Source organism: Salmo salar, chromosome ssa20 (genome assembly GCF_905237065.1).
Source record: "Salmo salar chromosome ssa20, Ssal_v3.1, whole genome shotgun sequence".
NCBI classification, from domain to species: Eukaryota; Metazoa; Chordata; class Actinopteri; order Salmoniformes; family Salmonidae; genus Salmo; species Salmo salar.
Genome location: NC_059461.1, coordinates 14,618,162 through 14,762,340, shown reverse-complemented (window position 1 = coordinate 14,762,340; position 144,179 = coordinate 14,618,162). Strand labels below are relative to the sequence as shown.

Below are 144,179 nucleotides of genomic sequence, written 5' to 3'. Positions count from 1 at the left end.
CATTTGGTGCACTCTCCACTCATTGACCTGCAAGATTATGACAGTCTGTATATTTGGTTATGACTCTGTAGGACTTTTGAAATCGGCCAGTGCTAAAAGTGGTGGATTCAATTACAAGGTCATTTAATTAGGTTTCACTAACGAGTCCAGTTAAGCCACAGAGCTTCTGGTCTGTGCTGTTGTCTCCTCACCAAAAGCATTACCCTGGACTCAGGGAGCCAAGACGCCTCGAGACTTTATGTACTTAAAGAGTTCAAAATGGTCAGGGTTCACGTGTATTTCATTCACACACACACACACACACACACACACACACACACACACACACACACACACCTTTCTTCAGCCGTCTTTTACCAATCTTTTGTCATGGGACTTTGCATTGTCAGGTGTGGATTCAACACCGACAAGAGCTTTAAAAAGTTGTGTCATACTGTCAAGATTGGGACTTGTAGGCATGATTCTGCATGCTACCATGGTGCCATAAAGTCAAGACCTCTTTAAAGATGTGGTGGACTATAACATTTGCATACAGTGAATTTGAGTAGCTTAATTCCTCCTCCCCTCCATCACAAGTTACCATTTAGATCCACAGCATTCTTTAATACTAAATACTCATATGAATTCTCAAATGAATTCAAAAATGTATTCTGACAAGATACATCAAGACACATATAGTAGTCTAATAATGAAATTGGGCTACAGGGAACCTAAACAATACATAAATTCAACCAAGTAGTAGATCTCTTGAAAAGCCTGTAGGCTAGTGTTGTTAAATAATAGTTTCTAAAATGTGGGTTAATAGAGGCCAGGGTTTCTACAATTGTAGCCAAATTTAGGGAACCAAAAACTCGTCGCGGTTGGAGTGGAGCTCATTTTGTTGATATTAATGTGTGCAGAGGGAGTTCTACTCCATGAGCCTAGTGATTGACAACTCTATCAAGTAGCAATGTGCAGTCCCTCCTACACCTCCCACTCTGACCTGTCATCGCCCATAATATGAGAATCTTCTGTGCCTCTGAAGCTTGTCAGTTTTTTCAAACTTACCTGCTCAGACGGCAGACTGGCTTTTGATAGTCCGCCAACCATGACCCGCCAAGACACAGCGACCCCAACGGGAAGCCTGAGCGCACAGGGCCCCTCAAACACCGGTTACAACAACAACCCAGTGCCGGTACCTGTGATCACACAGACGAACTCAAGAGACAAATGGAGCAAAAAGATGGATTTTCTTTTATCGGTCATTGGCTTCGCGGTAGACTTAGGAAACGTTTGGAGATTTCCATACATTTGTTACCAAAATGGAGGCGGTAAGAGTTCAATTCTTTAATTATTTGCTTTCTATTTTAGTTGGCTAATCTATGACCTTACTTTCATTTATGTGGTCTTATCTTTCTTAATGTTAGATATGGCTGAATATCATTTTTTTCATATTATTCTTTAGATAGCATAAGTTTGGAATGAAGGATTTGACAACGATAGTGTCTCTCATGCGCGCACTTGGGAAGGCTATACCTCCTGCTGTCCATGGTGCTGAAATTAGCTTCACATGCTCGAGAGCCTGCAACCCATTCCAATGAACTCACTGAAACCCACTGAAGTAAAACATTTTAGTTAAGCATAAAAGTAAATAAAGTATTGTACTATGTATAGCATAGGTTTTCCTGTTTATAACCTAGACTATTAGGAAAGCTCATCTGCCAAGATGACTTCGAAAAGACAGCGTTCGATAATGGACTAGTTTAAAATGTCCCAAACGACGTCGGACGCGGTACTGAATGAGCCTACAAAACATAGGCCTGCCTCTAATCTGATCAGTATTATGGGAAATGGAAAGTGGAAAATGTCTAGCCTATCGAGATTATAGGCTATAAACGAATTAAAAAGTCTCTCAATATTGTATTTGGTTGCATGAAAACATATATTTTTTTTGTATTACATCTGTAATTACCGTTGTGTTTACACCTCACGTGTAGAAGGCTACCGTTTGTGGTTTGACTAGAGGGAATACTTCACTTGTTGCAGTAATTTTATGCACCTTACAGTGGCACAACTGCAGTTGTGTAGAGTACTTAAATAAAAAATACTTTAAAGTACTACTTAAGTCGTTTTTTTGAGTATCTGTACTCTACTTTACTATTGATATTTTTGACAATTTTTACTTTTACTTCACTGCATTCCTAAAGAAAATAATGTACTTTTCCTCCAGATATTTTCCCTGACAGCCAAAAGTAGTCATTACATTTTGAGTGCTTAGCAGGACAGGAAAATGGTCCAATTCACACACTTATCAAAAGAACATCCCTGGGGATCCCTACTGCCTCTGATCTGGTGGACTCACTAAACACACATGGCTCCTTTGTAAATGATGTCTGAATGTTGCAGTGTGCCCCTGGACATCTGTACATTTTAAAAAAACAAGAAAATGGTGCCTTCTGGTTTGCTTAATATAAGGAATATGAAATTATTTATACATTTACTTTTACTTTTGATACTCAAGTATATTTGAGCAATTACACGTACTTTTGATACTTAAGTATATTTAAAACCAAATACTTTCAGACTTTACACAAGTAGTATTTTACTCGGTGGCTTTCACTTTTTCTTGAGTCATTTTCTATTAAGGTATCTTTACTTTTACTCAAATATGACAATTGGGTACTTTTTCCACCACTGTCTAAAAGTAGGCAAGACCATGTATCCATTTGCATGTAACTTCTGTTCTGAAAAAAAAAAATGTTTTAAGTTCTAAAATGTGTAGGGATATACAGAAAACCCTACACTCTAAGAAAAAAGCGTTCCAAAAGGGTTCTTTGGCTATCGCCACAGTAGAACCCTTTTTGGTTTGAGGTAGAACCCTTTTTTATCCTCCATGTAGAACACTGTGTGGAAAGGGTTCTACCTGGAACCAAAAATGGTTCTTGAAAGGATTCTCCTATGGGGACAGCCGAAGAACCCTTTTAGGTTCTAGATAGCACCTTTTTTTCTAAGAGTGTAGCAATCATTTGACAGATGATCTGATTTAAAAAGCAAAGACTTTCCGAATCTTTGGATGATATGAATGTAATTCATTTCAATAAAAAAAAAAAAACTGTCGCCAAAACATTGAATACATAAATACACATACATTTGTGCAAAAAGTAGTCAAAGTGTATTTAAAGGGACAATCTGCAGTTGCTACATCCATTTTTTGGACTTATAAATTCATGTTATGTACCCATTAATTCTTGAAGAATAACTTATAAATGCCCCATGATAGCTTGGTTGACTGTCGTACCCCATCAGAACCCAAAATATAAGCATGTGTTACTCCAATGTTTGGAAACAAAGTAAATGTAAAGAAACACTATTTATCCTTAAAACATGGTTAAAACTATCATTTTGATATCATGAATGGTCAGTCCTTGCATCCATAGCTGTGTTTATACATTTTACAGTGGTTAGATCTCTCCATCCCTATCCCTCAGCTTTTTGCCAAAACAGAGGCGGGGACAACACTTTGTTATCGTTTCAACTGCTGATTGCTTCGTTAAAGATAAACACTTAACTTAAAGCATCCAGGTATAATGTTTTATAACCTGTTTAAAAAACCCTTAAATCGATGTCCGCGTCCCCATAAAAAGCTGTCCGTTTAAGCGAGAGATATCCGCCGATGTCGCACTTCCGCATCTGCAGTGAAAGGTGGCAGATCAGACCATGAGACATCCCGAAAATCAGTCTTCTCACAAAATCGTCTGTAGCGTCCGAACGGTTTGGCCAAACGGTTTAACCCCTCTATGGAAAGATGAGACTCTCACGAACGCGACTGTGTTCTCCTTTTATTTTTGCTCTAGGACGCCCACAGGCCTCACAAGACTCGTCTGAAGGTCCCCTGTACCAGTTGAAAAAATGAATTGAAGTATATATGGAGACTGTTTCGAGCCAAAAATAAGGGGTTTAATTACATGTAAAAAAAAAAAAATAGAATAATTATGTTTCCAGATATTTCTTATAGGACAGACACTTCAGAACAAACTTCCTTTTGATTTTTTGTGGGGACTATCTGTTGTTCCATGTAGTGAATCTGTTATTCAATGCATTAGTATGGGTTAATAGCAGTAAGACCAAATAAAAATTTTCATCCCCAGCTTATTATGAGTTGATAATACTGTATGAGCCTTTTAATGTGTTATAGCAAGGCTTATAAATAACATGTTCTGTCTCTCTATGCGTAGCATTTCAACTGTCTTAAACTGGCTGTTATTTAGTCCAGATCATTATGAAATGGTTACAATACATTACAAACGGGTCATACATGACTTAAAAGTCTTACATGCATTATTACTGCATGTCTTACAATGCATTACAACTTCATCACAATGCATGAAATGGATTCTATAAGTAACGTGTTACCCGATTTCCTTACATATTAAACTACTAAGCAGTAAAGTAACAATTTGTAAAGTGACTGTCCTTCCTAATACATCTCACATCTTGCACGTCTGACACTTGTGATGTGGCAATAGCCCGAGGAGGAGGTTAGGCCTACATCTTCATCAACCCAATGTGATCTCCATATAGTTATGAGTCAGACCTGTGATTTTCCCTCTTTACATCTCTGGACAGGGGCTTTCCTCATCCCCTACATTGTCATGGCCATCTTTGGAGGGGTGCCACTATTTTACATGGAACTGGCCCTGGGACAGTTCCACAGAACTGGCGCCATATCCATATGGAAACACATATGCCCCATCTTCAAAGGTAGGACTGGCATCATTTACAAAACAACCCACCTCACATCTCACTGACCCCACACCAGTGCACGTCTTTACATTACTTGCATACTACACATCTTCTTCTCCCGTTCACATAGCCCTTGCTGTTGACAATTCAACAGTTTATTGATAAGAACAAGGTAGCTATGGAATCGTTTGGAAAGTGGGCCAATTGAAAGGTAAAGTACAGTACAGTCCTCAGCATATGAAACTTACACTAAATGCCTAAAACGACATAGTAATTGGTCATTTCAAAATGGCATCATGTTGCATAGAGGCACATGTCTCTAATCTCTGATCTCACTGATCCATCTGTCCATGGTTTCAGGCATTGGGTATGCGATCTGTGTCATCGCGCTGTACGTCTCCTTCTACTACAACACCATCATCGCCTGGGCACTTTTCTACTTCTACTCGTCCTTCGCCAGCGTCCTGCCCTGGACCAACTGTGACAATGCCTGGAACACTGAAAACTGCACCAACTACTTCCTGAAAGACAACGTGACCTGGAACAACTACTCCAGGTCACCTGCTGAGGAATTTTACACGTAAGTCCATGTAAGTGGCGGACAGCACAGGGAATACGTTACCGTGACCTTGAATAGCCACGTCAATTGTTTGACATCTTTGTAATCGTTTCATCGCATTCAAATGTTTCAAAATACATTTTCATTGTATTCTCATTTAAATGTTTCAATTAAACACTTGCTCACAAGTGCTGAAACATGCTGTGATTATGTAAAGCTGATAGACAACAAAAAATGGTGCTCTATCTATCGAAACAAAAATGTCTCTCTTCATATATAGCCCTAAAAATGGATCTATATCGAACCACAAGGCACCATTAGTTTTAGCGATGTAGGTAAGCCTACAGGTAAAGGTAAGTAAATGCAAACACAGTACTAATGTATTTTTCCTATACAGGAGGAACGTCCTGGAGATCCACAAGTCTGATGGGCTGCGTAACGTGGGGGGTGTTCGCTGGCAGCTGATGCTCTGCCTCTTTCTCATCTTCACTATCGTTTACTTCAGTCTCTGGAAGGGAGTGAAGACATCAGGGAAGGTAGCATGTCTAAGCCACTCTTCCAGGAAACCGTATCAGTGTGTGGGGATAATTTCCGGATCATTGTTGTAAATTGTAGCAAAACGGCTGTGGTTAGTACGGTTCCGGGTCATCCGACCCCAAGGCTAACGCACTAGCCACAGAGAAATATTTCAGTTGGTGGTGTTCACAATGGGCTTATCAAGACTAGGGTCATTACAATGCAATGTCCAGTGTGATTTACTTGTCTGTAATCTCCATTTATCTTCCCTTCTCATCTGTCCCCCATCTCTCTCTCTCTCTCTCTCTCTCTCTCTCTCTCTCTCTCTCTGCTGCTTTGCCCTTCCCGTGCCAGGTAGTGTGGGTGACGGCCACCTTGCCATATGTGGTGCTCTTCATCCTGTTGATCCGTGGTGCCACCCTACCAGGTGCATGGAAGGGAGTGGTCTTCTACCTAAAGCCAAAATGGGAGAAACTCTTCGAGACCAGTGTGAGTTATAGAGAAGAAACACAGAACACTTGTCCATTATCACATCAATTCCATATGATCATCTGTTTGGAGCGGGAAACACTAAAATAGGGTGAGGAATTTCACAGTGTTGTCTGATCATTTTCGTACCATTTCAAATGACAATTTGTTTATTACAGTGATCGGGCAAAATTTGCTATAGGATGTTATAATGTTGTTATTTGGATGCAGTCATTTTTTTTGCGTGTGTCACATCACAGCATTTTGCACTCTCCTGTGTCAAAATCTGTGAAAGAAAGGCAGTGCACAGCAGTGATCCAACACAGTCAATCCTATACAAAAAAAATGTAATGTCCCTAGCGATGAAGAGGATGTGGCATTTGTTATTTCAATTTGACCTTTCGCTAAGCCCCGCCCCATATTTTTGCACGGGTTATTGAAGGGTAAATTGAATGCGGTCAAATATTTTTCCCCCGTGCAAGTACAGCATGCTGTGCTCTGCTGTGATATGCGCCCCCAAAAAGAATGCATCTGTACACTGGTTTTCTGGTTATGGGGAGGTCTTTTTCTGGTGGCTATAAAGCTGTTCAAACAACCTGAACATGACGTCACAAAAGATGTCAGCCTGATGTCATTGCAACCAGTATATTGAGAACAGTCTGACTCTACCTCTACCATAACATAGAAGGTGTTAAAAGACGCCTGAGCGGAGTCCCCACCTCTGTTTTTCAGGGGAAACGGAAGTTAGGTTGAAAATACTGAATCGCTGAAAACTGTAAACATACGCTTTCTGCCAACCCGTGGAAAGTTCCTCTACCATAATGTCCTTTAACTTTGCTTTCTTGCATTCTACTCTCTGATGGTACAGTGCTGTGTTGTTGGCTCAGTATGAGTGAGCGCTTTGGTTCAAGGGAATATGGATGAGATGAGATGCTTAAATAAGCCACGCGATAATGAGATGCGTAGTTGGTTTAGATTTTTTCCATTAACAAAGCCCCCCCACTCATTCTCTCTCACGCACACATACACTCTCTCTCTTTCGCCCTCCTCTCCCTTTACAAGTGCATGCTTCTCTTCAGATCTCTCTCAGTACAGCTGTGAAATAGGATTTGTATGAGGCTATCATTTAGCAGAAATGTCATTGGACACAACAGGTCACAGTAATCCATTGGAAAATATGACAATTTTGGCTATTCAATGAACACCCTATAATTTGTGCTTACGCTGCAAGGATAAAGCATTATGATGTGCAATGCATTGCAAAATTTGACATCAGCATGAATGACCCCTTTATAATGTCTTATTATCCTGACAAAAGAGCCAAACGTGTGTAGACATTATAAAGGCACATGGAAATAACTAGAAAGTACATTTCCCAAAGAAAATGTGTGTGCTTGCTAGCTTGTCTTGAAATAGGACAGGATAGTCTGAACATGTAAAAGTTGGTTTGGTGTCTCTGGCTTGAACGGTTCAAGAGTTACTATTACAGCTGGTGGGTTATTTTATGCAAATGTAGGCTAATTTAAATGATCATTTCTAAAGTTTTGAAAATGTTAAAGTTGTTTTAATGTTTGCAGCTGAAATGATTTAAGAACAGTAGCATGTACAATGTCTACCACAGTGTTCTTATGGTTGTCATTGAATCCGTTAAGTGTTATGCTAATTTATGCTAATTCGAATGATTACAATGTATACATGTTGAAGAGAATTTGAAGGCAGGATAGCCTGAATGTTAAAGTTGGTGCTGTAGCTTTATTGGCCAAGGAGCAGGACCATTTTGAATGGCTAGGTACCTCTGTGTTCCTATAGTTGTCGTTTAAACTCATGTTCATTTATGCACATTTTAAATGGTTATAGTTCAAAAAGTATAAATAGTATCACAAACCTGTACGCAAGCAATCTATGTTGAGTCAGTCTGCACATTTCAGCATTGGTTTGGAATTGACAGCTTAAATGGTTCAAGAGAAGTACCATAGACAAATGTTCCCCATGTAATTCTATGGCCCTTTTATTACCATTGAAATGCATTGGGAGCTCAATTAAATATTGTTGTAGTACAAAAAGTATAGATACTATCAAAACGTTTTTTTTTTTAAGTCAACTTTGTTGGGGCAATCTGCACATTTGAAAGTTGTTTCGCTTTGATAGTTTATACCAGTGGTTCCCAACCAGGGGTACAAGGACTTGGCCTATCCACAGGGGGTACTTGATAAGACTGATGAGCCCATAGGCCTACTGGTAAAATGCAAATGAGGAGGTACTTCAGGGGTACTCCGGGCAGAGCAAAATTCAGTTGGTGGTACAGTAACCAAACATTTTTGGGAACCACTTGTTTATACGGTTACAGAGTTGCGGTGTTTGCTCTAATATGCACATTTAAGGGCATGTCAACTGATTAAAGGATGTAGGAATGAAAGCATGTTTGAATCTATGAAGTGTTTCCATCATCCTAAACTTGGTTTGGAGTTTCTAGATTGAATTGTTAGAAAGCAGTGGCACTGTGAAAATCTACCTATCATGGTAGCCATTGACGCCAATGTGAACATTGCCCATTTGAAATCGTTATAGTTTAAAAAAGTATAAATAAAATAAAAACTCTGAATGCAAATAATCTAAGTCGAATAATCAAGTCTACGGCCATTGACTTGCATTGAGTTTCATGCAAATATGGTTGTAGTACAAAAACTATAAATAGCATCATAAATATTTTCTCAAGCAACCTGAAGATGGTCTGTCTGCACATTCTAAAGTTGGTTTAGTGTTAATAGCTTATGTGGTTTAAGTACAAGAGGGAGTGGAATAATAGTAATGACTATATGAGAAATCTAGAGTGGTCTTGCCTTCAGCAAGCACACTAACTATACATTATTACATGTGCAGACTTTCATTTCAAGCGTTACCTGTCACTTATTATATACATTTGTATTAAACAGGAAACACGGTGCACAGATATGATATGATATGATTTGGATGCATGGAGGGAATCAGCTGTCCAATAGAGAAATTTGAACATGAGAAATGAATTAGCATTACATTTAAAGCGCCACAATAGCGGAGGATTGTGAGACAGACACACTGGCTGGCTGACAGACAGGAACAGTTCGCCTTTCAGTAGCTTGACACAGGTCTTTATACTGGTGAGATATACAGGGATGCTATACAAGTCAAAGCACTGAATCTGATGTTCTGAGATTGCAGGTAAATCCCTCAGGTTCGGTCATTTGTGTGTAATTCACATCCATGTGTTTTGTAGGTGTGGGTAGATGCTGCGGCTCAGATCTTCTTCTCCTTGGGGCCGGGCTTTGGGGTGCTCCTCGCCCTCTCCAGCTACAACCCCTTCACAAACAACTGTTATCGGTAAGAGCTGATTCTAAAACTCCCGTAAATAATAATAAATATACACTAAGTGTACAAAACATGACATACACTTTCCATGACATAGACTGACCAGGTGAATCCAGGTGAAAGCTATAATCCCTTATTGATGTCATCTGTTAAATCCCCTTCGATCCTTGTACTGGAAAGGGACAAGACAGGTTAAAGAAGGATTTTTAAGCCTTGAGACAATTGAGACATTGATTGTGTATGTGTGCCATTCAATGGGTGAATGGGCAAGACAAAAGATTTAAGTGACTTTAAACGGGGTATGGTAGTAGGTGCCGGTTTGAGTGTGAAGAACTGCAACGCTGCTGAGTTTCCCGTGTGTTTCAAGAATGGTCCACCACCCAAAGGACATCCAGCCAATTTGACACAACTGTGGGAAGCATTGGAGTCAACGTGGGCCAGCATCCCTATGGAACGCTTTCGACACCTTGTAGAGTCCATGCCCCGACAAATGTGTTCAGAGGGCAAAAGGGGGTGCTACTCAATATTAGGAAGGTGTTCCTAATGTTTTGTACACTCAGTGTATCTGCCTGTATTCACATTTGCCATTTAGTAGACGCTTGTATCCTAAGCTTGCATCCAAATGTATGTGCATCCATTTTCATATGGGTTGCCCCAGCAGGAATCAAACCCACAAACCTGGCATTGCTAGCGCCACACACTACCAACTGAGCCACACACCTTTGAGAGCTAATGAAACTGTCAACCGCATCATTCACTTCCAAACAAGTAAAAAATTCAAACTAGAATGACTCAGAGGAGGTAAGTGTGTCCAGGATGGAAAAGGAGGCTGCTCCTCCTGAATGTCCCATACACCAGTGATGTAGGAGTATAGAGTTTGGCTGGATTTCTACGGTAGCGTTTCCAATCTCTCTCATAAAAGGCCGTCGTGCATTGATATCCAGTGACAAAAACATGCGTCTCTGGCAACCTATAACTATAGCCCTCACTTTTATTCGCATCAGCCCTGTGTCGTCGAGGAGGAGGAAACACCGGCCAATCAAGGGGATTTATTTATGATGTGTCGAATAGATGAGCTCAAACGGATGTCCCACAGCAACTCTTTAAGACAATGTAATTACAATTATGAGAAGGGAGTGGTGAATCCAGCGTAGTGGGAGATGAAAGGATCACGGAGCTCTCCTGAAGAAATTGAATTGTATGCTCCCTGTAAGGCAGCTGTAACGTGCATGGTTAATGTGATTAGTACAGTAACAGTGGCGCACGTGAGGAAACAGTGGCACCGCTGCTTCTCAGAGAACTTGATGAATCCCACAGAATCTGAATGGACTTACTCTTGCTGACAGGGTTATCCTAATGAAACGAAAGTGAATGCCCCACTACATATACATAGAAATGGCATTTAGATGACTGTATACCTCAATGGTCCACTCACTGTTTGTGTTTGCTTTGCTAGCAAGTGAGCTCAGTCAAGAACATGTCTTACAAAGGTAATCCATGTTGCTCCATTCACAAAATCCCAATGTAACCACTGTTCCCAACCGAACCAGAGAAAGATATATACGAATGAATTACAATACTTGAGATGATCAGACAGGCGCTGTGTTTGTCTCTATGTTGTGATGCCATAGTGACGCCATAGTGACCAGCCTGGTGAACTGCCTTACCAGCTTCATGTCTGGTTTTGTGATCTTCACTGTTCTGGGGTACATGGCAGAGAAGAGAAATGTGAATGTGGAGGATGTAGCCAGAGACAAAGGTCAGTGGCCAAAACCTGTTTTTTCCCCGAATACCTGTTTTAAGTGTATTTGTCTGTTTTATTAAGTTTTATTAAGTAACTGACTGTACATGTTCAACAGGAATGTATTTCTATATCTAGTGCAACAGTAGGAAATTGTAGCCTTTAGATTGTTATCAATATGGGATTTACCCCCGAACACCTCATCCCCAGGTCCAAGCCTACTCTTCATCACCTATCCAGAGGCCATAGCCAACATGACAGGGTCAACATTCTTCGCCATCATCTTCTTCGTGATGATGATCACTCTTGGGCTCGACAGCACGGTATGACAGAACTTGGGTTGAAGTGTCTCATCAAAAGAAGGAGACTTGCCTTTAACTTGATGTGTCAGATTATCTCTGAACTAAGTGATGTCCTTAGGTCATATGTAATCACACTCATTGACGTGGCCCTCTCTTGTCTCTGTCTCAGTTTGGAGGACTGGAGGCTATCATTACTGCTGTGATGGATGAATACCCTGATTACCTGGCGAACAGAAGGGAGCTGTTTGTACTGGGCTTGGTTGTTGTGTGCTTTTTGGGCTCCCTCAGCACCCTTACCAATGTAGGTAACACGTAAATAAGAATGTATAAGCACTTTGAAGACACAAACTTTGCAACGGTAAACAAAAAAAAGGGCACATGAGGGATCTGGAAGCTCCTGATGCAACAGTAGTCGTTATAAGATGGCACAGAATTAATCAGAAAATGACGTTTAAAATTACAAATGCTAAATTAACAATCTATATTAGTTTGATCAACTTGTCCAGAAGGAACCTTTCACCACATAAGTGACAGGCATGTGTTTCTCTCAGGGCGGGGCCTATGTGGTGAAACTGCTGGAGGAATTTGGGGTGGGTTCCTCCATCATTGCTGTTGGTTTTCTTGAGGCCATCGCCGTTTCCTGGTTCTATGGTAAGAATGGTGATTTAGTGACGTTACATCTCACGCTTCCTATACTCCCAGTAGTCTTGCATGAGACAGAAATCATCATTTATTTTTTATTGTAGTTGTAAAAGCAGAAGTAATGCATTATGCATCCTACTGACTCCTGAATTATATTGACAAAAATACATTTTTCAGGTTTCACATGACAACAAACTGTTTCAATAGTTCTTATCATAGTGTTGTTGAGTGCTCTCTTTTCAATTTGTATTGCTTCCAGGTATCACGAGATTCAGCAATGACATTAAATCCATGTTAGGCTATTCTCCTGGATTATTCTGGAAGGTGTGCTGGGTGGCCATCAGTCCTGCATTTCTAGCGGTAAGCAGAACCGGAGGGGAAACCAACCGATAAAATTTGAAATGACGGAATATATTGTCGAATCCACCTAAAAGGTAGCTTTGTTATCATACTCTCATTATAGACAATTAAAACTGATTTAGCAGTGTTGGTCATGCACTAGTTCACAAATCTGACGCACATCAGGGGACTCAATCTGATTGACCTACAGCTCCCTGTCACAGAGCTTCTGTAACGTATACGCTAGGAGTCAGGAAGCAGGTGCAGAAGGTGAGTTTAGTAATGAGAATAAGCAGATAAACAAAACAGGAGAACCGTACTGAACGCGAACAGAACCAATACTGCCTGAAGACTGGGGCTACTGAGGGCTAAAGAAAGGGTACGTAACCAAGGTAATGATGAAGTCCAGGTGTGCATAACGATGGGGAGCAGGTGTGCGTAATGATAGTTGGCAAAAAAAAATTTTTAAACCTCTCGTATATCGCAAACTTCAAATCCTCCTCATGGCCCTTTCTGGTAACCTGCCCTGTCCGGATCATTGGACACGGCAGGTTAAATGACGTGGGTGGATGGTCAGTGTAGGATCAGACTTTCTAACACTTCATTTGGACTTTGCTAGAGATTGTGTGGTAATATTTTGCTTAAAGCCTGCAGGTATAACGCTTTGTCCCTTGTAATAACCATGTATCATCCTTTATAGTGGCTTAATATACAGTTTGTAAAATGCCATTGTCTCTAAGTTTCAACATTTCAACTGACTCAAAATGGCTGTTATTCAATCAGGCTCATTATGATATGATTATAAGACATTATAAGAGGGTCATGAATGTTCATGACAAGTATTACAATGTATTATAATACCACCATAATGCATTATACGTGCAGACTTTAAAGTAAAGTGTTGCCAACCATATTTGTCAGCATAGCATCCTCCTCTACCTTCAATTCTTCAGTCTGGAAGTAAAGCACACTCAGCTCCCTCCAGCCTCAAAGTCTCATATTTTTTTCTCCTGTTCATATTCTACAATCCTAAATGTCAACTTTATTCACCTGCATAACGTAATATCCCTGCCTCCACTTTGCATACATCTCCTTTAATCTCTCTTAGCCTTCCGCTGCTGAAAGAGCAGTCATTTTCCCAGAGCTAACTTCTTTATTATTCCCCCTTTTTTGTATGGGCTAAATTGTTTCTGCTCTCATCTCCCTCGTTGGTCTGTGATAACCTCGTAAAATAAATATATACATTTTTATGTATTGAAATGGCTTTACTGCTTTTTTTTTGTTGAGGCACACAGGCATCTAATGCCATTGTCACATATGTGAATTCTAATTGAGAAAAATATGAGCATGACTTTTGAGACTTGTCTCTCTCCTTTCACAGTATATAATAGTGAGCTCCCTGCTTAAGCCACCCCCCCTCCAACTCTTTGACTACAAGTACCCAGACTGGAGCATCACGGTGGGCTACGTCATCGGGGCCTCCTCCTTTATGTGGATCCCTATCTATATGGTCTACAAACTGGTGTGGACCCCCGGATCACTGAAACAGGTCTGATGGACTCATGTACTGTGTTGGCTATTGACAAGAAATGGATGTGTAGTGTGTGGTCAGTGTGACTTATTTTCCTAAAAAGAAGCACATAGTTCATATATTTCAATATGTGATGACTGTATGGCAAATGGTTTAATGAATCCTACACGCTTGTTGTTATCTCTTGTTACTCCATCTCTGGTCTCTCTACCTGTTGTTGTTCCCAGCGCCTAGCCGTGTGTCTGAGACCTGAGAGGACCATTATGCCAGAGATCCACACAGACTCCCTCAACATGAGTCCTGTTCCATAGAAGCACCTACGTTGCCAAGAACCCAGCCAGGCACATAATGTTCTACCAATAGGCTCCTGAATGAGAACCAACTCAGCAGATACAGATCAATCTCATGGAGTGTTCAACAAATCTTTTTTTTTTTTTTGTAGCTCAGTAAGTACAATAAACACAATGAATTAATATTCGGTGTGAACGCATCCTTCAAATACTGTCAGTATACAGTTTATTTTGGACAGAAAAATGTAGGTCTGATCACAAGACAGACTTCTACAGCTATTAAGATAAGACACAATGCAGTCACTTCTCACCAATTACTTGTTTATTCATTTAACCTGGCAAGTCAGTTAAGAACAAATTCTTATTTACAATGACAACCTACCAGGGAACAGTGGGTTAACTGCCGTGTACTGGGACAGAAGAACAGATTTTTACCTTGTCAGCTCGGGGATTCGATCCAGCAACCTTCCGGTTAGCAGCCCAATGCTGTAACCACTAGGCTACCTGCCACCCCTACTTCTTTCTGCTACATTATTAACAGTTAAAAAAACATGACCCAGTCACATTAAATTACCCTTGCATGTTTTTTTTTTTTTAATAATGTACCCTTTTAAGCAACCACAGTGAGAATCAGCTTTGGAAATTGTCTAATTAAAATCCCAAAATATTACATGCAGTGGAGATTTTTGAAGAAAAGTATCTTGTGTGTTGAAGATAAGATTAATTACCAGAAAACCTTTATTAATAACTGGCTTTCGTACAAAGTATAGCAGATAATGTCATTTGTTCTGTGTGATAAGTAAAAAGTTACACTATGTGGCTGACAAATGGTTAATGTCTTAAAGGTTTTTTGAACAGATTTTAACCGACAATAGTTGCTCACCAACATGCAAGTTAAAAGGATTACCTCAAAGAATGCAGTTAGCGGATGAGACCAAATACGCTGCTAAAAGTCTTTCTTTTTAGGTTCTGCTTTATTTCATAGTCCGCTATTTACCTGTAATTTTCTTGGAAATGAAGGTATAATGGTAATTACATAATTATTGTTACGTAATTGGTATCCTGGGTGTTTACCAATTGTTTTGAACCAGTTGGTACCAATTATTTAGATATACACTAGATGTCTAGTTGTGGGCGCTGTGTTGAAGCCACTCTGCCTCCATCTTGGCACTCCACCACTGTTGAGAAAAAAATATTCTAAAAGCTATAGAAATGCATTTCTTAATGTCTACATTCGTTTTTGCAACATTTATTCTATTACCCACCTTAATGCATTCTTTGAAATTATATTATGTGAGCTAAACATAATGTTTAAAAAATTCATACATTTCCCTTAACGTATCATTTTTAGTTACTATCCCCACTACAACAAAAAATACATAAATACATGTAATTTTGTCAGTTAAACATTGAATTGAAAAACTGTCGAATTCCATTCATTCCTATGAAGGACTGCTCCTACTGGGGAGTACCAATATGGCTGACCGGTGGCTTCAAAGCCTCTCAATGGCCAATACATAGCATCAGCAATCCAGGGTTTATATACATGATTGGTTGGTACCCATTTTTAGCAGTTTCTTGGTATATTCCAGTTACAATGGGACTACAAAATAAATTGTTAACTTATTTTCTCCTAAGTGTTTGTTGTTGGGATAAACAACTTCCGGTGTATTCTGCCTTAAATCTGCCTAAATATTGTAGATACGTCAAAGCATTATAAACTCTGTATTGATATTATGCCTCTCCAGACAAACAAAAAAAAGGTTTTATTTTCTCTATGTGATAAGACTGTTTGAACTGTTACTCAATCCCAAATCAAAGCCTATCAGGGATTGTAACACATTTCCATTTACTCTCTACCTTTGTTTCATTTATCTCCAGAGAATAATGTGACGAGTCGTTTTAATGATGCTATATAATATTTGGAATGTTTTGTGATTTCAGTCTTACCTTTCTAAATAAAAAAGGAAGCAGGTCCCTGTGTTTGTAGGATGTGACGGCAACTTTCTCGTATACATGTAATGAGAAGTTTAAAAAGATACTAAATATATAAACATGTGTATTACATCTTTACGTTTTTGTCCTTCTTGAGCTAACGATTCATTTTTAGAACAACAAAACCATCTTAACGTGCCACATTTCAACTAACCACATTTGCCACTGATGTGATTGCTTGCTGCTGTTCAACTTGACTGAAACAGTAAATGTAAATAAATGTGCAGAGCCGAACGTGTGCCGAAGTAGGGATGTCCATTATTGATAGCTGTCCCTCTCATGTCATTGTGGTAGCTGTCGCTGTAGACCTCAATGAGAGATTCTAATTAACAGCCTGATTTGCAATATCCAGAAACGATCAAAATGCAAGGTAATAGAATCGCTTCAAATGGTTTTAATGAAATGTTTTATTAAACAGAACCCCCCCCCCCCCCACCGCCTAACCCATAGTCCCCCACACACAACCCTGCTAAGCAAGGCTTGATCACGTCAAGGACCTCTGGTATGAGAGGAAGAGAATATCAATGGGATTTGACAATTGCTCATTTGGGTATTTCTACAGAGGGGAGCTGAGTGACACACATCAAAGCTCCTTTGTGTGGGCCATTGCGGTAGAGTTGTCTCTCAAACAGACCTGCAGAAGAGACACATGAAAGGAGCGCTGGCTCAATGGCTGCTCTTTTATTACCATCAGAAATGAACAGCTCGGCAAACTTCACTGTGTGAAGAAGAAACACCAGAGAAATGTAGGGACCACACTGTAACCAGAGGATCTACACAGCTTGACACAATGTCAGACTAAAATCAGACACACAGGGAGTATACGTTGTCTCTTGTCAGTTTAAGATCAGGGAAATCACTCTTGAGATCTGAACTAGCGACCAGCCTCTCTAACCTCTAGGCTACCCAATATGTAATCTGTCAAGGTTCATTTCAAGGCTGTCAATCAATATGAAGCGCAAGTACAGAGTAGATGGACCATCTGGTTTTTAGGGAAGAAGAGAGATACAATGTTAACCTGGGATCTAAGTTCATGTTCCAAAGATAGAAAAATAACAACATTAAAAACAAAAACAGAGTGATTGCTTGCAAATGGATAATCTAGTCCAGAGCCTGAGTGCATGCCTTCTCATCATCGGTCAAACCTCGAAAGCAACAGTGAACAACACAGAGAGAGAGAGAGAGCGAGAGAGAGAGAGAGAGAGAGAGAGAGAGAGAGAGAGAGAGAGAGAGAGAGAGAGAGAGAGAGAGAGAGAGAGAGAGCATAATGTATAATTGCCACAATCACCCAGGTCCTTGGAAAATATAACATCAACTCACCAACTCGTTTGTCCCTGAACAATATCTTACCCCTGCCACAAAATCACGCAGCATGGCTGCACTGGTGGAGAAGTCTAGTTCCAGAGTGCTTCTTTACTGTTTCCGACAGGTTCCTTGTTGCAGTGATGATTTATGGGGCCAGGAAGCCTCCAATTTCATTTCCAGCCCTATGTGGTAGAGACACTCTCCAGAACACATTTCGCTTCTGGGGCTCATCATTAAGAGCAGAAAAGAGTGTTTGTAATGGTACATCTGCTTTACTTGTTGCAACAGATGAAGTGGTCAAATCCAAATACATCAGTCATTCGCATTATTATGTTAGAGTCTGTAACCCCAAGCATCTTGACCTTTATGACATCACCCCATTGGTTCTTTGACATGAATCAATGTAGGGAATGTAATGACGGAAGCCCACACTTACATGATCTATAATAACTGAATTGTTTTCTTTCTTTAACGGATGTTTAGTAGGCTATAGAATTCATAATATAAGAGAAAGGAGAGCAACATACAAAGAGAAACCCAGAATAGGCTAGTCTTGAGAAGTTATACAGTATAGTACAAATAACTTGCATTTTCTTTACGGCTATTCTATCCGATAGGATCACCCAACTGTACACAATTTCCTATTCAGTATCTAATGTAAAATCACAATGAAGCAAAAAATAGTAGAATCACCAAACTAGATGATACTGAGTGATAGATAGGCCCTTCAACTGAAATACTGTGTTTTAAAGCCACCGTGCCTCCATTTTGGCACTCCCCCACCACTGTATAAACTAATTTGGAAGGTATAGAAATGCATTTCTTAATGTCTACATTTATTTTTGCAACACTTATTCTAGTACAGACACCGTAATGCACACTTTTACTATGTGAGCTAAACATAAAAAATGTAATAATAATAATAATAATATTTTTTTTTAATTTAAAGTTCTGTCACTGTCCCCACTACAACAAAAAAAACTTAAATACATGTCATTTGTTTTTAATGCAAATCATTTGTTTTAGTGATTGACCGTATACAGATATTATTGCATGTTGACTAACCAATCTCAGTAAAATGAGATTAAATCTAGTCATGATCAGTTTCATATATTTCATTCAGGTAAGCTTAGCAGATTGGCTTGATAGCGGCATTGATGTTGTTGGTTGGCTAGCAGGCAAAACCTGACGTTACACATCGTTCACTTGAGAAAACTGGTCCAACCACTTGGTAGCTAGCTATCGTTAGTTCAAATAAACCAAAATGATGTACTATTATGAAGTGCAATTGTAAACTATAAAGTATAAACTCTCCATAGTTGAATTTATGAATTAGGTCCCAGGCAGAGGGTTCTCGGTTGAAAGTGGATGCGCATCGGACAGTCCTTGACATATAGCACTGCCAACCTGGAAAAATGCAGAAAATAATGTGTTTCTGACTGCTTCTTCTGGGGAGTGCCAATATGGCCGACTGGTAGCTTCAAAGCCTCTCATTGGCCTTACATGGCATCAGCAATCCAGGGTTTAAATACAGTACATTCGGAAAGGATTCACACCTCTTGACATTTTCCACACTTTGTTACGTTATAGCCTTATTCTAAAATGGATTAAATACAGGGAGGTGACCAAGAACCCGATGGTCAGTCTGACATCGGAGTGACCATCGAGCTCCAGAGTTCATCTGTGGAGATGGGAGAACCTTCCAGAAGGACAACCATCTCTGCACCACTCCACCAATCAGGCCTTTATGGTAGAGTGGCCAGACGGAAGCCATTCCTCAGTAAAAGGCACATGACAGCCCACTTGGAGTTTGCCAAAAGGCACCTAAAGACTCTCAGACCATGAAAAACAAGATTCTCTGGTCTGATGAGGCCGAGGTTGAACTCTTTGGCCTGAATGTCAAGCGTCACGTCTGGTGGAAACCTGGCACCATCCCTACGGTAAAGCATGGTGGTGGTAGCATCATGCTGTGGAGAGGTTTTTCAGAGGCAGGGACTGGGAGACTAGTCAGGATTGAGGGAAAGATAAACGGAGCACAGTACAGAAAGATCCTTGATGAAAACCGGCTCCAGAGTGCTTAGGACCACAGACTGGGGCGAAGGTTCACCTTCCAACAGGACAATGACCCTAAGAACACAAGACAGCGCAGGAGTGGCTTCAGGACAAGTCTCTGAATGTCCTTCAGTAGCCCAGCCAGAACGAGGACTTGAACCTGATTCTTCAATGTAGCCACCCTTTGCCTTGATGACAGCTTTGCACACTCTTGGCATTCTCTCAACCAGCTTCATGAGGTAGTCACCTGGAATGCATTTCAATTAACATGTGTGCTTTGTTAAAAGTTAATTTGTGGATTTTCTTTCCTACTTAATCCATTTGAGCCAATCAGTTGTTTTGTGACAAGGCAGGGGTGGAATACAGAAGATAGCCCTATTTGGAAAAAGACCACGTCCATATTATGGCAAGAACAGCTCAAATAAGCAAAGAGAAATGACAGTCCATCATTACAGGTCAGTCAATGCGGAAAATTTCAAGAACTTTTACATTTCTTCAAGTGCAGTCGCAAAAACCATCAAGTGCTATGATGAAACTAGCTCTCATGAGGACCGCCACAGGAAACGAATACCCAGAGTTACCTCTGCTGCAGAAGATACGTTCATTAGAGTTACCAGCCTGAGAAATTGCAGCCCAAATAAACGGTTCACAGAGTTAAAGTAACAGACAAATCTTAAGATCAACTTTTCAAGAGACTGGGTGAATCAGGCCTTCATGGTCAAATTGCTGCAAAGAAACCACTACTAAAGGACACCAATAAGAAGAAGAGACTTGCTTGGGCCAAGAAACATGAACAATGGACATTAGACCAGTGGAAGTCTGTCCTTTGGTCTGATGAGTCCTAATTTGGGATTTTTGGTTCCAACCGCCGTGTCTTTGTGAGACGCAGAGTAGGTGAATGGATGATCTCTGCATGTGTGATTCATGTGTGAGGAGGTGTGATGGTGCTTTCCTGGTGACACTGTCTGTGATTTATTTAGAGTTCAAGGCACACTTAACCAGCATGGCTAAAACAGCATTCTGCAGCGATACGCCATACCATTTGGTTTGAGCTTAATAGGACTATCATTTGTTTTTCAACAGGACAGTGACCTAACACACCTCTAGGCTGTGTAAGGGATATTTGACCAAGAAGGAGAGTGATGGAGTGCTGCATCAGATGACCTGGTCTCCACAATCACCCGACCTCAACCCAATTGAGATGGTTTGGGATTATTTGGACCGAAGACTGAAGGAAAAACAGCCAGCAAGTGCTCAGCATATGTGGGAACTCCTTCAAGACTGTTGGAAAAGCATTATTGGCTGAAGCTGGTTGAGAGAATGCAAAGCTATCATTAAAGGTGGCTACTTTTAAGAATATATTTTGTTTACTCTATGATTCCATATGTGTTATTTCATAGTTTTGATATCTTCACTATTATTCTACAATGTAGAAAATAGTAAAAAACAAAGAAAAACCCTTGAATGAGTAGGTGTGTCCAAACTGTTGACTGGTACTGTACATCTGTCTGAATCTGGGGACATTTGTGGGCTCAAAATGCATTCATCTTTGAAAGTAGTAATGGGAGACTTGTAAACTCTTTCATGGCACTCAAGGTGTACCAGGACAAATAGTGGAAGTGTTCACCATCTACCAACACATCCCGAGAATACTCACTACTACATTCAGCACCGAATCAAACCAAGCTAGCAAAAGGTTTGTTGAAGAAATGTTAAGGGGCTACAAACTTGCCAACAAATGTGAAAAAAATAATAGTTAACTGTATACAACTTTCTTTACATTATATTTATTCATTCAGAGTATGAATGAATGAAGGTGTTTCTTAAACTGGCAGCATGATATTTATATTTTGAATTGAACCTTTATTTAACTAGGCAAGTCAGTTTAGAACAAATTGTTATTTACAATGACGGCCTACACTGGCCAAATCCTAACCCGGAAGACGCTGGGCTAATTGTGCGCCGCCCTATGGGTCTCCCAATCACAACCAGTTGTGATACAGCCTGGAATCTGTAGTGTCTGTAGTGACGCCTCTAGCACTGAGATGCAGTGCCGTAGATTGCTGCGCCACTCGGGAACACCCAAATATAAATGCATTATTACATTGACTGAACTGTCGGCCTACTGAAACCATTATCAATTGTGTTGGTATCTATCAAATAAAAATAGCACACTATGTCACGACTTCTGCCGAAGACGATGCCTCTCCTTGTTCGGGTGGTGCTCGGCGGTTGACGTCACCGGTCTTCTAGCCATCATTGATCCATTTTTCATTTTCCATTGGTTTTGTCTTGTCTTCCTACACACCTGGTTCCAATCCCATTCATTACATGTTGTGTATTTAACCCTCTGTTTCCCCTCATGTCCTTGTCAGAGATTGTTCGTTGTTATGCTCGTGATATTCGATTGGTGCGCGATGGGTTCTTGTACCCACATTAATTTTATTATGTACTTTGGTTTTGGAGGTTTTGTTTTACGTTATTAAACTACTCCATTTATACCAAGTTTGATTCTCCTGCGCCTGACTTCCCTGCCACCTACACACACGGCATGACAGAATCAAAATATGAAGTCAGCAGGAGAAGGTACCCCGGACATGGAGGTGGAGGAGCGCGTCCAGGAGCATACGGAGTGTTGTAACTTTATCTGGCCAGCTCCATCGGACCGTGAGAAGGGTTTCGCCCTCGTCTCGTGCCTCATGGGGAAAGGCCTGGAGTGGGCCATCGCCGTGTGTGGAGAGGGAGATGCGGCGTTGGACCATTTTGAGGAGTTCACCCGCCGTTTCCGGGCAGTCTTTGACCACCCACCCGAGGGCAGAACGGTGGGTGAGAGTCTCTACCATCTGAGGCAGGAGACGAGGAGCGCCCAGGAGTTTGCCCTGAAGTTTAGGACCCTGGCTGCCGGCGCGGGATGGAACCACAGGGCCCTGATCGACCATTACCATTGCAGTCTGCGCGAGGACGCCCATCGGGAGCTGGCCTGTAGAGACACCACCCTCACCTTTGACCAGCTGGTGGATCTGTCCATCCGGCTGGACAACCTGCTGGCTGCTCGCATACGTCCAGATCGGGGTCTGGTGGTTCCATCTTCCCGCACCCCTTCTCCGATACCCATGAGCTGGGAGGGGCGGTGCGCAGGGAGACCGGAGGAGGTTCCCGCTTGTGCACCATCTGTGGCCGCAGAGGTCACACTGCTGGTCGGTGCCATGTTGGTTCCTCTGGGAATCGAGGCAACAGGCAGGGCGCTCTGGCGTCACCCCAGGTGAGCCAGCACCATTCTCACCCAGAGCCCTCTGTTGCACATATATTTGTGTCTGTCACTTTTCCTGAATTTTCCCTGCGTTCCCAGCATAAGGCGCTAGTAGATTCAGGCGTGGCTGGGAATTTCATTGATAAAGTGTTGGCTCATAGTTTAGGGACCCCCATTGTACCCGTGGATGTGCCTTTCCCCGTTCACGCCTTGGATAGTCGGCCATTAGGGTCAGGGTTTATCAGGGAGGCCACCGCTCCTTTGAGTATGGTGACGCAGGGGGGTCACACGGAAAAGATTAGTCTTTTCCTTATTGACTCTCCTGCGTATCCCGTGGTGCTGGGCCTACCCTGGTTAGCTTGTCATAACCCCACTGTTTCTTGGCCACAGAGGGCTCTCACGGGGTGGTCGCGAGAGTGCTCAGGTAGGTGTTTAGGGGTTTCCGTTGGTGCTACTACGGTGGCGAGTCCAGACCAGAATATGCCGATTTGGCTCTCGCCTTCTGTAAAAAGAAGACGACTCAATTACCACCCCATCGACGGGGGGATTGTGCGATAAATCTTATGGTAGACGCTGCACTTCCCAGGAGTCATGTGTATCCCCTGTCGCAAGCGGAGACGGTGGCTATGGAGATATATGTCTCCGAATCCCTGCGTCAGGGGTACATTCGGTCCTCCACTTCACCCGTCTCCTCGAGTTTCTTTTTTGTGAAGAAGAAGGATGGAGGTCTGCGCCCGTGCATTGATTATAGAGGTCTCAATCAAATCACGGTGAGGTACAGTTACCCGCTACCTCTTATCACCACGGTGATTGAGTCAATGCGCGGGGTGCGCTTCTTCACCAAACTGGATCTCAAGAGTGCGTAGTACAACCTGGTGCGTATCCGAGAGGGAGACGAGTGGAAAACGGCATTTAGTACCACCTCAGGGCATTATGAGTACCTCGTCATGCCGTACGGGTTGATGAATGCTCCATCAGTCTTCCAATCCTTTGTAGACGAGATTTTCAGGGACCTGCATGGGCAGGCAGGGGGTAGTGGTGTATATCGATGACATTCTGATATACTCCGCTACACGCGCCGAGCATGTGTCCCTGGTGCGCAGAGTGCTTGGTCGCCTGTTGGCGCATGACCTATACGTCAAGGCTGAGAAATGCCTGTTCTTCCAACAGTCCGTCTCCTTCCTAGGGCATTGCATTTCTACGTCAGGAGTGGAGATGGTAGAGTGCCCGCATTGCAGCCGTGCGTAATTGGCCGACTCCCACCACGGTTAAGGAGGTGCAGCGATTCTTAGGGTTTGCCAACTACTACTGGATGTTTATCCGGGGTTTTGGTCAGTTAGCTGCTCCCATTACCTCACTGCTGAAGGGGGGCCCGGTGCGCTTGCAGTGGTCGGCTGAGGCGGACGGGGCTTTTAGGCACCTGAAGGCTCTGTTTACCTCGGCTCCTGTGTTGGCTCATCCGGATCCCTCTTTGGCGTTCATAGTGGAGGTGGACGCGTCCGAGGCTGGGATAGGAACTGTGCTCTCTCAGCGCTTGGGTACGCCACCGAAGTTCCACCCCTATGCCTCTTCTCTAAGAAGCTCAGCCCGGCGGAGCGAAACTATGATGTGGGGAACCGGGAGCTGTTGGCTGTCGTCAAGGCTTTGAAGGCGTGGAGACATTGGCTTGAGGGGGCTAAACACCCCTTTCTCATCTGGACTGACCACCGCAATCTGGAGTACATCTGGGCGGCGAGGAGAATGAATCCTCGTCAGGCAAGGTGGGCCATGTTTTTCACCTGTTTTGTGTTTACCCTCTCTAACAGACCAGGCTCCCAGAACGTTCAGGCAGATGCACTGTCCCGGCTGTATGACACAGAGGAGCGGTCCATGGATCCCACTCCCATACTCCCAGCCTCTTGTTTGGTGGCGCCGGTAGTGTGGGAGCTGGACGCGGACATTGAGTGGGCGTCATGTGCAGAGCCCGTTCCCCCTCAGTGTCCAGCTGGGCGTCTGTACGTTCCGTCTGCTGTCCGCGACCGACTGATCTATTGGGCCCACACGTCACCCTCTGGTCATCCTGGGATTGATCAGACGGTGTGCTGTCTTAGTGGGAGGTACTGGTGGCCCACTTTAGCTAAGGATGTGAGGGTTTGTTTCCTCCTGCTCAGTGTGCGCCCAGTGCAAGACTCCTAGACATCTGCCCAGAGGTCAGTTACAACCCTTACCCGTTCCACAACGACCATGGTCGCACCTGTCGGTGGATTTCCTAACCGATCTTCCACCTTCAAAGGGTAACACCACGATCCTTGTCGTTGTGGATCGTTTTTCTAAGTCTTGTCATCTCCTCCCTTTGCCCGGTCTCCCTACGGCCCTACAAACTGCTGAGGCCCTGTTTACACACGTCTTCCGGCACTACAGGGTGCCTGAGGATATAGTGTCTGATCGGGGTCCCCAGTTCACGTCAAGGGTCTGGAAGGCGTTCATGGAACGTCTGGGGGTCTCGGTCAGCCTTACCTCAGGTTTTCACCCCGAGAGTAACGGGCAGGTGGAGAGAGTTAACCAGGATGTGGGTAGGTTTCTGAGGTCTTATTGCCAGGACCGGCCGGGGGAGTGGGCGGCGTTCGTGCCCTGGGCAGAGATGGCCCAGAACTCGCTCTGCCACTCCTCCACTAACCTTTCTCCCTTTCAGTATGTATTGGGGTATCAGCCCGAGGCTCCTGCGGTGGACGACTGGTTCCGGCGCGTGGAGGAAACATGGGACACTGCCCACGTCCACCTTCAGCGCGCCGTACTGCACCAGAAAGTTGGCGCAGACCGTCACCGCAGTGAGTGTTCGCACCGGGTGACAGGATTTGGCTCTCGACCTGAAACCTGCCCCTCCGCCTGCCCTGCCAGAAGCTGGGTCCGCGGTTTGTGGGGCCGTTTAAAGTCCTGAGGAGAGTGAACGAGGTATGTTATAGGTTACAGCTTCCCCCAATTACTGCATTAACCCCTCGTTCCATGTGTCTCTCCTCAGGCCGGTGGTGGCTGGCCCGCTCCAGGAGGCTGAGGTGCGGGAGGTTCCTCCACACCCTCTGGACATCGAAGGGGCCCCGGCGTACTCCGTTCGATCCATTCTGGATTCGAGGTGAGGGGCCTTCAGTACCTCGTGGACTGGGAGAGGTACAGTCTGGAGGAGAGATACTGGGTTCCGGTGGAGGACGTGTTAGATCCTTCCCTGCTGCGAGAGTTCCACCGTCTCCATCCGGATCGCCCTGCTCCTCGTCCTCCGGGTCGTCCCCGAGGCCGGTGTCAACGCGCTGCTGGAGCCGCACATCGGGGGGGGTACTGTCATGACTTCTGCCGAAGTCGATGCCTCTCCTTGTTCGGGCGGTGCTCGGCGGTCGACGGCACCGGCCTTCTAGCCAACATTGATCCATTTTTCATTTTCCATTGGTTTTGTCTTGTCTTCCTACACACCTGGTTCCAATCCCATTCATTACATGTTGTGTATTTAACCCTCTATTTCCCCTCATGTCCTTGTCAGAGATTGTTTGTTGTTATGCTCGTGATATTCGATTGGTGCGCGACGGGTTCTTGTACCCATGTTTATTTTATTATATACTTTGGTTTTGGAGGTTTTGTTTTACGTTATTAAACTATTCCATTTATACCAGGTTTGATTCTCCTGTGCCTGACTTCCCTGCCACCTACACACACGGCATGACACACTATATTTATTGCATGTGGACATTGTCATTTATTACATTTCTCATTTGCTGAGTTGAAATGTCTGATATTGCACTATATTTTGAAAGTCTATTTTCTCTGTTATCACAACATACTGTATCTCAAATCTTATAGTTAACTTGAAATTGCCATATCCTGCAGGTTTTGTTCCTACATGATTCCTGCAGAAATGTACTTGGTCCTGCAGGAATTGCGATATCCTGCAGGAATATCAAAATCTCGCAGGGTTCGGTCCTGCAGGATTCGACCTAGAATTTACTTGGTCGTACAGGAATTGCCATATTCTGCAGGAATATCAAAATCCTGCAGGGTTCGGTCCTTTTGTGGTCCTACAGAATCAACATTTGGGTAAGGTTTTTATGCGGGTTACTGTTGCCCAGGGGTACTCAAGTACTATATGAGAAGGTCCGGTCACACAAATTCCCTGGTGGTGACGATTGTCATGGCAGTTTGTGTATATAAACCATTGCATCATTGGTGAAGCAGTGCAGCAACGTCATGTCCAGTCGGACAGGAGGTACTCCTGTCCGACTGGATCCAGGGGAAACAACAACCAAGGGATTCAACAATCAAAAAGCCATACGCATAGACTTCTGTATCTGTCTGACATGCTGACCACACCACCCGCGTTGCGTGAGTGAGCGTTGCGAAAGCCATTTACATGTTGTTCAATCGATTTATCCAAACTGCTCACGTGAGTCAACAAGCGTATTCAGGCACTAAAATAGAACTTGGTCATATTTCAACCTGTGTGTCCTGATAGCACCTGGTGTGGATGGACAAAATCAACATGCGAACGAGGACGCACACGCATGCCCGGTCTAGTCAGCATGTGATGTGATAAACTGAAATATAAGATATAAGGGACAGGGTCCATCATTTGTATAAACCTTTTATTCATTTGAATTTTTTGGTTTTGTTTAGCCTAATAAAGTTCATACCACTGGATTGTGTGTCTCGGTTAGACCATATTATTTGATACGATTTTATATATATTTTTTATGTGATGTAATATTCCTGCTGCTGTTAAATAATTGTTCATGTTATTTATCTTTTATTTCATAACATTGTTGTATTTATTTGAAGATATTTGCTTAGTTACCCTGAGATATTGGATGATTAGTTGCACCTTCAGAAAGTATTCATACCCCTTGACTTATTCCACATTTTATTGTTACAGCCTGAATTCAAAATGGATATGATTTTTCCCCCGCACCCATCTGCACACAATACCCCATGATCACAAAGTGAAAACATGTTTTTAGACATTTTTGCCAATTTAGTGGAAAATAAATACAGAAATCTAATTTACATAAGTATTCACATCCCTGAGTCTATGCTTTGTAGAAGCACCTTTGGCGGCGATTACAGCTGTGAGTCATCTTGGCTATGTCTGTATAAGCTTTGCACATCTGGATTAGGGATTTTCTTCCATTCTTCCTTGCAGATTTTCTGTTAAACTCTGTTAAATTAGATGGGGAGCAGCATTGAACAGCAATCAAGAAGTCTTTCCACAGATTTCCAATAAGATTCAAGTCTGAGTTTTGCCTGGGCTACTCAAGGACTTTCACATTGCTATTCTGAAGCCATTCCAGCATTGCTTTAGCTGTATGCTTGGGGTCATTGTCCTGTTGGAATGTAAATCTACACCCCAGTCTAAGATCGTTTTGTATTCTGAAGCAGGTTCTCATCAAGGATTTGCCTGTATTTGGCTCCATACATTGTTCCCTCTATCCTTACCAATCTCCCAGTCCCTGCCTCTGAAAAACATCCCCATAGCATGATGCTGCCAGCACCATGCTTCACGTTAGGGGTGGTGTTAGACGGGTGATGAGCTGTGCCTGGTTTTCTCCAGATATAGCATTTTGCATTCAGGCCAGACTTACATTTTTGACTCATCAGACCACAGAATCTTTTGCCTTTTGATCTCAGTCTTTCACATGCCTTTTTGCAAACTCCAGGCGTGATGTCGTGCATTTTTCTCAAGAGTGGCTTTTGTCTGGCCACTATCCCATAAAGCCAAGATTGTTGAATTACTGTAGAGAGCAATTGGGTTCTTGGTCACCTCCAGGACTATGAGGACTCAGGATATGACCCAGATGCAGACACAGGAGGCGGATTGTACAGTTCTCATAATATTTATGAGGGGACAGGTCGAGGGCAGGCAGAGGTCAGTAATCCAGGGCAGAGTCAAAGAGGTACAGAACGGGGTCAGGTCAGGCCAGGCAGAATGGTCAGAACCGGGAAGACTAGAAAACAGCAACTAGAAAGACTCAAACGGGAAAACACCCTGGTAACACTTGACGGGACAAGACGAACTGGCAACAGACAAACAGAAAACACTGGTATAAATACACAGGGGATAATGGGGACAAATGAGAGACACCTGGTGGGGGGTGGAGACAAGCACAAGACAGGTAAAACAGATCAGGGCATGACACTAACAAAGGTCCTTCTTGCCCAGTTGCTCAGTTTGGTCAGATGGCCAGCTCTAGGCAGAGTCTGGGTAGTTCCATATTTTTTCAATTTCCCTATGATGGAGACCGCTGTGTTCTCAGAAACTTTTAACACAAAAGTGTTTATACCCTTCCGAGGATATATGCCTCATCACAATTCTATCTCAGAGATCTACGGACAGTTCTTTGGACTTCATGGTATATTTTCAGCTCTGACATGTACTGTCAACTGTGGGACCTTAAATCGACAGGTGTGCCTTGACCAGATACAATGCTATTTTACAGTAAACATATTGACAACAGACTTTAAGCATGCTTATAGGGAAGGACATTCAACAAGCGCAGCACTTACATAAATGACTGATGATTGATTGAGAGAAATTGATGATAAAAAGATTGTGGGGGCCTAGATTTGTGGCACCACGGAATAAGTTGTTTAACGAGTTACCATCTCCCGAATTAAACTAAAGATGATATATATAAGATATATCAATAACAGTCACTTATTAATCATTACCTCGTATCAGTCTCATTCTGAACATCAGACTTCTTGAATCTGCAAGAACACCAGCCTTTTCTGATTATTCAGTTCTTCACAAATTGATTTAATTATTTATTTACTAACTAAATAAATAAAAACACAGAATACACACACACACTTACAGTTGGAAGTTTACATACACTAAGGTTGGAGTCATTAAAACTCGTTTTTCAACCACTCCACAAATTTCTTGTTAACAAGCTAGAGTTTTGGCAAGTCGGTAAGGACATCTACTTTGTGCATGACACAAGTCATTTTTCCTACAATTGTTTACAGACAGATGATTTGACTTACAATTCACTGGATCACAATTCCAGTGGGTCAGAAGTTTCAATACACTAAGTTGACTGTGCCTTAGGGCTAGGCGCCTTTTTTCTCCACTTCCTGCCTGCATGACGTGCCCAAAGTAAACTGCCTGTAGCTCAGGCCCTGAAGCCAGGATATGCATATAATTGGTACCTTTGGAAAGAAAACACTTTGAAGTTTGTAGAAATGTTAAAATAATGTAGGAGAATATAACACAATAGATATGGTAGGATAAAATCCAAAGACAAACCAACCGGAATTACATTTTTTTTGAGAGACCATCCTCTTAGATATGCAAGAGAAAGGTCATATTGAAAATGATCTCCCTGGATGCAATTCCTATGGCTTCCACAGGGTGTCAGCAGTCTATGTTCAAGGTTTCAGGCTTGTAACTTCAAAAACGAATAAGAAATAACAGTTTAGTAGACGGTCACAGTCTTGGAAATTTGTGTTTGCGCGCGCCATGAAGACATTACGCACCTGCTAAAATCGGTTTCCTATTGAACATACTTCTTTCTGAAATAAATATTTTAGTTTGATTACATTTTAGGGTATCTGAGGAGTAAATACAAACGTATTTTGACTTGTTGAAACAAAGTTTAGGGGTATGATTTTCGGATTCCTTTCTCTGCAAGTTGAACGAGTGGATTACTCAAATCGATGGCGCCAACTAAACAGACTTTTTGGGATATAAAGAAGGATTTTATCTAACAAAACGACGTTCATGTTATAGCTGGGACCCTTAGAATGACAAATCAGAGGAAGATTTTCTAAAAGTAAGTGAATATTTAATCGTTATATGTGAATGTATGAAACCTGTGCCAGTGGAAAAATATTTTAATGCGGGGTGCCGTCCTCAAACAATCACATGGCATGTTTTTGCTGTAATAGCTACTGTAAATCGGACAGTGCAGTTATATTAACAAGAATTTAAGCTTTCAGACGATATAAGACACTTATATGTACCTAAATGTTTAAAATCCACAGTGTTTATGATTATTTATTTGAATTGCGGGCCCTCCAGTTTCACCGGAAGTTGTCCCGCTAGCGGGACAACAATCCTTTCAATTAACAGCTTGAAAAATTACAGAAAATGATGTCATGGCTTCAGAAGATTCTGATAGGCTAGTTGACATCATTTGAGCCAATTGGAGGTGTACCTGTGGATGTATTTCAAGGCCTACCTTCAAACTAGGTGCCTCTTTGTGTGACATCATGGGAAAATCAAAAGAAATCAGCCAAGACCTCAGAAAAAAAGGTAGACCTCCACATGTCTGGTTCATCCTTGGGAGCAATTTCCAAATGCAAGAAGGTACCACGTTCATCTGTACAAACAATAGTACACAAGTATAAACACCATGGGACCACGCAGCCGTCATACCGCTCAGGAAGGTGACTCGTTCTGTCTTCTAGAGATGAACGTACTTTGGTGCGAAAAGTGCAAATCAATTCCAGAACAACAGCAAAGGACCTTGTTAAGATGCTGGAGGAAACAGGTACAAAAGTATCTATATCCAGAGTAAATCAAGTCCTATATCGAAATAACCTGAAAGGCCGCTCAGCAAGGAAGAAGCCACTGATCCAAAACCGCCATAAAATAGCCAGACTACGGTTTGCAACTGCCCATGGGGACAAAGATCGTACTTTTTGGAGAAATGTCCTCTGGTCTGATTAAACAAAAATAGAACTGTTTGGCCATAATGACCATCGTTATGTTTGGAGGAAAAAGGGGGAGGCTTGCAAGCCGAAGAACACCATTCCAACCGTGAAGCACGGGGGTGGCAGCATCATGTTGTGGGGGTGCTTTGCTGCAGGAGGGACTGGTGCACTTCAAAAAATAGATGGCATCATGACGAAGGACAAATATGTGGATATATTGAAGCAACATCTCTAGACATCAGTCAGGAAGTTAAAGCTTGGTCGCAAATGGGTCTTCCAAATGGACAATGACCCCAAGCATACTTCCAAAATTATGGCAAAATGGCTTAAGGACAACAAAGGCAAGGTATTTGAGTGGCCTTTACAAAGCCCTGACCTTAATCCCATAGAAAATGTGTGGGCAGAACTGAAAAAGCGTGTGCGAGCAAGGAGGCCTACAAACCTGACTCAGTTACACCAGCTCTGTCAGGAAGAATGGGCCAAAATTCACCCAACTTATTGTGGGAAGCTTGTGGAAGGCTACCCGAACCGTTTGACCCAAGTTAAACAATTTAAAGGCAATGCTACTAAATACTAATTGAGTGTATGTAAACTTCTGACCCACTGGGAATGTGATGAAAGAAATAAATGCTGAAATAAATCATTCTCTCTACTATTATTCTGACATTTCACATTCTTAAAATAAAATGGTGATCCTAACTGACCTAAGACAGGGAATTTTTACTAGGATTAAATATCAGGAATTGTGAAAAACTTAGTTTAAATGTATTTGACTAAGGTGTATGTAAACTTCCAACTTCTACTGTACATGAGACAAAAGTCCCTAGTGGACTGACAAGATATGATGGCTTATTACACAAAGATGTAAAAGGGGGTGGGGAAAATAGAGAGATAGGGAGAAGGGGGCGGGGACATTTATCGTACATTTGGTAACTACGCTCACAGTAACCATATACCTTGCACACGAGCCGTCGTTTGGTAAGAAATGCAATGTATTTACGTGTAGCTGTCTTTATCTGTCGTCTCTCTATTGAAACCAATCGATCCTTCAATGGGGAATGGCTCGATGGGTGTAAGGCTCTGGTTGTCCACCAGAGGTCACAATGTCCTTCTTAGTTTTGGTCTTATTGTGGAGTGTTCAAATAGAACAGATACTCTGTGATTGTCTGAGATGGGATTTTCTTCCTTCCCACCTTGTGTCTTTAGTCAAAGTTCTAGATCCCTTTACATGCACAGCTGCAGACTCAATGTTTTGGTTTAGTGAGTGTTTCTTCACCCCGTGTTGAGTTTCAGTTTCCAACCATTTCAACGTGTGGCCACGGCTTCACATCTGCTGGTCTCAGTTCAAAGTTTCGAACCATTTCAACGTGTGGACCATGGTCTCATGTCTTTTGGTCCACATGTTAATTCTTAACGAGTCCTTTTAAACACTCTGGTCGAAAAGAGCGGTTCCATCACACTGACACGTTCTTCTGACTTCATTCGGGTGTGGCTTAGTTAATGTGCAAGGGACATGAAAACTTTGATCTCGTTAGAAAACTAAAATCACATTCCTATCTTAACAAAAATAGGTTAATCATTATTCGTATTGTATTAACATCATAATGGATGGAAACTTAACAGCCAAAGGGTTAAGTTTTTTTAATAACATCACACAATGAAAAGCAATATGGCATGACACCCATTCTTTACATCCCCACTAACCATTCTTAACATTCCTATCTTAGAAATATTGTTCCAATATTCACTTTTTTGGACGTTATAGTTTTGGTGGCAAAAGTTTCCTGGGGGACAAAGGCATTCCTTTGGTTGGTACTGAAGAGCAGGAGAGGGTTCTTTGCTGCATAAGATTTACGATTGGCGTGAGATGTCATACAACCGGCCCAGCCCCCCTCTCCTGTGAGAGAGAGGGGGTCTGGCTATCTGTCAGCCATTTGCCAAGCTGATCTGAGGTCTTGGATCCTCGACCAAGAGAGACATGACACTTAATGTGTTGTGAAATCTGTTATGAGAATGTATTGTTATGTTTTAAAATGTATAACTGACTTAATTTTGCTGGACCCCAGGAAGAGTAAGGCAGCAGATCCATAATACATACAAATACAAATGTCCAAACAATAGAATTGGCCACAGGTGGACTCCAATCAAGTTGTAGTGACATCTCAAGGATGATCAAAGAAAATTGGATGCCCCTGAACTCAATTTGGAGTGTCGTAGCAAAATGGTGTGAATACTTAAGTAAATTAGATATTTCTGTATTTAATTTTCAATAAATTAGCTAACATTTCTAAAAATATATTTTCAGTTTCTCATTATGGGGTATTGTGTGTAGATGGGTGACAGAAAAAAATATTGAATCCATTTTGAATTCAGGCTGTAACACAACAAATGTGTAGTAAGTCAAGGGGTATGGATACTTTCTGAAGGTACTGTAGGTTCTGCTGTTAAAAGGGAAACAAACATAAGTCATTGTTTATTTTGGTTTTTATTTTGGCAAAATTCATTAAGTGAATTAAATACTGTGTGTGGGTGTTGAGTGACATAAACATTAGCTTCCTTTACTTAAAGACTCACATTTCTCCAGGCATGCTGTGTGTAAATGACCCAAATAATTGGGTAACACTTTATCTACACTGAACAAAAGTATAAACTCAACATGTAACAATTTTAAAGATTTGACTGAGTTACAGTTCATATAAGGAAATCAGTCAATTGAAATATATTCATTAGGCCTTAATCTATGGATTTCACATGACTGGGAATACAGATATGCATCTGTTAGTCACAGATACCTTAAAAAAAAGGTAGGGCGTGGATCAGAAAACCAGTCAGTATCTGATGTAACTACCATTTGACTCATGCAGCGCGACACATCCCCTTCATCAGGCTGTTGATTGTGGCCTGTGGAATGTTGTACCACTTCTCTTCAATGGCTGTGCGAAGTTGCTGGATATTGGCGGGAACTCTGTTCACAACGTTGAGATCAGCAAACCGCTCGCACTGTCACGCCTGCTCCCGCTCTTCCCCCCTGGCGATCGAGGATGCCAGGCTCCCCAGCATTGCGCACACCTACCACCATCATTACGCACACCTGCCTTCCCCCCGTCACGCGCATCAGCGATTATTGGACTCACCTGGACTCAATCACCTGTTTATTACCTCCCCTATATTTGTCAGTTCCCCAGCTCTGTTCCCCGTTGCTGCATTGATTGTCGTTTGTCATTGTGTATCCGTGGGCTGACGCTGTTTCTGTCTTGCTCTTTGACTGTTCCTAATTAAATGTCAACTCCCAGTACCCGTTTCTCATTTCTGGCGTCGGTCATTACAGAATGCAGCAGCCATCATACAAAGCATCTGGGAGTGCTGACGTTCCGGATGGTGGTGACGTCGGGTCCGGGGCACAACACTGATTGAACTGGGGGTGCCTAAGCCAGCTCATCGGGCTGACACACCCTAGCTGGCTCGAGAGGTTTCGTGCACCGGTTGGCTCGGAAGGCGCACATCCCACGTCAGGCCTCAGCTGGATCGTCAGGTTTTTACGCCCAGCCGGCTTGTCAGGCTGCTACGCCTCCGCCGGATCATCGGGCTCCCCCGCCTCAGCTGGATCGACAGGCCTTCAGACCTCAGCCGGATCGTCAGGCTCCTATGCCTCAGCCGGCTCGCCAGGCTCTCACGCCCAGCCGGCTTGTCCAGCGCCAGGCTCGCCCAGGAGGGACACCGGGTGGCGCCCGTGGGGGGGGGGGGGTACTGTCACACCTGCTCCCGCTCTTTCCCCCTGGAGCTCGAGGGCGCCAGGCTCCCCAGCATTGCACACTCCTGCCACCATCATTACGCACACCTGCCTTCCCCCTGTCACGCGCATCAGCGATTATTGGACTCAATCACCTGTTTATTACCTCCCCTATATTTGTCAGTTCCCCAGCTCTGTTCCCCGCTGCCGCATTGATTATCATTTGTCATTGTATATCCGTGGGCTGACACTGTTTCTGTCTTGCTCTTTGTCTGTTCCTAATTAAATGTCAACTCCCCGTACCTGCTTCTTGTCTCCGGCGTCAGTTGTTTCACGCCCACACAACACCATACACGCTGTTTGCCATTTGCCCAGTACAGTTGAAACTGGGATTCATCCATGAAGAGCACACTTCTTCAGCGTGCCAGTGGCCATCGAAGGCAAGCATTTGCCCGATGAAGTCAGTTACAACGCAGAACTGCAGTCAGGTCAAGACCCTGGTGAGGACGATGAGCACGCAGATGATCTTCCCTGAGATGGTTTCTGACAGTTTGTGCAGAAATTCTTTGGTTGTTCAAACCCACAATTTCATCAGCTGTCCGGGTGGCTGGTCTCATACGATCCCGCAGGTGAAGAAGCCAGATGTGGAGGTCCTGGGCTGGCGTGGTTACAAGTGGTCTGCGGTTGTGAGGCTGGTTGGACGTACTGCCAAATTCTTTTAAACAATGTTGGAGGCGGCTTATGGTAGAAAAATGTACATTCCATTCTCTGGCAACAGCTCTGGTGGACATTCCTGCAGTAAGCATGCCTATTGCACGCTACATCAAGACTTTAGACATCGGTGACATCGTGTTGTGTGACAAATCTGCACATTTTAGAGCAGAAGGTGCACCTCTGTAATGATCATGCTGTTTAATCAGCTTCTTGATATGCCGCACCTATCAGGTGGATGGATTATCTTGGCAAATGAGAAATGCTCACTAACAGGGATGTAAACAAATTTGTGCACAAAATGTGAGAGAAATAAGCTTTTTGTACACATGGAACATTTCTGGGATCTTTTATTCAGGTCATGAAACATGGGACCAACACTTTACATGCTGCGTTTATATTTTTGTTCAGTGTATTATAACTCTTCAATAATCCACTCTAAATGCTTTACATATTTTAAATGCTTATTAACTGCTTATAAATGTTTAAAAATGTTAACAGTTATTCAGGTTTGAGACATGGACTGAAGCATCAGTGTAAATGTGAATGAGAGGGCAACAGACAAACAGTAATTTTTGGGGGCATGCCATTCAACTAAGCCTCTTTTCACATGTGCACCACTCATCAATGAGCATCAGATTTACATTCGTTCTTACATTCATTAAAAAACAGGTTAAGGTGGTTGAGTGAACTCATCCCCTTAATCCAAAGTCATGGAAACAGAGTGCTTTGTTGGATCTGGTCCCTTCTTTCATGTTAAAGTGGTGGAAAACTGGACCCAGGCCCATATTCATAAAGCTTCTCAGAGTAGGAGTTCTGCTCATGTCCCAAGCAATTTGGGCATGTGCCAAGAGCCCGAGGGAGGGATCAACACATGCCCCCATTGTTGGCCCTCTATTCAAACCACCAGATGGAGATTGGATTTGATTCAAATACTAACCTTCCCAGGGATATATATTTAGAAATCTAAAAGTTGTCTGAACTTTATTCCTCTACATTAGGTCATCTTTATAATTATATTTTGCATATTTACTATATTCTGGGTTTAAACTTTTTAATCCCAGACTCTGAGCCTCTATAGCGCCAATATAGATGAACTGCAGTTACATCTCCTTCTGTGAAAATACAGCAATCCTAGCAAAATTTGTACTACTTATCCCTTGAAGGGCTTATTGTGTAGTAGCAACAATCTGAGGGCTGCCTGGAATGGAATGAGAACTGTGGTTGGGCTACAAGACAAGGGAAACAAGATGATACAGGTTGATGGTTTTAACTCAAACAAAGGACTGGCTGATGAGCTAAATGGTTTTATCTCAGATCTGACAATCAGAACTTTAGTGGAGGAATTACTGAGATGCGTATGAGGACAATTGCTACTCCCAAAATGGAATTTAGCATCCAGTGTCACCAGCCGATTCAGACAGACCAAAGTTAAAAAGAGCGCAGGACCAAACAACATTGGTGGACAGGTACTTAAGTCATGTGCAGAACAACTCTGCACATGACTTGAGCTGCAGAAGGTGCCTAAAAATCTGGAAGCATGCTACTGTTGTTCCTGTGGCAAAAAGCAAATTCCCCAAGGTGATAAATGACTTTAGTGGCACTGACATCCTTGGTGATTAAATCATTTTGAGAAGTTAATCAAGAAGGATGTACTGCGTCAGGTTGAGTTTTCCCTGGACTCCCTGTAGTTTGCTTACAGGGCCAAGCGAGGGATGGAGGACGTCACTCTAACCCTACTCAACTTCCTCTACAAGCACCTGGAGAGCCGAAACCCACCACTCATCAGTCTACTACAGGATGGAGAGTCTGGGCATGGGCCTGTGGTAGATGACTGTGTCATGGTGTGAGAACTGCTTCCTCCAACTGAATGTCTCCAAAACTAAAGGTATGGCCATTGACTCTTGAAGGCAGCCACTGAACCCCACACCCACTATGGTCATGGGACATGATTTTGAGCTGGTCAGTACCTACAAGTACCTGGGAACAGTGCTGGACAAGTTGATGTTTGAGGAGAACACAGATGCCATCTGTAAAAAAAATATATATAAAAAATTGAAAGATTAACTCTTAACGTCAGCAAGACAATGATGACACTGTTTTACAGGAGTTTTATTGAATCCGTATTGATGTTCTCGATGGTGGCCTGGTTTGGACAATCTTAATGTTTGCAACAGAAATAGGTTGTACAGGGTGGTTAAGGTGGCCAGCGAGGTCATCGGGATGCAACAGGCACAGTTCAGTGATGTTCAGAAAGCGAATGGTGAGGAGAACTAACGGTATCAGACTGTCCTGGTCACCACCTCCTTGACCATTTTGCACTTCTCCCTTCAGGTCATGATAGACTTCTCAAACTCAATAGCAACATATACAATAACTCTTTTATCCTACAGGCCATTCACTTTCTGAATCTGCCCATGAAATGTCTATCTATTGCTGCATCTTTGCACAATGATTACTCCTTTTTTATCCATCTCATTGTTTCATGTGTGTATATCGATGGTCGTCACGGTTTAAAAAAAAAAGGGTTTTTTGAACCCCGACTGCACAACCAATTTCCCAATTGGGAGAATAATGATAACTTGGAGCAGTAGAGAAGCATATTAGAGATGGGCCATCTGGTGGCTTGAGAGTTAAAGAATTAATGCATGTGAAAAAGAACCCCAAACACCAAGCTGTGACAGAGCATTAAGGTATCTTACAAAATGGGACCGCTTCTCATTGATCATCATTGTTAGTTAGACAAGTTAGCACGCATACCTTAAATCAGGTAACAGTTGGCTAGAAAATACACTTACCGTAAATTCCAGACTATAAGCCGCAACTTTTTTCCCAGGCTTTGAACCTCGCGGCTTAAACAATGACGCGGCTAATATATGGATTCTTCCCGCTTTCAAATTTTGCTTTCTCCAAAAAAACACATTCTGTGACGTGCTCAGTTTTTTGGCGGCATGAAGCTTTCATTAGACCAATGAAATTGCCGAACAGGTTAAGGTCAAAGAACTTTTTTGTTTACCGTTTAGATTAAATCGAGCGCTCTCAAACTTCCATCATCCTGATTATGGTAGTCATTTTGTCACCCTCATCATGGCAAAGACACGGAGAAATGCATATGATGCAGCTGTCAAGTTGAAGGCGATTGATCTGGCTGTTGGAAAAGGAAATAGAGCTGCTGCACGGGAGCTTGGTCTTAATGAGTCGATGATAAGACGTTGGAAACAGCAGCGTGAGGAATTGACTCAGTGCAAAAAGACGACTAAAGCTTACTGCTAATTTTATTACAAGCCGTGTTTCGTTAAAGCCTATTTATTTTTGTTACAAGCCGTGTTTCGTTAAAGCCTGTGTAAAGTTCATTTGTTTCAATGTACCGGTAGGCACCTGCGGCTTATAGACATGTGCGGCTTATTTATGTTCAAAATAATATATATATTTTTTTTAATTCAGTGGGTGCGGCTTATATTCAGTTGCGCTTAATAGTCCGGAAATTACGGTAAATGGATAATTGAAAAAAGGACTTCTCATAGCTGCCAAAAAGGTAAACAAGGTAAATTGTGCAGTTTTCCACAGTACTTATTCACCATTTGGAAGCTACATCAGTGTGTAATCACCTTGTTAGTGTTCAAATGCCTATATATTTTGTGGTTTCCTGTTTTTCCTTTTTAAAAAGTGTTACAGGAGACATTGAAGTGAGACTGGTTGCATGGTGCTTAAAACATGTATGGCACCATGACGTAGCTGTTGCTTTCAAAGAGATTCACAATTGGTATTCACTCACATGCTGTCAAGATTAGAAAAGATCAATAACACAAGGTGACAGCATTACTACAAGCATCTAAAATGAAAACCTACCTCAAACCAGATCCCTCGACTAAAATGTCAAATTGTAATAAAATCAATAATGAATAGAAATAGTTGAAGACACCAAAACCATTTCCCTGTTGCTCATTTTGTGTCTAATTTTTTTTTTTTTTTTAATGTGACATTTGGAAAGATGACAGGTATCTGATTATGAATAATCGCTCTCAGTTCATGGAGAGGGCTAATAGAATTTGAGATTCCATTTTCAGAGTTGATTCCTCTTACACAATATGGTGCCCGTGTATATCCACCATAATATTCTCATAGCATCCAATTGGATTACGGTAAACAGTTCAGATGCTCTAATTGGTCAGTGTGGTACGCACAGAGCAGATGTCAGGATTTGAATGAAGGCGGTGACTATATTTAGCCTAACAAAACATACCATCCATTCATAGATCTATGTGATAATCTAACCATATATGCCAATGATTATTGATGAAACAATGCAAAGGGCATTGGTGTGACCAATTCATCCAGTGCTGTAAAAATGGTAAAATCTGAAATATACAGCAATTCAGGGGTCATTCAACGGTCAATGATCAGGACAGATTTGTGTCTGAAAAACAAATTAAGGATTGTGTTATGATCAGAAAAAGGAATGGGTTTGCGCCATCTGCTGTTATTCTTAGAAAGAAGCAGGCTAGGAAACAGCTACTTGTAAAAGAATAAGCCATAGTTCACCCAAATTGAAATAAAGTGCATTTATTTAAGAAAGAAAACAATTTGAAACCAACATCACAGTTAACAAATGCTTTCTTGAATTCTTAAAAAAAAAAGCTTACCTGCCAGCAAATAAAGCAGTAAAATGACTGTTCCCCAGAAATCTAATCAAAGTGAACTCTGGTACTTTAGAGAATGTTCTGTTTTGGCAACTTGACCATTAGCCGTTTTGAGCTCTAGCCCCCAGAAAACAGACGAAAAGACGCATCAGTAACATGTCCAAAGTGCTGTTGGTTATCAGTGTAATTAACTACATTGGTTAATTCATTATATCCAGCAACACCACTGGACGGGAAACATTTTTTTAAGCCCCTTGATCACAACTTTAAAGATGAGACATTTCAAATGTTCTCTGCCGTCTTTAGTAGGTCTGGCCTGGGTAACAGTAGAACACTGATCCTCCCAACCAAATCATGTCTGTGGCCCAAGCCCAAATGGAATATACACCCTACTACGCACTTGTGGAGATATAATTGGCAATACGATTTTTTTATTTTCTTATTCCCCTAGCCCATCAGAGGGCAAGTTAAATGCATTACCATATCGCGTACACCTATCAAATCTTCTCAGGTCTGCACAAGAGCATACAGTGCCTTCAGAAAGTATTCAGACCCCTTGACTTTTCCCACATTTTGTTACGTTACAGCCTTATTCTAAAATGGATTAAATACAACAAAAAACTCAGCAATCTACACACAATACCCCATCATGACAAAGCAAAAACAGATTTTTTGAAATTAGAAATACCTTATTTACATAAAAGTATTCAGACCCTTTGGTATGAGACTCAAGCATCCTGTTTCCATTGATCATCCTTGAGATATTTCTACAACTTGATTGAAGTCCACCTGTGGTAAATTCAATTGATTGGACATGATTTGGAAAGGCACACACGTCTATATAAGGTCCCACAGTTGACAGTGCATGTCAGAGCAAAAACCAAACCATGAGGTCAAAGAATTTGTCCGCAGAGCTCCAAGACAGGATTGTGTCGAGGCACAGATCTGGGAAGGGAACCAAAAAAATGTCTGCAGCATTGAAGGTCCCCAAGAACACAGTGGCCTCCATCATTCTTCAATGGAAGAAGTTTGGAACCACCAAGATTAGTCACTCTGACAGAGCTCTAGAGTTCCTCTGTGGAGATGGGATAACCTTCCAGAAGGACAACCATCTCTGCAGCACTCCACAAATCAGGCCGTTATGGTAGAGTGGCCAGACGGAAGCCACTCCTCAGTAAAAGGGACACGACAGCCCGCTTGGAGTTTGCTAAATGGCACCTAAAGACTCTCAGACCATGAGAAACAAGATTCTCTGGTCTGATGAAACCAAGATTGAACTCTTTGGCCTGAATGCCAAGCGTCACGTCTGGAGGAAACGTGGCACCATCCCTATGCTGAAGCATTGTGGTGACAGCATCATGCTGTGGGGATGTTTTTCAGCGGCAGGGACTGGGAGACTAGTCAGGATCAAGGGAAAGATGAACGAAACAAAGTACAGAGAAATCCTTGATGAAAACCTGCGCCAGAGCGCTCAGGACCTCAGACTGGGGGCGAAGGTTCACCTTCCAACAGGACAACAACCCTAAGCACACAGCCAAGACAACACAGGAGTGGCTTCGGGGCAAGTCTCTGAATGTCATTGAGTGGCCCAGCCAGAGCCCGATTGAACATCTCTGGAGAGTCCTGACAATAGCTGTGCAACAATGCTCCCCATCCAACCTGACAAATCTTGAGAGGATCTGCAGAGAAGAATAGGAGAAACTTCCCAAATACAGGTGTGCCAAGCTTGTAGCGTCATACCCAAGAAGACACGAGGCTGTAATCGCTGCCAAAAGGTGCTTCAACGAAGTACTGAGTAAAGGGTCTGAATACTTTATTCATAAATAACTGTTTTTACTTTGTCATTATGTGTTCAAATCAAATTTATTTATATAGCCCTTCTTACATCAGCTGATATCTCAAAGTGCTGTACGGAAACCCAGCCTAAAACCCCAAACAGCAAGCAATGCAGGTGTAGAAGCACCTGCATTGTGTTATTGTGTGTAGATTGATGAGGGGAAAATAACAATTTAATCAATTTTAGAATAAGGCTGTAACTAAAAATGTAGAAAAAGTTAAGGGGTATGAATACTTTCTGAAGGCACTGTAGGTAACCTCCATTTGGGATTGGGAACGTTAGAGGGGATCGCTCCCTTCAGTACAAAATGATGATGCTACATGGAGCAGATCTCACACGTCACTCAGTTCACAGGTCTCTGTAGTTTCAAGATTAAAAAAGACAGCCCTAACAGGAGTCCTTAGAACCCTGTTGAGTTTGAAGTCTAATGGACAGATTCTTTGACATTTAAGAAAGGAAAAAGTGTTAGACAATGGATAGCCTACGATAATCAATGTTTCGACCTTGTTTTGTTTGCGAGCACCACTGAACCGTGTGTATGCTCCTTTGTCATCCACAGGTAGGCACAGCGGCTTCTGCTATTGCTTTGTTGAGGTTCTGATGCTTGATGGTGCCCAGTGACCATGGCCAACAAGATCAACCCCTCTTACATAACAAGCCCTTATCCCAATTGAATAAAACCTGGTATCTGGGGCAAGTCAAAACCTGTTTGAATGATCATGTAGTTCACTTTCATTTTAACATTGCGTCAATGACGACACGAATCCAAAACATGAATTCTTGCAGCACAAGAAGAAAAAGGGTTGGAAGCACCAGCAAGTCATATTGTTTGATGATATTCTGTTCAAAGTAGAAAAAAAATCCATATTGATGACCAGAAAACCATGTTCGATGTGTCCACAATAAACTAACATACTGCACTTTCACTAGTTTCAGATGGACTGTAGAACAATGGAACCCTGAGATATTCAATCTTTCGAATGGCTGTGTGACTGGAATGCCATTTCCAGGGTCATCTTAATAAAAAAATAAAACATGTTAAAACTTTTTGCAACAGGAAACTGAAAATGTGCAGGTAGCCCCTCCCGGTTTCATTCTGCTCCCTTCCATTTGGTGCCTAATGAACATGACCCAGGGCTCTAAAACAACAAACATCCAGAGCCACAACTAAAGCAGCTACCAGTCACAAGTTTAACCCCATCTTCGCAACACCCAACAAACACAATCACTTGTTGGAACCCTTACACTCCAATGGAAATCCTTCCCAAAATAATATCAAAGAATACCTGGATACCTCTTCGGGAGAGCGGAGTGGCTTTGGCTCTGTTTTAAAAGGACGGGAGGAATCAAGGATTTGACAGCTTCTACACTTTTAAGACAGAGCCTAAGTGTTATATAGAAATACAAATATAGCAATATATCTGTTTTTTGTTGCTTTTTTAACCAAAAATAGGTATTAAAGTATTAAATACAGATGGTTTTGTTTGACATATGTTACATGGATGTTTTTCCGGGGTCAGGGCAGATTGTAGTGAAGGAGGAAGGTGGGAGGGGGCGGATTGGGGGAGTGGTGGTGGCTGCTTCTTGATCAACGAAAAGTTAATGCAGTTATGGCAAGGCATGGCCTTAATTATAATTTTTTCCCCTCCTATTTTCCTTTTTTTACTTCTCTGTGAGCGAGAGCTGCAATATCCTCTCCAGCTCCTCCTCTTCCTCCTTCCTCCTCCTCTCCTCCTCGGCCTGGGCCTGGGCCGACAGCTCCATGGCCATGCGGAGGTCAGTGTCGGGGCTGGAGGCCGAGGTGCCCGAGCTCGCCTGACTCGACGTGGTGTCTCCCAAGTCCACCAGCACCCCCTCTGGGATGCTTCTGGAACAACAGAGGGATATGGATATAGTCTGAATATAATGTATGTGCTAACTGGAAGTCACTTTGGACAAAAGTGAAAAGTGTAGATAATGATATGCATGAATACTTGATGTACCCGTCACTCTGGCTACTGAGTATGGGGTCTGTGAGGTCACCATTGGCATCCCCCCAGGTCACTTCCTAGAGGACAAAACAAAAAGGTGGAGTTAGCGAGGTGAAACTCTTGGCACGTCACAGATAAAACTTGCATAAATGTAACGGACAGAGTTCCCTATTCCTTATGTCAGACAATATTGTTTCCACGCAATCCATTCTATCTGGAAGTTTTACAACATTGCAGCTTCCTGAACAGACCGACGAACACTAAGGCGGATGGCCGTGTGCGCAAGAGGACCAGATAGGGAGTGAAACAGATGAGTAGGAGGGGTGTGTGTGTGTGTGTGGCATCTAGGACCTGTCCCAGGGCTCCACCACCGGACTCCAGCAGACTCTGGTGGATGGCATACTGCAGTAGCTCCTCGTCATGATTTGACACTGGCGTGTGGCGGCTGCCACCCACTCCTCGGTGGCGGTAGTGTGAGGGCACCTCGAACACCGACGGGCACACCTGGAATAGAGGGGGAACTGGGTGGAGGGAACAGTCATACAGAATGATGTTACTGGGTGGCTGTTAATATTGACATTTCGACCAAAAGCGATATGGATAGAAACATTAATATTGGTTGTTCATCTGTTAGATGCAACTGAAGAAATACATTTGAAAAATGACTAAATGTGCGATTTGTTTTGTTCAGACCCCACGGGGACGAATGTTTAGACACCCTGGTCAGCGGCATGGGCGTGCTCTGCCTACCTGAAGCTTCGTCGCAGCCTCCCTCCTCCCTCACCTGCTCCACCTCGGGTGTGGCAGCGGAGGGGGGTGTCTCCAAGGGTTCGCCCGTACTGCATTTGTTGACACTGCCAAATGAAATGCGGGCGTTGAGCACATGGAATAGGGGAATCTCTGTGTGAGAGGAAACAAAGACGGGTCACTCCACGGATCCCATTATCTATAAGCAAACACCTCTATGGTGGGCTTTTCATTGCGATACCTTATATGTGTATGTATAAAGCGTCTCAGAGTAGGAGTGCTGATTTGGGGTCCGTTTTGCCTTTTAGTTCACAAGGAATAAGGTTATATGGAGAGGGTGGACTGATCCTTGATCAGCAGACCTCCTCTGAGACGCTTGATACAGTTGTGCTTGAATGAGCTGATTGGCACAAGCATTTTGTGGAAACATTCTCATTTCGTCACGCTGTTCCAGAGGTGTGATTGTACCTATTTTTACAGGGAACCCTGGAGGGAACTTGAGGGTGACAAAATCCCGCAGCCGGGCGAAGTGGGTGCTGGTCCGGGCCATGAGATCGATGATGGGGGTGACCTGCTCCACCAGGGAGAGGGGGTGTTCCTCGCTCATCCACAATGTACCCTTGAACCTGAACACATCAGGGTGGTATTCATTATTGTACACCGTAGCAAAACAGTTTGCAACGGAAAATGAAAATAAGAATTTCTTATTGGACAAGTTACGGTAGTCCCTCCTGTTTCAGTCCCGATTTCTTCTGTTTGGTGCCTAATGAATATGAACCAGAAAACACTCTCATCGTGTTTGAGGGATCAGTTTGAGGAAGCGCAGAATCGCTAATCTTGATCCCATCATGAGTAGTGATTTGTAGATATGGCGATTTGTAGATTATGCACACTGCAAAGTAGTCCCATCTCAATACAACCACCCTTATGCTAAAACCTTAACACCAACACCTTCATATGAACTGAGAGGGAACCCGTTATAAAAACAAGACTTCTGATGACATGAATTCTGATCAGAAAGCCTCACTCTCTCTTGGGTTTTGCAGCATAATTTTCTTACTTCTGGGTTCGGATGGTAAGTTCAATGGGCCGGCCAATGTCTCGGTCTTCAAGGTCAAACGCAGGGTCAAAGTACTCCTCTGGTGTGATGGCGGTGGGGTTGTTGGCTGTCGCGTACTCCAGCGTGAGGTCCTATCCACAATATGACCAGAGTAGAGCATTCTTATTGAAGCCATTATAAACCAAGTTCACCGTTCTTATTGATGTCAATATGAACCAAGACGAAGCATTCTTAATGAAGACGTTATAAACCAAATAGGCAAGTAAGATTCTGTCTATGTAGGTAATAAAAAAATTGGATGGGATAATCCGCAATAACCTCAAATTCAGGTCTGCTGATCTCTTACCCCTTGAGCACTTATCTGCTGCTCCACTGTGCCCAGAAGAGACTCCAGAACATTCCTCTCACCTAGAAGCCAAAAAGAGAGACAATCCACACAAAGTGTTATTGTGTCTGACAGAGCGCTGGTCTCCAACAAGTCCCCTTCTAAACCGAGACGGGTCTCTCTGGGTTATTACACTGCAACTCTGCTTATTAAACACTGAGATAAGGACCATGTCTCTTAGGCCAGAAGTAGTGCACTACGTAGGGAACGGGGTGCCATTTCAGATACAGACTAACTGTTATGTCTCTCTACCACCTCCTTGAGGGATCATAGTGTGTATACTTTTTATTCTAGCCTTCTCCTCATCGGTGAGATGCTCTGTCCTCGTCCGGATCACCACGTTTACATTGTTCACAGTGAAAACCTGCAATGAAAAGAAAGACAACTCGTGCAGTATACCCGCATACTATAGTTAATCTACTGTAGATCTTGTCAAATTAAAGAAAGGGACTTGCATAAGGTCAGCAAACCTAGACAAGCAACAAAATAATTCAATATCAACAACACAAGAATGCTTTAATAAATGCACAAACCTTAGCCTCAAAACCATTGACAACTTCCGTTTTGTCACTCCTCCAACCCCAAATCCCAGATTTATTTCTGTGAAAAACAATTTCATGTCACTATAAATCCCGATACAAGTTTACACATCCTTCAACAGACACATTATACTACACAATAGACAAACAAGATAAAGTACGGTTTGGGTCTTGCCTCTCAAAAGCAATGTCCCTGGTGTCCAGAAAGGTATTGACAATGGGCGTGGTCAGCCGCTTGGCCACTTCCTGTTCTGCAGGTTGCATGGAGTCCAGCGTTACGTCTTCTATCTCCCTGGAGATGTCAAAGCGTTCCGTGTCCACCACCTGTTCGTCATGGTTCACCTCCATCAACTCTGTGCAGGCATCTGCCAATGGGCACAAACACACACTATGAAACATACGCCAACAGAGCAAAAGACGAGATAAAAGATGAGGTCTGCTAAAACAGAGGTCAGGAGGACACACGTTGTGTGTAAGCCTCACTTAGGGGAAAAAGGGACTCACCATCTCCCCTGAAAATGTAGCTCCGACGACCTCTGATCCAGGTCATGTTCTCGAAGCCTAGCAGAGTGGCGTCCACACGCAGGCTGGCCCCACTCTTCCAGATCCGACACACGTCACTGGGACAAACCCGGGAAACGAGAGGGACTGGGAAAGGATGGGAAAGCAATGTAAACAACAACGTTGCAAACATCCACACATGGCCAATTGTAAAGGGGGATTTTCAAGTAGAACTTACTCCAACTTGTGAATTCCCATTTCATTTCCATGTAGAAATCTGGGGACTGGGGGGGATTGAAAAGAGGCTTGAGTTTGCAGTTCTTAGTTTTTTGTGATGAGTGAAAAACATTTCAGAGAGGGGAGCAAACAGAGAGAGAGAGAGAGAGAGAGAACACCTCACGGATCTTGCTCAGAAGCTCAGGCACTCCTCCCAGAGCTGTGGAGGCTTTGAGGTAGTCTCGCCGCTGGAGCACTAGCTGCACCATCTCTGGGTCGCCGGTGCTGACTGCCTCCTGCAGCACTACACACAAACACATGCTTATGACAAGATATTTTTAACATATAACATACTTCTGTGATAACAATTCTTCCTTTTCTATACATTTGTTACGGCCAGCATCAACTAGTAAGCTGTGTGTGTAGTAACAAGAGGTATTGTGTGAAGCAGTGGAAAGAAATAGTGTCCCACTACGACTGGAATAGACACCTACTGATTCAAGCGTACATAGTGTGTGAAACTGTTACGGAAACCCCCAAGGTCAATTTGTGGAAGTGACTTTTATCACACAATTTAACAACCAACAAATAGTCCAATACCAAGGCATGTCAGATGAAGCCATAGCCATATAAATAGTTTGCCAAAGTCATGGTATTAATTAACATTTACATATACGTTTTATTTTATTAATTCCATAAATAAAAAAAGACAATATCCAGACGTAAATGTATTATTAGAAATATCATGAATTTGGCATACTATTTATAGGGCTAATGAAGGCAAAGCACAGAGGTCTGAATTGCAGTATGTAATGGAGGATAGCCTGCCTAACCTGTCCAATTCTTGGCATTCTCTTTGGTAACTTCAGCGCCATGTCTCAGAAGCACTCTCGCGGACTCCAGGTGGCCCAGCGACACAGCCAGGTGGAGCGGTGTCCTTCCCCTGGGATCCACAGCCTCGACGTCGTTCTGAGAGAAACAAACAAGCATTGCAATGCCTTCAAAAACAAATAGCCTAGCTACCTAAAGAGAAACTCTCGAGATCGACATAATACACACTGGAAGATATAGCTACACTGAGGAGATTCGATCATCTGGCCAGGGTTACCCAGGTGGGAGGAGTTTGCACCGGGTAAAAAGTGATTGAATTAGATTTCCCCATGGATATTCACTCTGAAAGAAATCTGCTTACAAACGAGTCCCATCAAGCCAGAATGTTGAATAAAATAATATTTACACTTACTTTACCGGTTGTACATGCTGTTGGTCCTTTTGAGTTGGAGAGGGTATACACAGGAAAGTGTTGTTTACCCAACTTTTTGCAGCACCGGTAGGTACTGCCGCTTGTATTTTCAATCTCCTGACGCATTGCACAATATGTAAACAATAGCCAAATGTTACCAAACGTATCATCTGAAGCACGTTTCCTCAATCTGGAAGTGTTAGTAAAATTTGCCAGCTGATTGTGCAGGACAACATGTGGTTCGGTTTGGCTCGGCCATATTGTGCAAGTGTTTGTGCGAATTGTGTCAGTATTGAAAATAAAAACCGGAAATACAAATCAATATACAGACCAGCATACTGAAGGTCTGATTGATAAAGCTTCCCTGTGGATATTTTGTATCAGATTACCTCAGACATGGTGTCAAAATCAGAAGACAACAGGTGAAGTAAGTTGAAATGGAGTTTGTTCAACATTCTAACTTGTAATGGGACTGTTCCAGAATGCTGAGCCTACATGTTAGAGACGAGAGTGTATTTCACTCTCCTATTCTAAAAGAGGCTAAATGCTGCATTGACCGAGCAGCCGAGATTACTATTCATTTGTGAAGGGCGCTTCTCCCTCACCACTTTTGCACTTCACGGGCCATAGACCGGTTCACCGCGGCTCAGGTTAAAATAACTCCCTCATTTCCTGTTAATAACAAATACTCAACTGACCACAAAAACATTTAGAATGGAGTAAAGCAACCATATTTTGGGGTTATGATTAGCTGATAATTATCCACTCCACATCTCAATTCTCAGCTAGGTTATTATAGTAGGAAAATACAGTTTCTAAGCTCTTAAGGCGTTTATATACTTAAAGAATCAGTGGTCAGCCTGTGCCAGATGTCGAACAGTAGGACATAGCCCATGCAAAGTAGCCAGTAGTAACGTAAACAAGGCGGCTAGCTATGCTGTATGAAGTGTGTACTGTAGTTAATATGATCAATAATGCAACAGGGCATTCCGTGAACGGTTAAACTGGCAGAGCATACATAGCCTAGGAATTACGCCAATCAGAGTATATGGTTATCCATGTCAGGCCAAGTAGCTAACGTTAGCTATCAAGGTAGCCAAGTTAGTAACATGCTAGCTAGCTTCAGACATTTTGAAGCAGATAAATCTGTAGTTAGTTAGCTAAAGGCGGCAAAACAGAAAAGTACCTATAGCTAGCTCATTGTCCATATTTTCACATAGCTACCTTTGTTGAGTCGTTTTCCAATTTCCTGTAATCATTTTCCCAGACTAAGGAATGTAGTGGAAACTTCACCCTGAAATCTTCGTTGGCCGCGGATAACATCTTACCCTACTAGTTTAAACTTCTCAATTTATCTAGCCTATATTTACAGCCATGGGCAACCTAAGCTAAACCTTAAAGGTGAAGAAATGTTAATCAATGCACTTCAACAGGATCCATGTCAAATTGTGCTAGCCATAGATAGCCAACTACTACCGAATAAAACTTTTCGAAAAACAAGGAAGTGTCACGTTGAGACTTGTTGTAGGGGTGTTTGAGATAAACTATTTGAGGATAAAGACCAATATAGGGCTATATTTACGAATACATATTATTACATGCATATATTTCTTAAATAATGACACGTTTTTAAGTTCAATATTTGCTATAAAAAAAAAAATCCTCGCGAAAATATATTTTCTTTCAAGCAAGGACGTGACCATGTTACGCTATGGCCGGGGAAGCGAGGCTTTACTAATTTGTGCCAAATACAAATACTTTTTCGTACATATAATTCAAGTATTGTAAATATAGAAAACTACTTCAAGTAGTGCATATTTGCGCAATTAAACTGCAAATCAATGACAACAATTCATGTGATCATGTTTACCACCGACGTCACATCCCTTTAAAGCAACAACAAGCGCTTACGAAGGTCATGGTTAGAAGGGATCCAGCTTTTGTCAAATGGACGTCAAAAGAGTTTTATTTATTTTCTTTTTTATACTGAACAAACATAGAAACGCAACAATTTCAACGATTTTACTGTTACGGTTCATATAAGGAAATCCGTCAATTTAAATAAATAAATTAGGCCCTAATCTATGGATTCCACATGACTGAGCATGGGCGCAGCCATCGGTTGGTCTGTGAGGGCAAAGGCTCACCCACTCGGGAGCCAGGCCTAGCCAATCAGAATGAGTTTTTCCCCACAAAAAAAGGTCTTTACTACGGACAAATACTTTCATCAGCTGTCTGGGTGGCTGGTCTCAGACCATCCAGGAGGTGAAGAAACTAGATGTGTAGGTCCTTGACTGGCGTGGCTACAAGTGGTCTTTGGTTGTAAGGCCGGTTAAATGTACTGCCACATTCTCTAAAACAACGTTGGCTTATGGTAGAGAAATTAACATTAAATTCTCTGGCAACAGCTCGGATGGACATTCCTGAAGTCAGGATGCCAATTGCATGCTCCCTCAACATTGTGTTGTGTGACAAAACTGCACTTTTAAAAAATATATATTTTAGTTTTTTTTACTGTCTCCAACAAAAGGTGCATATGTGTAATGATCATGCTGTAATCAGTTTCTTGATATGCCACACATGTCCAGTGGATGGATTATCTTGGCAAAGGAGAAATTCTCACTAACAGGGATGTAAACACATTCGTGCACATTTCTGAGAAATATGCTTTTTGTGCATATGGAACGTTTCAGGGAACTTTTATTTCAGCTCATGAAACATGTGACAAATACTTTGCATGTTGCGTTTATATTTTTCTGTTCAGTATAGCAAACCCCAACTTTTTTCCAAAACCTTATCTAATTTTCCTAACCTGCTACATAACGTCAAATCTGAAATGAATTTGACAAAATCTGGAAGCCTTCTAGCCATGACCACTGAACAACTAGCTAATAGCAAAGATGGTGGATAAATGAAAATAGTTCTACAATTGAAAAATATATAAATGCCAGTGTAGTTAAGGGGTGGCTCTCCCATAGACACCAATATGATAGCAGCTGGGACTGGTCTACTTAGTTAATTGACTTCCACTGAAACAAATGAGGGAGTAAGATGTCTCGCTTTCTGTTCAGTCTACTTGTACTACAGTAGTACTAGCAGAGAGGGAAGGGGAAGCGAGACACCCCACTCGCTGTTTTTCTTCTTCTGGTTCAATGAAAGTCAATGAACTAAGTAGACTAGACCCAGTTGCTATTACATTGGAGTATATGGACACGCCGAGTTAAGTAGCCCGGAATTGACCATTTTTGTCAATGGTAAACGGCCTGAGTGAACTATCTTAATTTATCCATCATCTTTGGTACTAGCTTGCGCAAATCTTTGTCACACTCTACCAGTTTACAATCTATTTTTTAAATTAAACGAAGGTCAGTAGATGACTAGTCGTTTAACATTGGGCGATTGCCGATTAACCACAATCTACAAAGTATGTTTTATGTAGTGTTACTGCTGTCCACGGATAATTCGTAACCACTCGGCTACATGGTTTTAACTAGTTACCACAGCCAACAAAATTGGCTATATCGTAAAAATTCATGAAAACAAAAATTTGCTTTTGGGTCTTCAATCGAGGTTAGGGTTGGGTATAAGGTTAGCTTTGTGATTTATGTTTTGGTTTAAAATCAGATATTTAGAGGATATATTTGAGAAATAGACGAGGTTTGACTCTGGCTGGAGTAACTAGTGAAAATCCGGCTACAGACCACTTGCGGCAAGAGAGAGTTTCCTTCCTGACAATCGCAGCTGCTTGTGCGAAGTCTAGCTAGCGGTAGCTTGGTTGGGGCAAGAAACTAAGATTGAAGAGGAAACTATTTTGCTCCTCGCCAGTCAACTGCTTTTTTAAACAACTGGTCATATGTAATTCGCGTAGCTAAATTCTTCCCAGTTATCAAATGAGTATAGAAGCACATCAATTCCCTTGACTTTTTAAAGGCCTTTTTTTCCCCTCTACAAATGATGTCTAAACGATTAAGGAATAGTGAGGTTTGCGCGGATTGCAGTGTCCCAGGTAAGTCACTTACTGATCAAAGGTGGGTAGCTAGCCAAGCCATACATCATCCAGGCAGAATACTTCTATTAACATGGCTAATATATATATCTATCAGCTATTGTTAGCTTACTTGCTAGCTAGCAAGTAATAGCTGATAGATCTATTTGTATGGCTTGGCTAGCTTCTAGCTACCCAGCGTTGATCAGTAAAATAATTGATTTTTGAAGCTAGCACTGAGCTCAAACGTAAGCATGCGACTAGGTTAAGTAAACTAGCTAGTTATGACAGTTTTACAAGCGGTGTCTTCTCTCTATGAAGCCAACATTATCAACTACAGTGTAAAATGTAATTACTACTGGGTCATTGGTTATAAAATAAACCATCAAGCTATCTCCCGAGTTCTTGCGTGAGTCATGCAAGTCTGCATGATGTGATCATGGTGCGGTTATTCCAATGTAGTGGTGTTTTGATTTTGCAGGAATAGCCATTTCAAATACGATTTCCTGTCAAAGGGCTGCCACAATGTTTTTAATCGGGTTGGCAAGGGAAGTAATATGTTCAGTTTCAGACAGGCCATTGTCTCTTAGTCTCAGTTTAAGTTAGGGCATGCAAATCTCCTTTCTCATCTGCCGAGGTAAAATGTGTATGACATGGGATACAGACAACAATCAAGTCTCTTTCTGCTATAAAATATCAGAAGATGGTTACAATGTGGTGTAGTTCAGTGTGTTTGCCCTTTTGCACACCTGATTGTGGCACTTTAGTGGTGTTGGTTGTCTTCCTGTGTCTGTCTGGCTGCATGCTTCTGAAGAGTCATGACAGAGGGGAGAAGAATTTGCTCCGTGGTCATGATTTTAGATTCTACTACCTAGAGGTGCTTCCCTTCAATTGCCTTCTGGTCTGAGTTTTGACAAGAGTAGAACAGCTGACCAGGTACACACTGCTTCCACGTCTGAACTTTGGATGGGTCCCCCAGTTACAACCTCACACTGCTGTTCATTTTGGGGAAATCAACCAACTGTCAACCTGCGATTTAAGAACGATGCTGGTGTGCCGTCCAATTTGATGTTGTCACTCCACTAAGAGGCTCTTTATCAGTGGTTTTTAAAGAAAATCCACTACGAGCTCATCCAACATGTGTAGAAATCATATAACGTCCTGCTTCGCTGTGAGAGATTTAGGCTAAGTGTTATGAGGGTTGTTTTGCATAATGTTTAGACTATTTCATACAGGAATGACGTGATGTCTAATGAGCACAGGAAGAAAAACAGGATGTTGAGTGAATTGACTGGATGCTGAGGATACAGTGAGAATTGTGGCTATTGTATTTGACTTAGTATAAAATGTGCCTCACCTATTTTTGTACTCTTCTTCCACTGCTCTCAGTAGGTTCTTCTATCATAGGGAGTTTTAAATCAGTTTAGGCCTATTGAACAAGCATCTGCACATTTCCTTTTTGTGAAATATTTGTCTAAAACAATTTTATATATTTTTAAACATGGTGGTTAGATGTAATTTGTCAGTGGTTGATGTTCTTAGTTAAAAGAGGAACACTGCTTGGTTAGAATATTGGATATCCTTGTTGGGAAATAGGCCTAACCTAATTATTGTGCCAATAAGTGGACCTAGCTGTATGTAGTCTTGTCTTATAGCCGGCTCTCTCTCAATTGAACCTGGAGACATGGTTAAGCTCTATACATTAGCCTAGGGTTATTTTGAAGTAGGCTAGCCCATACCAACCTGTTCCCAATGGAATTCCCCACACTTAAATTCATTCACTTTTTGACAGAACCAATTTTGATTAAAAAAAAAAGGATACATTTAAATAGTCTGTTTAACAGTCTTATGGCTTGGCGGTAGAAGCTGTTCAGGGTCTTGTTGGTTCCAGACTTGGTAGAATGGTACCGCTTGCCGTGCGGTAGTAAAGAGAACAGTCTATGACTTGGGTAGCTGGAGTCTTCGACAATTTTTAGAGCCTTCTTCTGACACCACCTGGTATAGAGCTCTGAGTGGCGCAGCGGTCTAAAGCACTGCATATCAGTGCTAGAGGCGTCACTACAGACCCTGGTTCGATTCCAGGCTGTATCACAACCGGCCATGATTGGGAGTCCCATAGGGCGGCGCACAATTGGTCCAGTGTCGTTTGGGTTTGGCCAGGGTAGGCCATCATTGTAAATAAGAATTTGTTCTTAACTATCTTGCCTAGTTAAATAAAATAGAGGTCCTGGATGGCAGGGAGCTCAGCCCCAGTGATGTACTGGGCTGTACGCACTACTCTCTGTAGCGCCTTGCGGTCGGATGCCAAATCTTTTCAACCTCTTGAGGGGAAGTGTGTGTGGACCATGATCATTTCTTAGTGATGTGGACACTGAGGAAATTGAAGCTCTCGATCTGCTCCACTACAGCCCCGTCAATGTGGATGGGGGTGTGCTCGGCCCTCCACTTCCTGTAGTCCACGATCAGCTCCTGTCTTTCTGACGTTGAGTGAGAGGTTGTTGTCTTGGCACCATGCTAACAGGTCACTGACCTCCTCCCTATACAGGCCTACCACTGTTGTGTCATCTGCAAACTTAATGATGGTGTTGGAGCCGTGCCTGGTCATGCAGTCATGAGTGAACAGGGAGTACAGGAGGGGACTGAGCACGCACCCCTGAGGGGCCCCCGTGTTGAGGATCAGTATGTGTTGTTGCCTACCCTCACCACCTGGGGGCGGCCCGTCAGGAAGTCCTGGATCCAGTTGCAGAGGGAGGTGTTTAGTCCCAGGGTCCTGAGCTTAGTGATGAGCTTGGAGGGCACTATGGTGTTGAACGCGGAGCTATAGTCAATGAACAGCATTCTCACCTAGGTGTTCCTCTTGTCCAGGTGGAAGTGGGCAGTGTGGCATGCAATAGAGATTGCGTCAATTTTGGATCTGTTGGGCCGGTATGCGAATTAGAGTGGGTCTTTGATGGTGTTGATGTGAGCAATGACCAGCCTTTCAAAGCATTACATGGCTACAGATGTGAGTGCTACGGAGTGATAGTCATTTAGACAGGTTACCTTGGCGTTTTTGGACACCGGTACTATGGTGGTCTACTTGAAACATGTAGGTGTTAGACTGGGTCAGGGATTGGTTGAAAATGTCAGTGAAGGGTCTTGCCAGCTGGTCAGCGCATGCTCCGAGTACGCATCCTAGTAATCTGTCAATCTTAACCTGTTTTCAAGTAGAGCTGGGCGACATGGCAAAAATGTCTTATCACGGTATTTAAATTGACGGTATGACTGTATTTATGTTTTTGAATAATACAAGTTATACATTTTCTATGAGTAGTGCGTGTCCCTAGGGTGGAAACGCATACATGCTATGTTATTTCAATGGGTCTTTCTACATTCTGATTGTTTTATACTGTTCAATTCAACTTCAACCAAAAATAATTGATCCATTTCTGCATTTCCTGAGCTCATTTGAGATAATTTCCACACTGCCATGTACGATATGGGCAAACAATTTAGGCCTTATTTTTAACCAAATATTGCAATTGTGATTTAGAGCCAAACTCTTGGGTGGACTGTAGAAATCATGGAAATAGTTAGAATATAATAGTGGGCACTTAGTGTTGTTTGACATGACAATGAATGGAAATGCCAGGGAGGAGTTATTGTTACAGGGTAGGAATGTTTCCTAGGGGGCCCTATAATCTTTGGCTACATTACTTTTTTTTTCTTAGCTACTTCATGTAGCTAACATTCATGCTTTGTGTATTCCTCTTTGATTTTGAAGATTCTGTTGCACAAACAGCATGTTGATTTAGGTCTGCAGTATCACTGGTATTATCAGGCTGTATAGCTAGTTACGTTTGCTCTGACTCGGTACATTTATTAGTTAGCTAGCTAACTAGCAATTAACATTAGCTGCTGACACGATTTAGGCCCAACTTGCTAAGAAAAGACAAACTAGCTGTTTGCAGATATAAAAAAATAATAGTGTAATTTTAGAATGCTAGTGGATTTATATTAAGAAGCAAAGTGAAAACAACATCGTTGTCATCAACATTGTTGCATGTGCTGCGTTGACCATGCAGACTGAACACAAGTGTCTCGTGGTCGAGGAACAACATGCGCTCCTTGAGTGGCAGGGGTCGGGGCTAGGTTTGTGTGGAAAGCGGCGTGGAGAGAGATGACTCAAGTAGTGGAGTAAACTGTAAAAATGGATGTTACATACGGCGTCTCACATTTTAACAAATCAAAAATTAAAATACCGTTATATAAGGTAAATTTAAAACCCAAACCAGTCCGTGCATCAATACCGGTATTCCGCCCTAGTTTAAAGGTCTTACTCACGTCAGCTATGGAGAGCGAGTTCGCACTGTTGTCTGGAACAGCTGGTGCTCTCATACATGGTTGTGTTGCTTGCCTCGAAATGAGCATAGAATAAATTTAGATGGTCTGTAAGCTTGTTTCATTGGGCAGCTCTCTGCTGGGTTCCCCTTTATAATCTATGATAGTTTGCAATCCCTGCCACATCTGACGCACGTCAGAGCCGGTGTAGTAGGATTCGATCTTAGTCGTAGCAGGATTTCTTATAAGCGTCCGGATTAGTGTCCCGCTCCTTGAAAGCGGATGCTCTAACCTTTAGCTCAGTGAGGATGGTGCCTGTAATCCATGGCTTCTGGTTGGGATATGTACGTACGGTCACTGTGGGGATGACGTCGTTGATGCATTTTAATAATGAAGCCGGTGACTGATGTGGTAAACTCCTCAATGTTATCGGATGAATCCCGGAACATATTCCAGTCGGCGCTTGCGAAACAGTCCAGTAGCTTAACATCCACTTCATCGTACCACTTACGTATTGAGCACGTCACTGGTACTTCCTGTTTTTGAGTTTTTCTTGTAAGCAGGAACCAGGAGGATAGCGTTATGGTCAACTTTGCCAAATGGAGGTCGAGGGAGAGATTTGTATGCATTTCTGTGTGTAAAGATAATCTAGAGTTATTTCAACTCTAGTTGCACATGTGACATGCTGGTAAAAATTAGGTAAAATGGATTTCAGTTTCCTTGCATTAAAATCACCGGCCACTAGGAGCGCCGCCTCTGGATGTGCATTTTCTTGTTTGCTTATGGGCCTATATAGCTGGTTTGAGGTGGTAAATGGACAGCTATGAAAAATATAGATGAAAACTCTTGATAAATAGTATGGTTTGCAGCTTATCACGAGGTATTCTAACACAGGCGAGCAAAACATTTAGTCTTCCTTAACTTTAGAGATTGCGCACCAGCTGTTGTTAACAAAGAGACACACGCCTCCCCCTTACCCGAAGTTGCCGTTCAGTCTTGATTATGCATAGAACAAACAGCTAGATGTATAATATCCATGTCTTTGTTCAGCCACAACTCCAAAGTGCTCAGAAAGTTACTTTTTGGACCTGAATGGCAAAACCATTAAAGAGATAAAGATGCTCGAAGTTGACCCATTTTGCATACCCGGTTGGCAAGCTTTTAAATGATATTAAAGTCGACAGTGTATCTTTTCCAGTGATGAAGACATGGATCTCTCGTGGTGGGGTATGCAAAATGGGTCAACTTTGAACACCTTTATCTCTGGAATGTTTTGGCATTCAGTTCCAAAAAGTAACATTCTGACCATTTCTTCCATGGGCAAATAAATGGAAAATAAATGCTGTAAAAAAGGTTTCTAATGGATTTACCCCAATGTATTTACCAACAGATAGGGTTACCACTCACTGCAGTTCATTACATCCATTTCAGCATATTTCTATATCCAATTCTCTGACCATCACAATGAATTGGTCGAGGTCCCTCCCTCCCAACACCAGTTGGCCTGGACTGCCCCTCTGTGGGGCTGTTACCAGTTGTTGACTGGGCTTGACAACACCCATCTCTCACTGGATAGGAAGACGAAGAGACAAACAGAACTCCGGCTCCCAAGTGGCGCAGCGGTCTAAGGCACTGCATCGCAGTGCTAGAGGCGTCAATACACACCCTGGTTCGATCCAGGGCTGTATCACAACCGGCTGTGATCGGGAGTCCCATAGAGCGGCACAAAATTGGCCCAGTTTCGTCTGGCTTAGGGGAGGGTTTGACCGGGGTAGGACATCTATTGTAAATAAGATTTTGTTCTTAACTGACTTGCCTAGTTAAATAAAAAAAGAACGGTGGACCAGGTGTGGGAGCCTGGTCCTCAGCCCATGTCCCCCTCCTCTCCCCTCTCCCCTAACACACACACACACACTCACTCCAGCTGTCGCCAGGAAGACGTGACAACCCCACTGCCACTCATTTGCAATTTGCCTGTCTGTTTATGAGTTGCAATTTTGTTTGTTAGTTTGTCGGTCAATCTGGCAGCCAACCAACAGTGTATGTCAGTTAAACTCAGTCATTTTAGATGTTATGATTGATCCCGTTATGTCAATAGCCTATAAATTGGTCAGTGTAAGTTGAGCTAGCAACATTTAGCTCAATAGAATGCCACATTAACAGTATTTTAAGCTAACACACTGACACCAATATTGTATTTAGTCATCCATTGCAGTACTCGCCAAAATTCTTGACTGAAGGTTCTACATCTCTATATTGAACCACAAGGAAGTGAAAGAGCAAGTCACCCACGGAAGGTGAATGTCTAATCTCAAAACATACACTGAACAAAAATATAAACACAACATGCAACAATTTCAAAGTTTTACTGAGTTTCAGTTCATATAATGAAATCAGTCAATTGAAATACATTTATTAGGCCCTAATCTATGGATTTCATGACTGGGAATACAGATATGCATCTGTTAGTCACTAATTCCTTTTTTTTTTAAATGTAGGGGTGTGGATCAGAAAACCAGTCAGTATCTGGTGTGACCACCATTTGCCTCATGCAGCACGACACATCCCCTTCGCATAGAGTTGATCAGGCTGTTGATTGTGGCCTGTGGAATGTTGTCCCACTTCTCTTCAATGGCTGTGCGAAATTGCTGGATATTGGCGGGAACTGGAACAGGTTGTCGTACACATCAATCCAGAGCATCCCAAACATGCTCAATGGGTGACATATCTGGTGAATATGCAGGCCATTTTCAGCTTACAGGAATTGGGTACCGATCTTTGCGATATGTGGCTGTGCATTATCATGCTGAAACATGAGGTGATGGCGGCGGATGAATGGTACGATAATGGGACTCAGGATCTCATCATGGTATCTCTGTTCATTCAAATTGCCATCGATAAAATGCAATTGTGTTCATTGTCCATAGCTTATGCCTGCCCATACCATAATCTCGCTTCCACCATGGGGCACTCTGTTCACAACGTTGACATCAGCAAACCGCTCGCCCACACGACGCCGTACACGTTGTCTGCCATCTGCCTGGTACATCTGAAACCGGAATTCATTTGTGAAGAGCACACTTCTCTCCAGCATGCCAGTGGCCATCAAAGGTGAGAATTTTCCCACTGGAGTCGGTTACGATGCCAAACTGCAGTCAGGTTAAGACCTTGGTGAGTACGACAAGCACCCAGATGAGCTTTCCTGAGACAGTTTGTTTGTGCAGAAATGATTTGGTTGTGCAAACCCACAGCTCCCTCAGCTGTCCAGGTGGCTGGTCTCATACGATCCTGCAGGCGAAGAAGCCGGATGCCGAGGTCCAGACTACTGGGCTGGTGTGGTTACACGTGGTCTGCGGTTGTGAGGTCGGTTGTACGTACTGCCAAATTCTCTAAAATGACGTTAGCGGTGGCTTGTGGTAGAGAAATTAACATTAAATTCTCTGGCAACAGCTCTGGTGGACATTCCTGCAGTCAGCCCTCAACTTGAGACATCTGCATTGTGTTTGACAAAAGTGCACATTTTAGAGTGGCCTTTTGTTGATCATGCCGTTTAAGCAGCTTCTTGATATGCCACACCTGTCAGGTGGATATACGCATTTTGTGCGTAAGGAAAATTTCTGGGATCTGTTATTTCAGCTCAAGAAACATGAGACCAACACTTTACATTTTGCCTTCATATTTTTGTTCAGTATTTTTATAAACTGGTTTAGAAGGGAAACCACAGCCTAGTCTATTTAGTTTGACTCTAGGGCTCAGTTGTAGAGAATACAGAGAGTTCTCTAAATGGAGATGCAGATCACTTGATCACTTCTCTCCTTGGGCTTATGGGGTCACATGAGGAGATTGCATGCCTGGAGCGTTGAGGCTGTCCTCATGTTACTTCTGTTGCCCCCTACCTTAAAGGAAGCTTGCCTTCTATTGGTTTCAATTGACAAATAAAGATGTGTTTGCTGTTACTTTACCAGCAGCACGGTATGCACAAGTTCAAACAAGTTTCATTTCTCTCTGCAGTTAGCGATCCTCTTTTGAAGCCCTGTGTGATCTACGCTGAATGTCTCTTGCACAGTCCTTTTGTCATTATATCCTCTCAGACCCCTGCAATACACCATGAGCCTAGAATGAGACTACCATCCCCATATATTGGTTAGTTGAGTGCACATATATTTTGTGGCTGGTTGTACGGAAGTCAGTGAAAGAGGAAATGTCTCTTTTGCTCTCTCAGCTACAAAACATAAGAGGACGAGATGTTGGTGCAGTCTCTTCGACACTGTCCATATATGGAAGTGTGTGGTTTAACTTCCCCTTTGCATTCTGCATGACGTCACTACCTAAATGTAGTGAACTGGGGTTTGCACAGTTTAGGGTTAAATATAAATATATGTATATGTGTGGTATGTGTGTGTGTGTGTGTGTGTGTTTAACCCTAAACTGTATGTGTGTTATATATATATATATATAATGTATAGGACTATACACTCAGTGGCTAGTTTATTAGGTGCACCCATCTAGTACTGGGTCAGACCCCCCTTTGCCTCCAGAACAGCCTGAATTCTTTGGGGCATGGAAACGTTGCTCAATTGGTATCAAGGGACTTAACGTGTGCCAGGAAAACATTCCACACACAGTTACACCACCGCCACCAGTCTCGTTTTGCCCATTTTAACGTTCAATCAAAGAGTAACTGGATGCCTGCATGGCTGCTTTATATAGCAAACCACTGCCATGTGACTCACTTTCTGTAGGAGCAAACCATTTTTGTGAACGGGATGGTATACCTAATAAACTGGACACTGAGTGTATATGGGAGCTATTTGCTATTTCTTATTACTAGCATTGTAATTACAGTGCATTTGGATAGTATTCAGACCTCTTCCCCCTTTCTATATTTTGCTACGTTACACCCTTATTCTAAAATGAATTCAATAATTGTTTTTCCTTATCAATCTACACACACTACCCAATAATGACAAAGCGAAAACAGTTTTTTTTGAAATTTTGCCCATTTATACAAAATTAAAAACCGATGCCTTATTTACATAAGTATTCAGACCCTTTGCTATGAGACTCGAAATTGAGCTCTGGTGTATCTTGTTTCCATTGATCATACTTGATGTTTCTACAACTTGATTGGAGTCCACCTGTGGTAAATTCAATTGATTGGACATTGTTTGGAAAGGCACACACCTGTCTATATAAGGTCCCACAGTTGACAGTGCATGTCAGAGCAAAAAACCAAGCCATGAGGTCGAAGGAATTGTCCGTAGCACTCTGAGACAGGATTGTGTCGAGACACAAATCTGGGGAACAGTACCAAAACATTTCTGCAGCATTGAAGGTCCCCAAGAACACAGTGGCTTCCATCATTCTTAAATGGAAGAAGTTTGGAACCACTCCTAGAGCTGACCAAGGACCTGATGGTCACTCTGACAGAGCTCCAGAGTTCCTCTGTGGAGATGGGAGAACCTTCCAGAAGGATAGCCATCTCTGAAGCACACCACCAATTAGGCCTTTATGGTAGAGTAGCCAGACGGAAGCCACTCCTCAGTAAAAGGGACACGACAGTCTGCTTTAAGTTTGCCAAAAGGCACCTAAAGGACTCAGACCATGAGAAACAAGATTCTCTGGTCTGATGAAACCAAGATTGAACTCTTTGGCCTAAATTCCAAGCGTCACGTCTGGAGGGAACCTGGCACCATCCCTACGGTGAAGCATGGTGGTGGCAGCATCATGCTGTGGGGATGTTTTTCAGTGACAGGAACTGGGAGACTAGTCAGGATCGAGAGAAGGATAAATGGAGCAAAGTACAGAGATCCTTGATGAAAACCTGCTCAGGACCTCAGACTGGGGCGAAGGTTCACCTTCCAACAGGACAATGACTTTAAGCACACAGCTAAGACAACACAGCAGTGGCTTCGGGACAAGTCTCTGAATGTCCTTGAGTGGCCCAGCCAGAGCCCGGACTTGAACCCGATCAAACATCTCTGGAGAGACCTGAATATAGCTGTGCAGCGATGCTCACCACCCAGCCTGACAGAGCTTGAGAGGATCTGCAGAGAAGAATGGGGGAAACTCCCCAAATACAGGTGTGCCAAGCTTGTAGCGTCATATCCAAGAAGACGCGAGGCTGTAATCACTGCCAAAGGTGCTTCAACAAAGTCCTGAGCAAAGGGTCTGAATACTTAAGTAAATATATATATTTTAATGCATTTGCAAAAAAAATGTTTTGGTCTTTGTCATTATGGGGTATTGTGTGTAGATTAATGCCGATTTAAAACAAATAAAATAATAATAATTAAAAATGATTTTTTTTTAGAATAAGGCTGTAATGTAACAATGTGGAAAAAGTCAAGGGGTCGTAATACTTTCCGAATGCACTGCATATGACAGCTGTGGGGGGAAAAAACTGTCACAATAAGTTAACTGACCAGACTAGATGCCTCACTCTTATCTGCTATCAGAATAGTGTGCCCCGAGGTTGTGTCCAGGTTACATTAGCCTAAATAGGGTTTCCTTAATCAACAAAGGCATCTAAACAGGACCAGTTAGACCTCAGGCGTATAGGTTCCAAAGGTGTGTCTGGGACGGCTGTGGGATGCCACAAGAATAGAGAGGCTGGGGCCAGAGTGAGTTTGCAGCTGAGTGAGACGTGAAGTGGCCTAGATGCCAAAGGCGGCATGCCAGAGATTTGAATAATGAATGTGAGGAGCAGTGGAAAAACCCAGTCATAAGGAAGGTGTAAGAAACCAAGATAAACTGTGATTGTGTAAAGGCATCAGCACGCTTCAGTTCGGCTAGGCGAAGACGGCTAGGTGAACCAAACAAGTGTGCTTGGATACTTTCTTAAAAGACCTTTGCTTGAAAAAAAAATAAAAAAAAATGTAAGTGTCAATTGCACTGTTTGTCCATTTTGAGACGCCGTAGACAGTATACACTTCCTCAAATAGTTAAGATAACTCAAGAAATCTGTCACTAATTATGACGTTTTTGCTGAGGAGATCTTAGTCACGCAATTTTACATCTAAGATGTTTGTTTGGTGCAGTATTATCAATATGAAAATGAGTCGTCTCTCGTTGACTGACAAAGACTTTACTAAAGAACCCTTACCGCTGACCAATCACCGACGAAGGGGTGTAGACTTCGGATACCGACTCCGGCTTGCCTTAAGAAATAATGTTTTGTGCCTGAACAACCCGAAAAAAGCCTTACCGAAGTAAAAAACGAATGAGAACACCACAAAATGTTGTCATGCTATATGCACAAACATCCGAACTGTTTCGGCTGGAAAGCATGTGGATGCCTTAAGTGTTAGCTTGATGATAGATTTCAGAAACTTCTCTGGACTTAAAATGGGATTGGGATTTTGGCAATGGGGTCCAAATTCTACTTCCCCAGTCAGATGAACTTGTGGAGACCATTTCTATGTTTGTGTCCAGTATGAAGTTAGAGGTAGTTTTGCAAGCCAATGCTATTGAGCGTTAGCACAATGACTGGAAGTCTATTGGTCTCTGGTAGCATTCTAACAGATACCCATAGACTTCCAGTCATTGTGCTAGCGCTAGTTAGCAATGGCGCTAGCACTGGTTAGCACCTTCTTTCAAACTTCACGCAGAGACATAAAAATGGTATCAATGAGTTCATCTGACTGGGGAAGTAGATAAAGGGCCTTATTACCAACATCCAAAGTATTCCTTTAAAGCTTGACTGCTGCTGTACTGTAGAATCTAGATGATATTAAAAGTGGCAGTTTGGTCATTTCCATGTAAAAGGACCCATGAGCATTAACATGAAGTGCACGTCAAATTTGGTGTCAAATGAAAGATAAGAGTCCATATGTTTTGAGAAGTTTAGGCGCATATACATTTTTCAACCATTTTCCATCCTAAAAATTTGGAGTAAGCGAATACTTTGATTTCTGGTCAAATAGATGGAAAAGGAGTCTTGGTAAACAACTGCCAGGAAAAGGTATTTTAAAAGGTTTACAAATACATCAAAACTAAATGTTGAAGTAAAGAGACCCCTGCCAACTAATATCAACAATTTGTTTTTGGAGACATGTTTCTGCCTTCTGTAAGTTTTAAGAAACATGAAATTCCGTTACCAAAACCCACATCTTTAAGATATTTTCTAATTTCTCTCCCTCATGAGGGAGAATGATGAAAGTTCACAGAAGTAACAAGTAAAGATAAACACTAACTAATTGATAGGTCTAAGGCAGTGGTTCCCAAACTTTTTATAGTCCCGTACCCCTTCAAACATTCAACCTCCAGCTGCGTACCCCCTCTAGCACCAGGGTCAGTGCACTCTCAAATGTATTTTTTTGCCATCATTGTTAGCCTGCCACACACACACACTATATGATACATTTATTAAACATAGAAATTTGTGTGAGTTTTTGTCAAAACCAGGCTCGTGGGACGTGACAAAGAGCTCTTATAGGACCAGGGCACAAATAATAATCAATAATTTTGCTCTTTTTATTTAACCATCTTACATTTAAAACCTTATTCACAATTTTCAATGAAAACAATAACTCACCACAGGTTAATGAGAAGGGTGTGCTTGAAAGGATGCATATAACTCTGCAATGTTGGGTTGTATTGGAGAGAGTCTCCGTCTTAAATCATTTTCCACACACAGTCTGTGCCTGTATTTAGTTTTCATGCTAGTGAGGGCCGAGAATCCACTCTCACATAGGTACATGGTTGCAAAGGGCATCAGTGTCTTAACAGCTCGATTTGCCAAGGCAGGATACTCTGAGCGCAGCCCAATCCAGAAATCTGGCAGTAGCTTCTGATTTAAATACAATTTTCGCAGAACCGCTTGTTGTAATGTCGATGAGGCTCTCTTGTTCATCTACATTTTAGTCATTTAGCAGACGCTCTTATCCAGAGCGACTTACAGTAGTGAATGCATACATTTCATACATTTTTTTTCTCCGTACTGGTCCCCCGTGGGAATCGAACCTACAACCCTGGCGTTGCAAACACCATGCTCTACCAACTGAGCCACACGGGACCACAGGGATATCAGTAAGTGGACTGGAGGCAGGGTGTGAAAGGGATAACGAATCCAGTTGTTTGTGTCATCCGTTTCGGGAAAGTACCTGTGTAATTGCGTACCAAATTCACTCAGGTGCTGTCATATATGACATTTGACATTGTCTGTAAGCTTGCGTTCATTTGCACACAAAAAAATCATACAATGATGGAAAGACCTGTGTGCTGTCCTTGTTAATGCAGATAGAGAAGAGCTTCTTAATCATAGCCTCAATTTTGGCCCGCACATTGAATATAGCTGCGGTGAGTCCCTGTAATCCTAGATTCAGATCATTCAGGTGAGAAAAAACAACATCACCCAGATAGGCCAGTCGTGTGAGAAACTCGTCATCCTGCAAGTGGTCAGACAAGTGAAAATGATGATCAGTAAAGAACTTTAAGCTAGTCTCTCAATTAAAAAAAATGTGTCAATATTTTGCCCCTTGATAACCAGCGCACATCTGTATGTTGTAAAAGTGTTACATGGTCGCTGCTTATATCATTGCATAGTGCAGAAAATACACCAGAGTTCATGGGCCTTCCTTTAACAAAGTTAACCATTTTCACTGTAGTTTCCAAAACGCCTTTCAAGCTGTCAGGCATTCCCTTGGCAGCAAGAGCCTCTCGGTGGATGCTGCAGTGTACCCAAGTGGCGTCGGGAGCAACTGCTTGCACGCGCGTTACCACTCCACTATGTCTTCCTGTCATGGCTTTTGCGCCATCAGTACAGATACCAACACATCTAGACCACCAAAGTCTGCGAAGCAGTAATTGTTTCAAAACTTCTCCTGCCATGTCACTGATGTGTTGTGAAACAGTGTTGTTTGATGAAGGCGTTGTCTGTATTAGAGGTCGACCGATTATGATTTTTCAACGCTGATACCGGTTATTGGAGGACCAAAAAAAGCCGATACCGATTAATCGGCCTATTATTTTATTATTATTTTTTAATAATGAAGATTACAACAATACTGAATGAACACCTTTATTTTAACTTAATATAATACATCAACATCTATTTAGTCTCAAATAAATAATGAAACATGTTACATTTGGTTTCAATAATGCAAAAACAAAGTGTTGGAGAAGAAAGTAAAAGTGCAGTATATACCATGTAAAAAAGCTAACATTTAAGTTCCTTGCTCAGAACATGAGAACATATGAAAGCTGGTGGTTTCTTTTAACATGAGTCTTCAATATTCCCAGGTAAGAAGATCTAGGTTGTAGTTACTATAGGAATTATAGGACTATTTCTCTTTGTACCATTTGTATTTCATATACCTTTGACTATTGGATGTTCTTATAGGCACTATAGTATTACCAGCCTAATCTCGGGAGTTGATAGGCTTGAAGTCATAAACAGCGCAATGCTTGAAGCACAGCGAAGAGCTTCTGGCAAATGCAGTAAAGTGCTGTTTGAATGAATGCTTACGAGCCTGCTGCTGCCTACCACCGCTCAGTCACACTGCTATATCAAATCATAGACTTAATTATAATACACTGCTCAAAAAAATTAAGGGAACACTTAAACAACACATCCTAGATCTGATTGAAAGAAATAATTTTATTAAATACTTTTTTCTTTACATAGTTGAATGTGCTGACAACAAAATCCCACAAAAATAATCAATGGAAATCCAATTTATCAACCCATGGAGGTCTGGATTTGGAGTCACACTCAAAATTAAAGTGTAAAACCACACTACAGGCTGATCCAACTTTGATGTAATGTCCTTAAAACAAGTCAAAATGAGGCTCAGTAGTGTGTGTGGCCTCCACGTGCCTGTATGACCTCCCTACAACGCCTGGGCATGCTCCTGATGAGGTGGCGGATGGTCTCCTGAGGGATCTCCCAGAGCTGGACTAAAGCATCCACCAACTCCTGGACAGTCTGTGGTGCAACGTGGCGTTGGTGGATGGAGCGAGACATGATGTCCCAGATGTGCTCAATTGGATTCAGGTCTGGGGAACGGGCGGGCCAGTCCATAGCATCAATGCCTTCCTCTTGCGGGAACTGCTGACACACTCCAGCCACATGAGGTCTAGCATTGTCTTGCATTAGGAGGAACCCAGGGCCAACCGCACCAGCATATGGTCTCACAAGGGGTCTGAGGATCTCATCTCGGTACCTAATGGCAGTCAGGCTACCTCTGGCGAGCACATGGAGGGCTGTGCGGCCCCCCAAAGAAATGCCACCCCACACCATGACTGACCCACCGCCAAACCGGTCATGCTGGAGGATGTTGCAGGCAGCAGAACATTCCCCACGGCGTCTCCAGACTCTGTCACGTCTGTCACGTGCTCAGTATGAACCTGCTTTCATCTGTGAAGAGCACAGGGCGCCAGTGGCGAATTTGCCAATCTTGGTGTTCTCTGGCAAATGCCAAACGTCCTGCACGGTGTTGGGCTGTAAGCACAACCCCCACCTGTGGACGTTGGGCCCTCATACCACCCTCATGGAGTCTGTTTCTGACCGTTTGAGCAGACACATGCACATTTGTGGCCTGCTGGAGGTCATTTTGCAGGGCTCTGGCAGTGCTCCTCCTGCTCCTCCTTGCAAAAAGGCGGAGATAGCGGTCCTGCTGCTGGGTTGTTGACCTCCTACGGCCTCCTCCACGTCTCCTGATGTACTGGCCTGTCTCCTGGTAGCGCCTCCATGCTCTGGACACTACGCTGACAGACACAGCAAACCTTCTTGCCACAGCTCGCATTGATGTGCCATCCTGGATGAGCTGCACTACCTGAGGCACTTGTGTGGGTTGTAGACTCCGTCTCATGCTACCACTAGAGTGAAAGCACCGCCAGCATTCAAAAGTGACCAAAACATTAGCCAGGAAGTATAGGAACTGAGAAGTGGTCTGTGGTCTCCACCTGCAGAACCACTCCTTTATTGGGGGTGTCTTGCTTATTGCCTATAATTTCCACCTGTTGTCTATTCCATTTGCACAACAGCATGTGAAATGTATTGTCAATCAGTGTTGCTTCCTAAGTGGACAGTTTGATTTCACAGAAGTGTGATTGACTTGGAGTTACATTGTGTTGTTTAAGTGTTCCCTTTATTTTTTTGAGCAGTATATAATAACACCCAGAAATTCTTTCAGTGAAATACGGAACCACTCCGTATTTTATCTAACGGGTGGCATCCCTAAGTCTAAATATTACTGTTACATTGCACAACCTTCAATGTTATGTCATAATTATGTACAATTCTGGCAAATTAATTACGGTCTTTGTTAGGAAGAAATGGTCTTCACACAGTTTGCAACGAGCCAGGCGTCCCAAACTGCTGCATATACCCCGACTCTGCTTGCACAGAACACAAGAGAAGTGACACAATTTCCCTAGTTAAAATAAATTCATGTTAGCAGGCAATATTAACTAAATATGCAGGTTTAAAAAGATATACTTGTGTATTGATTTTAAGAAAGGCATTGATGTTTATGGTTAGGTACATTGGTGCCACAACAGTGCTTTTTTCGCAAATGCGCTTGTTAAATCATCACCCGTTTGGCGTAGTATGTGTAGCCTCCTGCCTTGTGTGCATTGCTGCGCTTATAATGTGAAGAAATAATAGTTTATCAACATTTTAAGCTAAACGTTCTGATCTGTTGCATCAAAAATATTGCTTTTAAAAGTGTTTAAAAAATAAAGAATAATATTGTGGCCTAGGTTGTATGGATTTGGGATCTGTCGTCCCACAACTGTCCCAGAGTCTGTTTGGAATAGGCAATTTCTTTCACGACAAGCTGACCAATAGAATAGCCTTAACTTTTCTACTATAGTAGATTGACTTAGCCTAGTGATTTAGCTTTTTTGGTACTCGAGGAAAAGTAAATGTGGGCAGTTATTCTAACATGTTCAAAGTGCACATCAGAATTCAGTAAGAATGGTTGCATCCTAGCCTTCCATGTTCTGTTAATATGAATTAGCCTACCATATTCTAAATGGGAATTATGTCATTCTGAGCACCGTGGATGGACGCCCTAATTAGTTTACGCCAAAAGTCCTGTAAATTAATGTGGCGCTGGACATTTGACAGGCAACATTTTCCTAATGAAAACCCTGACTCTACTGTACTGAACTCTTACTGTGCTGTACTTTGATGTCCAAACTTGTGAAACATGGATGTCTATGATTGGTTCAGATTTGGTTAGTTCCGGACCAACCAAATTTGGTCTCGTTTGGAGGAGAGCTCATTAAAATAATAGCCAGTGTGTAGACTAATATGCAAATGAGGATATTGCATACTTCCACCTTTGTGTACCTATTTAAAATACAGGACATTACTATGAAGGTAAAGACATTCCTTTCCAGAATTATTCATTTCTGTGTCTTACAGATAAGGGACCCATAATGAAATTCCGTTACTGCAATTCCGTTATCTGGTGTAAAACTTTTTCAAAGTCAGCATGTCAAGTCATAGCTTGACACCCCATTCTTTCTGTAGACATATTTGAATCTTAATTCAGAGAAGATATTTTAGTTTTTGGAAAATGTTTACACACAAAAAACAGAGGGAATTTTACAGATATTCTGTTACCAAACTTTGCATCTGCACAGTTGTTCCAGTAAATGTGTTTTTGTTAAATGTTCAGTGTAAATTGTTAAAAGTACTCCTTGTGCATAGAGTTAAACTTTGAAATCAATGTTTTTTTGTTTAGAATACATTTTAAGTGAAATATATTTTAATATAATATACATTTTGCAATTCTGTTACTGTGGAATTGCCCAATTATTAAAATGAGTGACTATTAAGCAATAGGTTCTAAGAATAGGTTACAAGCACTGTGTAAGTGTATTTACTCCCACATATCCTTCGCAGTATATTTACTACGTGGCGTTACAAATGAATGAACGAAAGCTAAATAAGGCTTTGCAATTGAGGTGATGAAATATTCCGATGAATGTCTTTGTATTTATTTAGTATACGTATTTGTTTCCTTTATGCTTAGAGCCTCGCTGGGCCTCTGTGAACAGGGGCGTGCTGATCTGCGACGAGTGCTGTAGTGTTCATCGGAGTCTGGGGAGACACAGCTCCCAAGTGCGTCACCTGACTCACACACCATGGGCTCCTACACAGCTACAAGTAAGATCTCCACTGCGCACACACACACACACACACACACACACACACACGCACACTATTCTTTACCTTGGTCAAAGGTATCCCCTTTTCTGCTTTTGTGATAGAATAGGCTGTCTGTATATTTCATTTAATGGATAATATCTCTTTCTTTTAATCAGATGGTTCAGACGTTATACAACAACGGTGCAAATTCGATATGGGAGCACTGTCTACTGGACCCGATGATGAGTGGTAAACGCAAGGCCAACCCTCAGGACAAAGTGCAGTGAGTCATGTATTTTTGATGACTGCCGAGTGAGCCAGGAGTGCAGCCTTGTTCACTAGTGAAGGAGAGGCAATTGGCCCAGTTACACTAGTACATAGGTTCTTAAGCTTTTTCAGCTCGAGACCCAAATGAGAAGTGAACTGGCTGAACTGCACTGGCCTGGATACACATCCACCAAAGTACTGGTTTGGTTCAGCATGAAAAGTGTATGGGTTTCAGCAGGAACACACAATGCTGGAGAAACCTGAATTGCTTCAGTTAACTTATGGTCGGGTCAATTCACCTGAACCTAAGAGTGATTTGTTGCTTGAAATTGGAAGTGCTTCAATTGAAATCCTTCTACAATGCTCTGCTGTTCTGTTAACCCCCCTCTGTTTTATGTTATTCCCGAAGCCCAAACAAGACAGAGTTCATAAAGGCCAAATACCAAATGCTGGCTTTTGTCCACCGGATGCCTTGTCGAGATGACGACAGCTTCACAGCCAAGGACTTAAGCAAGGTGAGACATCTGCCACTCTGTGCCCACACAACTCCCTAATGAAGGTGTATCAAGCTTGAATGAGCAATATTTTACTAATAAATGTGGATGTTATTTTTCCTCAGCAACTTCACTCCAGCGTCCGCACTGGTAACTTGGAGACATGTCTGAGGTTACTCTCTCTTGGAGCCCAGGCCAATTTCTTTGACCCAGTAAGAGATGTCATTTCTCCCCCATCCAGCTTCTAAACATATCCTTAACAACATGATAATACATCAGTGTTACTTCCATAAATACTGCTTTGCCACCCCGGTTACGAGAGCAACTTAATAGAAAGAGGGAAGGACCGTTCACACTGCTTGTGGGGAAAAAACTATGCCAAAAAGGAAACCTTTTCATTGGATTAATTGCAACCTTGCCCTACAACCAGTTAAATGTCCGCAAGCAGTGTGAACCGACCCGTACCCTTTCTCATAACCTATCTATGTATTTTATTATTTCCCCCCCAGTTTTAATTGTTCGCATATGGGTGGTGTCTTCCCTTCTCTCCAGGAAAAAGGGAATACGCCTCTGCATGTGGCTGCCAAGGCAGGGCAGGTGTCTCAGGCAGAGCTGCTGACCGTCTACGGGGCTGACCCTGGCGCCCCCGACTCCAACGCCAAGACCCCCATCAACTATGCAAGGTACTGCAACATCCAGCCTTTTAAAGGGATAGTTTAACATTTAGGATGTTAACTTATTTGATCAAAGTCATTTTTTTTTTTTCATGTTTTAGTGGCTGTGTGACCAGGCAGGCTTTATGGGCAAGAAAAGAGGCATAACAGATTTCTATTGTGTGTCTCTTTCTCAGGCAAGCTGGCTACCATGATCTGGCTGATAGGCTGGTAGAGATCCAGTATGAACTTACTGACAGACTGGCTTTCTATCTCTGTGGGAGAAAGCCTAGTAAGTGAGGAGAGGCTTTCGCCTCCTCAAATTAGACTGCAAGTGTTGCGTGTCCGCTTATCCTGCCGTTCGTCAGCCACAGCTGAAACAAACCCACAGTAATCAGTGAGAAATGCTACACCAGCCACAGAAGCAGCACATCAGTGAAGGAAAGCGTGGGTCGCTAAACATTTCATTTTTCCGCTTCACGTCTAGGGTAGAGACATGCCTCTCTGAAGCACACACAGAAGTGGCATGCGTTTTAGATGTTTGCCTCTACTATTCTGGTATAGCAGGCAAGAAACAATGCACACGCAACGCTTGCAGCCTAGTTTCAGGGGTCACTCAACTGATCGCATACAGTGTCTCCCATGAGGTTTCTTATCACCACAACCCATCCGTGCTTGCTTTCAGATCATAAAAATGGCCAACACTTCATCGTCCCACAGATGGCCGACAGGTAAGGAAGCATCGTGTGGCTGAATTGATCAAATAGTAGCCTGGTCCCAGACTTTGTGCTGTATAGCCGAACCCTTTCGTTGTTGTCATTGCCAAATAACATGGGTCGCTGTGGTAGAACATTTATTTTGATTGACAATTTTCTGCATTTATCAAAGTCCCTTCAGGAAGCCTGATTTCAGATGTGTCCATGTAAACCCGGATTATTAGGGAAATTGTTCTTCTTGCAAAGCATGTAAACGTTTTAGTCAAACTATTTGATTAATCTGACTAGTGTGAATGTACCCACTATTGTTATTGCACCATAATAATAATAATAATAATAATAATAATAATAATAATAATAATACATATCTGAACTAAATTGCTACAGTTGGGTTGGTCTTATTATAGCACATTATTAACTTGTTATAGTATATTATTAACTTATTATAGCATAGTTCTGATATTTGAACTCAAACAAAACATGTTGTCTTTTTTATTGCTGTCTTGATGGATAAGGAACATGTAAGTATTTTATCATAATTAGGTTTGACCATTTCCCCTCCCATTCAACATGAGTGGCTAAGCAGATGTATTTCCCCCCCCCATGTATAGCAGTTTAGATTTATCAGAACTGGCAAAGGCGGCAAAGAAGAAACTCCAGTCTGTAAGTGTTCACTTTAAGATTTGAATGGATATGATGTATGATATTACAATCTAGAGACATATGTAATCAAAACATATTCATACAACTAGTTCTGGGTTGATTTTTTTCCCCACAAATCACACATTTCATTTCAGCTCAGTAATCATTTATTTGAGGAGCTGGCGATGGACGTGTTTGACGAAGTGGACCGAAGGGAGACCGATGCTGGTAAGACAGACAGACAGTGATATGGAGTAACGGTCGGTGCATGTTTTTTAAGCATTCGGGCCACCAGGTCCAGTCAAACATCTGGGTGGTGTTCATTTGGCACCAAACGGACTGAAACAGGGAGGGACTACCTAGACTTATCCAATAAGAAACACATTTGTGTTGTCGGTTGCAAAACGTTTTCCGTTTGCGTTTCCTAATGAATATGACCCTGACGCAACACTCATATGTTCTGCACAGTATGGCTGGCGACACAGAACCACAGCACCCTGGTGACAGAGACCACAGTGGTGCCTTTCCTTCCTGTGAACCCAGAGTACTCATCAACACGAAACCAGGCGAGCCTGCTGCATAACTCCTTCCCTAGTTAACACTTTGATACTGATTGCTTTAGTTAAATACATTACCCCTGGCTGGGTTTCTCTCTCCCTTTAAATATGACTGATTCTCGGTTCCCTCAGTGACATTTCAACAGATGCAGTAGGAGAGGATGCATTTTGCTAGGCTTTTTATTTTTTCTCCAGGGACGGCAAAAGCTTGCGAGATTTAACGCACATGAATTTGCAACTCTTGTCATCGACATATTAAGTGACTCGAAACGTCGACAGCTGGGGAACTCTACGATAAGTCCCAAAGGTAAAGTACTTGAAGATGATGGACCTACTATCTCAGACACACATGGCTTATGGTCATAATTCAAATTGCATGTCTTTATATGAAATGAGAAAGGGGTCATTTTGCTTTGTGGTTACAGAAAACGTTGAACTCATCCTAAAAAGCCGGAGTGGTGGCGAGGGTCTGGACAACGACCAACCGGACTACGACAGCGTGGCCTCTGACGAGGACACGGATAAGGAGCCACCCTCGGGCAAGGACCGGACCAAGGTAAGTAATGTGATTTCTTGGCACACCAAGTAATGGGTTTCAAGTAGTACTTACTTATCCTGAAAATGAGCACCCGCAGTCTGGACTCAGACAAGTCCTAAAGCCCACCCTCTCTGACTTTTCCCCCTACAGAGTCTAGACTCGGACCTGTCAGACGGGCCTGTCACGGTGCAGGAGTTCCTGGAGGTGAAGAACGCCCTGTCGGCCTCGGAGGCCAAGATCCAGCAGCTGATGAAGGTCAACAGCAACCTGAGCGACGAGCTGCGGCTGATGCAGAAAAAGGTACCGCCCACTGCAGAGATCCACCAATCAGATCACTAACACCGTTCGGTCCGCCTGCCACTCGACCAATGAGACGGAGGGCTGGACTTCGGGGGGGCACAGCGGTTGGTCAGCCGAGCTCTGGTCCCTCCCCTCACGGTAACCTCCCTTCACACACTGGTTCAAGTGAGGATCCTAACCGGTAACCACCAGGCTGCTGGGAAGGTTCTCCTGCAAGGCAAGACTGCTCTCCATCTAGCTCCACTGTTTGGGCCAGCATGTTTCAGTCCATGTTCAGACAATGGCTTCTATAGCTTGACAAATTCTTAGCATTTTTATTTTTTTTAACTTGTGTTAAAGAGATGCATTCTTGCTCCACTCTATTGTGGAAGACTATCTCCCTCCCCCTGGATACAGTGTATCATACACTAAAGGCAGTGTTCTTTCTTATGGTACGACTAACAGGCATGCTCAAGTAAACAGCATGACATCACTCGCACTGTGAATTTCCCTCCTCTAGTCGTTTCTATGGTGACTAACATAGTAAGCATAGCATTGTTGTTGCTATTTTGTGTTCTATCTGTGTGACCCTGCATTGTGATTTCAACAAGCGTATCAATTATACGGGGTTTTCTTCTTAACCTTAATGTTCGCTCGCCAGAATACTCCTCTTGAAGGTGTTAGATAACACAGCTCTTATTGTTACTCAGGTGCAGCGTTTGCCTTTGTCATTCGAAAACATTCCAATGGTCCTCTGCTGTGGTTTTAGTAAGACTCTTTACGTCTGATTGTTTCCTAACAAAGCTGTATTTATAAAGCTGTCTCAGAGCAGGAGTGCTGATCTGGGATCAGGGCCCCTGTGTTCATTCATAATAATCTTAAATGCCCAGGAGTACTGTCACTTCCGGAGTTCTCCTCCACAGTCGGTGTTACAAAGTGCTACACTATCGTTTGACTCTAAATTGGAGTCTTCCTTATCCATATGACCCCTATGATTTATCATACAAAATCCTTAATGATTTTAAAGTCACAATCCGGAGTGTGTGTTTCAGCCCAACAGCAGGCCCACCGCTTGATTTGGCCCAATCAGCAGCCTCAGTTCAACCTAAAAGGCATAAATGGTGACAAACGGCCTTTTACGAGAACGATTGAGTAACCATAGAAATATAGGGTATGACTCTACAAGGTGGTGAGATGCTCTTGTCGTGGTTTGTTGTTGTTGCAGACATGTAGGCTCCGGATCGTGCATTTCAACCGCTTCTTTATCCTGGGTCATGCATCCTTTAAAAAAAAAAAATGGAAAAAAAATGCTCTCAATAATATTCTATGGAACAAACAGTAGAAATCAAACTGGCATTCCTCAGTGGTGGATGTGTACAGTATGTGATTTAGCTGTGTGGGCTGGCATTGCTTGAACTGATGGCACATTCGATTGTCTTTCTTAGCCGTCAGAGAACTTCCCTGTTGCCCTCTCTGAATAAATAGCACAGACCATAGGGTTGGATGGAGGGCACGATTGAGGGCTTTCTATCTGTCCTATATATCTATCCTGTCTGTCCTATCTATCTAGTTCAGATAGCTCCTGTCTCTGGCAGATGGCTCGTCTCTGTCTAATCTATCTGAACTGTTTGGCTTGCCTGCAACACTTTCTGCTTGCTCTTACCCCTTGCTTTTTGAGTGGACTTTTCGGATGCCTAGCATGAGTAACACCAGCGGGGGAAATGCTTAACGAGACGATCTTCTAAAGATATGAGTAGTAGCGTTGGCCTTAGCTTCGTACAGATGGATGCTGACCGTTTCTAACACCTGAAGTAAACATTTAGAGGAAGGGGGAAATGGGGGACATATCCTAACATCCGCTTTAGTTACATTTTCACTTAGTCTCCTATTGACATCAATTCGTGACAAGTGAAATTCAACGTAGGTGAAAGTTAGGATTCGCCCTGTACAGAATGAAGCATGCGTTAAAGCTAGAAAAACAAGTCACCTTGCTCTCTGATAAGAAAAGCATCCTCTTAGTGTATTTGCTGACTCGTCTCTTCCAGCTGCGTTCTCTGCAAAGCGAGAACACGTCTCTCAGGCGGCAGGGCCCAACCACCCATATCTATCAGGTCCCCATCAGCAGCGGGTCAGAGTACACTGACCCTTCTTCCTCCAGTCCCTCGGCCATGAAGCGCCGGCAGTCAGCGCGGGCCAGCCGGCCCATGTCCATGTCTATTTATGAGACTGGCTCAGGTCTGAAGCCCTACCTCCCTAAAGGGGACACCCCCTACCCAGAGGAGGGTGTCCCCACCCTGCAACCCTTCCTCCCACCTCATGTAAGTAAAAATCCCGCATCCAGCCTTTTGCTATTTCCTCTCCCATTTCCATCTTTTAGGCGTCTTCTCCTCTTTTTTTTCTCATTGTGTTTGTTTCTGCAGTTCTTTTTTCTCTCTGATTGTTCCCTTTCCTTTCTACTTTTACTCAAATCTGTTGTTCTTTGGTGTACCGGTAGTGTTTGCCTGTAGCTGTTATTTGGGACCTGATGGTGATAATCAGCCAATACAATGCCAAGCACACAGGTCACACTCTGAATGGCTGCAGTCTCATAGGATTCTTCTCAGGGGTGTTGGTTTCCACAATGTTTACCTGGTGCCCTGTTTTAATACCTTTTAACATGCATCCTTCCTCTCTTCCTTGAGATAATCACTGATCTTTAAGTGAATGGACATGTGCGAACATTCCCACTCTATTGCTTTCACCAATGTTAATGTGTTTTAGATCAGCGATTTCCTCAAAGAAAAGGCCGGGTGCATTTGAAGGTATTCGGAGTACTCTGTTCCAAAAATGTTCTCAGGTAGACAATAAGACAAATGTTATTTCAAGGTTGAATCTGAAATATTTTGAAGGTTTTCATGTAACTTCAAATAAGAATTAAACATCCCATTCAAATTTGTTCAGTGTTTATTTGATTCTGTCTCTGACTAACAAGATCATTTATGGTTCTAAATCCAGGTGCAATGTCATTTCTCTTTTAAACATGTATGGGAATGTTGTGTTTTTCTAATTGTAACGAATCTTAGTTCCGGTACAGTATTTCAAGAGGAGCAATTCGTGATTGGCACATCTATTTGTTCTACACCGTCAGAACTCAAAAGGTGCAAGATTGTTTCACGCCATTGTTTGTTAACAATGTAATTTTAAACAATAGTGTATAGCTTAAAAACATTGTTTTTAAACTTTACCCTGCAATCTCATGGATGGTCTGTCCTTTCGTCTGTAGCTCTGTGAATTTGAGGGTTTGCATTTCTCCAGCCCCGTTCCCTCAGGTGTTCACCAAAACAGGTGGTGGGTGACGCTTTGTTGCCTTTCGAATCCCGGATTGCCCCTTTCAATGTCCACGAAACAAACGTGTACTCTGCGACATCAAATAATAAAATATCTTCATTGTCTAGATGTTTATAATGTTCAAGGTATGGGATTTGAGGTACAGTATGCTCAGATCCAACAAGGAATTGAAATGCAGTTATTTAAGTGTAATTCCTTGTCATAATCACAATTTATGGTGTTCTTCATTCTTACTATGGTTTTCTTGAATGATTTTTTTATTCTAGTGTTCCCAAACCCTGTTATTTGCATGATGTGGTTTAAACAAGACTTTGTTCTTGAGAGCACTAACTCGTTTTTTTAAAACCCATGTTTGTTTTATTTCTTTAAAACATATCATTTGAACCCCTTTCTAGACGGGAAGGGGTGCTTTTGTGACCTCTTCATCCCTCCCCTCCTTCCCATCCACCCAGTCCTGGTCTCGGGACAAAAGTGCTCTAAGGGTTAAGTACCTCCTCACTTGGTCCGTGCCTCTCAGGATGCAGCAAATGTTCTGGGGGCGCCCCTGTCCTCCTCCCTCCCTCCCTACATATGCTGCTCCCTACTTGTCCTGCTGCATGAGCCAAACCACCACCCCATGGGCTGCCTTTTCTTCAGCACCACCACCCATAACGCATCTCCACCATCACTGTCCTCATCCTCATGCGGATTTTCAATGTAGCAGCACTATGCGTCAAGATCAATGTAAAGGTTTGCCTACTCTCCGTGAGACCAGCTGCCAGGTTAAGCGCTCAGCCTATTGAGATTTTTCTTTCTTACATTTTCCCAAATTCCTCATGCTGTTAATTTAAACCAAAAAAAGCCTTGGGCTCCTTCCACCTCCATAGCCAACATTTTGCTGTACTTTTTTTTTTAAATTGATGACCTCTTTTCCCCATCTCTAATCAGCACACGGCTGTCGCCCAGTGAGCTTCATCCAGCTTCATCCAGCACGCCCTCCCTCCCCTTTAGTAACACCCAAACTATCCGGTTATCCAGGAGTCTGTTCCTCACTGAGACTGTGGACCTTTCCAGAAACAAACAACCCCTACCCCCTAGACACTTGCTGAGATCTTGTTGAAGATCTGAGAGGATTTAGTAGATTTAAAGCAATATGATAACAATTCCACCGAACCTATCAGAGGGCAAGGTGGAGCTATCACCATATTGCTCAAACCTATCAAATCTCCACAAGTGTCTAGGGGGTAGGAGCTAGGGGTTGTTTCTGGACTGGGCCTTTGACTGACATGCGCAGAACTGCAAGCCCAGTGGGAGAGAAATCAACAAAACACCTGTATGAGCTAATCCCACTTTCGGCAGTTTGCTGTAGTGTGTGTTTGTGCGGGTCTTGGCATCTTGCCCTGCAGACAGGAAGAGGATGTTGTTTGAGTGGGTCTATTGGGCTAGGCTGGAAAGGGTATGTAACTGAACGGTATGTGGCCTGTGTCCCTCTTGGTGTTTGTCTCTGCTCCTTTCTTTGAAAACGCACCTCCTCTACATAGTTTCTCTTCTGTGCAGAAAGAGGGCGGGATCTGCGCGGATGTGACAGTGCGAGGGTCAGTGCTGTGCACCCAAAGCTTCCTATCTGATATTAGAGTACAGCTCAAGCGATATTGTCCGCCAGTCTCGTGACGCAGCACAAACGCTTACAGGCTGGGTGGAGCACCACACAGTATTGAGTACAGCCAACTTTAGATGGTCAAATACACGTTTATTAAGCAATATCTCCATCAACATCGTCTTAGCCAATGACTTACGTTCAATTTGTGCCACACAATTGTCCATTGTCACAGTGCTTTTTTTCCCCCCTCTTGACTTTTGACCCGAATTCATCGGAACCTTGATTCCATGTCATGAAAGTTATTATGACTCTTAATGAAAGTCTTGGAGCAGAGATCTGGAATGGATCATGGTTCCGATGTAATTCAGTAGCGGTTGTTTCTTTCTGTGTGATAGCTATCCAGTGATTTCTCTCTCCTCAAACATCCCTGACTTCATCTGTCTTGGCATATGCCTTTTAAAAGGGGTGCAGCCAGCGCGGCAGTGTTTGAAGCTTTTCCTGGACTATGCATTTGGCCCTTGATTCATCGCCATGGTTTAATATCGTCTATAAGTCTCCATCTTTTACACGCAGGAGTTCAAAGGTTTTTATAGACATTGAACCAGCCTAGCATCTCCACTTGGCATGGTACCAATCAATCAGCCATTCCATTTGTCCAGTGTGGTTTCTGTCACAATAGCTTATAGACATTCAACTTGCAACTTTTTCCAATTGTGTGAAAACATGTTTTTAACCCCCGGATAACCTCTTTTTACTAACCCTGGCAATGAAATTGAAAAGGCTTTACTATGATTTTCTGTTGTGCTTCCATGCTTTTGCTTGTTGACTTGTTTAATGCATTGTCGTGCTCCATGTTACTTTCCCATGGTTTTAGTTCATTTCATTTGTCACTGCCATACAACGATGTAAAACTGTTTCAAAGTCAAATTTCTGTCAGCTCCTGTTTACGTTTTAGGGATAGAATATAATGCAGTGGTTTGTGCTACACTGCTAGAAACTATTTTGTAAGTTGTGAGTATGATGCAGTGCATTGAAATTGGTTTTTTTATCTAGAATTCTATATCCTCTTTCTGCTTGCATTATCATTGGCATTTGTCACTGTGACACATTTTTGTTACTCTCGTTTTCTCTCCCTCGTGTTAGGCCTCCAAGCTGGACAAGCAGAGCAGCATGCCAGACAGTGACTATGACAACACAACCAATGACTATGAGATGAAGGACTCTGGGTAGGAACACACACACACACACACACACACACACTTTGAAGTTGCCACTGCTTTCTGTGTTGCACATTAGGTGGATAGTTATGGCTGGATGTAGGGGTGTAGAGATTGTAGTAACATCCTGGATGGTCCTGTCTACCCCTTAGTAGACGTGGGAGGCTGAGGAGCAGTGGCTGGCTGGGGGAGGGCAGCTCCATCCCTGAGCTGGATGACCTGGGGGCAGAACCGGACCCAGCGCTCCCCAGCACTGAGGATGTCATCCGCAAGACGGAGCAGATCACCAAGAACATCCAGGAGCTGCTCCGTGCCGCGCAGGAGAACAAGCACGACAGGTGAGGAAGAAGTGACAGGACACAAGCTCGAACAATGAAGCCGAATTAAATAGAACTCTGTTGTAACTATCTCTATGGAGATAAAACGAGGCTTTTTCTGTGTTTCCTGAAAAGTTCCAGATAGTCAACCCCCTTTTGTTTAACCAAATTCATTATTGCAGCGTCGCCTTTTCCCTTTTTTGTATTCAAAGTACTTCCACTTTCTAGATTCTTCTTCAGTTCCCCCACTGTCACTGTTTATTAAAGTTCTGCATTTTTACAGTATGTGTTCTTCTCAGTTCAGTTTTTTTTCTTCTTATATATAATCTTCCCTATGATTTCACCTCTTCCTCTTTCTGTGTTCTCCCCTCCTCCCTCCTCGTGCTGGCATTTCGTTCTTTTGGGGGTGGGGGTGTCTCTGCCCCCCTTCCTTATCCCATTCCTGTAAGCAGACCTTGTGAGGGTGTGCGCCGGCTCAGGCACAGTCTGGGCTGTTTCAGCACCCTGGTGCCCTGGGCTGAGAAGGCCCCCTCTCCCGTGCAGCCCCTCAGCCTGTGCTCCCTTGATCCTGCCTCCCGGTACTCTACTAGCCTCTGTCCCTGCCTCCCAGGCACAGTGTCTTTTCTCTCTCTCTCTCTCCTGCCCCTGCTCTGTTGCCCAATTCCGATGATTTCCTCCTTTGCTCTGGTGTGTTGTCTGCTAGGCATTAGAGTGAAAGACTGGTCTTAATGAACTCTCACTCACCTACTCTCTTCATTTCTTCCGTTGCAAAGATCAGCGCAAACACCACTACCTCAACTAAACTCAGACAACCCATCAAAGGGCTTTTGATATTCAAGGTACCCATGTGTGGTATTCCGTGTGTTTAGAGTAGAGCTGGAGCTAGTTGCATCCATAGTAGTCCATCACCAAGTGCATAATGAATACAAGCAGTCTTATCAATTTTAGATGATTTATGTATGCGTTTAGGTTAAGGAATTGTGCCCTGTAGTCTAATATCCAAATGAGCAATTATTAAAAATATATGCATTTTCTTGTTTTGGTGTAGCTGATAGTTCATCACATGATCAGCTCTAATCCCTCACTCCTATCGTTTAACCGTGAATTATACAGTAGCTTGGTTGCCACTGCCTCTGCTCTCTTGCCTACTCCATAGTGCAGAAACAGATTGGCATCCAGGCTACATGAATTATGTCAGAATGCAATATTTGGAATAGTAAAATAGATGAAGCAAGCACTAACCGGTTTGTTTTCCAGCATGTAGCTCTGTCAGTGTTGTGTTCTGCCTCCCCTCCTCACCCAGACTAAAAACAGTTTTTACTTGTGACTTGTTTTGAATAGTGTTGTTTTGGGATCGCAAAAAGGTAACTTTTTAATCCAAGTTTTGGATTTCCTCCGTGAAATAATTACGTTGAGACGGTCTTATTAACCACTCTCCTGATGCCTTTTCTTTTACAGCTTTATACCCTGCTCCGAAAGAATATATGTGGCCGTGACGGAGATGGCCGCTCTCTTTCCCAAGGTAAGCTTACAAATCCTCCATGGTTCCATCACTCACATGCAAAGGTATTTAAAAATGTTTGATGCTTCTGTTTGATGCCTAATGAACACAACCCAGCTCACAGTCGCATGATGTGTTTAACCTCATCTCGCCTTGTGCTTTCCAGAGACCCCATTCGGAGATGGTGAGAGGCCCCCTGCGCCTGTTGACGTCTAGCTCCTTCCGGCTCCAGGGTGAGTGTCGGAAGGCTACGCCCCCCGAGGAAGGCCCGGGGCCCGACCTGCAGCTGGTCACCCAGCAGGTTATCCAGTGTGCCTATGACATTGCCAAAGCTGCCAAGCAGCTTGTCACCATCACCACCAAAGAGAACAGCAACTGACCATCATGGCCACCGTCGCAGGGCTTTTAGATACCTTGTGGCCCTGTAACGTCTCCATTTTGTTAATGTATTGTTCATCCATTAACGTCTGTTAAAAAAAAAAAGCATTGTTTTACTGTGGTCGTTTAAAAAAAAAAAATCAGTGTTGGTGATATTTGCATGTAATTTATTTAAATACAAAATGTACAAAATGAGAGTATAAATATTGGGACACAAAGACTGAACAGCTATGGGAAATCATCCGTAGCTCTACTAACTGGAAGGGAGAAGCTGTTTGTCGTGAGCTACTACAGGAATCCACAGTACAGCCAAATACTGACAAGATGATTGGGCATTCCCAGGAGATCCTTTGTCGCTAATATGCAGTTTCCTAACCGCACTTCTTAGTTTTGTGGTTCTACATACTTCCAGATACAGTATTTCTCACACCAACGAAGAAGCCATGTTTTGTTTTGCTCCCTAACACCTATACCGTCCTCCTTAGAAATGCCTTTCATCCACTTTGATGCTCCTTGTCAGAACCAGGGGCCTCACACTGGCAGCCCCCAAGCCAAATGCGTCCCGTAAGCAAATTGAATGCGATCCAGTATAGTATTCCACATGGTTAAGGATGTGGTGAAAGCTATGAATAAGCCGGAAGTGTATAACAAACTTTACACACCTTGGAGCTACATAACTATGGAATTCTAATGTATCATTTAATACAATTCCAGCAAGCGTAGGGAGGAATGTTGGGAGAGTTGGATCTGATAAACCATCACTCATCTGTGCACATTTTTGTATCCCTGCAATGCCCATGTCTCCCCCGTCCAAGTGTAATTGCTTTCATTTCAAACGGCATCTACTAGAACCATCTATGCCTATTATTGCATTTCAACACTTGTTCAGAGGGGCAAATGATGCTCTTCACCAGCAATATGTTGTACTTGTATTGAGTTCTAGTGAATATTGTATTTATAAGTTAAGATGCTAGACACAGTCTTGTGCTAGAACAGTGTTAGTGCTGTGACAGTGGATAGATTTGCAGCGCAAATAATCATTTGCCCTCTTCCATGTGTTTTTGTGCTCCATTCTATAATGCTGCTAGCCTTATGACATGTGCAACTAATTGGATAGGATTGTAGATATCTCCTCTGCAAGTGGCTGGTTGTCGTCAGCATATGGTTCAGAGCTGTGTTATACTTGAAATGTAATCAAGGAAATGTCCCTCTGTGCTTGACTCTTGTTCTGAATGGACTTCAAAACAGGTGTCAGTTGTGCAGTAATCATAGCTACAGTTGGGGGGGAGCCTTATTTTTTTAAATAAACTTAATTTATAATTGTAACCTCATGCCATGTCGTATTTGGCCACGTACTGTACAACTGTGATGTGTAGAGAAACGTGCAAAGAAATAAATTTGAATGAAAAAACTATTCCATCAGAAAAACCTATGAACATAAAACCACACCAAGATGACAACACCCTTAAACCAGTTTGCTAAATACGTAACACACCTTACAACCACCACATGCAGCAGCTGATATAAGCATGGTATAGGAATACTTGACACATCTTAAACCCATTAAGATGTAGTTAAGCATAATTATTTATACAAATGTGTATAAAAACATGATAGGAGTGTCTTTTGGCCTCACGGTATCCTCATGTCCAGGCTGATCGGGTCTGCTAAAAATCTTTGCGCGGAGGAAGGCAAGAGTATATACAGGGGACAAAACTAATCAAATGCTTGAGTAATTAACAAAAAACAAAAAAACATGGTAAGGAAATAGCAATGCAAATCAACTGCAATAGGCTTACATCCCACTCTGCATGCATTTGGACAGTGATGCAAGATTTGGCTCTATACTCCAGCATTTTGGATTTAAGATCAAATGTGTCATATAAGACAACAGTACAGAATGTCACATTTTATTTTAAGGTATTTTCATGCATATCTGATTTACTGTTTAGAAATGAGCCATTTTTACGTCCAAATGCATATGGAGGGGTGTGTACATTTGCCAAATTGATTGTCATCTGTTTAGATACCAGGTAAAAACGTTGGCTTTGCTTGCCCTAATGAACTGGACCAGTACCTTGTTCTGGAAGCCCTGCTGGGCCATCCTACGAGTCTCCATCCTCCGCTCTTCCTCCTGCAGCCTTAGAGCATCCCTCTCCTTCACCTGGCGCTGCTCCTCCCACTGCGCCACCTGCAGGGGAGAGAGAACAATGAGCTACATCATTGGGCCTCCCTCCACTCCATCTAACCCAGGCCAACAACTGACCCCGGTTGGCTGTTCCTGTATCCGAGCCGTCCTTTGGCCCTCTTCCTCCTCCCTCCTGGATCAGCCCTCCCCCCACCTCCTCAGAGACTCATTCTGAGCCTGACTGTTCTCCTGCATCTTGAGCTCCATCTGCAAGAGCCTTTCAGGGAGCAAAGGGAGAGAGCTGGGATTCTCTAGTCTGCTGTCACTACAAATGCACAAGCTTGGCACTCCTTGGTGTGTTGCACATGCCCTCCCCTCAAGTCCATTCACCTCCTGCATGAGCCTCTCCCTGGCTCTCCTCTCCGACTCTGCCTCCAACTTCTCCCAAACACGCTGGGACTTCTCCCTGACAGGACAAGACATTCAATTAACTTTGCAACACAAATGCAGATCTCCACCCCTTAGTCAGACCTGGACTGGCAGTGGGAGTCATAAATGGTGATACTACTAACCTGTACAGGACAGCAAACAGCCTCCCACCGCCTCTCCAACTGGAGCTATTCCTCGATGACATGCTTCTTCCTGGCGGCATCCGCCACCGCCCTCTCAAGCCGCATGCTCTCCAGCCTCTGGTCCCCCTGCTCCTACTACAACAGGTCTGGCAGGAGTCTGCAGTCTGCCTCCTGGTGGACAACACAGACATTTCAAGCAGAGGTCACTTTGGTGAAGGGGGATGATCCAATTGTGTCAATTCACATACAGTTAAAAAAACAAGGGGGACATGTGAGCTCATCCTGGGCTCTTTAGTTGGACAGTGCAATAGCCCCAAATGAGGCTTGTGTCACTTGACACTTCTTCTTCGCAGATTGGGGACAGGTGGCGCTGATTGAGTCATTAAGGTGACAAGTTGCACCTGGGTTTGGGATCATCTAGGATATAAAAGTTCCTGGTGCCCAGTCCTGGCTCTCTCTATAAGCACCATTTTGTTTTGTGATCTGGTTGATTATGTTTTTTGATTAGGTGCCCCCTTCAACACTTACACACATTTGACCTATATCTCCATTACACCCCTCACATGCCTACTTTCACAGGTTAAGTTTCCTTTGTAGTTTTATACTTTGTTAGTTATTTAAAAATTGCTGCCAACGTGTGGACTCCCTTGCTTGTTAACGGAGTTTAAATGTATTTGGCTAAGGTGTATGTAAACTTCCGACTTCAACTGTATGTGTGTGTGTGTGTGTGTGTATATATTTTGAAATTTTATTTAACTAGGCAAGTCATTTAAGAACAAATTCTTATTTTCAATGACGGCCTAGGAACAATGGGTTAACTGCCTTGTTCAGGGTCGGAACGACAGATTTTACATTGTCAGCTCCGGAATTTGATCTTGCAACCTTTCGGTTACTAGTCCAACGCTCTAAACACTAGGCTACCTGCCACCCCGTGTGTGTGTGTGTGTGTGTGTGTGTGTGTGTGTGTGTGTGTGTGTGTGTGTGTGTGTGTGTGTGTGTGTGTGTGTGTGTGTGTGTGTGTGTGTGTGTGTGTGTGTGTGTGTGTGAGCGCACACACACACAGTTGAAGTCGGAAGTTTACATACACTTAGGTTGGAGTCATTAAAACTCGTTTTTCAGCCACTCAACAAATTTGGCTGATTTCTTTTGATTTTTCCATGATGTCATGCAAAAAGAAATCAGTATACACACACACTAGCAATAACAGACTAGTTCCCATCATAGTGTCTCAGGCAATGATCAGTTTCTAAAGTATCAACGAAACAGTGGACAGAAATTGCAGTTGTGTTGTTAATTAGCCTACCTCGGCTGGTATGATTGACGAGAACTCCAGTGTACCTGCTTAATGCTTACAATGTTCTGTTGTCTTTAGTGCAGCTCCCAGTGTTGCCGCCAATGTGCCTCCTGTTCCCCCTGCCGCACCATCTGGCTTTCCAGAGAACGAACTCGACTCGGCCATTGTGGGCAGAGAGGGTTGGTAGAGCCATTGATCCAGATTGAAAAACTCACCTATTCAGTTAGCTATTTAGAAACAGACAAAACTGCTGGTGTTAAAGACAATCGCAATGGACAAAGCCGTTACTGGGTAGGTAGTTAACCTCTCTGGGATTGTTCGGGACGTGAGCATCCCACCTCGCCAACAGCCAGTGAAATTGCAGGGCGCCAAATTCAAACAGAAATCTCATAATTAGAATTCCTCAAACATACAAGTATTATACACCATTTTAAAGATAAACTTCTTGTTAATCCAGCCACAGTGTCCGATTTCAAAAAGGCTTTATGGCGAAAGCACACCATGCGATTATGTTAGGTCAGCGCCTAGCCACAGAAAACCATACAGCCATTTTCCAAAGAAGGAGAGGTGTCACAAAAGTCAGAAATAGCGTTAAAATGAATCACTAACCTTTGATGATCTTCATCGGATGGCACTCCCAGGACTCCCATGTTAGACAATAAATGTGTGTTTTGTTCGATAAAGTTAACCTGTTGAGGACAGACGTTCCGCCTGCGGAACCCCTAGCCAACAGCCAATGCCATCGCACAGCGCGAAATACAAAACCAACTAAAATACCACAATTCAATTTTCTCAAACAATCAACTATTTTACACCATTTTAAAGATAAGACTCTCATTAATCTAACCACATTGTCCGATTTCAAAAAGGCGAAAGCAAAACATTAGATTATGTTAAGAGAGTACATAGACACAAATAATCACACAGCCATTTTCCAAGCAAGCATACATGTCACATAAACCCAAACCACAGCTAAATGAAGCACTAACCTTTGATGATCTTCATCAGATGACACTCCTAGGGCATTATCTTATACAATACATGCATGTTTTGTTCAATCAAGTTCATATTTATATCAAAAACCAGCTTTTTACATTAGCATGTGATGTTCAGAACTAGCATACCCACCGAAAACTTCCGGTGAATTTACTAAATTACTCATGATAAACGTTCACAAAATACATAACAATTATTTTAAGAATTATAGATACAGAACTCCTTTATGCAATCGCGGTGTCAGATTTTAGAATAGCTTTTCGGCGAAAGCACATTTTGCAATATTCTGAGTACATAGCTCGGCCATCACGGCTAGTTATTTTGACACCCACCAAGTTTGGGACAACCTAAACTCAGAATTACTATTAGAAAAATTGGATTACCTTTGCTGTTCGTCAGAATGCACTCCCAGGACTTCTACTTCAACAACAAATGTTGTTTTGGTTCCAAATAATCCATAGTTATATTCAAATAGCTCTGTTTTGTTTGTGCGTTCAGGTCACTATCCGAAGGGTGACGCGCGAGCGCATTTCGTAACAAAACATTTCAAAATATTCCATTACCGTACTTAGAAGCATGTCAAACGCTGTTTAAAATCAATTTTTATGCTATTTTTCTCGTAAAATAGCGATAATATTCCAACCGGGCAACGTTGTATTCATTCAAAGGCTGAAAGAAAAAAATGGAGTAGTCTCGTGACCGCGCATCTCCAGTGTCACTGTCCCCAGGCTGGCCACTTACAAATTCTCCTGCTGTTCTTCGCCCAGAGACAGCAGACACCCCATTCCACTTTCTAGCGGCTTTAGAGAGCCAATGGAAGCCTTAGAAAATTTCACGTTACAGCACAGATGCTGTATTTTTGATAGAGATGCAACAGAAGGACAACAAATTGTCAGACAGGGCACTTCCTGTATGGAATCTTCTCAGGTTTTGGCCTGCCATATGAGTTCTGTTATACTCACAGACACCATTCAAACAGTTTTAGAAACTTTAGAGTGTTTTCAATCCAAATCTACTAATTATATGCATATTCTAGTTTCTGGGCAGGAGTAGTAACCAGATTAAATCGGGTACGTTTTTTATCTGGCCGTGAAAATACTGCCACCTATCCCAAAGAAGTTCATCTTTATGTCCAAAAACCTCATTTGAAATTGGCGCGTTATGTTCAGAAATGCATTCTCTCAAACAAACATCCGGTGAAATTGCAGAGAGCCACATCAAATTACAGAAATACTCATCATAAACATTAATGAAAGATAGTGTTATACATAGGACTAAAGATAAAGTTCTTGTTAATCCAGCCGCTGTGTCCGATTTCAAAAAGGCTTTACGGCGAAAGCACACCATGCGATTATGTTAGGTCAGCGCCTAGCCACAGAAAACAATACAGCCATTTTCCAACCAAGGAGAGGTGTCACAAAAGTCAGAAATAGCGTTAAAATGAATCACTTAACTTTCATGATCTTCATCTGATGGCACTCCCAGGTCTCCATGTTAGACAATAAATGTTTGTTTTGTTCGATAAAGTTCATTTTTACGTCCAAATACCTCCTTTTTGTTTGCGCGTTTAGTCCAGTAATCCAAATGCACAAAGCGCGGGCACAAAGTCCAGACGAAAAGTCAAAAAAGTTCCATTAAAGTTTGTAGAAACATGTCAAACGATGTATAAAATCAATCTTTAGGATGTTTTCATCAGAAATCTTCAATAATATTCCAACCGGACAATTCCGTTGTCATTAGAAAGGAAAGAGAATGAGCGTCGCGCTCACGGCCACACGTGAGACTAAACTAATGTCTTTCAGCTTGACCACTTGTTGAAACAGCTCTTATTCGATCCCCTTTCACAATACAAGCCTGAAACAACTTCTAAAGACTGTTGACATCTACTGGAAGCCTTAGGAAGTGCAATCTGACCCCACAGACACAGGATATTGGATAGGCAATCACTTAAAAAAACTACAAACGTCAGATTTCCCACTTCCTGGTTGGATTTGTCTCAGGTTTTTGCCTGCCATATGAGTTCTGTTATACTCACATACATTATTTTAACAGTTTTGGAAACTTTAGAGTGTTTTCTATCCAAATCTACCAATTATATGCATATGCTAGCTTCTGGGCCCGAGTAACAGGCAATTTACTCTGGGCACGCTTTTCATCCAAACTTCCCAATGCTGCCCCCTATCCCAATGAAGTTAACACTTTAGGTTCGCTAACGTAGATTCAAAATATCATGACGTGTCATGACGCTAGCAAACCATTATCAAGTCGTAGCAAACGTTAGCTAGCGTAAAATTCGCATTTGTATTTACAGAGATACTTTTGAATAACATTGCTTACCGGTCTACGTTCCTTCTCCCAAATATAATTTCATATAAATTAGCTAGCTATGTTAGATTGCAACTGGAGAAAATCCTTGCATTTCTTTCTCTTCCCGTTTCACTTAGTAACCAATTATTTTCCTAGTTACACTATGGCGCATCACAAGGGTCAAACAGCGCAACGGGAATGACGTTGTACTTTATTGGCGATTGATGAATGTATGCCAAGCATACACGCAGCACTTCAACCCAAATCCATGATTTTAATTCAGCGTTTTTGCTTTAGACCAGCTGGTGGTGTTGAATTTTGCCAACAACTGAAACTAGTGAATTTACTGATTGATTGATTGGTGAGGTGATGGGTAGGTGGGATCCCTGATTGGGACAAATCAGCGAAAGGAACAGTGCATGCCTTCATATTGGCCAGTGCAACATACTGTATGCTACTGTAGCGACTCTGACCAAACACCTAGAGTCCTCACGATGAGTGTTCAGATCTCTCCGTAACGGCTAAGGGTTGGGTGACAGCTCAATGTATGTGGTTCAATGTGCCCTCTGACTTCGCTACATTGGTGTTAGAAGAGGGATGACCCTTGGTTGCAGACATCGATAATGTCTTCTAAGCATAGTCTGTTATAATCTCAACCCGGCACAGCCAGAAGAGGACTGGCCACCCCTCATAGCCTGGTTCGTCTCTAGGTTTCTTCCTAGGTTCTGGTCTTTCTAGGGAGTTTTTCCTAGCCACCGTGCATTGCTTGCTGTTTGGGGTTTTAGGCTGGGTTTCTGTACAGCACTTTGAGATATCAGCTGATGTAAGAAGGGCAATATAAATACATTTGATTTGATTTGATTTAAGCGTTCAGTGTGAGAAACGTACATGGGTAGTCTTCGACAGCATATCCCAACGTAGGAGCAAGATCAGGGGACTTGTTAGAGTGAAATGTGGGACGGGACGAGCTTTCTGAAGACAGGGGTTGTGTGTATACACCTATAAATACAACACCTAGCGACCTTGTCAAGATGTCTTTGCATAGCAGGTAATGTGTTGGACTGACAGTCACAGTGACCTGGGTAAAGGTAAGCCTCAGAATTTGCAGGAGTACATTTCCTGCAGTAATTGTATGCAAATCCGTTCTTGGCCCACTGTCACCTAGTTGTGATTCCACATTGCATAAAGAAGCACATCAGGAGTAGGCCTAAAGTGGAGACATAATTGTCTGATGAATTATTTATATATAGCTAAATCTTTAATGGAGAACAGATAATTCTAGGCCTTTGTCATCTGTATCTGCTATATCAAGGAATTAGACCAGAAGTATAAGGTTTTATCTTCCTTTCTCTGCGAAACGTCTAGCAGTGCACAATGAGTTCAATTTGAATATAGTATGCTCATTTTATTCTAATTGTATTGTTGATCACGAGACAGTTGCAGGAATACCTACATCACGTTCACAAGTACTTTTCAATGACCACATGAGTGAGCATCATCCATCTACTGACACCAAAGCAGCAAACAACAGGGGCATATTCATTACGCCGATTCTGATGCAAAACGTTTCTTAAACGGAACGAAACTATCTGAATTTGTCCAATAGAAACTCGTGTTTTAGTTGCAACTGTTTGGCTAATGATTACACCACGGGATACAATCCCCTTGACCGTATAATGATGTCCCTCACTAAAAAGTACCCAGCTCCCTGACCAATTAAGCATTTAAAAAGGCAGCTTTTACAAGTTGCATAGGCTACTATTACATAATGTACTACATGTTGAGACGTTCTGCTGTCAGATAGATACCTACGCAAAATTCCATGTAGCGTTTTAACCCTCGTTTTTTTTTTCACGTGATCGGTGCACTGCTTCCCATCTATTTAAAAGAGCATTCCGAGTCAGCTTCTGTGCTTTCCAGCTTTCAGACCACAAAGGGGCGTGCGCTGTTGGAGAGGCTCAAAAACTCACTTCGGTGGCAGTTCCGGGTTTTACAAATCACTTCACTGGTCGCGGTTATTGTCGGAGATATCGTGTATAGTGTTAACGATGGCTCTTCTTATGGAGCACCAATTTAAACAGCTTCCAGCCGATAAACAAGTGGAAACTCGATCATTCTTGGAGTCGGTGTCATATCTTCCGCCATTCTTTGGTAAGTAGGTTGCAAACTATGATTTTTTTTTTTTTAGCTTGCTACATGAGTTCTAGTCATAGTCTGCATAGACGACCACCCAAATTGCTCGCTATTATGTTGCAAGAAACAACATATTCTCCGTTAAGCCACACCATTTAATACAGCCCATCATGGATAAAGACAATTTATGATCGTACTCTTGTGGCAGGCCATCACCTTGTCATAGGCAAATTGCTTTTCTCTGAATATTTTGTATGCATGCAAGGGTAGAGTTATCAACATTTTGTTTGACCTGACAATGCCAGGAGTGAGGAGAAGCATTCATATGTGTAGAAAACGGACTTAAATTACCTTCATAGTCTGGTTTGCTTTTGGGATTTCAGAATGTGAGAAGCAATCTGTCAAAACACCTCTGTCAATCCCAAGCGATTAAATGCCATAAGGGACAATCTTTTTTTGGGATCGTATGTCTCTTTATCAAGCAGTCAACAAACCTTTTGCATTAATAATTTAATTCACTGGCCTCGATTTGAAGTTGTTAAAATTGATTAGCGCGGTGTTGAGTTCCCTTGGCCATTCACTGACTGTGTAGCCCACTGGGGCATCATTGTGTGGCTCCATCCTGTATGCCAAAGATACTCTATTGAGTTGGGCAGGTGAAACCCCTGAAAACACTCCAGTCTGGTGTTGATGTTAACATCTTTCCATTTTGTTGTCATTGATCCAACTGAGCTAATAATTTCTTAGAAAACTTTCCATTTGACCTTATCAACTCAAGAAACTGGATAAGTGTTTATTTTAATTTTTTATGCTGTAATGAATTTTGTGTGATGTAATCACAGTCATAACTCAATTGTACATAACTGCTACATTGAGTTGTGACTAGAGTATATAATGTTGGAATTTCAAATCTCTTTGGAGTCTATGCCTAGGATAGGATCTTCTCTTTGCTTTTCCACCGACCTTTAACTCAGTTGTGCGTTTACACTTGATGTTAGGATTCAAAGATGATACAATTGATGACCTCTGCTTTCAACACATAGCCTGGACCTTCCAAAGCAACTGCACAAAAGCATTTATGTGGAAGCAATAGAGAGAGAGAGAGAGAGAGAGAGAAAGGTTTCATTTGTATAGGGTGGAAAACGAGAGATGGGCAGCTTTGGTGGTAGTCATGAATGAATAACATTCAGGATAGGTAGAGGCATGTCTCTCTCTAAATGATAAGGACAAAGGTGGGGCTTCTCTGTAACGAGAGAAGATACCAGTACCACTTGCACAATGGATAGCCTTCTGGGGCTGAGCGCTAACAGTTGTCAGTTGTATTCCACTTTAAGCCGTGTGTGGTCGGAATGTAAGTCGTCCACTGGACTGCCCCAAATGAACAGCCGGGCCCCCTTTTTATGTAGTTATGTAAATGGCTTGGGGAAAGAGATAAGGCTAAGTGAAAGAAATGCATTGTTACACACTGTTGGAATTCTTTAAACTGAATGCACATATGTAGGTTACTATACAGAACTAGCCTATACCTTGCTATGAAGAATGAAAAACTGTTGGTCCTGTTTGAGGTCTCGCCAAGCTTCAAAGAGACATGATGTGAGGATATATTTCCTTTTCCGGTTGCATAGATAGGCCTAGGGCCAATGATGGGATGCATTGGATTAGGCCCATTGAATTTGGCAGGATACTAGGACCTACTTAAAGTTTTATGAGTCTCTCTGGTGCTTTCAGAAATCTGTCAGGTGCTCTGAGCAGAGTGAATTATTTAGCATATTGTTGATTTTCAAGTTCAATAAGAGTTTGCTGTCGACCTACCATTTTGTATCAAAAGCACTCAAGTACATGATCAGGATGCAGCTCAGAATGCTATTCTCTGTTTGTCTCAACCCTGTGTTTCGCTAGTTCTAATGTAAAAGCTTTGTTTTGCCAACGTATGCCTCTCTGAAAAGTATTTGACAGAGTGTAGTGGTTTATTAGGCTGCATTGTTAATCTTCAAGGGATGTGGTAGTCCGCTCTCTCTCTCTTTCTCTCTCTCATATTGTTCTGAAATGATGTATGTTATTAGAAACAGATAAGATTATTTTGTTGAAATATAAATTGATCTAATTGATTGCATCCAAATTTTAATTTATAGGATTCATATAATGGTCAAGAAATATAGTAACAAACATCTGAATTGGACCAAACTTAAAAATAAAATAAAAATGTAGACACGAGGAATCCAACAGGAATGGTCAATAGCTAACCACGGACCCCTCACACCGATCCCACCCCAACAACAAGTATATAGTATGGCGCTGCCCCTCAAAGTATTCTTTGTTCCTTCATCCTATGTAATGTATTCCCGGTGAATTTAGTGACGTTTATTTTCCATATTTCAGAGAAATGTCATTGAAGTTGTTAGGTTCATGTTCCATCCTACATCTTGATATTACCAAGTTCTGACCACAAGTTTGAAGCCCCCTCCTTTCAATGTTAAAGGGATAGTTCACCCAAATTACATTGGTTTTCTTACCCTGTAAGCAGTCTATTGGCAAGGTATGACAGCCACCCATGCTTTGGTTTTGTTGGTCACTGTTTCAACTGCTAACTTTTAAGCAACTGTGGCACAAATCCAATGCAAATAAATTGTACCTATATTAGCATTTTCACACCATGTTTAAGTGTCCTAAATTGTGTTTTTTTTGTTGTTTTTTTTGTATTTTTACCCACCTTTTCCTCCCCAATTTTTGATCTTGTCTCATTGCTGCAACTCCCCAACGGGCTCAGGAGAGGTGAAGGTGGTGTCATGCGTCCTCTGAAGCATAACCCGCCTAACCGCGCTCCTTAACACCTGCCAGCTTAACCCAGAAGCCAGGAGCACCAATGTGTCGGAGGAAACTAGAGGTCGACTGATTATGACTTTTCAACGCCGATACCGATTATTGGAGGACCAAAAAAAGCCGATACCAATTAATCGGCGGAATTTTTGTATTTATTTTTTTATTATTTTTTTAAATTATTTTTTAAAGTACAACTTTTTATTTCTTTGTAATAATGACAATTACAACAATACTGAATGAACACTTATTTTAACTTAATATAATACATCAATAAAATCAATTTAGCCTCAAAAAAATAATGAAACATGTTCAATTTGGTTTAAATAATGCAAAACCAAGTGTTGGAGAAGAAAGTCAAAGTGCAATATGTGCCATGTAAGAAAGCTAACGTTTAAGTTCCTTGCTCAGAACATGAGAACATATGAAAGCTGGTGGTTCCTTTTAACATGAGTCTTCAATATTCCCAGGTAAGAAGTTTTGGGCTGTAGTTACTATAGGAATTATATGACTATTTCTCTCTCAACGATTTGTATTTCATATACCTTTGACTATTGGATGTTCTTATAGGCACTTTTGTGTAACAGTATAGCTTCCGTCCCTCTCCTCGCTCCTACCTGGGCTCGAACCAGGAACACATCGACAACAGCCACCCTTGAAGCAGCGTTACCCATGTCGAGCAAGGGGAACAACTACTCCAAGTCTCAGAGCGAGTGACGTTTGAAATGCTATTAGCGCGCACCCCGCTAACTAGCAAGCCATTTCACATCAGTTACACCAGCCTCATCTTGGGAGTTGATAGGCTTGAAGGGGTGGGTATAATTTGTGGAATGTTCCAACAGGAATCTGTTCCAAAAAACGTAAAGTAAAAGGTTGCCAACCAACAATGCATACAAAGTAGCAACGCATACCAACCTTGCTAACTAGCTGCCGAATAGGCGTCAACTCACCACGTAGCTTACTCTTAATGTTTGTCCATAGGCAACCAGAGTGAGGACAGACATTTTTCGGAATAAAAGTGATGAGTGAAAAACGCAATGAAATAGACCACTCCCTACCCGGTATCTTATTCTGCCGTTATACAACTTTGTATGCATTGTTTTTTGGCAACCTTGTTATTTATGACGTTTTTGGAATAGATTCCTGTTGTAACGTTCTACAAATTATACCCACCCAGGTTGAAGTCATAAACAGCTTGAAGCACAGCGAAGGGCTGCTGGCAAAATGCACGAAAGTGCTGTTTGAATGAATGCTTACGAGCCTGCTGGTGCCTAACAGACTGCTCTATCAAATCATAGACTTAATTATAATATAATAACACACAGAAATACGAGCCTTAGGTCATATGGTCGAATCCGGAAACTATCATCTCAAACAAAAGTTTTTTCTTTCAGTGAAATACGGAACCGTTCCGTATTTTATCTAACGGGTGGCATCCCTAAGTCTAAATATTCCTGTTACATTGCACAACCTTCAATGTTATGTCATAATTACGTAAAATTCTGGCAAATTAGTTCGCAACGAGCCAGGCGGCCCAAATTGTTGCATATACCGTGACTGCATGCAATGAACGCTAGAGATGTGACACAATTTCATGTTAGCAGGCAATATTAACTAAATATGCAGGTTTAAAAATATATACTTGTGTATTGATTTTAAAGAAAGGCATTGATGTTTATGGTTAGGTACTTTGGTGCAACGACAGTGCTTTTTTCCGCAAATGCACTTGTTAAATCAACACCCGTTTGTCGAAGTAGGCTGTGATTCAATGAGAAATTAACAGGCACCGCATCGATTATATGCAACGCAGGACACGTTAGATAAACTAGTAATATCATCAACCATGTGTAGTTACCTAGTGATTATGTTAAGATTGATTGTTTTTTATAATATAACTTTAATGCTAGCTAGCAACTTACCTTGGCTTCTTGCTGCCCTCACGTAACAGGTAGTCAGCCTGCCATGCAGGCTCCTCGTGGAGTGCAATGTAAGGCAGGTGGTTAGAACATTGGACTAGTAACCGAAGGTTGCAAAAACGAATCCCTCCTGAACAAGGCAGTTAACTCCCATTCCTAGGCCGTCATTGAAAATAAGAATGTGTTCTTAATCTGACTTGCCTAGTTAAATAAAGGTGTAAAAAAAAAAAAAAGAGTAATAATAAAATAAAATTGTTTTAAAAAATCAGCAAATCGGTGGCCAAAAATACAGATTGTTATGAAAGCTTGAAATCGGCCCTAATTAACCGGCCATTCCGATTTAATCGGTCGACCTCTAGCGGAAACACTGTTCTACTGGTGACCAGGGTCAGCCTGCAGGCACCCGGCCTGCCACAAGGAGTCGCTAGAGCGCGATGAGCCAAGTAAAGCCCCCCTCCCCTGTCCAAACCCTCCGCTAACCCGGACGACTCCAGGCCAATTCAAATCAAAGTTTGTGCGACGTCCTATGGGACACCCGGACACAGCCGGTTGTAGCACAGCCCAGGAATGAACCCGGGTCTGTAGTAACGCCACTCGGGAGGCCCACAAATGTGATTGTTTAACTCCATGATGTTACTTTTAGTTGTCAGAACCTGGTAATATCAGGATGCAGGATGGGACATGAACCTAACAACTTCAACAACTAATTTCTCTGAACAGTAGGGGGGGAAAAAACATCACCGAATACATTACATAGGATGAAGAAACAATACTTTGAGCCGCAGCTCCATACCACTCAACAGACATAGAGATACTGCAGCCTGTTGTTGGGATTGGTGTGGGGTGTCCATGGATGGTTTTTTTTGACAATTTTTGGGGGATTCATTTCTTACTCATAGTTCCAAAGAAGTTTCAGCAAAATAGTTTTGCAGTAATGCTAATTGTACCCCTCTCTCCTGTATTATCCTAGCTCTTATCCTAGCTCTTGGGAATGTAGACAAAGCTGACATGTGAATTGTGGAGGATGTTATTTCTCCAGTACGGGCAAACATGGTATTTTTACATCTCTCGACAGACTGCCTTGGCTCTACTGTTTTTGCTCCAATTAAAGCAGACATTGTAGGGAACATCACAGTAAGTAGCCTACAGCAACATTTTTTTATACGGTCAAAGTTCAAACTGGTAACCTTAGATCCATAAGGAAACAAACAACTATATTACTGTACTATCCCTGTTTTAGACAATCAAAGCAGTTTTTGACAGCAACCCTAGCAGGTTCAAGACCCTCCAAAAAATCCTGGAGGCAGAGAAGGAGCTGCATGGAGCAGACTGGCCCAAAGTGGGAGCCACCCTGGCACTTATGTGGCTAAAGAGGTCAGACAACTTTTGTATTTTTGGATCTTGAGTCTGTACTTAATGCCTACAGCTGTAATGCATTATGATGCAGATATAATGCGTTATAAGACTTGTCGTGAGCATACGATCTCTGCGTTATCTCATAATGATTCTAATAAGTACTGGCTGTTTTGATTCAGTAGAAACTTCAATAGAGGGATTTTAATAGCATCCTTATGATAAGACATTATAAAGCCTCATATCTGCTCATAATAATAAAGGGATGTACCTAGTGTTTTTATTATAAAGCCTTCTCCCTGAAATTTCTGTGTTACCCTTGAGTCTGTCTACTTGTCTGTCTGATTTGATATGATTTGTTTCTGTTCTTCATTGACCAGGGGACTCCGGTTCATCCAGGTCCTGCTGCAGAGTCTGGTGGATGGAGAGAAGGATGAAAACAACCCTGACCTTATCCGTGTAAATTGCACCAAAGCTTATGAGTTGGCCCTGAAGAAGTACCATGGTTGGCTGGTGCAGAAGCTCTTCAAGGTAAGCGTCTCACCATAGCACCATTTCTTTAGATTACTGCTTGATTACACAGCTTCTCCGTTGCCATTTAAACTGTGCAAGTGTAGCTTATTTTTTTTTTTTTTAGAGATGTTTTTATTTTATGTCTAGATTTTTTTTTAAATAAATCGATTGATCGTTCAAGTGATGTCACCTTCACTGAGATCTAAAAGGCAACTTTTGTTTATGATTCTGAAGAGTCTGCATTTTGAACTGACTTTACTTGAATGTCTTCCACTGAAGGCAGCCGTGTTCGCAGCCCCCTACAAGGCAGATTTCCTGAAGGCGCTGTCCAAGGGGCGGAACGTCAAGGAAGAGGACTGCCTGGACAAAATCCGACAGTTTCTAGTCAACTTTACTGCCGCTAATGATGCCGTCTATGAGATGTACACCAAGATGAATGCCGACCTAGATTACACCGTGTGACCACGCAAGCTTACCCCCCATTCCCTCAATGATCTGCCCCCCCATTGGGACAATTACAAGCAGTGAGAGTTGCTATGCTTTCCTACAGGTTTGTGTGTGTGTGTGTGTGTGTTAGATCCGGTGTTGTGTCACACATCCAGTCTGTGCTCTTTTTAAGATCTCCTTTGAGTGCATTTGCTTGCTGCTCTTAATCAGTATGTTTCTCTGGCAACTGTTTTGTTGCTTATTTTCAATGCCTCAAACTTTCTTACAGGGAATAGCTTTCAATAGGACCCGAGTCTTTACATGGCGATATGTGTTTGATTGTTATCAGGTTCACTAGGCACAAAATGAAAGAAAACGTACTGAAATGGGGAGGAACTACCTGGACTTATCCAAAAAGGAATTATCATTTTTGTTTTCCACTGCAAATCGTTTTAAAACATTTGCCATTTCTTGCCCCAATGAACATGACCCAGTTTCATAGACCAAAACTGCAGATGCATCTGGACTGTCGAAAGTGTAGTCTCTGGATAAACTGTAATTTATTTTCACTGAAATACATATTTTTTTAGAATTACCGTAATTATAAATTCATCTTACCCAAGTAACTGAGATATTATTATTTTGTGTATGTACGTTTCATTGAGTTTATTACATACAACTGCATAGCGGGCAGTTCCATAGTACTCTTTTAAAACTACTAACAGTAGAGCTGGAGGAAATTATTGTATTAGCAATTGCTATTTGGTAATTGTTTGTAGTCACATGAGTAACCTATGCACTTTGAGAATGTTTTCGAGGATTGTGGTAAATGAATAATGAAAACCAAAAATATATTTAATTCATAATTATGTATTTTCTCATGATATTTGAATAATAACATAGAAATATTTGTATTTTATATTAATGAACCTTTTTAACTCTGCTGGTATGATTTATTGATTCTATCTACTTGAAAATGTAATCTATTTCTTATTTGTTTACATGTTAGAATTTTCTGACTTTGATAATGCAACTCCGTATCATTAGGACAGTAAATATACATTATTTTTTTTTTCTTCGTGTTATTTATTCTTTGTTAAATTTCCATCCTAAGAGCTGATTCCGTTGGTACATCAATGTGATTGTGTGTAATTAAATATATTGTCTTATTGATTTAGTATCTTATATAATCATACAAATGTTATTTTACATAATCACATCTTGGAACTTAAAACTAAATCTGTCTTGCGGGAACAGTCTTGTCACAAGATACTAGTATTCATATAGTCAATAAACCTGCAAAAGTAAACACAAGTCAAAGTGATGATTTGTTTTGTAAGTTTAAGATTCAAATAACTGAGACTTTTAAAGTGTTGTCTAAAAATAAAGCCATTTGTTAGAAAGGAAATATTGTATAACCATTACTTGATGAGTGACATTGAAATCAATCCATGGGAACATTTAATTTTAGGCTGTTTAATAAATGTGATTAATTGTGAAATAAAATCTTAATGCCGTGTTCAGTATGAATAGTAAACCAGGTTTATTTGAAGTGTGCTTTGTAATTGGAGTGGGTGATTCAAGCCATAGACTATTGCCCTCTAATATTGTTAACCTAACTGTGCCTTCTGCTAGTGACACAGGGGAGAGGGTGAACTCACTATCTTTGTCTCCATCCAACAGTGCAAGTTTACTGAATGGCTGCCTCTTGAGTTGGGTCATGTTCATCACCAAACGGAAGAAATGCATATTTTTCCATACCGGTTCCAAAACGTTTTATTACGGTGTGTTCTAATGAACACAACACTTGTAGACAGTTTGTCTTGCTCCATGTCATGTATCTTTGCTTGGTATGCCTCAGTTTCAATTCTGAATTTCTTCGTAATACCATCTCATGTGCCTCAAGATAATCTTTGTAACTTTGTTTGTACATTGACATACTCTGTCATTGCTGAAGAAAGTAGTGTGATCTTATAAGATGAAGAATGTTTAGGTGAGATGTTTCCCTTTCCATGCCCTATGCCTATGCAATAGGAATTTGTGTGGTTGCCTGGACTTCAAAGAATGTAATAAGAAACTATGGAATTATAGCAAATTTCAAGCAACCATTAAATACACTGAAAATTGATTGCTTATTTGAACAGTTTTTTTTTCTTCTCCCTTTTCTGACTATGAAAATGTATTTCTCAAACATTTGTGTGATGAAAAGCATTTAATTGCGGTGCATTAATACTGCAAGATAATTTACATTATTTTCAACTAATATTGTAAACAAATTTTCACAATGACCAATTGCTTGTAATTTCATATTGAATCGTGCTTTGTAATGACAATGTGTGTGCGTATTTTGTGAAATTCAATGGTGCATGGCCACACACTTCAGTTACAGCAGCCTAGGTTTAAAGTATGTTATAAGCGCAACATGTAAAGTGTTGGTCGCATGATTCATGAGCTGAAATAAAAGATCCCAGAAATTTTCCATGTGCACAAAAAGCTTATTTCTATCAAATGTTGTGCACAAATTTGTTTACATCCCTGTTAGGGAGCATTTCTCCTTTGCCAAGATAATCCATCCACATGATAGATGTGGCATATCAAAAAGATGATTGAACAACATGATCATTACACAGGTGCACCTTGTGCTGGACACAAAAAGCCACTCAACACAGATGTTTTGAGGGAGCATGCAATTGGCATGCTGACTGTAGGAATGTCCACCAGAGCTGTTGCCAGAGAATTGAATGTTCATTTCTCTACCATAAGCCACCTCCAACGTTGTTTTAGAGAATTTGGCAGTACGTCCAACCGGCCTCACAACTGCAGACCACGTGTAGCCACGTCAGCCCAGGACCTCCACATCCGGTTTCTTCACCTGCGGGATCTTCTGAGGGGGTGCTGAGTAGTATTTCTGTCTGTAATAAAGCCCTTTTGTGGGGAAAAACATTCTGATTGGCTGGGACTGGCTCCCCAGTGGGTGGGTGGGCCTCCCATGGCTGCACCCTTGCGCTGTCATGTGAAATCAATAGATTAAGTCCTATTTTCTATTTATTTAACCCTTATTTTAGCAGGTAAGGACTGAGAACACATCATTTAAGCAACAACCTGGGGAATAGTTACAAGGGAGAGGAGGTGGGATAAATGAGCCAATTGTAAGCTGGGGATGATTAGGTGACCATGATGGTATGAGGTCCAGATTGGGAATTTAGCCAGGACACCAGGGTTAACACCCCTACTCTTACAATAAGTGCCATGGGATCTTTAGTGACCACAGATAGGACACCCGTTTAACATCCCATCCGAAAGACAGCACCCTTTTTCGACCAGAGGAAGGGGTGCCTCCTACTGGCCCTCCAACACCACTCAAGCAGTTTCTGGTCTCCAATCCAGAGACCAACCCTGTTTAGCTTCAGAAGCAAGCTAGCAGTGGGATGCAGGGTAGTATGCTGCTGGCAAATGAATTTATTTCATTGACTGTAACTCAGTGAAATCTTTGAAGTTGTTGTATGTTGCGTTTATATTTTTGTTCAGTTAGATACATTTATGGGTAAAATAAACAGGTCAAGTTGTTTTGTGATCCATTTGGGGTGCGTCTGGGTTACTTTCTGGCGCTTTTCAGACTGAGTTATTACTGTAGCCTATCTGATTTAGACGGCATGTGATTATAGACAATTAATGGAGTTAGGAAAAACTCCATTAGAAAGAGTTTTGTAGTTTTACAAACAAAAAAAGTCCTCCTGTGGGACTGATGTTAAGAGTAGTCACTGTACCGTTAGTCCCCACACAAACACTTTTAATAAAGCGCCCCTTGTTTAGGTGGGCGGTGAGTTGGATGCGTGAACATGGAAAGCAAAGGACTGAGGTATGATGCTGTAGCAATGTGTAAATTTAACTGGGAACACTGCCTGGAGAGTTGAATAATGACTGGACTAGGCTACACGCGAAATCAGATCACCAATTTCTTCAAAATAGTTGAAGAAAGAAGTAACTAGGGTACTAAAGTCGGGAGGAAGTCGATCCAAATGTTTTGTCCACAAACTTTTTAGAACTTTTCCTATCGTTAAGAATGAAAAACTGCGCTGCACAAAAGGTCCATTGATTACAGGACAAGGTAAGCACGAACACGTTTTACCCCATTAAGGGTTCCTATTTTCAACAGAGAGTATTTTGTGTTGAACTATGCATTTCATATATTTAGAACTGCATTTGAAGAACACTTTATGAAGGTATCTACCATATTGTGCCCATTCTATGTGTGCTATTTATAAGCTTTCCGTTTCTGTGTCGTTTAAAATCGGTTTTGTACACCAGCTTCAAACAGCTGAATATACAATATTTCTGGTTATGGAAAATATATGTCATAGTGGTTTAGATGGTAGGCCTACAATGATTCTCTTCACAATGACTGTTTGTTTTGTCACATAAACTGAAATTAGGCGAACTATTACAATTTTTGCAACCAGGCAGAGCAATTTCTGCATAGTGCATCTTTAATTGCTTTTTATTAGAATTTTTCTATTCAGATTTGGGTAAAAACGCCAAAATATACAATTAAATGCAGAAATCGCTCCGCCATTTCCTAGTTGCTAAAATTCTAATAGTTCGCCTAATTTCAGTCATTGTATAGAGAATCATTGTACCATCTAACCCGCTGTGAAATATATTTCCATAACCAAACATATTTGTATATTCAGCTGTTTAAAGCTGGTGTACTAAACCGAAAGTAAAATACACAAAAAACGAAACTTCGGAATGGGAAGCATAGAAATAGCACACATAGAACATGTTTACCGCGTCTTAGACTTGCTTTCAACGGGAATGAAAGATCTACAACTCACATTTCTATGTGAATTTGCTCGGATATCCCGAAATGTTACATATTGTAGCTTTAAGACATTGAGGTTATGAACATATCCTCTGCTGTCAGGCAATCATCCACATGAATGTGAAACCTATTGTAGAGTTGGGGGCTGTGGTTAAGACAATAGTGGAACTTTTTTTGTTGCTAACCCCCATTTTCCCACGACCATATTTGCACCCGGACATCCCCCAGTGGTCTGGATCATATCCACTACATATCCACCAAGCTGTGTCTCTAAGGGGATAGTTATCCTCAGTCTGACCCTGCTGATCATTACTACTACCAATATGTTGGAGGAGTGTGTGAATGTGTGGAGACTGATGAAGGGAGGACAGCTCATAGTAATGGCTGGAATTGAATTAATGGAAGGGTATACATTTTGTATTTGACACAGTTCCATTGCATTAATGAGCCTGTCCTCTGATTTAAAGGCCCAGTGCAGTCAAAAAGTTGATTTCCTATGGTTTATATATATTTCCACACTATGAAGTTGGAATAATAATATGAATATGTGCAATTTATAATGATCCCCTTTTAGTGTAAGAGCTGTTTGAAAAGACTGCCTGAAGGTTCAGCCTGTTTTCGTGGGATGGAGTCTTAGCCTTCCATGGTGACATCACCATGTGGTAAATTAGTTAATAGACCAATAAGAAAGAGAGTTACACACTTCTTTGCCAATAACAGCACATTTTCAGTTTTTCCATCCCCACTCACACCACTCCCATTCAGTCCTAGCATAATTCTTGCTTGAAGAAGCTGCTAAGAAGCCATTTTTGTTTCTTTTTGACCATTTTAATTGAAAACGATCACCTTAAGGTACTTCAATGTTACCCAGAAATGCTTTGATATTGAGATAAAAACGTCTGCATTGAACCATTAAATCGAAGCCAGCTTCCACTGGTGTGAACACACAATAGTATTCGCTCCTGGTTCTGGACTCATTCTTTGTTTGAACTCAACAGAGTAGTGTCAAAACACGCCTGGTGGATGATTCGTTAATTTGTCACCCCTCTGTTTGGAGAGTTTATCAAAGAAAGCCTCTCTTCATCCTTTCATCTTTTCACCCTCCACAGTAAAGTCTGTTAATCCTATTTGTTGGAGTGTACGAGAGGCACTCTGTTTCCCCTGACTGGATTGCAGTCTCTCTATTTGTGTTGCTCCTCTTGGAGGAAGTTTACATGTCAACCCCATGTTCTGTCAGAGAGAGTTGTCAGAGTGAGCATTCTACAGCCAAGGACATGCTACAGTTTATGATGTTTGTAGTTGATACCAAGGATGTACTGTATAACTCACTGTTAAAGGAATGCCTAGACAAGGTGACTACATCCTGGGGAATCCAGAATGATGACATAACATTGCTATCTCTGTGTGTGTATGTGTGTGCGCGTGTGTGCAAGTGCATGCATGTGTATCTCTGTGAAACACAAGGTGTTGCTGGATTTGTCATAGTAAAGGCCAGACACAGCCCGCAACTGTATGGTTGATTTTGATAGGAGTCCTTAACTTGGGTTTCCAATGATTCCCCAACAGGATACAGCTTGTTTTGTACAAAGCGACACCATATATACAAAAGTATGTGAACACCCCTTCAAATTAGTGGATTTGGCAATTTCAGCCACACCTGTTGCTGACAGGTGTATAAAATCGAGCACACCGCCATGCAATCTCCATAGACAAACATTGGCAGGAGAATGCCCATACTGAAGAGCTCAGTGACATTCAACATGACACAGTCATAGGATGCCACCTTTCCAACAAGTCAGTTCGTAAAATGTTTGCCCTGCTAGAGTTTCCCCGGTCAACTGTGAGTGCTGTTATTGTGAAGTGGAAACGTCTAGGAGCAACAACGGCTTAGTCGCAAAGTGGTAGGCCACACAAGCTCACAGAACAGGACCGCCGAGTGCTGAAGCACGTAGCATAACATTTTTTGTCCTTGGTTGCAACACTCACTACCGAGTTCCAAACTGCCTCTGGAAGCAACGTCAGCACAATAACTGGTCTTCTGGAGCTTCATGAAATGGGTTTCCATGGTCAAGCAACTGCACACAAGCCTAAGATCACCATGTGCAATGCCAAGTGTTGACTGGAGTGATGTAAAGCTCGCCGCCATTGGACTCTGGAGCAGTGGAAATGCGTTCTCTGGAGTGATAAATCACGCTTCACCATCTGACAGTCTGACGGACAAATCTGTGTTTGGTGGATGCCAGGAGAACTTTGCCTGCCCGAATGCATAGTGCCAACTGTAATGTTTGGTGGAGGAGGATTAATGGTCTGGAGCTGTTTTTCATGGTTTGGGCTAGGACCCTTAGTTCCTGTTAAGGGAAATCTTAATGCTACAGCATACAATGACATTCTAGGTGATTCTGTGCGTCCAACTTTGTGACAACAGTTTAGGGAAGGCCCTTTCCCGTTTCAACATCACAATGCCCTCGTGCACAAAGCAAGGTCCATACAGAAATGGTTTGTCGAGATCGGTGTGGAAGAAGTTGCCTGGCCTGCACAAAGCCCTGACCTCAACCCCATCGAACACCTTTGGGATGAATTGGAACGCCGACTGCGAGCCAGGGATAATCGCTCCAACATCAGTGCCCAACCTCACTAATGCTCTTGTGGCTGAATGGAAGCAGGTCCCTGCAGCATCACCGAATGGAAAGCCTTCCCAGAAGAATGGAGGCTGTAATAGCAGCAAAGGGCGGACCAACTCCAAATGAATGCCCATGATTTTGGAATGAGATGTTCGACGAGCAGGTGTCCACATACCTTTGGTCATGTAGTGTATGTTTAGTAACCAAAAGATCAACCAGAACATACATTTTGCCCATAGTGACAAATGGAGCTTCCCATGGATTGACTGTGGTCTAACCTCTACTTACTCTGACACCCTTCTCTTTCGTCACGCTCTCCTGCCAGTCAACCAGTCTGTATTAATGCTGTTAATAAATACCGCATTTTTTTGTTTTTCCGCTTACACAGGACCCACCCCCATGCTCCAGCGTCACTTCCAGTTTCCCCTGAAGAAGAACTCAGCACCTCAGCGTGACATAAGGGATGAATGAGGTACGGAGGGATTAAGGGACCATGTGAATAGAACCCAGGACCCCAGGAGAACACATATGGGATTTGCCCTTTACAATCGCAGGAGTCATAGGTCTTTACCAGCTTTCTGTTTCTGTCATCCCCGAGTAGAAAATGCACCATTAGCGGTGTAGCCATTCAGAATTTTTCAGGTGGTGGTTGCATGTGTTCCCTACTTGAAAAGGCTTCTGGGCCGTGGCCATTAAATGTTAAATGTTTTGCAACACAACGTTGTTTTTTTTCTTCTGATTGAACCAGGTAGTTCCCTCTCTGTTTTAGTCAGTTTAGCATCAGCAAAAGAAAGGGAGATACATATTCTGTAGCGTTACTATAATGTAGTAATGGGTTACTTGCGTACAGTGCCTTCAGAAAGTATTCACACCACTTTACTTTTTCCAGATTTTGTTGTATAACATCTTGTGTAGATCGGCAACGATCTACACTAATATATCTTGACTAGATAAGTAATCTCACCCCCTGAGACAGTACATGGTAGAATCACCTTTGGCAGCGATTACAGCTGGGAGCCATTTTTGGGGTACGTCTCAAGATATTTGCCCATTATTCTTTTTTAAATTCTTCAAGCTCTGTCAAGTTGGTTGTTGATCATTGCTAAAAAAAAAAACATTGTCATGTCTTGCTGTAGATTTTCAAGCTGATTTAAGTCAAAACCATAACTAGGCCACTCAGAAATATTGTTGTCTTGGTAAGCAAATCCAGTGTAGATTTGCCCTTTTAGGTTATTGTCCTGCTGAGAGGTGAATTCGTCTCCCAGTGTCTGTTGGAAAGAAGAGAAAATACTTTGGAGAAAATACTCAGTCATGGGAAAAGTGTATCTGAAGTCATCCTCTGTTGTGTTCTCTGTCTGGTCAGTAAACTGGTTGGAAATTCAGAGGCATCCCACTCTGTTCTCCTACCCCAAATGGAAAATCTGGGCACCACTACCATGCGCTGGTCTTGAGCCAGTAATGGTCAGGCAATGCATTGCTCAATATTTACAGATGACGTTCCCAGGCTGCTAGCGGCTGCAAATGGCTGACTGGTGGACATTCTGTGCCAGCAACGCAGCCCACAAGATGAGCAGGATGCCAGAGCTCTGCCCACACACATCTGGGTTGCAGTGCACTACATTTGACCAGGGCCCATAGGGTATTACCCCCGTAGTGCACTATAAAGGAAATAGGGTACCATTTCAGCCCTGGCTACTTCAGGATCAAGGGTACATACAGGAGAATCACTTTCAGACATACATTTTCTGTTTCTTGAAATACAGTCCAATCACCCAAAGGCTCATTTTATTCAAGTGACTTTGTCGTGCAATCAGTGATAGTTGTTCAGGGTCCTGTTCATTAAGCACCAGATGGAAGAAAACAGACTGAAACAGGAACCTTTTTATTCGTTTTCTGTGGCAAAAATATTTTCCGCTTGTGTGCCCAAATGAACACGACCCAGGTCATTCACAGTTGAGTGAGACCAAATACAAGGTTTATGATTGGACTGCTAAGTTTCTTTCCCGTGCCTTTGACCTATGACCCAGATGGAGTTATAACCTGTGTATTTTGCTATGGTGTTTTTTTAGGACCGCTCCCCTGCCACTCTATTGAGAAGGTGTCGCATCGCCATGACAGAGACGGACACGCTTCACTCGGATGCGAACAAGGCTGCCCTGTCCTCGGGCTCAGGGGAGGGAGGAGGAAGTGGGGAGGGACAGCCTGATGCCGATGGTACCTGTCCTGATCTGTCGGCACTTGCCGACCTGTTTGAGAGTGAGGAGGGCTCCCAGTCACCTCAGGACCCGGCTCCGGACGTCGACCGGCCAGGCCAACTGCAGCCAGGGGACAGCCGACAAAACCTCCGCATGAAGTTCCATGGCGCCTTTAAGAAGGGCATCTCTAACCCCATGGACCTGCTGGAGTCGACCATCTACGAGTCACCCGTGGCGCCCGGCCCCAAGAAAGCCCCCATGGACTCTCTCTTTGACTACGGTACCTATAGGCACACCAACAACAAGAAGCCACGCAGGAAGAAGCTCCCACGAGGGTGAGGAGGGCCCTCTGTTTTGAAGTAGATACGTGACTCATTTGTCACGGTGGCTTTCATGAGTCTATGAGCAGAGGCATGCAGAGGCATAGATTGTTGAACAACATGTGGCGTTAGAAGCAGCATAGTAGATCACTTCTGGGGTGTAAATGTGACCGACTGGGTTCGAACTCGGTTTCTCCTGCATGCCACAAGACTGTGTTAACCCCCTGAGCTTAAAGCCTAGGCATCGGCTTGGAGAGTGAACGCAAGTCTTCAGGTGTCAGGCAAGGTTGTTTATCACACAATTGTGATTCACCCGACTATCTCTGTTACACAGACCACGCCATCGGGTTTGTACTTGGAACCAAAGGTTGTTAGTCATGTTTAACACCTCACTCTATAATATCAAGGACAAATTCCCCTAAGAGATGGTCTGGGTTATAGATACACAAAAACTGTCTCTATGATTGTGGCTATATATTTCTACCATATAAGAGATTTCCCCTAAAAATGTTGATCAAAATTGGCTTGGTTTCTGAGCTGAGAGTTGTATTAATATTATATTTTACTTTACATTGCCGTTTTCATTATTAATCAAAGGCTTGGCTTGGAAAAAATGGCTCATTGCAAAAATATAGAAACTCCTTCAACTGCCACTGTTTAGTCACAGAGGTGTGTCCCTCTCATGTGGAACTTCGTAAACAGAAGGGCTAGTCAGAGGGACGTTCAGTCATCTAACAGAGAGTGTGTTGTTGTTTCCCTCCTCACAGCCGTTGAGGTAATATTTAGGCTGGAGCTTGTTCCCGACTACCTGTTTCACAGTGAGGTCTATTTATTGAGTAGTTCAGTAGAACTTCGACAGCAGTTCACTTTATATGGTTTAACTTTCAACTTTATTTCTAGGCTACAACTACTGGTAACACTTTACGTAGTCTACAGGTATGATGAATTATGATGGAGTTATAATGCATTGTTAGACTTGTCATAAGCATATATGACCCCCATATAATATATTTTTATCATCGTGTTATGATCCTGACTAAATACCAGCCATTTTGAGTGTATTGAACATTTGCTAGAGAGACAAAACATATAAGCCTCATAATAAGATATTAAAAAGGCTCATATATGCTTATAACAAGTAATAAAGCATTATTTTACTGTTGGCTTTAAATAAAGGTTTGGCCCAGCTGCCATTCTTGACCCCCACTGTTTAGTCCCACCACCTGTAGGCCTACTGACGCCAGAAGTCACCATTAACAAATCATCCAGTAATCAGCCGCCATCTTTCATTTCGGATCAGTAATGTAACACTGAGGGATTTCTGTGACCCTACCAATGATGTCTATAAACACTTAGAGTATGTGTTATACACTGAGTGTACAAAACATTAGGAACACCTTCCTAATATTGAGTTGCTCAACTTTTTGCCCTCAGAACAGCCTCAATTCGTCGGGGCATGGACTCTACAGTACAAGGTGTTGAAAGCGTTCCACAGGGATGCTAGCCCATGTTGACAGTTGTGTCAAGTTAGCTGGATGTCCTTCTTGTCATTCTTGATGCACACTGGAAACTGTTGAGCGTGAAAAACCCACTAGTGTTGCAGTTCTTGACACACTCAAACCGGTGCGCCTGGCACCTACTACAATACCCCGTTCAAAGGCACTTAAATATTTTCGCTAGCCTGTTCACCTTCTGAATGGCACACATACACAATCCACGTCTCAATTCTCTCAAGGCTTAAAAATCCTTCTTTAACCTCTATGGGCTAGGTGGGACGCCTACTCAACAGCCAGTGTAATCCCGTAGCGCATTATTCAAATACCTCAAAAATGCAAAAACTTCAATTTTTCAAACATATTACTATTTTACACCATTTTAAAGACAAGACTCTCGTTAATCTAACCACACTGTCCGATTTCAAAAAGGCTTTACAACGAAAGCAAAACATTAGATTATGTCAGCAGAGTACCCAGCCAGAAATAATCAGACACCCATTTTTCAAGCTAGCATATAATGTCACATAAACCCAAACCACAGCTAAATGCAGCACTAACCTTTGATGATCTTCATCAGATGACAACCCTAGGACATTATGTTATACAATACATGCATGTTTTGTTCAATCAAGTTCATATTTATATCAAAAACCAGCTTTTTACATTAGCATGTGACTAGCATGTGACTAGCATTCCCACCGAACACTGCCGGTGAATTTATTAAATTACTCTCGATAAACGTTCACAAAAAGCATAACAATTATTTTAAGAATTATAGATACAGAACTCCTCTATGCACTCGATATGTCCGATTTTAAAATAGCTTTTCGGTGAAAGCACATTTTGCAATATTCTCAGTAGATAGCCCGGCATCACAGGGCTAGCTATTTAGACACCCAGAAAGTTTAGCCTTCACCAAACTCCGATTTACTATTAGAAAAGTTTGATTACCTTTGGTGTTCTTCGTCAGAATGCACTCCCAGGACTGCTACTTCAATAACAAATGTTGGTTTGGTCCCAAATAATCCATTGTTATATCCAAACAGCAACGTTTTGTTTGTGCGTTCAAGACACTATCCGAAAGGGTAAATAAGGGTGGCGAGCATGGCGCATTTCGTGACAAAAGAATTCTAAATATTCCATTACCGTACTTCGAAGCATGTCAACCGCTGTTTAAAATCAATTTTTATGCCATTTTTCTCGTAAAAAAGCGATACTATTCCGACCGGGAAAGCCTGTATACGTACAAAGAGAGAGAAAATAAATACATCTCGTGCCCTCGTGCACGAGCGTGAGTCTCAGAGTACTCTGACCAGCCACTATCCAAACGCGGTAATGTGTTTCAGCCAGAGGCTGCCTCGATATCATTCAGCTTTTTCCCGGGTTCTGAGAGCCTATGGGAGCCGTATGAAATGTCACGTTACGGCAAAGATCCTCAGTCTTCAATAAAAAGAGCCAAGATGAACAACAACTTGTCAGAGAGGGCGCTTCCTGTTTGGAATCTTCTCAGGTTTTTGCCTGCCATATGAGTTCTGTTATACTCACAGACACCATTCAAACAGTTTTAGAAACTTTAGGGTGTTTTCTATCCAAAGCCAATAATTATATGCATATTCTAGTTACTGGGCAGGAGTAGTAACCAGATTAAATCGGGCATGTTTTTTATTCGGCCGTGTCAATACTGCCCCCTTGCCCTAACAGGTTAACCTGTCTCCTTCCCTTTATCTACACTGATTGAAGTGGATTTAACAAGTGACATCATAGCTTTCACCTGTATTCACCTGGTCAGTCTATGTCATGGGAAGACAGGTGTTCCTAATGTACACTCAGTATATGTGAGTATATGTATGTCAATGGTCCCTACATAGTAAGACTGAGACGTCCTGCAATGAAAGTCTGGACCCTCCGGGCTTGGACCCACCCAAGGTGTTGAAGGTGTTTAACCGCATGCTGCTCTTCGATGGCGTGTCACGGGCCGACCCAGAGGCCCTCTCCGGCCTGCTGGAGTACCTACAGGGTCACGAAAAGAGGCTCACCGACGAGGAGTTCAAAGGTGAGACAACCCCATTGGTGGTGTGGTGGGTGGAGCCCCGTGGTGCCAAATATCTCTTGTCTCAGCTTTCACAGCCAAACGCAGAAAGGTCGGAGGAAAAGAGAGAAAGTGTGTGTTTGTTGAATTTAATTTTATTTAACCAGGCAAGTCAGTTAAGAACAAATTCTTATTTACAATGATGGCCTAGGAACAGTGTGAACAATTTTTACCTTATCAGCTCAGGGATTCGAATCTAGCAACCTTTCGGTTACTGGCCTAACGCTCTAACCACTAGGCTACCTGCCGCCCCAAGGGGTGAGGCTTAAGGGGTGGGACTAAGATAGCATCAGAACTTTATCTCAAACATGTCATATCTGGCCTCCCGAGTGGCACAGAGGTCTAAGGCATTGCATCGCAGTGCTAGAGGCGTCACTACAGACCCGGGTTCCATCCCAGGCTGTGTTGCAGCCAGCCGTGACTGGGAGACCTATGAGGCGGCCCACAATTGGCCCAGCATTGTTTGGGGAGGGTTTGGCCGGCCGGGATGTCCTTGTCCCATCGCGCTCTAGCGACTCCTTGTGGTGGGCTGGGCGCATACACGCTGATTTCGGTCGCCAGTTGTACAGTGTTTTCTCCAACACATTGGTGCGGCTGGCTTCTGGGTTAAGCGAGCAGTGTGTCAAGAAGCAGTGCGGATTAACAGGGTCGTGTTTCGGAGGACGCATGGCTCTCGACCTTCGCCACCTCCCGAGTCCGTACAGAAGTTGCAGCGATGGGACAAGACTGTAACTACCAATTGGATGTCATGAAACAACAAAACATCTCACATCTGTTACAGTTGCCTTACTAAAGAAGAAGCATTACTTTTTAGTCCACTTAGCCCTGTGACTAACACCTTCAGTAAATGTGTCATCCTTGAGTTTTGTCATGACTTTGTGTATTGATAATAGGTATCGATGTCTAAACAGACCTTTTTCTGCCCATAGGGCTTCAACTCTTTGGCATGTCCTGTGACTTGGTTATCTGTCTCTGACTTCTCAGTATTCCACTGTCCTCTCTTCCCTGTTGTTCTTGGCTCCATAGAGCACGTGTCAAACTCATTCCACGGAGCGACGAGTGTCTGTGGGTTTTCACTCCTCCCTTGTACTTGATTGATGAATTAAGGTCACTAATTTGTAAAGAACTCCTCTTAACTGGTTGTCTAGGCCTTAATTGAAAACCACAAGACCTGCAGACACTAGGCCCTCCATTGAATGACTTTGACACCCCTGCCATAGAGTAATGAGAAGGAAGCTATTGTGATGTCAGAGATTTTGTTCTGCCAAAGGTGGGTCCAAGGACAGCTTCCTGTTGGCAGTGTGTGTGTGTGTGTGTGTGTGTGTGTGTTTGTGTGTGCTTGCTTTATAACAGAGAGCAGAGAGAAATCACAGCAAACTGTCTCCTTCTGGGAAGAAAATGACTAAAGTGGGCTTGACAGACTACATGAAAAACTCAGACTAAAAGTAAACAATAGAAGCAGACAATTTACTTTACCACCACGTTTAGTTTGGCTGTTGTTTGGCCTGGTTTTGAGGCATTTTCATGTTTAGTGAAATGTCTTGCTTGCTTCCCTTTCCTTTCTTATTTAATCACTAACGATTTATCACCAGTTTTTACTTTTTCAACAAACATAAAAATGTTTTCTGTGTCCCTAACGTCTTTCTCTTCTCTCAACTGGCAACTGTGTTTCAGGTGATTTGTTGGAAGTTCCTCTCTAAGCACAGTTCTGTGTATCATAAAGTTCACCTGTACTGCAGCACAGTGAAAAAGCATTTGCTTCAAATTGGAGGGTCTTGCTCCATCTGGGGAAAGGGAAAGGGGATACCTAGTCAGTTGTACAACTGAATGCATTCAACTGAAATGTGTCTTCTGCATTTAACCGAACCCCTCTGAATCAGAGAGGTGCAGGGTATATTTCAGAAATGCATTTCATTACATCGTTTATTAGGTGATTGCTTATGAACTTGGCACTTGGTGTCGCCCTGGCTGCAAGACCGTTTGTCACATGAACAATGTACCTTGCTGCCTCAAGATTTTTTTAAAAGTAATTTTTTTATGTCCAGAACTATACATGTACATGTGGTTTCTGAGTACCCCTCCCCCCATCAATTTGGTTTTATTTTCTCCCAGAACCTTCTACAGGGAAGACATGCCTGCCCAAAGCCCTTCTGAACCTGTACAGTGGTCAGAATGACACCATTCCTATGCTGATGGACATCGCAGAGCAGACAGTCAACCTCCATGAGTTCATCAACACGCCCTTCAGAGACGTCTACTACAGAGGTAAACTCTCTTCACATTTTAGCCCCTAAAAACACCAGGGTCCTGTTCAATAGGTACCACATAGACTGAAATGCTCACTTTTGGTTTCTGTTGTGAACCTTTATAAAAAATATTTAAAAAATTGTGCGCCCTAATGAACACAACCCAGTACTGTATTAACCAGTCATTTGACTAGGATTGAAGTAGATTATTTCAAACTTGGACTGTGTTTATAATTTGATATTATCACAGATAAAAGTACCTACCTGAAATGTAGGGCCTACTATGCACACGTAGCCCAGTACTACTTCCATGAAGGTAGGCTTAATAGAGACGCCCTTACCTACACGGAGTCCTCCACTGCCCCTTCTGCACAAAGAGACCACACATCCTAGTCTCCGGCCCAACACAGGGCTGCTCTATGGGGCTTCTATTTCCAGAGGAAGGCTGGATGATGTGGCTGTTACACCTTCACAGCTTGCCTTCACAGCTTGGAAACAGCAGTGCAGCACACCTATTTCTTCCATCCACTGTCTTAGGTCTAAGCACAATAAACTCCCTGTCTAAAAAATTTTGAAAAAAAATTCGCTCATCACACACTATGTCAGCCACTTTAAGATTTGCTGTTAGAATGGGATTTCACACTTTTGCCAGGATATCTCACATTCCGTGCGTCTGAAATTACTCCCTATGTTGTGCACTTTTTTTTCTCCATAGGGCTCTGATCAAAGGTAGTGCACTATATAGGGAATAGGATGCCATTTCAGACACAACCATAGTCCACCTCCACACAGTAATGAAGTAGTAGACAGATGGTGATTTCTGAGGAGCCCATGGCAGCCATATGGCCTACTTACTGTTGGTACAGGTCCCCTTTAATGAACATACAAGCCAGAAGGAATGTGTTTATGTCTGTATGCCTGTGTGCCATGACTGTTCACAGATTTGACACTGCAGCAGAACCAAGCCACCTTTGTTGACCATAAAAATAAAACATTTATTGATGAGATACAGGGACTTAGTGAATGTGGTATCACCTTAGTTACGACAATACCATTGTTGAAATGTGGATAAGAGAGGAAAGCGGTTGACCTTCGACCCAGTCTTGGAATGGAGATTTTTGCGTCTTTGTCCGAGACCTCTAGTCAATGCACCTTTCCTCACTCCTGAAGATGGGACTCAGCAGACAGTGAGAGACCAAACAATGCAATAAATCCACTGTAGAGTTCAATCCCTCTCAGGCAAGCCTGGAATAGAGAATAAAGGAAGGATCTAAGAATCCCAATGTGTTGACTGACTGTTGTGTGGTTTGACAGGCCAGACAGCGCTCCACATCGCCATTGAGAGGCGCTGTAAGCAGTACGTGGAGCTGCTGGTGGAGAAAGGGGCAGATGTTCATGCCCAGGCCCGCGGACGCTTCTTCCAACCCAGGGACGAGGGGGGCTACTTCTATTTTGGTAAGACACCATAACACTAGGATCAGATCTGATCCATTCTTCTGTCTACAGAAACCGCAAGATTCAGATTTGAGATTCAATATTTTCAATATTTTGAAGTCCTCAGTCATCAGGGGCTTAAAGTGGCAGAACATTAAGTGTAGGAGTATAGTTTAAAACCTCTTAGATTTAAAGTCCCCTGTTTAGGGGGCCTGCATGGTCCTGGTACCGGTTCTGACTGACATTTTTGCTTATAAATCGTCCCACGGACACAGTAGTATGTTTTTTGTGCCTGTGTGACTTGGGATGTGAAATCATAAACCATTTGAAGCTGGGATTTCTCTCCTACCATTTCATTCGCTCTTCCAACTGTCCAACTCCTGGCTGAACCCTACGTCAAAGCCACTGACAAAGCGCAGGCCTGCAATCAACAGGTCACTTCCTGTTGAACGTGGAATGAGGCAGCGCTCGGTAAATTGGTTTGGAAAGTTTGAAAGTGTCTGAAAAGGTGTTCGATTGGAAAACCTTGGTTATTAGCTAGCTACTGTACCTTTTTGATTTTGGATCCCGTGACACGGTTGGCATCAGTTGCTGGGACCGCTGCTATCTGTCCAGGGATCCTGACGACCAAGGGTCTGATGATGAGCTGCTTGGTATAGCAGCTAACCTAGCTGCTACTGTTAGCTGCCTATCAAGCTAGAGGGGTTTCCTTGAGGACTTGAACGCAGCCCAAAACGCGATTAGCCATTGTGACTGGGACCGCGGATTATCCCAGGCTTGTGGTTGTCTAGATTCCTATTTTGTTGCTGTTTCCATCTTCCCTGCGACCGGCCCTGTCTGGAATTGCAGGGAGTAACAGCGTAGCCTTCGTTGCTACCATGACAAAGACCAAAGCCGGTGGGAGTACCGTTGAGGACAGTGGTGTCTCTATCACAGGTGAAGGATCTTTTAAACAAACAGAAATAGTTCTACAAGCAGTTGTTACAACAACAAGAAAATAGCTTCAAGTATTGTGTTCAAATACTAGTGCAGTTAACTAATAAAATAATGGACAACTTGAGCAGAGAAGTGCAGGACCTGAAGAACAGTTTGCAATTCTCACAGGGTCAGCTAGATGAGTTTAAGCAGGAAAACGGCAAGATGGCAAAAATCGATAAGTCATTGAGAGAGGACATTAGTTCTATATGTGAATCCATGATAATCTGATTTCTCTGGCATTGTTATCTCGAGGGACAATCAAAATGGAACAACATTGTTCTAGATGGAATTGCAGAATCTACACATGAGATCTGGACGGAGTTTGAGGACAAAGTGAGGAAAATGATCTCAGAGAAACTGAAGACGGACCACATGAAGATTGAGTTAGAATGCGCCCACAGGACTGGAGAACCCAACACCGGCCCAGGTGACAGGCCCAGGTTGATAGTCGTCAAGCTCCTGTATCAAGACTCAGATGCAGACACAGGAGGTGGATAGTATGAGTCTCTGAGTTAATTATAGTACAAGGGGCAGGCAAAAGGTAAGTCAAGGCAGGCAAAGGGTCGTAGACCAAATCCGAGTCAGGCAGGTACAGGATGGCAGGCAATCGGTAGGTCAAGGATGGTGTCATGAGGATCAAAGAGAGCGCCCCCCCTCTCTCTCTCCCACCAGAGAGGAAGGGGGGAGTTGGGTCGGTTTTATGACTTAACGACCAATCGTAAATGTTTTCTAACTCTCTCCCTCTGCCTCTCAGTATCCAAGAATGGAATGTCTGAGTGGTATAGAGAGATTCAACATCCAAAAGTGGATAATGAAACAATATTCCTAACATAAAGAATGTGGGAAATGGTCGGTGGGGATACAAACAATGATGATGTCATATCATTTGTGATTTTGTGGTATCATTAAAGATGTTATAACGGAAACATTGTAACTTTAAGAGCTTTCACAATGTATATGTCAGAGTCTAAATGTTGTAAAACTCATATGATTAAATATGAAACTATTTTTGAGAAGATGAAATGTGATTTTATCCTTCTAAATGAGATAATGTTTTTTCATGTAAAGTTTTACCCAGTTAGTAACCACGCCCACTTGAGACATTATGCCAAAAGGATGGAACACCCCTTATTCCAGAGTGCTTATAAAATGACTCCTAACGAAATTTACATTAGACCAGAAAATGTGGAGTCGTGGTTACACAGGGAAATGGTTGCAATTTAAATACAGACCAAGGGCGGCAGGTAGCCTAGTGGTTAGAGCGTTGGGCCAGTAACCGAAAGGTTGCTGGCTCAAATCCCCGAGCTGACAAGGTAAAAATCTGTCAAACTGCCTGAGCAAGGCACTGTTCCCCGGGCAACGAAGACATGGATGTCGATTATGGCAGCCTGCCGCACCTCCTTGATTCAGAGGGGTTGGGTTAAATGCGGAAGACACATTTCAGTTGTAGGTATCCCCCTTTCCTATACAGACGGTAAGCTGGATGTCACAAATGGTTTAAAACTACTAGACCAGAAAGAGTAGAGCTATGGTTAGATGGTAAAATGGTTAGACTCTACCAGACCAGAAAAGGGTAACTCAACAGAGAGAACAAGAAGAAGACTAGACATGCAGCTCTGCATGTAATGTATTCTAGGAAACTCAACAGAAGACGAGAAAAGAAGAACATTTCACTATCAAATGACCATTGGAACGTGTTGTATCCTGTCTAACGAACACTTCCAGCAAAGAATGCTACTACTACAACTACTAAGGACATGGTGACCTCTGGTGGACAACCAGAGACTTACACAACCAGACTTTCTTTCAAACTATTCGTCACATACTGATTGGGTGATTTCAACAGAGAGAGATGACAAAGACATAGAAGCATAAATATATACATTGCATTTCTAAATCCGAATGAGCGGTTGTTTGGGTGCTAAATATCAATATTTACGATGAGCGTATTATTCAACTGTATGTACGATAGTTGAATTCCTTTGTCTCTTTCCAAGCCGTTATATCGGGTTAGTCTACCAAGGACCTTTCATTGCATTGTTAGTAATCAACGTATAATCGATCCTGTGTGTGTGTTTGTAATTCTGTGTAGTTAGTTAGTTAGTAAATAAATAATTAGGCCAATTTGTGTATCGCTGAGTCATCATTTAGACTAGGGTTCGTGCAGATTTAACGGATTATGTGACATTCAGAATGAGACTGATATGAGGTAATAATAATTAATGGATGGCTAAGATAACGATTTATTCTGATATTCTTGAGTTAATTCTGGAAACGGTAACTCATTAAACAAACTTTTTCCATGGTGCCCCAAGATTGCTTGTGAGTTAATTGTTACATGATGAATGTAATCATCGTAATAATTAAACATAGTTCATTAATTTTATAAAATAATCGTCATCGCATTAATGGTACCAACGTTACGACACAGGCAAAGAGTCGTAATCCAAATCAGAGTCGGGCAGGTACAGGACGGCAGGAAGGATCAGGGTCAGGGTCAGGACAGGCAGAAAGGTCAGGGGAAGAGTAGGAAAAACAAAAACTAGAGCACAGGAAACACGGCAACATGCTGGTAGGACGGGACAAGACAAACTGGCAACAGACAATCAGAAACGCAGGTATAAATGCACAGGGGAAAATGGGAGCCTGTAATCTGGTTCAGGTTATTAATCAACCTACCAGGGTGTTTACTAACACTACAGGAACAAGATCATTCAGGTCTTGATCACATTTTTAATACTGTACAACTCTGAACTAAAGCTGTATCCGTACCCATTGGATGCAGTGATCACAATATAGTGGCTATATCTAGGAGAACCAAGGTTCCAAAAGATGGGCCTAGAATAATGTATAAGAGATCTTACAATTTTTTTTGCTGTGACTCTTATGTGGATGATGTAAAAAATATTTGTTGGTCTGATTTGATTAACAAGGAACATCCAGACGCTGCACTTGATGAATTTATGAAATGTCTTTTTCTAATTGATGATAAACATGCACCTGTTAACTGACTGGCAGCTTCAAACTGACTGGCAGCTTCATTAAATAGTACCCGCAAAACACCAGTCTCAATGTCAACAGTGAAGAGGCGACTCCGGGATGCTGGCCTTCTAGGCAGAGTTCCTCTATCCAGTGTCTGTGTTCTTTTGCCCATCTTAAGCTTTTCTTTTTTTTGGCCAGTTTGAGATGTCTTTTTCTTTGCAACTCTGCCTAGAAGGCCAGCATCCCGGAGTCGCCTCTTCACTGTTGACGTTAAGACTGGTGTTTTGTGGGTACTATTTAATGAAGCTGCCAGTTGAGGACTTGGGAGGCGTCTGTTTCTCAAACTAAACACCCTAATGTACTTGTCCTCTTGCTCAGTTGTGCAATAAAATGCTAATTAATTACTTAAAAATCATACAATGTGATTTTCTGGATTTTTGTTTTAGATTCCATCTCTCACAGTTGAAGTGTACCTATGATAAAAATTACAGTCCTCTACATGCTTTGTAAGTAGGAAAACCTGCAAAATCGGCAGTATATCAAATACTTGTTCTCCCCACTGTAGATTCAATGGTTGTAAAGGTGGCTATTTGAAGAATCTCAAATATAAAATATATTTTGATTTGTTTAACACTTTTTTGGTTACTACATGATTCGATATGTGTTATTTCATAGTTTTAATATCTTCACTATTATTCTACAATTTAGAAAATAGTAAAAATGAAGAAAACCCTTGAATGGGTAGGTGTTCTAAAACTTTTGACCGGTAGTGTATTTTACCGGTAGTGTTTTTTATAAGGTGAAATCTTATAGTTAGTGATTTTATAATTTGATGATACTATATTTAGAAAGCATATAAGTCATTTCAAGCCTTATTCAAACAGTTTTGTTGAATAGGAAATACGTCATATGAAATATTTCATGTTTTCATATTTTTATCATATTTGCACTTGAGCTTGTGTCCTCAAAAGTGACTCCACCTTAGCAATTTCTAACTTTTTTACCAGAAAGGTGAGATTTTAGCCTTTCCTGGAGTATGCAGTGTTGCTAGTTATTGTTTATGTTCCTCTCATGATAAATAATTACTTTCGGGGATCACGTAGTTGACATTTTAGATTACATGTAGTTACATTTAAGAGTTAAGCACATGATGATACTTCATATATGTTCTATTTATGGTAACATTCATGCCCTAGCATTGTATTATTGAACTTTGGCAGTAGTTTGATACTGTTAAAGTCATATTCTATTCCTCTTGGTTTTTTAATAACATGTCTGTAGTTTTACATGACAGGCGCCTGGGTTCCCGACACTGTGAGGTCATGTCAGTGTATCTTAAAGCAGTGCACTTGAAAAATGGTTTTCTAGCTACCTCAGTGTGCCTTTATTTTACATGCCCAGAGGTTTGGGCTACAAAGACTGGATCGCTGCGCAGTTGGATAACTTGGAGTACTATACCACTACTATACCACTGTTAAGCATCTTTTGGAAAATGCTCTCAGTTGCCATGGTAAGCAGCGGTGGAAAAAGTATCCAATTGTGATTCTTGAGTAAAAGTATAGATACCTTAATAGAAAGTTACTCAAGTAAAAGTGAAAGTCACCCAGTAAAATACTACTTGAGTAAAAGTATTTGGTTCTAAATATACTTAAGTATCAAAAGTAAATGTAAAAGTATAAAAAAAATAGTAATGTACAGATACCCCCCAAAATGACTTAAGTAGTACTTTATAGTATTTTTTACTTAAGTACCTTACACCACTGATGGTAAGATTAAGTGACATTAGAGCCCACCCTTCCCTTTTTACATGGCAGGTTTGGGCTGGGAAAACACAGTCAGAACAGTTCGCTAGGCTAATGATAAACTCATATAACCACCCAAAACTAGTCTGAAGTCATATCATCAGAAATGTCATTATTAGTAGTAGGCTTCTCCAAAAAAGAAAAGAAAACAACGATGTCACAAGTTCAACAAGTATTTCCGAACAGTTTAATGAAAGGTGTCTGTGTCTTGCTGCTGAAAAAAAAAACCTACATACATACTTCCCTTCAAATGGGCGAGCTGCCTCTGTTTTGCTGACCTCACCGAGGTTGCTGGTCCATTGACAGAGAGCCTCCAAATAAAACGTGCCACTCCATATTGCTCTCTGCTAATTGGAGAGTATCCCTCCAACTCTCATCCCTGAACCCAACATCCCACTACAGGTGTAGGATCTTAATTGATCACCCTGTTACAGGAGAACTTTCCAACAATGCAGGAAATGTAAAACTTGTAGTGTATTTGAGGTTTAAAAATGTCCACTTTGAAATTTCAGACTTGATTTTCCCTTAACGAAAAATGTATCAACCCGTACAAAAATGGCCATTAATTATAATCCACATAATAATTCACATTTTCTGTTGCTGCGGGATTATTTTCCTGTTGTAGCAAACTGGCACGAATGAAGATCCTCCGGAGTAGACTAGCCTACATCCCATTCACCTCAACAGCCCTTCCAGCCTCAAGTTCAACAAACGAATACCATTTTCACACTTTCCTGTTGACCCGAACTAGACTGTGCTGACTGATATATCATTTTGACATGGTATTTTCTGGCACTGTGTTTGCAACTATGGTGAATGCTTTACCAGGCCAGTGTAGAAACCTACAGCTCTGCCTAGGAACGTGAAAGGGATATAAAGGAGATACATGCAAAAGACAGGAGATTTGAGTATGCAATTATTTCCCAAAGAAACTCACTACTGCCATTGTTGTTGTATTAATGCGTTATGTTCCATCCCACGAGGGATTATATCCAGTTGCACGAAGTGCGACTGTCATTCCCAAATCATTCCAAACACCTGGCGTGTGTGTGGCACAGTGCAAGTCATTCACTCTGGAGCTTTGCGCTAAGGTAACCAGGAAACCTGGCAGAGGGGCGACAGCTAATGTGATTTAGCGCTTACTCCAACACTCCACGAGCACCCGTGCAAATCCATGAAGAAGAGCATTTCCCATGCGAGGTGACAGGGTAATCTGTCACCCGTGGCAACGGCTCGTTTTCAGTAGCTGCTTTTGGCACACTGGTTTCAATGCACAGGCCCCTCCTTCAGATAAGTAGTACTAATTGTGCCCTTTTCGTTGCAAGGTTTTAAATCCAATCTTTGATCCACTTATAGGTAGGCTTAGCCTGATGACTCACACTAAATTCTTCCGCCGCTCTGTTGTTCGCTACATATTTTTGTCTGCCACGTCCATAGGCCCGGTGTAGCGTTTGGCCTGAGTAAGGAGTCTGGGTAGCCAGGCAAAGATAGCCTTCAAAGACATGTTGAAAGTGGTTTGCTGTTCCATATGAACTTACATCACTTCCCAGAGTGGAAAGAGACTGCCTGAGTGCCAGTTGGGCAGGGTTTGCACTTTTGGGTCTTTTCTATTGCTTCCGTTGTAAAATGGGATCCCCTTGATTGATGTGATTGTTGCTGTGTGTATCTGACTGTATCTCTTTGGCCAGGCGAGCTGCCTCTGTCGCTGGCAGCGTGCACCAACCAGCCAAACATGGTGCACTACTTGACCGAGAACGCCCATAAGAAGGCTGACCTTCGACGGCAGGACTCGCGCGGCAACACAGTGCTACACGCCCTGGTGCACATCGCCGACAACACCCGGGACAACACCCGTTTCCTCACCAAGATGTACGACCTGCTGCTGACCAAGTGTGCCAAACTCTACCCAGAATGCAGCCTGGAGGACATTCTCAACAACGACGGCATGTCGCCCCTTATGATGGCAGCAAAGCTGGGAAAAATTGGGGTGAGAACGAACTCATATATCACGTGCATGAGGAATCGTACTCTTAACGGGATAGTTTGTGTAACACATGGAAATGCTATGGTGTGGTGCCTTGTTGGATTATGTATTGTATTATTGACAGAAGATATAATCACATGCATTGTAAAACAGACAATAAAGGTCAGCTTTTGTTATTATTTCTCCCAGGTTTTCCAGCACATAATTCGCAGGGAGATCAAGGACGAGGAAGCGCGTCACCTCTCACGGAAGTTCAAGGACTGGGCGTACGGCCCCGTGTACTCCTCCCTGTACGACCTCTCCTCACTGGACACCTGTGGAGAGGAGGTGTCCGTGCTGGAGATCCTGGTCTACAACAGCCGCATCGAGGTGCGTGAAAGCCTGCTTGGATAAAGCCTTGACTCTAAAGCTCTGGGAGCTAACGCAAGTCTACAGTCTTTTTTTTTGTGGCTGAGATTGTGAGGTGGGATGGGCAGACAGAGGCCAAGTGTGGACTTTTGCCTTTTTACCTGTAATAGATTTGTTTACCTGAGATAAAGGGAGAGCCAGCATGGTAGGAAAGATGGAGTATGATTTCTCTTTCACACCAAACTCTCTTCCTATCATTATTGTGAGTTTTCCTGCACTGTCCGTAGAACCGCCATGAGATGCTGGCTGTGGAGCCCATCAACGAGCTGCTGAGGGTCAAGTGGCAGAAGTTTGCTGCCGTCACCTTCTACATCAGTGTTGTCTCCTACCTGGTGACCATGATCATCTTCACTCTGGTGGCCTACTACCGCCCATCCCAGGGAATGGTACGTACATGACCAACAACTTAAATACAAATACAACAAATATATGCACTTATTCAATGTCGGTTTGGATGAAAGTGTCTGCCAAGTGGCATTTATTATTATTATTATTATTATTATTGTGTATTGTGCAAACAGTATGGGTGCCATGATCAGCAACGCTTTAACTCTGTTTGTCCCTGCCCAGCCTCCGTACCCTTACACCACCTCCACAGACTATCTGCGTCTGGGAGGGGAGGTTATCACCTTGGGCTCCGGAGTCTTCTTCTTTCTCACCAACGTAAGTCTGCAGCCCGCAGCCACTACATCTTCTCTCCGGTTGAACCATCCAATCAGAGTTACAGCTTTGAATGTTGACTCTACAATGAACAACTTGTTTTTAAAGAGGCCTCAAAATGTGTACACAAACACACACTTTCACTATAAATCTTCGATCTCCCCTGTAAATTGATCTTGTTTCTCTCTCTCTCTCTCTCTCTCTCTCTCTCTCTCTCTCTCTCTCTCTCTCTCTCTCTCTCTCTCTCTCTCTCTCTCTCTCTCTCTTCTTGTGTCAAACACCAAAACTAAAATACAGTATGTTTGTGAGCAGCCATTACCCAAATCTCTCTCTCCCTGTCCCCTCTTTGTAGATTAAGGACCTCTTCCTGAAGAAATGCCCCGGGGTGAACTCTCTATTTGTCGACGGCTCCTTTCAACTGCTCTAGTAAGACTCCAGCTTCCCCCTCCTTAACCTTCTCCTCCCTTGTAACACCCTCTGACTTGTACCCGAGGCTAATTTATCATCCTCTCTTAATTGAGTCTTCTATTTAATTCCACATTAAAGCCCCCCTTTTCCTGGCACGTTTTATAGTTTACATCTTCTTTTAATTAAACTCACGATCCCAACAAAGAGCGGAGGATGTTGAGCGCCACTCCGAAGGGTGTTTTGTTTGCATCATTAGTGCTGCATCTGCGAGAGTCCGTTAAATCCCAAATGGCATTCCTGTGTACTGGGAATGTTCTTTGTATCTAACATGTAGGAAAGGAGAAGGATTATTGCTGTTTCCTGGAATCTGAACACCAGGGCCATTAGGGTACGCTGAATCGGAAATTAAAGCGGGTTTCTTATTGGACAAGTTCAGTTAGTACCTAGGCGTTTCGGTCCATTTTCTTCAATTTTGTGCCTAATGAACACGGCCCAACTCTCCTATATCTCTAGCTTCATCTACTCTGTGCTGGTGATAGTAACTGCGGCCCTCTACCTGTCGGGTATCGAGGCCTATGTGTCTGTGATGGTGTTTGCGCTGGTCCTGGGCTGGATGAACACTTTATACTTCACCAGAGGCCTGAAGCTCACCGGCACCTACAGCATCATGATACAGAAGGTATCGACTCTTTCATCCATCACATTGAATTTGAAATCAAAATGGACTAATTGGACACTAGTCACCTGGTCACAATTTATCCTTATTCCTTGGCTCTCAGATTCTCTTCAAAGACCTGTTCCGGTTTCTGCTGGTCTACGTGCTCTTCATGATTGGATACTCGTCAGGTACAGTGTCCCCTACTGCACACTTCTTCTCAGCAGTCTGTCGACCAGTTGAAACAGAGGAGAAACCTACCTTATCATCTCCTCCTGTTTCCCATGTCAACCCCCAGCTCTGGTGTCCCTCCTGGCGGTGTGCCCCGGGCCTGACGAGGTGTGTCCGGAGGAAGGCGGCTGCCCCACCTACCCCCAGTGCCGGGACACGGACACCTTCAGCAACTTCCTGCTGGACCTGTTCAAGCTGACCATCGGAATGGGTGATCTGGACATGGTCAGCAGCGCCCAGTACCCAGCTGTCTTCCTCATCCTGCTGGTCACCTACATCATCCTCACCTTCGTGCTGCTGCTCAACATGTTGATCGCTCTGATGGGAGAGACGGTGAGCCAGGTGTCCAAGGAGAGCAAGAAGATCTGGAAGCTGCAGGTGAGTGAGGAGAACAGCTGATGGACAGCTAGGTTCCCTATGCGGCAAACACTATTCATTAAAGCACACCGCAGGAAATGTTGTCACGGAAAACAAAAATAAACATTTATTATTGGAAGTCCAGGTAGTCCCTCCCTGTTTCAGTCATTTTTCTTACGTTTGGTACCTAGTGAATATGACCCTGGGAACCTCTGGTGATGGCCTTATGCACAGTGCATCCTCTAGTTCACGGTCACATTAGTATGTTATGAAAACCATTATTGCATGTTGGTTGGCGTTATGTTTTAACAACAGTGGGCTACGACAATCCTGGACATCGAGCGCTCCTTCCCTGTGTGTCTGCGGAAGTCCTTCCGGTCCGGGGAGATGGTGACAGTGGGGAAGAACTGGGACGGTACCCCTGACCGCCGCTGGTGCTTCAGGTACACATGCTAATTTCACTGAACTCTCACCCCTCTCTGCGTCAGAGAAACGTGTCTGATTGGTAAGTCAGGTGCTAAACATCTTCTGTGGTCATTTCAGGGTGGACGAGGTCAACTGGTGCCACTGGAATCAGAACCTGGCCATAATCAACGAAGACCCGGGCAAGAACATAACAGAGACCCAGCAATGCTCTGGTACAGTGCATCAAACCGTCCGTGGACTGAGGAGAGGTGAGACTCTTTTACTGCGTTCTCAAAAGAAATGCACTGATGCATACGTACAGTTCACCAAGGCAAATACACAGTGTATAAGGGCAAGCCAAAATCACATCAGCCAACATTTTACTTTCTTTCCCCAACCCATGTAGATCGCTGGTCCACGGTGGTGCCACGGGTTGTGGAGCAGAATAAAGGGCCACGACCACGAGACCTAGTACTGGAGATGGAGCCACTGACCCCCAGACACAGACCCTGTGCAGAGGGCTAGAGCCCAGCTAGGGCTATGGCCCAGCTCTGGGGGCCTCCAGGAGCCCGGGTCCTTAAGAACACCCTGCTGATCGGAGGTACTCAGACTGACAAAGAAGAGTTGGGCCACAAAGTTTGCCACTTTGCACAAAACTCTGTTGGCTTGGGATTAGAACCAAAGATATGTACAAAGTATTATAAGGTAATAGAAAGGATTTTAGAAAAGATAGGAATGTAGTGTACGGTCAAAGCAAACCATTCATTTGTTTATCAAATGCTTTTTTTATTAAACTTGTTGTGAATGGTGGTCATAGCTCTGATGATAAGTATCCTCTACCTTGGGGGTTTTAACCCAGGAGGAAGGACCCTCGGGAAGCTGTTACCTGACAGAATGCCATGCCTTCAACTTGCAACATATCCAAATGTGTGTTTTCAAGAGTTGATCATAGATGAGACATATGTGGATGTGATCTATTGGGAGACTGCTGATGAAAGTATATCGGACCTCTGTATTTAAGAAACCTTGCTCAGGGAGTTCAAGAAGGCCAAAATATTTATTATATTCTTACACATATCCTTGTTGTTTTTAGTGTCTGGAAAAAGAACTGAGAGGAAGTGATTCAAGTTCAAACAACCATTTTGGGATGGGATGTTCAGGCACAATATGTACTGTCTGTATGTATGTAGCTATGTACTAAATGACCAAAAAAACTAAAGCTAGCTTTATATGGCTCACCGTTTTTCATTTCCATCAGTTTAGTCCTGTTGATAGTCCGAAGCACAGGGCCCTAATTTTATTATTCATGCTTGGATAGGATTGCTTTGATCATAACTGTAATTTTTACTTGTTTTATGAAGTGTGTATATCATTGCAAAGCATATCCAAAAACAAACAAACACTGAATTGATTTGTTGAGAGGAAGATATATTCTCCATAACAGTATTGATGTGGATTTATTAAGCGTTGGGTGTTATACCAAAATGAAAATATGCCTTCAATTAAAACTGGAACAATTGCTACTGATCCAACATCACCCAGAGAATGGTTTTGAAGATGCAAGCTGTTTTTCCATCATGTTTTGTTGAGGCCTTTTGATTCATAACGGACATTAGCATCCTATGTGTTTCAAAATGTTTTTATTTTATTTTATACAATTCCTAATAAATTTTGCAACAACGTTAATTCCTGGTCTTTTTGCCTTTTTCTGAAAAAAATCACATTCTATACTATTATATTGTATAGGCTACAGCAGGGATCATCAACTAGATTCATAATTACAAATCATTTGTAGACTACCCAAACAGATATATTATTTGACTAAAATAATCATTTCAAACCTTGCTTACATTTGTATAAGATCTATTGTGTGTGGGAATACTTGGGAACAGTTTTCCAAAATTAAAATCACTTGAAGCTGATTTCCTGGTGTTTTTACAGTCTTTAATGTCCATCAATAATAATGATAATTTTTACAAAATGTAACCAATTTGGCCTGCGGGCTGCAAATTGGTGAATTCTGAGCTACGGTAAATGATTTATTTCCGTTCTGAAGCTGCAAACTACTGCAATCCTTATGTTGGCCAGCAGATAGAAGCAGAGGTCTAAAATCCTAAATGATATAGCCAATGCCCTCACTCAGCAAAAGCACCAGTGTTGTATTCATTAGGCACCAAAAGGAAGAAAAAAGACCACCTGACCTGAACTTGTCCAATAAGAAATCCTCTTTTTCCATTGGAAATGTTTTGCTATGGTGTTTCCCGAATGAATACAACCCTGACCAATGATTTTTTTAAAATGTAAACACATTCTCATACATCAGTCAAAGACCTACTACCTCTGAAAGCACCTCCAAGATTTTCCCCTTCATCCAGCAAACCTGCTCCTTTGTCTTCCGCTGCCGTCTAGTTGAACAGTCATGTGTTTCAGGTACGTTGTAGGCATAAGTGCTGCACGACCCTCCAACCATGATGCCCGGGCCTGTATTCACAAAGAGTTTCAGAGTGCTGATATATAATCGTATTCATTATGGTCTAAAAGGGAAATCTGACCCTATAGCACTTTGTGAATACGGCCCAGAGCTTCACCTCTCACCTTCCCATCTCTTCCCCCACCTTCCTTCCTTCCTTCCTTCCTTCCTCCCCTCTCACCCTATATTCCCAGTCTTACTGAAGCACACTGGGAATCTCTTGCCACCTCACAGAGGAAAGGCTAATCTTCTCTGCCCTAACTTTAACTACGCCACTAATCCTTCAGGTTTATCTAAGTAGTGTGAGCACCTGACAACTTGGCCTGCCCTCCTCTGTGAAGTCTCTTAGGCTGTGTTTACACATGCAGCCCAATTTCAATATTTTTTCACACTAATTAGCCTTTATGACCAATCTGAATTGATTGGTCAAAAGACCAATTAGTGGGAAAAAAATATATCAGAAATAGATAGCCTGAGCTGTATCTTTGGGAGCACACCTTGTCCAAATATTGTCACCCAGCCAATTAGGCCATTAGAAGTAGAGCCTGATGAGTCTGATGATGTTTGGACTTCAGTCTTGCTCAATCCACTCATGCTTACTTTTCTCACTGACTGCAGCTTTTCTTTTATTTCAGTGTGCCTACATTAAGATATAGACAGCATCCAACTTGGATCAAGTGTCCTGCCCAGTCACCCTGGTCTCAAGCATTTCGTATTATTCTGTACGTAAATCCGAGACACTCAAATTACTATGATATGTTTTGTTTGGAATGGTTACGTAAGACAGATGGTTACTAAAGACAAAAAATGAAAGTAGGGTGGTTGGTCGGGGGTGGATGGGTGAGCATATAACGTGAACATTGATTCTCTTCACGGACAACATTAGCATTTTAGCTAATTAGCAACTTTTCAACTACTTACTACTTTTTAGCTACTTTGCAACTACTTAGCATGTTAGCTAACCCTTCCTCTAAGCCTAACCTTAATCCTTTTAGCTAACCCTTCCCCTAAACCTAACTCCTAAACTTAACCCTAACCTTAACCCCTAGCCTAGATAGAATTCATGACATATCATACATTTTGAAAATTTGTAACATATTGTATGTTTTGCAAATTCATAAAATAAATGTTATTTAACTAGGCAAGTTAAGTTTAACTAGTTTAACTAGCAGTTAAGAACAAATTCTTATTTACAATGACAGACTACCCCAGCCAAACCCTCCCCTAATCCAGATGACGCTGGGCCAATTGTGCGCCGCCCTATGGGACTCCCAATCACGGCCAGTTGTGACACAGCCAGGATCAAACCCGGGTCTGTAGTGACACCTCTAGCACTGAGATGCAGTGCCTTAGACCGCTGTTACACTCAGGATCCCTGAGAATTATAATTCATAACATATCATTATTAATTAATACATACCATACAAAATGTAACGTATTATACGAAACGGAGTGTGCGGATTTACGTACAGAATAATACAAAATGCTCTTAGACCAGGTTGGCCCAGCCGATTGCTAAGGTTGTTGATTACTTTTACAATATTGAATATCAGTCAGATATTTCCACACATTCACTTTTGTTTTGTTTTTTAAAAAGACACTCAATGGTAAATGAAAGATATCGACATTCTGGCTGTACTTTAAACGCATGAACCAACTCAGCTTTAAAACAACATATCCACAGACACTGATCCTCATGGATCAGAATGTGGCGCTGACGGGAACTGTAAGTCTTTCATCAATGGAATGAACCCCAACTAACATATTTACCACATTCCTCATAACCGTTAAAAGATGATGGATGGTAGAGTCCAGAAACCATTGAAACCCACTGGGCACAGACGTCAGTTAAATGTCTAGTTTTGATTTACGTTTGGTTGAGTTGTCAAATAACGTGAATTCAGTGTGAAATCAACCAACATTTCCACTTTGTCATAGGATTTAGGTTAAAAGTTTGGTGGAAAATATAACATTTTCTTTAAGACTTTTTGCAAATCCAATCAGTTTTGCACATTGATTTAGAAGGAAACAACTTTGATTCAAACAGTTTTTGCCCAGTGGGAAGATAGATTATAGACTACAGAAACGAGAATAAGAGGCATGCTGACACATGTTTATCTCAGAATCACTCATTGCCCCTCAGACATTTTATTCTGCCAAACGTAATTAGGCTTTCCTTTGAAGTAATTCCCTAAAAAGCTTTTCATATGCACCTGTGAAATACCTCACCCGGGTGGGACATTTCTGAATGAATATAGCCATTGGGGGAGTTGGGAATAGGGACCAGGGCCTCGTTTTCCAGTTGCAATGTAATTTAAGCATTACGATGATCATACAAGATGCATTGTTATCTATGTGCCAACTTTTTAATGCTGGGCGTACACTACATGACTTCTAAAATCTTAACTACTTGGATGCGCTCACGTTTCCCGATTTCCTTGTCCCAAATCTTTCATTCCGTCCATCCTCAATCCCAGGATGTTGGTGATCACATTACAAATTATTCCCTAGTTGCTCCTGCTCTGCATTTCTCGGTTGTCATAGGAAAAAAATGAGGACAGGCAAACAGTGACCTGCTTAATTAGTGTGCACATTATTACAGTACCTTGTAACTTTTTCCACATTTTGTTATGTTACAGACTTATTCTAAAATGGATTCAATATCTTTTTTTTGCAATCTACACACAATACCCAATAACGACATAGCGAAAACAGGTTTTTTAACATTTTTGCAAATTTAAAAATGTTTTAAAACAGAAATATCTTATTTACATTAGTATTCAGACCCTTTGCTATGAGACTCGAAATGTATCTCCGGTGCATCCTGTTTCCATTGATCATCCTTGAGATGTTTCTACAACATGATTGGAGTCCACCTGTGGTAAATTCAATTGCTTGGACATGATTTGGAAAGCCACACACCTGTCTATATAAGGTCCCACAGTTGACAGTGCATGTCAGAGCAAAAACCAAGCCATGAGGTCAAGGGAATTGTCCGTAGAGCTCCGAGACAGGATTGTGTTGAGGCACAGATCTGGGGAAGGGTACCAAAACATTTCTGCAGCATTGAAGGTCCCCAAGAACACAGTGGCCTCCATCATTCTTAAATGGAAGAAGTTTGGAACCACCAAGACTCTTCCTAGAGCTGGCCACTTGGCCAAACTGAGCAATCGGGGGAGATTGTGGGTTCTACTGACAATTGAGATGTACAAACTATGGCATAAGGGAACGATGAGCGGGTAAGAGGCAATCCGTAATTTCGATTGAGACATTAATGAGCGAGCTAAGACGGACATAGTCAGTATAACTATTTGTTCAGCACTTTTGGAGTGAATCCTAGTCAGTATAGTCAGTATAACTATTTGTTCAGCGACAGAATTCAGAACATTGGCCATTCTTACAGTATTCTCCCTGTACACCAAGTCAGAACTGTATGACAAGCTCTTACAATATTCGATGATGACATTTCTCTAAAACAGGCTATATGTGCACCACCAAGTCAGAACAGTAAGCAAAGTTATGAGGGGGAAAGGGACTTGGGCTACTAAAAGGCATATGGGCTACTAACAGCTCACTACCAGTGGTGTAAAGTACTTAAGTACAAAATACTTCAAAGTACTACTTAAGTCGTTTTTTGGGGGTATCTGTACTTTACTATTTACAGTGGGGGAAAAAAGTATTTGATCCCCTGCTGATTTTGTACGTTTGCCCACTTACAAAGAAATGATCAGTCTATAATTTTAATAGTAGGTTTATTTGAACAGTGAGAGACAGAATAACAACAAAAAAATCCAGAAAAACGCATGTCAAAAATGTTATAAAATGATTTGCATTTTAATGAGGGAAATAAGTATTTGACCCCTCTGCAAAACATGACTTAGTACTTGGTGGCAAAACACTTGTTGGCAATCACAGAGGTCAGACGTTTCTTGTAGTTGGCCACCAGGTTTGCACACATCTCAGGAGGGATTTTGTCCCACTCCTCTTCGCAGATCTTCTCCAAGTCATTAAGGTTTTGAAGCTGACGTTTGGCAACTCGACCCTTCAGCTCCCTCCACAGATTTTCTATGGGATTAAGGTCTGGAGACTGGTTAGGCCACTCCAGGACCTTAATGTGCTTCTTCTTGAGCCACTACTTTGTTGCCTTGGCCGTGTGTTTTGGGTCATTGTCATGCTGGAATACCCATCCACGACCCATTTTCAATGCCCTGGCTGAGGGAAGGAGGTTCTCACCCAAGATTTTACAGTACATGGCCCCGTCAAATGATGCGGTGAAGTTGTCCTGTCCCCTTAGCATAAAAACACCCCCAAAGCATAATGTTTCCACCTCCATGTTTGACGGTGGAGATGGTGTTCTTGGGGTCATAGGCAGCATTCCTCCCTCCAAACACGGCGAGTTGAGTTGATGCCAAAGAGCTCCATTTTGGTCTCATCTGACCATAACACTTTCACCAGTTGTCCTCTGAGTCATTCAGATGTTCATTGGCAAACTTCAGACAGGCATGTATATGTATTCTTGAGCAGGGGGACCTTGCGGGCGCTGCAGGATTTCAGTCCTTCACGGCGTAGTGTGTTACCAATTGTTTTCTTGGTGACTATGGTCTCAGCTGCCTTGAGATCATTGACAAGATCCTCCCGTGTAGTTCTTGGCTGATTCCTCACCGTTCTCAGGATCATTGCAACTCCACAAGGTGAGATCTTGCATGGAGCCCCAGGCTGAGGGAGATTGACAGTTCTTTTGTGTTTCTTCCATTTGCGAATAATCGCACCAAATGTTGTCACCTTCTCACCAAGTTGCTTGGCGATGGTCTTGTAGCCCATTCCAGCCTTGTGTAGGTCTACAATCTTGTCCCTGACATCCTTGGAGAGCTCTTTGGTCTTGGCGATGGTGGAGAGTTTGGAATCTGATTGATTGATTGCTTCTGTGGACAGGTGTCTTTTATACAGGTAACAAACTGAGATTAGGAGCACTCCCTTTAAGAGTGTGCTCCTAATCTCAGCTCGTTACCTGTATAAAAGACACCTGGGAGCCAGAAATCTTTCTGATTGAGAGGGGGTGAAATACTTATTTCCCTTATTAAAATGCAAATCAATTTATAACATTTTTGACATGCGTTTTTCTGGATATTTTTGTTGTTATTCTGTCTCTCACTGTTCAAATAAACCTACCATTAAAATTATAGACTGATCCTTTCTTTGTCAGTGGGCAAACGTACAAAATCAGCAGGGGATCAAATACTTTTTTCCCCCACTGTATATTTTGGACAACTTTTACTTGACTACATTCCAAAATAATGTAATGTTCTTTTTTACTCCATACATTTTCCCTGACAGCCAAAAGTACTAGTTACATTTTGAATGCTTAGCAGGCGAGGAAAATGGTCCAATTCACACACTTATCAAGAGAACATCCCATATCATCCCTACTTCCTCTGATCTCGCTCTCACTAAACACAAATACTTAGTTTGTAAATTATGTCAGAATTGGGCTGGCTGTGTAAACGCAGCCATAGACACTCAATTCTAATTCAGGGCCCGGTTTCTCAAAAGCATCTTAAGGCTAAGTTCATTGTTAAAATAGTTGAGCAACCCACTGGAGGCCCATGCTATGGGTATCTGTCCTCCTGAGTGTTGGAGTGTGCCTCTGGCTATCCGTAAATAAATAAAAAACTAGAAAATGGTGCTGTCTGATTTGCTTAATATAAGGAAATAGTGATGTGGACACCAAGGAACTTGAAGCTCTGAACCTGCTCCCCTATTTTAACGATGAACTTAGCCTTAAGATGTTTTTGAGAAACCGGGCCCTGAACTAGAATTGAGTGTCTATGGCTGCGTTTACACAGCCAGCCCAATTCTGATATTTTTCCTATTAATTGGCCTTTTGAGTAATCACATCAGATCTTTTTCAGAGCTGATCTGATTGTTCAAAAAACCAATTAGTGAAAAACTATCAGAATTGGGTTGCCTGTGTAAACCCAGCCTCAATAGCAGGTTGATGTTATGGTGACAGCAGAGCTACGGCAACCCACTGGAGGCCCATGCCATGGGCATCTGTCCTCCTGATTTCTTGTGAAATTGCCAGGGACTCAATGCGGCGTGCTGGTGGATGAGTTTTGCTAATAAGAGAAGCATTTCTGCTTTACAGATCCCCTCTTTACTGTGTGAGTGAGCGTGCATGAAATCATTGTGCATGAAATCAGTGTGCAGTGAGTCTCCCATATCCACAGGCTCTGGTGAAGGCGCCTGCCTCATCAGCCTGGGAGCTTATCAGAGGGTTTAACTGGGTGGGTGGAGTGTAGTGGTGGTGGGGAGAACGGAATGGAAAAAAACCCAACCACAGCTCAACTTTCTGGGGTTAAAGGTGACAGTGTCATTAAACATTTAAACGGAGTGCTTGTAGTTTGAGGCCGGGATTCAGTCCAAGGTGCGTTATAGAGCAGCGGACTGGACAGCTGACAATGCAATGCGCCTTTTAAAGGCGTTTTCCTCAACATTTGCGGATATCATATTTCACGGTAAACATTGCACGTCAGCTCAAGCGTACATCATCTATAAAGTAAAGTGTAATGCGCTGCTCTCCTGCACGTGCACAGATAAGGGTCTACCTGTGCTCAAGCAACTGCCTCTTTGCCCTATCCTACTTGCCACAGTCATTGGATTGGTTGAAGAGCGCAGAATAGGACCTCCCGCAATTAAAAAATCAAATCAAATAAATCAAGGTCAGTATGTAGGGGGGATCTAGTTTCATGTGTTTCTTTTACGCCTGCTACGTTACCCCTGCCCCATTTGTTGGTCTGCTCTGTAGCCTACAGAGCTCACATGTGCCTGGTTATGCCTTTTCCCAGTCTGCCCTGTACAGAGATTGCACCCGCCCTGTATTGGTTACTGTCGAGTGTGTGTAGCAAGCTACCTCGTTTAAATATCGACAGTACTACCACATCAGAATAACATTTGATTAACACTTGATAACACTTGATTTACATCATCATCAATATTCGGTCTGATTGGCCGATAGCATATGTGCAGCAGCACTTAGTCATTTATTTCCTTATAGAATCATCGTGCCGGTGGGGCTGCAGCACCCCTGATTCATTGAAATATATTTCTCAGAAGTTATAAAATTACTGCTGTTTGTTCAGAAGAAATTAAATCATTCAGAATAGCCTACTCACTACTCCATGAGTAGGCCTACACTTTAGCCACAAAGGATCAATAGCTTCTTTAAAAAATTGTCTAGCTGTGGATTGTGTAGCATATAGGGGGATATATATATTTTTTTATTTATCAGGGGATGTTGCAAATACAATTGGGAAAACACAGGTTGGAAAGCAAATGGCTCCTGCTGAGAAGAGACGACTAATCTCTCTGCTGTAGATGACCAAAATATTTGCTCAACATCCAAATAGGCCTATTGAGTGCATATTGTTTTACAAAGTAAAACAAGAGTGATAGATGTCGGCTTTTGGCACGAGCACAATCAGCACATCGGCCATCAGCAGCCACTGAGCTGCCCACCATTGGGTGAGTCAGTGCAAGAGAGATTCCCTCCACCATATTTCTTGTACCAGTCTAGGCACTTACCCTTTAAATCCAAGTCATATTAGGATAGATTTATAATTGAAACCCACTGTAACCAAACCTATGTCCTGGCCATGGAGTTGTATGGAGTCCTCTAGTGGCCAAAAAACTGCGTTAGCATGGCATTTTCTTCTTTAAAAAATAAGAAAATGGTGCCATATGGTTTGCTTAATACAAGGAATTTGAAATGATTTATACTTTTACTTTTACTTTTTACACTTAAGTATATTTTAGCAATTACATTTACTTTTGATACTTAAGTATATTTAAAACCAAATACTTTTAGACTTTCACTCAAGTAGGATTCTACTGGGCGACTTTCACTTTTACTTGGTTTTAAATATTTTATATTATGGTATCTTTACTTTTACGCAAGTATGACAATTGAGTACTTTTTCCATCACTGCAGTACTACTATATAATACTACTACTTTCTCGCTTCCCCCTTTTCAGCTTAAAGCACTACAAGGCTTTTCTCCTCATGTGGGGCACCAAGGTTAATTATGCAACAGAAATGATCAAACCATGGACATAACAGAAAGAGAAGCAGTAGCGAGTACCAAAGTTGCCCAAAGGCTGCCTGCCTGTAAACAGAGCAACATTCTGTCCCTCAGATGTAGTTGCACACTAACAGATGAAAAGACCAAAGCGGATTGCAAAGGGCAGCATATGGCACTACAGCATGTGCTCATAGTGTCGTTCATGGAGCTTTGGCCTCCCACTAATGAACTTACCTTGGTTACCGTAATCAGTTAGGACCTGATGGGAAAGTCCTTTACCCAATAGGTTTAGCAAGGAGAGAGAGAGAGAGAGAGAGAGAGAGAGAGAGAGAGAGAGAGAGAGAGAGAGAGAGAGAGAGAGAGAGAGAGAGAGAGAGAGAGAGAGAGAGAGAGAGAGAGAGAGAGAGAAAGAAAAAAAAGAGAGTGAGAGGACAGATGAGAGAGATTGCAACTCATTCAAATGAGTTCATTGCAGTGAAATCAGATTAATATATCATAACAAAGCTTCCTGTGAGAGGGAACAACGACCAGAGTCATGGACATAGAAGTCATCATCCACTTTATTTACTTCATGTCAAACAATATTACAGAACAGAGAGAATAAATTAACCATCTACATCATAATAAAGACATTTCAGTCCTGAGATTGACCCAAAAAAAAGCAGTTACATTAGATTATCCACTATGGTACCTGGGCTGGAGGGGGTTGGAATTAGGGGTGAGGGAGAGGGCATACAGCGGCAGTCACAAAAGATTGGATGTGGTAGAGGTGGGGTGGGAAGGGGAGGTGAGGGGGGACGTCGGGGCGATTATGGGGAGATTGTAGAGGTGGGCTGGGATAGAGGGGGGGGGGTAAGCAATCACAGGTATGCTTGGCTGTAGGCACATTCAAAAGTTGAAAATCCCAAGGCTAAAGAATTTTACAGCTTTTTCATTTTTTTCGAATTCAGAACCATCCGTTTGAAATCCAAGATCAATAAATATTATTACTGTTTCCAAAAAACTAACAAAAAACAAAAGGTATTCTTTACACATTTTTCATCCTGAGGAGGCAAAATCATAAATACAACACTGCAGGGAGAACAATAAGAGAGATGCTTTATAGATTTCCTATTTCCATATATATTATTTTCTCAAGGTTGCGGCACCCTCATACTTTGGCAGCATTGGCGCATTGGAGATCATTGTAGAATCAGTCCTGTTTGTCTACAGGAACATTCTGTGTGCCAAACAAACAATAAATAGATACTAAAACAAACCAAAAATCCCCAGACTTTTAGATTGGACACAGCCATATAGCCACTCCATGAAATAGATGAGAGATTTGGGGGTCCTTCTACAATTAATGTTGTAATAGGGGAGACAGGGGGCAATTGTAACAGTTTTTGTATTGTACTCTATTGCTCAGAGACCACTTGAACTAGGCCAGTCATTTTTATATATAATTAACTTGCATATGTCTCCTAGTCACTCATATCATTTATGTCTGGACATAAGACGGTCGGATCACAATATTGATGTTAATCCGAAAAGCCAGGACGTTATATTTCTCCCCTGCTATTGTAAAAGTAGCTGGGGTCAAATGTGATCATATTATCTTAGACAAACGTAATGATTCTGAAATAAATATTTATATGCACGTAATCAATAATTACAGTAACACTCGTTTTTGCATGGGCATTCACTTCCTCTCAAAACATCTGAATAGTCTGATCAGTTAAGAACAAGTTCTTATTTACAATGTATGGCCAAACCCTAAACCAGACGACGCTGGGTCAATTGTGCGCCGCCCTATGGGACTCCCAATCACGGCCAGTTGTGATACAGCCTGGAATCGAACCAGGTTCTGTAGTGATGCCTTTAGCACTGATATGCAGTGCCTTAGACCGCTGCGCCACTCAGGAGCCCATTTGACTGCTTGGCTCAGGGTCATGTTAACACTGTGTTACAATTGCCCCCAACCCAGCAGCCATGACAAAACCTCATGCTCCTAGCAAGAGACAACAATAGTGACATGTCATTCATGTCAATGTTTAGCCAACATATAGTGATGAAAATGTTGCTAGTTTGAATTACTGGATATTAATGCTCAGGGCAGTATAGAAGAATGTAGCTGGTGGAAAATACTTTCACCCCTAAAAAACTAATAGTGAGATATTTGGCTGTAACTTTTCAAGCAGGAAGATAACCTAAATGGGCATGCACTATGGGCGTTTCATCACTCCAGCTTGTGTCTGTTTTGATACATTCAAGGTGTCCCGTGTGGCTCAGTTGGTAGAGCGTGGTGTTTGTGTGGTGTCCCGTGTGGCTCAGTTGGTAGAGCATGGTGTTTGCAACGCCAGGATTGTGGGTTCGATTCCCACAGGGGACCAGTACGGAGAATATATATTTTTTTTTAATGAAATGTATGCATCCACTACTGTAAGTCGCTCTGGATAAGAGCGTCTGCTAAATGACTAAAATGTAAAATGTGTTCAGATTGCCACCAGTCTCCCTTACATACAGTTAAAACATTGAGGAAAATGGAACTTCATAGGCACCTGAAGTTGTACCCAGCTGCACTTTGTTGACAGAGAAGGGATTCTAAGCTTTTCCTCAGGGACAAGGGCATCCCACTGATTATACTTCTTTCATCTGTGCTATAAATGAACTGTTTGAACTATTTTATTGATGTTGTATTATTTTAAAAAGACAATGATGCTACAGTACATCACCAGTACTGTACATTCAAACGATGAATATAATGATATTCACACGTCCGTCTGTCAACTGTATCACCTGTGCCACGGGGAGTCATTGTGAGCACTCTGCTCCAAATCTGTGGGCAACTCAATCCCCAGTATAGATCATGTGCAACATCCATAAGGTTCTTAGGTCACCTGTACAAGCCTCCTCAGGAAAACCAGAATTATCAACAGAAACAATGCTTTGCTTTTAACAGATAGAAGAGCGAAATGGAGAGGACTGTGTTGATATGTTCCAGTCGGCAGTGGGAAAATGGAGGAGGATAGGAGAGGTCCCTGGGATAGGGGAAGTCAGAGGACATGTCTCAGCCAGCCTTCTAGGTCTGGGCAAAACAGTGTGTAGTAGGGGGGAGAACCACCCCAACTAGTGTCATCTGTGTGTGCAAGGTACAGTGTATAGAGACAGCGCCAAGGCTCTACAGAGAGAGCATCTGCCCTTTTTTGTTTAATGAGATATCTTAACAGCCAGTCTATCACAGTCGATCCCTCTTCACCTCTCTCCCCTTGGCCTCATAGTATCGCCCCTTTCCCAGAGTCATGGTGCCCTTGAGGTATCTGAGATACAGAGCGCTGGAGGAATACGTCAATAGACATTCTGTGATGATAACTTTTCTCTATACAGCCTTTGGCCACAGGAAGATAGCGCAAAAGATGTGGAGGTCATTCTCTGTGTAGTAAAGGAGCGGGAGATTGTTATATATCCACTAACCTCTGCGCTTCCAGGAACAAATGGCAAGTGATAAACATGAACATACCATTTGTGCTACATACAAATGGAAACCTTTCAATACCGCTCACTGAAGACTGTCCTTCAATAAGATAGAGACCTAGGCCAGGACTCAAGCAAGCCGCACTGTGACGACATCACACTGCACTTGACTTATGAAGGTCATTTACGCTTGAGCCGACATCTGCAGTATTGACCAATGAAATTTACCAGTAAAAAAACAGTATGATATTGGTGTAGTTTGTTGGAATCCTGGCCAGAGACCTTAATTGATATGCAGAAGAGCTTTGACGCGAGCGACCAGTGTGCATCACAACATCCCCAGAGACACACACTACTGTTTCTCAATGCATAGAGTCACAGGTCGGGTGGCTGAAACCAGAAGCAGCACCAGCCGCAACGTGACAATTACCCTGATTACTAAATGCTTCAAGGGCCTGCTCTGACCCCCTCTGCCTCGCCATCTCGCTCTCTCCCTGAGATCTGTCACAGAGAGCAGAAAGTGCCCCTCAGCCAGCCAGCCAGGGCCAAGGCACATGCAGTAATCCAACAAAAAACTAATTCCCCTCCATCATCAAAAACAGCAGGCCATCTTTCAAAGGTGCCTGTGGAGGAGGAAGGCCATCAGAGATGGCACTGCAGTGGCTGTGGTTCAGTGCCCACCCACCCCCTCCACACTTCCCCATCCCGTCAGTCCTCCTTACCCTGGGTTTGTTTAAGCACTGGTGAACCCTGTTGGCCCTGGATGAGGGGGAGGGAGGGAGGGCGTAGATAATGACATGCCATATGCCACTCTGCAGCCGAGAGAGGCCCTGCACGGATGGAGCCATGGATGGGCGGTCAGAAGTCTTATTGAAAATGTAATTCCATTATCCTAATATGGGCTGAGCATCCATTGTCGCAAAGGAGCCTAGAAATCCTAGATAGAGGCCAGTGCAACAGAGGTATATTCCACTAACAGTAACCTCCCTTGGGACAGACGGTTTGGAGGCTGTGTGGGACCTAAAATAAAGCCCCTATCCCACTCCATGAAGCAACATGAGGGATGCATGGTAATATAGTATTACTCCATTCTAACAATACAAAATAATCACTTTCATTCACCAAGGGAAATGTTCTCTATTTTTATCCATGGAACGATAAATTGAAGAGACTTTCTTTTGGAATGTTGTAAGATTTGGCCCAGTTTAGATTTGGTTCATTAAGAAATGTTAGCAGCCATGACTGAATACAAACATGAGTTGGTTTCAGGGTGTGGTTTGATGTGGGTGTCTCTTGTGTGTGTTCACAGGTGGGAAGAGTTAGCCAAATCATTTAGCCAATTAGCTGGTGTGGCAAAGTTGGTTTGACTTTTTTTTAAATTATTTAATTGACATTTGGAGCTATTGACCTTTTAAGATATTGTCCCATGTACATTGTTTAATTTACT

The 144,179-nt window shown here is 42.4% G+C and overlaps 5 protein-coding genes across 16 annotated transcripts; 4 read left to right on the top strand and 1 right to left on the bottom strand.

Annotated features, from left to right (window-relative positions):
• The first annotated feature begins 959 nt into the window (after nucleotides 1–959).
• Nucleotides 960–16,528, top strand: slc6a4b (solute carrier family 6 member 4b). The gene is made up of 13 exons (XM_014161088.2): nucleotides 960–1,310; nucleotides 4,606–4,740; nucleotides 5,083–5,302; nucleotides 5,679–5,817; nucleotides 6,152–6,286; nucleotides 9,519–9,622; nucleotides 11,242–11,369; nucleotides 11,562–11,674; nucleotides 11,823–11,954; nucleotides 12,205–12,304; nucleotides 12,555–12,655; nucleotides 14,016–14,183; nucleotides 14,393–16,528. Exons 1-13 carry the CDS (start codon nucleotides 1,088–1,090, stop codon nucleotides 14,474–14,476), a joined length of 1,782 nt encoding a protein of 593 aa, XP_014016563.1. The 5' UTR covers nucleotides 960–1,087; the 3' UTR covers nucleotides 14,477–16,528.
• A 26,132-nt stretch (nucleotides 16,529–42,660) lies between these two features.
• Nucleotides 42,661–51,200, bottom strand: LOC106580099 (ankyrin repeat domain-containing protein 13A). 2 transcript variants are annotated; one of them, XM_045702977.1, is made up of 16 exons: nucleotides 50,534–51,200; nucleotides 49,310–49,426; nucleotides 48,900–49,035; nucleotides 48,246–48,370; nucleotides 48,089–48,134; nucleotides 47,854–47,997; nucleotides 47,525–47,714; nucleotides 47,344–47,410; nucleotides 47,093–47,174; nucleotides 46,772–46,833; nucleotides 46,426–46,556; nucleotides 45,834–45,991; nucleotides 45,369–45,518; nucleotides 44,970–45,139; nucleotides 44,631–44,695; nucleotides 42,661–44,515 (listed from the first exon to the last, which is right to left on the bottom strand). In XM_045702977.1, exons 1-16 carry the CDS (start codon nucleotides 50,630–50,632, stop codon nucleotides 44,311–44,313), a joined length of 1,947 nt encoding a protein of 648 aa, XP_045558933.1. In that variant the 5' UTR covers nucleotides 50,633–51,200; the 3' UTR covers nucleotides 42,661–44,310. The 2 variants fall into 2 exon arrangements, with proteins under 2 accessions (XP_045558933.1, XP_014016239.1); XM_014160764.2 differs by lacking the exon at nucleotides 49,310–49,426 and having other exon boundaries at nucleotides 42,662–44,515; nucleotides 50,534–51,198.
• Nucleotides 49,530–85,509, top strand: LOC106580097 (ARF GTPase-activating protein GIT2). Of its 10 annotated transcripts, none has more exons than XM_045702973.1 (21): nucleotides 49,530–49,736; nucleotides 71,603–71,736; nucleotides 71,895–72,001; nucleotides 72,395–72,500; nucleotides 72,605–72,691; nucleotides 73,032–73,162; nucleotides 73,330–73,424; nucleotides 73,818–73,863; nucleotides 74,364–74,369; nucleotides 74,460–74,511; nucleotides 74,646–74,718; nucleotides 74,959–75,056; nucleotides 75,243–75,354; nucleotides 75,473–75,603; nucleotides 75,736–75,885; nucleotides 77,910–78,182; nucleotides 79,587–79,673; nucleotides 81,914–81,996; nucleotides 82,140–82,325; nucleotides 83,763–83,826; nucleotides 83,972–85,509. In XM_045702973.1, exons 3-21 carry the CDS (start codon nucleotides 71,895–71,897, stop codon nucleotides 84,182–84,184), a joined length of 2,100 nt encoding a protein of 699 aa, XP_045558929.1. In that variant the 5' UTR covers nucleotides 49,530–49,736; nucleotides 71,603–71,736; the 3' UTR covers nucleotides 84,185–85,509. The 10 variants fall into 10 exon arrangements, with proteins under 10 accessions (XP_045558929.1, XP_045558927.1, XP_014016230.1 ...); XM_045702971.1 differs by lacking the exon at nucleotides 49,530–49,736 and adding an exon at nucleotides 52,602–53,315 and having other exon boundaries at nucleotides 82,143–82,325; XM_014160755.2 differs by lacking the exon at nucleotides 49,530–49,736 and adding an exon at nucleotides 52,604–53,315.
• A 7,877-nt stretch (nucleotides 85,510–93,386) lies between these two features.
• Nucleotides 93,387–102,766, top strand: gltpa (glycolipid transfer protein a). The gene is made up of 5 exons (XM_014160765.2): nucleotides 93,387–93,631; nucleotides 99,422–99,480; nucleotides 99,587–99,720; nucleotides 100,080–100,230; nucleotides 100,492–102,766. Exons 1-5 carry the CDS (start codon nucleotides 93,529–93,531, stop codon nucleotides 100,672–100,674), a joined length of 630 nt encoding a protein of 209 aa, XP_014016240.1. The 5' UTR covers nucleotides 93,387–93,528; the 3' UTR covers nucleotides 100,675–102,766.
• A 1,391-nt stretch (nucleotides 102,767–104,157) lies between these two features.
• Nucleotides 104,158–130,417, top strand: LOC106580102 (transient receptor potential cation channel subfamily V member 4). Of its 2 annotated transcripts, XM_014160768.2 has the most exons (17): nucleotides 104,158–104,746; nucleotides 108,470–108,553; nucleotides 110,151–110,611; nucleotides 113,961–114,145; nucleotides 116,294–116,446; nucleotides 117,742–117,882; nucleotides 125,312–125,610; nucleotides 125,797–125,976; nucleotides 126,243–126,401; nucleotides 126,586–126,678; nucleotides 127,028–127,101; nucleotides 127,597–127,762; nucleotides 127,863–127,929; nucleotides 128,037–128,347; nucleotides 128,642–128,769; nucleotides 128,870–129,000; nucleotides 129,138–130,417. In XM_014160768.2, the coding sequence occupies exons 2-17, from the start codon at nucleotides 108,545–108,547 to the stop codon at nucleotides 129,254–129,256; spliced, it is 2,676 nt and encodes an 891-aa protein (XP_014016243.1). In that variant the 5' UTR covers nucleotides 104,158–104,746; nucleotides 108,470–108,544; the 3' UTR covers nucleotides 129,257–130,417. The 2 variants fall into 2 exon arrangements, with proteins under 2 accessions (XP_014016243.1, XP_014016246.1); XM_014160771.2 differs by lacking the exon at nucleotides 108,470–108,553 and having other exon boundaries at nucleotides 104,159–104,746.
• Nucleotides 130,418–144,179: the final 13,762 nt, after the last annotated feature.

Excerpts from the sequence above, each read along its gene's own strand:
- LOC106580099 (XM_045702977.1), bottom strand. The coding sequence starts at position 50,632 with ATGTTATCCGCGGCCAACGAAGATTTCAGGGTGAAGTTTCCACTACAT. Across the intron at positions 47,998-48,088 it reads ATGGGAATTCACAAGTTGGA|TCCCTCTCGTTTCCCGGGTT; the intron begins GTAAGTTCTACT and ends ATCCTTTCCCAG. Across the intron at positions 44,516-44,630 it reads CTCAGTAGCCAGAGTGACGG|AAGCATCCCAGAGGGGGTGC; the intron begins GTACATCAAGTA and ends CTGTTGTTCCAG.
- LOC106580097 (XM_014160755.2), top strand. The coding sequence starts at position 53,261 with ATGATGTCTAAACGATTAAGGAATAGTGAGGTTTGCGCGGATTGCAGT. Across the intron at positions 72,501-72,604 it reads CAGCCAAGGACTTAAGCAAG|CAACTTCACTCCAGCGTCCG; the intron begins GTGAGACATCTG and ends ATTTTTCCTCAG. Across the intron at positions 75,057-75,242 it reads ACTCATCAACACGAAACCAG|GGACGGCAAAAGCTTGCGAG; the intron begins GCGAGCCTGCTG and ends TTTTTTCTCCAG.
- gltpa (XM_014160765.2), top strand. The coding sequence starts at position 93,529 with ATGGCTCTTCTTATGGAGCACCAATTTAAACAGCTTCCAGCCGATAAA. Across the intron at positions 93,632-99,421 it reads ATATCTTCCGCCATTCTTTG|ACTGCCTTGGCTCTACTGTT; the intron begins GTAAGTAGGTTG and ends ATCTCTCGACAG. Across the intron at positions 99,721-100,079 it reads GCACTTATGTGGCTAAAGAG|GGGACTCCGGTTCATCCAGG; the intron begins GTCAGACAACTT and ends TTCATTGACCAG.
- LOC106580102 (XM_014160768.2), top strand. Across the intron at positions 117,883-125,311 it reads GGGGGGCTACTTCTATTTTG|GCGAGCTGCCTCTGTCGCTG; the intron begins GTAAGACACCAT and ends CTCTTTGGCCAG. Across the intron at positions 125,977-126,242 it reads TCTACAACAGCCGCATCGAG|AACCGCCATGAGATGCTGGC; the intron begins GTGCGTGAAAGC and ends CACTGTCCGTAG.
- slc6a4b (XM_014161088.2), top strand. The coding sequence starts at position 1,088 with ATGACCCGCCAAGACACAGCGACCCCAACGGGAAGCCTGAGCGCACAG. Across the intron at positions 11,675-11,822 it reads CTCTTGGGCTCGACAGCACG|TTTGGAGGACTGGAGGCTAT; the intron begins GTATGACAGAAC and ends TCTCTGTCTCAG. Across the intron at positions 12,305-12,554 it reads CGCCGTTTCCTGGTTCTATG|GTATCACGAGATTCAGCAAT; the intron begins GTAAGAATGGTG and ends TATTGCTTCCAG.